Raw genomic sequence first — 121896 nt, 5'->3', positions numbered from 1 at the left:
GGCCTCTTGGTGGACTGTGTTGGGCTTGTTGTGGGCTAGCCAGTGCTGGGCTAGTGTGGGCTTGGTGTGACCTTGGTGTGGGCTAGCCCGTGCTCACCTTGCCCACCGTATACCCATGAGGCCAATGGGGTCATGGTTGCTGGGCATGGTCTAGGCTACTACGGATTGGTTACATCTCTCCAACCTACATGTATGGCTAAAGTCATTTATGGCAAAGCAAGAACTGGCCCCGAACCAGTTATCACATTTTATTTGGTGTGCATCGTCTTGCCCGGTTCCATGTCGGTCCCTTTACTCTTCTCATAGAACTTAGTAGCCACATTGGCTACTCATTGAAATTAGTATATTTATAGATCTGGATTAAATGGATATGCAAAAAGATTTTGTTGGTGACAATAGAAGGCCTATCTAGTTTTCCCTGGGTTGTGCCGTGGCGGAGATCTTTGTGGGCTATACTTGGCCTTGTCTCAGGATGGTAAGTTGGTGGTTGAAGATATCCCTCTAGTGGTGTGGGGGCTGTGCTTTGGCAAAGTGGGTGGGGTTATATCCTTCCTGTTTGGCCCTGTCCGGGGGTGTCATCGGATGGGGCCACAGTGTATCCTGACCCCTCCTGTCTCCTGGCCACAGTGTCTCCTGGTGGTTGAAGATATCCCTCTAGTGGTGTGGGGGCTGTGCTTTGGCAAAGTTGGTGGGGTTATATCCTTCCTGTTTGGCCCTGTCCGGGGATGTCATCGGATGGGGCCACAGTGTCTCCTGACCCCTCCTGTCTCAGCCTCCAGTTATGAGGCAGTAGTTTATGTGTCGGGGGGCTAGGGTCAGTTTGTTATATCTGGAGTACTTCTCCTGTCCTATCCGGTGTCCTGTGTGAATTTAAGTATGCTCTCTCTAATTCTCTCTATCTTTCTCTCTTGAAACCTGATCCCTAGGACCATGCCTCAGGACTACCTGGCATGATGACTCCTTGCTGTCCCCAGTCCACCTGGCCGTGCTGCTGCTCCAGTTTCAACTGTTCTGCCTGTGATTATTATTATTTGACCATGCTGGTCATTTATGAACATTTGAACATCTTGGCCATGTTCTGTTATAATCTCCACCCGGCACAGCCAGAAGAGGACTGGCCACCCCACATAGCCTGGTTCCTCTCTAGGTTTCTTCCTAGGTTTTGGCCTTTCTAGGGAGTTTTTCCTAGCCACCGTGCTTCTACACCTGCATTGCTTGCTGTTTGGGGTTTTAGGCTGGGTTTCTGTACAGCACTTTGAGATATCAGCTGATGTAAGAAGGGCTATATAAATTAATTTGATTTGATTTTGTTCACACCCACCTACCCAGTCATCATGGACCCGAAGGCTACAGGGTGACAGGGTCAAGGACGGTCATCACTATCTTCTATAGACACAAAGTCATTTGTACAATTTATCTTCATAAAATGTGATTTTAAACCTAACCCTAACCTCACTGATAACTTTACGCCTAACCCTAACCTTAAATCAAGACCAAAAATAAGCTGTTGAATCTGACTTTGTTGCCATGGAAGCTACTTGTGGAGACCGTGGTCTCTGAAATAAAATTGTATTCTGCTCCCACCTAAAACGGAAGTGATTTTAGTCCATCCCATAGTTTTGTCTCGCGAGAACATTCTACAGCTGTCAGAGTTCGTTCGAAGTAAAGTAGCATTTGGCAACATCGAATAGCAGGGTCTAAGATGCTTAGAGCTGTCAACAAAACACATTTCAAACAGTTGGTAAGTACACGATAGACGCATATGATTATATTATATTAACTAGCTAAGTAACTTGCTATTTATTCGCAATGTGGCAAATGCAAATCAGCACAATGTCGCTGGTGCCTAATAGACAGTTAACGTTAGCTAGCAAGGAAGCTAGCCAGTCAACTAGCTAACTTAGCTTACTCGTTAGCTAGCTGTGCCCAATGAACGAAATGGCATAGATTTTTTTTCTCTATATTCATAAAAATGAAATAAATCGATTGCCACAGTTTGAACATCTGATCATAGTTGATGGCACAGCTAGCGTCCTTAGCTAGCTGAAAATAGCTAGCAGTTAGCTAGCTTACTTATGCAACCTCGTAAACAATCACTTAAGAAACGAACAAAAAATGGCCATGCAATGATTTTAAAGACATTGAAGCACCATTTCAATAACGACAATAATTTAATGTACACTAAATCTATTATACATGTATTGTGCTGTGACGTTGTCTAGACTGCTGTGAATGACCTCTACTCTAGAAACTGTCATTCAGACACAGGTTCAGATAGAGCAGCTGGTACTGTCATGTTTTAGCTTGGTGATATGCTTGCTACTCCCTGTCAAAGGTTGTATAAGCCCATGTCTAGCTCTGATGTTATGTCAGATTGTTTACAGAAGGGTTTCACAGCTCCCTCCTCCCCTCGGGTGATGTTATGTACTAGTTCACACTTTCTGCTATAACTGACCTCCAATAAATAACCCACTAGATGTTGCTTTCCCCAACAAGCTACATCTGAACAGAACCAGTAGTATCCTGTATGAACTCAATATTAATGTTGCCTTGCTCTTTATTGGACTATCCAAAATGCTGTCATATTATTCATTGCTATTAATCATGGGTGTTTAAGTTTGATAGGCATTAGAACCATGTAATCAAGGCCGGCTCATCCATTAGGCAGACACATAACACCTCACATAATTCTACCTAAATACAATGAAAACCTCTCTCACCCAGTGGCATATGGGCTATTTAGGTGAGCGCTGATGCCGCCCCATGAGGAGCGCTGCCCACTTTGCCAAAGTCAGGGGCGCAAAATATGTATCTTATCCATGCCCAGCACGCCTCTCCAGGGTGCTGTTGGAGAGACACAGCGCTGCGGCTCTCCACCAACGCTCAAATCTAACATAAATCATGTAGCCATAGGCTAGTACACTTTCTACTATGTGGTGTTTCTGTAGCTTAGACTGGAGATCTTATTACTGACAATGTTAAGAGACACTTTTTATTTTTACATAATGCACATGTCTCCCATCAAATAGCCTAAATGTCACCCTTTCAAATACAAACGTGCTTCGATTTGAATATGACTTTACCTAAAAACAGGACAGGTCAAAATAAAATGGACAATATGGAATGAAATTAGCCTACTCACGACTGCTGTCCGGGAGTTTAACTCTGTGGGCTAAATTGTCATGAATTAGTGATTTCAATTGTACATTCATACATTTTTGACGAGCTGATCATAGCGAAGAAGAAAATGCTTCCTCATTTCTCACTGTGTAAACATATAGATTCTCATTGCAAATAGGCTCAGAATAACTCCTGGTAAACTTGGGTAGCTGATATGCAGATATTAAATAGCCAAAATGATTAGGCCTGGTCTTAGGCCATGGTTATGAATCAGACGGTAACGGTACGACATGGATGGGCATTCATAAAATTGCATTACAGGCCGACACTGTAGGCTACACTATTCTATTTTTGCGGGATAAGAGGAGGGAAGCAGAATGGCCAGGACTGGGGCTGAGTGTTATGTTAATGTTATGTCCTATTTACTGAAAATATATTTTCCCCATAGTCTGGTCTCCTCCAGAGGTTTCAAAGCACCTTGGTGGTGGCAGAACACAACAATGACAAGCTGACTCCCATTACGCTGAATGCTATCACTGCAGCCAAGAAACTGGGAGGAGATGTGTCCTGTTTGGTTGCTGGAACAGACTGTACAAAGGTAAGTTAAAACCGTGGGTTTGATCATCAGACTAATAACCTGTTGAAAATGGATGATATCCAGACCTACACTGTTAGTGTTTTTCTTCAAGGGATTGTTTTGCTGTATATTTATAATCTGTTCAGGTTGCACAGGAAATCAGCAAAGTCCTGGGTGTGAAGACAGTTTTGATTGCTCAACATGATGCTTACAAAGGCTCTCTGCCAGGTATGTATATCCACAATGTGAAGCAGATGCATCCGACAGATTCACTGAAGCTGTAAATTAGTTGGAAGTTTTACTTCTATGTAAAGTTAGGATGTTAAATTTGAGGGTTATTTTTCTGTCAATTTGCATGTGGTGTTAACTGCAACTTGCATGCATGTCTTTCCATAGAAGCGTTGACTCCACTTATCCTGGCAACCCAGAAGCAGTTCAACTTCACCCATATTTGTGCTGGAGCATCTGCCTTTGGGAAAGTAAGCTTATAACACCTTTATATACATAGCTTCAGTGAGGTCATTTGTTACTCCTCAGCAAGCTGTCTGCCTGCTGATGATTTCATATAATGGATTTAAGGCTAGTGTAAAAAAAAACATAGCTGTTATCAGTATGCTGGGTTTTTCAATCATGGTTTCTGGAAGTTATTTGTGGGGCATCTTTGGCTGATTGTTACAGATTGCCTTGTATCCCTGCTTATTTACCATCCTGTCTTTTGTAGAACCTGCTGCCCAGACTGGCTGCCAAGTTGGATGTTGCTCCTATTTCAGACATCATCGAGATCAAATCCCCTGACACCTTTGTCAGAACCATCTATGCTGGTAACTAGCTTTTTGTGAACGTGTTACAGTATATTTGAACTTTTGAAACCTATTGTTTCCCCCCCAAGCCAACCTAAGATGGCGTTCATATTTATTGACCACATTATAAATCACCAATGCAGTTTAGGCTGCTTTAGAATTTTTTTGGTACTCTATATGGATCTTGTTTGAAATGATTATGGGAAACCATGTCAATTTCTAACTGCGTTTGGGACTGCTCTAACAAATTAGTCCAGTAACTCACCACTTCTCCATGTACACAGTACTTACATGTACCATAGAGAACAAGTTTATTTATAAATCTAAAGCTAAATCAGCTTTTCGGCAATACCAGCTTTGATTAGATCCCAAAAGCCTAATTTTTCAATAGCACTAATGAGCTATGAATAAATCAAAATGATCCACTTCAACCTTTGCTGTTTGTCATGTCCAAATAGGTCTTATGGAAAACTCATGGTGTACCTTGAGCCCAGAAGATATTTTATCTTTTAGACTCTATTTGTGTGAAATTAATTTTCTATTTTAATTCCCAGTTGTCATCAAAAGAGTTGCATGTGGTAGTTACAAAACTGAACATCACTGTTGTTTGTCTCATTCACAGGAAATGCTCTCAGCACTGTCAAGTCTAATGACAATGTCAAGGTTTTCACTGTCAGAGGGACCTCCTTTGAGCCCGCTGAGGTGGAGGGAGGCAGTGCTACATCAGAGGAAGGTAGCTCCAGTACTAACCATGCACTGATACACACCTGAAAATCACACATACAAAAGCCATTGTTCTTGTTTATCATTCTAAAATAAAAAAAATAATTTCCTGGCTGGATAACATATTTGTCAGGGTATAGTTAAAAGCAAGGAGACATGAGACAGTTTGTCCTTGAGATGCAGTTTATTTAATATGATCCTCTGATGTTTCCTCATGTGTTGTTGTTTGTTTATTTCAGTTGCTGCGTCCACTCCTGCTGGGATGTCCGAGTGGCTGGAAGCGTCCTTGACCAAGAGTGACCGTCCAGAGCTGACCAGTGCAAAGGTTGTGGTGTCCGGAGGTGAGAGACACCTAACTTCATGCTATTTGCTTTTACTTGACAAATTAATTGATGTGTATGCCAAATGTTTAAAGAAATCATTACTGTCTTGCCCTTCTTTTAGGAAGGGGCCTGAAGAGTGGAGACAACTTCAAGCTGCTGTATGACCTTGCTGACCAAATGAATGCCGCAGGTAAGTGTGCGATTAGAATGAGTCTTTGAATGTTGACCTGCATATACAAATGCAAGTTCTGCATTTGAATACGTAGCTAGGTCTTCATCCAATTGGTGACAGACTTTCATGCAAATACTCTCGAATCCACATAAAGAAAACATGTGCATTTTCCCACCAGTGTTGTGTTTCCACCAAATAGATTTTTTGCGGATAAAAATCAGTGTGTGATGATGTAATGCACACACATTTCATGTACCGAATAAAAATCTGAAGTTTAATATGTTTCCATCGCTTTTCCAATTCTACCGATAGTTTTGTCACAAACTGTTGCATTAAATAGCAAATGTGCCTACTCTGGTCTTAGCACCTGTACTCCAGCCAACAGCTGGCAGATAGTGTTGGTAGGCTGTGCTGCTAGGTTAGTCTACATGAGATTATTATGGATAACATATTATGGATAGAATATTTGTATTTGTCAAATGGCAGTCAAGCATCGATCATCATGTCACCAGAATAAGACCCTCAATATTTATTGGAATGGAGTATCAAGATCCCCATCCACTGTCACCACCCTGTGAAGTTCATCATCACTTATTTAATCTGTAGCCTAATAAACTGCATGGTTTCCCGAGTCGTAGTGGTAGGACCACACACCATATGATTGTTATTATATCAATATTTGCGCATAAAGGCACTGCCATTTCTCACATAATGAATTTTACCGACACAAAAAGATGTCGAACGAACAAATGATCTGGCATTTATACAATTTTACCGAAATGTCCTGTTACCATCATAGCTGTCGTGATTTTGTTTTATACGGTAAGACTTTACAATTAAAATATTGGTGAAGAAATTTGATTGACAGCAGTAAAGTAGGTTTGAATTGATTCTCCCCACAGTTGGTGCTTCCAGAGCTGCTGTGGATGCTGGATATGTCCCCAATGACATGCAGGTTGGACAGACTGGCAAGATCGTGGCCCCCGTAAGTGACAAACTCTAGATAATTTAACATTCATCCTATTCTTTGATAGGGAATGTTGTGCTCACAATGGTGGATTCTGTATTAATATTGCACAATTATTCAAGATAAACCTTTTGTGGAAACATGGGTGTATACTTACAACAAAATAAATCTGAAAATGCGTAGATATATTTTCTGAGTTACCCAGCCAGTATTGATTATTGTGCAAGTTGCCTGCAGCTTGACAAAGGCCTGTTACTTTAGATGCAAACACAATTCCTTGAATTCAGTGTTCTAAAGATGGATCCCTTAGCCCCTTTTAAAAAGGTTAAATTCCCATTATCCGGTTCAGATGGGATATCCCAGCTGTGATTATCCACACATTTGAAATGTAGTTAATGGCACATTTATGCACCTAAATGATTTAGCTGATCCATTAAGCAGAGCACAGTGCAGTGGGTATCTGCTCAGAGCCACAGACCAGGCCATTCTGCCCAAATTGGATTTTGCTAATGTTTTGACAAGCTTGTCACATTTGGGCTTAAAGCCCATTTATTGTTTTTGTTTTGTTTATGAAACATACTCTGCTATACTACCGCTCGTGCAATGATATGCAATGATGTCTGAGGTTGAAAAACAGTGTTCGTTGTTTGAAGTAACACCATTGTCACAAACGGATGTGGCAGTTTCACCATTACGGATTCCAGCTTTAATGTATTAAATACAATTTTAATGGAAGTATTTTTATCCTGCTCATATTTGTCAGTCAGTTATTCATAGTCCTCATGCAAACCATTCAGAGGATTCAAGTATTAAATGGTCATTTTTGATCGCTACCTTCCGGCATTGTTAGGACAGAAGAACGATGTCATATAAGTGTTAATGTCTGTCTGACATCTTTTTTATTTGACAAATGTCCCCTTGAATAGCACAACTGTGTTCCTTCTTGTTATGTGTATTTGAATGATCCACTTTTGACAGGAGGAATATTTAGCTAATCAACTATTTGCAGGCTTTAAATAGTAGTTATATCCACTATTGAACTGCTCCAGTTATAGTTTTTCTGAAATGAAATTTGACATTTAGTGTTTCTGTCAGTATGTATTCATAGCTTTTGCATATTTACAGTGGGGCAAAAAAGTATTTAGTCAGCCACCAATTGTGCAAGTTCTCCCACTTAAAAAGATGAGAGAGGCCTGTAATTTTCATCATAGGTACACTTCAACTATGACAGACAAAATGAGGAAATAAAATCCAGAAAATCACATTGTAGGATTTTTAATGAATTTATTTGCAAATTATGATGGAAAATAAGTATTTAGTCACCTACAAACATGCAAGATTTCTGGCTCTCACAGACCTGTAACTTCTTCTTTAAGAGGCTCCTCTGTACTGGCTTAAGCAGGGGGACACGTCTGGCACTGCAGGATTTGAGTCCCTGGCGGCGTAGTGTGTTACTGATGGTAGGCTTTGTTACTTTGGTCCCAGCTCTCTGCAGGTCATTCACTAGGTCCCCCCGTGTGGTTCTGGGATTTTTGCTCACCGTTCTTGTGATCATTTTGACCCCATGGGGTGAGATCTTGCGTGGAGCCTCAGATCGAGGGAGATTATCAGTGGTCTTGTATGTCTTCCATTTCCTAATAATTGCTCCCACAGTTGATTTCTTCAAACCAAGCTGCTTACCTATTGCAGATTCAGTCTTTCCAGCCTGGTGCAGGTCTACAATTTTGTTTCTGGTGTCCTTTGACAGCTCTTTGGTCTTGGCCATAGTGGAGTTTGGAGTGTGATTGTTTGAGGTTGTGGACAGGTGTCTTTTATACTGATAACAAGTTCAAACAGGTGCCATTAATACAGGTAACGTGTGGAGGACAGAGGAGCCTCTTAAAGAAGAAGTTACAGGTTTGTGAGAGCTTGTTTGTAGGTGACTAAATACTTATTTTCCATCATAATTTGCAAATAAATTCATTAAAAATCCTACAATGTGATTTTCTGGATTTTATTTCCTCATTTTGTCTGTCATAGTTGAAGTGTACCTATGATGAAAATTACAGGCCTCTCTCATCTTTTTAAGTGGGAGAACTTGCACAATTGGTGGCTGACTAAATACTTTTTTGCCTCACTGTATGTATATCAAAGAATCATCACACTAGCATTCAGTAGCCTAAAGTCTTTATAAGACTGTCTTCACCCTACTGTCCTGACGTTTACAGACAGTGTGCCGCTGTATTGTTTATGTAATCTAAGCTGTGGGGTGTCATGCCTGAGCAACGTTTCAGACGAGTACCACATTCGGATAACAGCTTGGCAACGGAGCAGCCAGGTTGTCATGTTGCGGTCTTTTGTTGTTTTTTATCGGCTAACAATAGCATCACCACAGTTGAACGACTAGCTACCAATACAATCATGTTCCTTGCAGGGAGTTGCTTTCACACCTGAGGGAATGCTGGGTGTGAAATAGTAGGCTGAAACAGTGCTTTATGCTATTTTTAGCAACACCACAGCAGGTAGCTCTGTCTAGCCTTCTAATTGAAAATGCAAAGCTGCTAGAAGAGCTTAAAGAGACTAACTCTGAGAAGATTCTCCAAATAGGTTAGACATTGGACTCTTGGACCTTTTTTGTTTTAACATTTTTGTATGTACTCTGATCTTTCCATACAGTGATACTACAACATGTTTTGTGGTCATTCTATCTCTGCAAGGACAGTACACTTGCTGGATAGGACAGTGCCTCTCATGGTGAAATATTGGTCCTCACTTCCAGTCGTTGGCAGACTTGTGTTCATAAATTGATGTTCTGCTCCTCTGAGACTACTCCAATAACATTAAGTAGCACTGAAATATTCATATGGCAGTGCATTACGCTGAAAGGTTCTGATGTGTTTTCCCCATAGGTGAGGTGGATGCTTGGGAGGGTCCTACACTCTGCTACACCCCCCCCCCCTCCCCCCAGCACTCTCCCTCTGAGAGATTACACAGACCTGGTCAGGGTCAGCACTAGAACAGCTCCATACTCTAACCCAGGACTGTCCTGCAATCAGCTTAATCTGTACTAGGGTGCCAATGACGACCTTAGTGGTGTCGTGATGGTTTTCTGGAGATTGATGGAAAGTTATTCAATAAATATTGTAGGCCCACATATTATACTACTGGTATTGAGTCCGTTGCAGGCATTCCTACAGTAAGGTGTCTAACCTGTGTTCAGCCTGAAACAACTGGGACTACATAGATGTGGCGGTGCACCAAGCGCTTGTATTATGCTGATACAGCTTGTTTTGTCATCTTGTTGTCTCTGTAGGAGTTGTACATCGCTGTTGGCATCTCTGGAGCTATTCAGCATCTGGCTGGGATGAAGGACAGCAAGGTACAGTACAGTTACCATTCTTACTTGTTTCTTCCCTGTCCCTTTATACCAGAACATTCTGTCATGTATACAGAGTAGGCATGCTGCATTATTTATGAAACACATTCTGCTTTGCACTACAGACTATTGTGGCCATCAACAAGGACCCAGAGGCTCCCATCTTCCAGGTGGCTGACTATGGTCTGGTGGCTGATCTGTTCAAGGTGAGATAGTAGGCCGACTGTGTTGGAGGAGTATTCGCCCATGAGGAAACATTACCAAACACTCTTGCCATGACTGAAACTAACCCAACACTGGGTTAGCTTTCAGCACAGTCCTGACTAGATGATCAGCAAGACACCAGCATTTCAATAACCAAGAAATGACAACAGTGACAATCAGAATATTACATTCACTATTTCCCTGATCAGTGTTGCAAGAACCATTATTATTCCACCTAATGGAAATGTGTTGAATTATTGAGGTGCTGAATTAATCAGAGGTGAGTTGTGGCCAGAGCCTGCTGTTGTGTAGAGATACAACAGCGCTCCTTCAAACCATAAGTTCTCATGTTTTATTTTCTCTTCCCTTGTGCCATTACTTTACATGCTCAGCTGCCCTCTAATGTCTGGCTGGCACATATGGCCAGTGTGTCAGAGGGTTGCCATACTCTTGAACAAGAGGGCCCGTGCTTTCGGTGAAAGTGTATTAGCATTTATTTTCATGTGTGTGTAATGTTGTTCATCTTTTATTTACTATGGCGGTGGTGGTGTGTGAGAGGCCCAGGTGTTATGGGGAAACTCCGTAAAAGTGATTGGTAATAATAGCTCTTTGCAGCAGAGTTGTGACCTGCTGGTTATCAGCTTACATGTGATCACTCCTCGGATAACTCATTCAAATGTATGGTCTTTCTCCTCTTCCTTCAATTGAAAACTGATCTGTGGGACATACTCGACTCGGGCGCTACTGATACTGATAAACTATATGTCATTCAGCAGGCAACCCCGCTCATGTCCCTTTGATCAGTTACTCTCAGAAAATGAAATAGTTTATCAATGACTTGATCTTAAATGGTGTCACCCCAAACTGTGAGACTCAACACTTACATTTATCTAAAAGTTCAACCTTCCATTTCCATGTCGCAAGCACACATTGTGCCCATTGTGTCAACCTTGCTAGATATGCCTGGTTAGGGGGTGCAACCATCTTAAACTACTCTGTTTTGTCTTTGTCTCACTAGGCTGTCCCTGAGATGACTGCAGCATTGAGCAAGTGAGCCAAAATTCAGCTCAGCAGCCATACCTTCACTACCTGGGTACCAAGACCACATGGTTACAGCTCTCCTACAATCTCTGCCTTAACGTTTCTGGAGCTACTTTTCTGGGAACACTAATAATGTTATCATCCTCCTTCCTAAATGGAAACAGAACAACACTGTTTATAAACCGGACATCTGTTTTTATGGACCTAGCTATGATAATGCCACAAATAATGTTTTGCTTACCTGGCGTAGGTGATATTTTTGTTCCCTGTTAATGCATATTTTGTAATATGTATTTAACGTGGCGTCACAATAAAGGCAATCTTCAGGAAGTCTAAACCTGCCTCACTAATGCACTTTTATTAATGTGTAGTCCCCCGAAAAGGTCTTGGTATCAATGATAAAACTGACTGTAAATGACTGTTCTTTTACCACGTTTGCTTTTAATTGCTTTTACTCTGCACTGAATTCCCTTCATGATCAATTTACAAAATGCCTGTTGACATTTAAGTGCACAGGATTAGATTGCCATGTCTGAAAGCAGATATTTTTAAAGGTCCATGCTATAATACTTTTTCTTCTGACCAACACTTTACATAACATCTTCAATTACAAACCCCTTGAGATTTGGTAGCTGAAACATCCCTCAATCGCTCAATTGTCTGGCTTAAAAATATTTTGTCATATCATTTGAATACAAACTTTAGCATTGATAATGTAGAAAGACAAAGGTAAGAAATAAGCTGAGAACACAGCTCAACACCGTAGAACACAGATCAAATGTACCCTGCATTAGTCCGATCAGAGAGGACTGTACTTAATGTTGAGGTCGAGAGACTCCAGGTTGACTTTCAGTATGGTTTGTTTATAAAATGTCTGATTAGTGTGGCTCATGACATCATAATATGATTGCCAGTTAGTAGTTGTTTTGTGATCAGTCTAGTGTCTCCAATCCCTAAGTAAGTACATCAGATAAACAAACCACCCAGTTCCACCCACACACACCCAGCCCCATCGCTAAATTATATCACATTCAAAAGCATCAGAGCCAGTCACATTTCTGCTGAGCCCTGCTACCTCAGAGCTTGGGCTAATGCCCTAATGCTGGTTTCTTTTGGTGACTCCATATACTCATTTATAGTGGCACTTCCTGATAGATGTTCAGTGCCTGCTCACTAAGGCATGTTTCCCTGTCCTCAATGGACGATGGGCTGTGCTGGCAGAGCTGCCATTCACAGTTCCAAGGTGCTTTTGGCAATGAGGAAGATGGCTGTATGCCAGTGGAGGATGCCTCTGAGTTCATGTCTTTAGTTTTAGTGAGTTTCAGGAGGGTATTTGAGGAGTGAGTCAGTGCTGGCTAAGAGATACAGTACCACCTGTAGCCCTTTCCTATGTCTCAGGCAGGCTGCTGACGGGGGCATCTGCCTGAGACAGCCTGTACTTCTCCTCCATGAAAGGCTCCCTGGCCTGCAGGTGGATGAGAGGCTTGGTGTGGAAGCCTCTGCGGCTCTCCTTGTTCCTCTTGTTGTAGATGTTGAGCCTGTGCTCCAGCTCAGGGCTGGTCTTGGCGGAGCCAGCAGGGCTGGGCAGTTTGAGGTTGACAGGGTCCAAGCCCTTCTGTCCCAGACAGGAGTCATCAGACAGGGAGGAGAGCAGCTCCTGCACCACGGCGCTGGGGTGTCCTCTGGGGCCAGGCTGTGTTCCCAAGCCCAGGGCCAGGGGGCTGCAGTAGGGCGGGGGGTAACAGCGCTGGCCGCTGTAGGAGTCTGTGGAGGTGGAGGCCTCGCGGACGGTGGAGCTGCAGTCGGTGTTGGAGCCCAGGGTGTGGCTACTTATACTGTGCTGGTGGGCGCTGAAGCTGGAGCGAGAGCGGGACACGGTGGTGTTGGAGGCCTCGCTCACAGAGCTACCCGTCCGCTGCAGACAGCTGGACGCTGCATCTGCACTCACCAGAGACGAGGGCAGCTGGCTGGGGTTATTGGGCAGGTGCACATCTATGGCTGCAGTGGTGATGACACGAGCTGGGTCTGGGATCCCAACATCTACAAGAATCACAAACAACTTGGACTCAACACATGATCCTGCTGACTGTCCGCAAAGCAAAGTACACAAACAAACCTGTGAGGGTGTAGACAATTGTTTATTCTTACCACTGCTTGCCTCACTGTAGTACTGGCTGATGTAGTTGTTCATGTCATCTTGAACAACATGATCTGAAAGAAATAAGAAACAAAATAGGTATGTACTTTTTCTCAGAAACAATTAAATGAGTTAGATGTTTGGTACCCTTATCTAATAGAGCTTGTGACAATCTATTCCCATGTTTGTTCTGTAAAGATCTCCCAGAATGCATCAGTCAGATATTCCTGACCAGAAGGTTGAACCCATAGGAAGCAAGGTAAGGAATGTAAAAAGAGGTGAGGTGGTGGGTAGAAGGGCCTGTGGCTGGCATCTCTGACCTGTAACAGTTTACCTCTAAGTGCCATCCCCATTCCCTCAGGACCACTAGACAGATGGGTTTTATTTATGTTTCTTCTTCAAATATTCATTTTAAGACTGTTCCAAGAAGGCAGGGGATGCTCGGACTAAAATGTGGCGTCAGAGACAATCACTCTGCGATTAATAACACATGAGCATGTGAGGACCACTTAAAAGGCTGCAGTCTGACACAGCCTCTCTGTGAAACCTCAGATATCTCATCTCAGATATATAGCAGAGAGAGGAGCAGGGTGATTTATGTATTTACTAAAGGAAAGTGCTTTGTTTCTCCTGTCTCCTGCAACTTATGATCTGTCTCCCTTTGAAAGTTTTATGGCTCCTGTATTCATTGGAGTGTTTGTTCAGAATTTTAAAGACTTATGTTTTGATAATATTTCAGTACCCCCATGCCAGTATGCCAGTCACCCTGCCCTCCTTCTCCTGAGACATGAAAACAAACAGTAGGTTTAGGCGGATGTTCTCCTCATGATTAAATCCGATTGCGGGTTATAGGCGTTGCGGCTTTTAAAGGCAATGAAAAACAATTGGGAAATTGCCATTAAAAGGTCCTGAAAAGTCATTCTGAAAAGTACTTTTTCTCTCATGGCTAACTACCAGGAAGTTTGAAGAGACAGGTTGAGTGGGCAGGGAGCTTATATTTAAGAGCTCGCCTACACTGACAGCTCTTTGAAACTCCTATGTCAAGCAACTTGGATGCAGTGAGCAACTAATTTGTTGATACACAAAGCAACTCAAAAAACATTGAAATTGCTTCAATGATACCAATTTGTTTTTTAATACATTCCCGTTTGATATGTCTCTTGTGATTCACAGCAGTACTGACGAATGTGTTGTCATGACAACTGTGTCAGCGTTTTGAAAGACCCTCCCCCCCTCCTTTGTTCCATGCTGGTTGAAGACCCAGCTAACCAGTAACTAGCTAACACCAGACACAGATGAAGACCCAGCTAACCAGTAACTAGCTAACTCCAGACACAGATGAAGACCCAGCTAACCAGTAACTAGCTAACACCAGACACAGATGAAGACCCAGCTAACCAGTAACTAGCTAACACCAGACACAGATGAAAGGGGAAACATATAAGTATCTTTGCCATAGATCAATATGGTAAAGATTTAATTATATTTGCTGACACCCTACAGTCACATTTTGGCACCAGTAGAGTAGCTATCTAGCTATATAAACTACGCCCCTCTGCAAACACACCTTTCTTATGTTGGTTACTAGGCGGAACTTATTTAAATGAGACAAAATAATATAATTTTACCATTGGTGTATTAAAATGAGATTAAGGTGATGTTACCTTGTCCATGTATCCAAGTGTTTGACATGGGGAGGGAACCAGTAACTTTATGATCAAACTTTATCAACGTAGAAGCAACAGCCATTAGTCGTCATACTTTGATCTGGTTTCCTTCAAATGTCATCACATTTTATGAAAAACATGATTTTGACTGTTCATACATAACCTTTATAAGCAGCAATGCCTATAATCCACGATCGGATTGAATCCTGGCCTAGGTTAGATACAATGGTCATCATACAGAAGTGCGACATCTTTTTAAACCAATCTTTTGGTTTACAGATACACTCCCCTATGTATTTATTTGGACAGTGAAGCTAATTTGGCTCTATGCTCCAGCATTTTGCATTGTTTTATTTGAGGCGACAGTATAGAATGTCACCTTTTATTTGAGGGTGTTTTCATAGATCTGTTTTACAATTTAGAAATGAACGCACTATGCATCTAGTCCCCCCATTTGAAGGTGTCATAACTATTTGGAAAAATGTATTTATAGTGTATAAAATGTTGTCAACATTTTTGTATTTGTTCCCATATTCCTAGCACACAATGACTACATCCAGCGTGTGACTCTGCAAACTTGTTGGATGCATTTACAGTTTGTTTTGGTGCTGTTTCAGATTATGTTGCGCCCAATAGAAAATAATGTATTGTATCATTTTGGGGTCATTTTATTGTAAAAAAAAATTGGATATGTTTCTTAAAACTTCTATGTTAATGTGGATGCCACCATGATTATGGATAATAATGAATCAATTGTGATTAATGATGAGTGAGAAATTTACAGAGGCATAAATATCATCCCCTGTTACTGGTAATGGTGAGAGGTTAGCATGATCTTTATGTATCTGTAACTTTCTCCCTCATCATTATTCACTATTCATTCATTATTATCCTTAATCATCGTAGCATCCATCATTCTTATTTACAATAAAAGTGACTCCAAAATGACTCTACATTATTTACCATTAATTTATATTGGGCACAACGTAATCTAAAACACAACCAAAAAACTACAAATACATCCAACAACTTTGTCGAATCACAAGCTAGATGTAGTTATTACGGGCTAGGGATATGGGACCAAATACTACACTTTTGACTAAATGTAATACACTGTAAGTGAATTTGTCCAAACACTTAAGACACCTTCAATTTTTTTTATTTAACTAGGCAAGTCAGTGAAGAACAAATTCTTATTTACAATGATGGCCTACCCCGGCCAAACCCGGACGACACTGGGCCAATTGTGCGCCTCCCTATGGGACTCCCAATCACGGCCGGATGTGATTCAGCCTAGATTCGAACCAAATCAAATTGTATTAGTCACATGCGCCGAATACAACAGGTGTAGACCTTACAGTGAAATGTTTACTTACAAGCCCCTAACCAACAATGCAGTTTAAAAAACATGAATACGAATTAAAAGTAACAAGTAGTTAAAGAGCAGCAGTAAAATAACAATAGCGAGACAATATACAGGGGGTACCGGTACAGAGTCAATGTGCGGGGGCACCGGTTATTTGAGGTAATATGTACATGTAGGTAGAGTTATTAAAGTGACTATGCATAGATAACAGAGAGTAGCATAAGTGTAAATGAGGGGGGGGGGGGCAATGCAAATAGTCTGATTAGCCATTTGATTAGATGTTCAGGAGTCTTGTGGTTTGGGGGTAGAAGCTGTTTGGAAGCCTCTTGGACCTAGACTTGGCACTCCGGTACCACTTGCCGTGCGGTAGCAGAGAGAACAGTCTATGACTAGGGTGGCTGGAGTCTGACAATTTTTAGGGCCATCTTTTGACACCACCTGGTATAGAGGTCCTGGATGGCAGGAAGCTTGGCCCCAGTGATGTACTGGGCCATACGCACTACCCTCTGTAGGGCCTTGCGGTCGGAGGCAGAGCAGTTGCCAAACCAGGCAGTGATGCAACCAGTCAGGATGCTCTCGATGCTGTAGCTGTAGAACCTTATGAGGATCTGAGGGCCCATGCCAAATCTTTTCAGTCTCCTGCGGGGGAATAGGTTTTGTCGTGCCCTCTTCAAGACTGTCTTGGTGTGCTTGGACAATGTTAATTTGTTTGTGATGTGGACACCAAGGAACTTGAAGCTCTCAACCTGCTTCACTACAGCCCTGTCAATCAAAATGGGGGCGTGCTCATGCAGTTATGAGTGAACAGGGAGTACAAGAGGGGACTGAGCACGCACCCCTGAGGGGCCCCTGTGTTGAGGATCAGCATGGCGGATGTGTTGTTACCTACCCTTACCACCTGGGGGCAGCCCGTCAGGAAGTCCAGGATCCAGTTGCAGAAGGAGGTGTTTAGTCCCAGGGTCCTTAGCTTAGTGATGAGCTTTGAGGACACCATGGACACCAATGAATAACATTCTCACACAGGTGTTCCTTTTGTCCAGGTGGGAAAGGCCAGTGTGGAGTGAAATAGACATTGCATCATCTGTGGATCTGTTAGGGCGGTATGCAAATTGGAGTGGGTCTAGGGTTCCTGGGATAATGGTGTTGTGAGCCATGACCAGACTTTCAAAGCACTTCATGGCTACAGACATGATTGCTACTCATGTAGTCATTTAGGCAGATTACCTTAGTGTGGCTCAGGCACTATGGTGGACTGCTTAAATCATTTTGGTATTACAGACTTGGACAGGGAGAGGTTGAAAATGTCAGTGAAGACATTTGCCAGTTGGTCAGCGCATGCTTGCAGTACACATCCTGATAATCCGCCTGGCCCTTTCGGCCTTGTGAATGTTGACCTGTTTAAAGGCCTTACTCACATCGGCTGCGGAGAGTGTGATCACACAGTCGTCCGGAACAGCTGGTGCTCTCATGCATGTTTCAGTGTTATTTGCCTCGAAGCGAGCATAGAAGTAGTTTAGCTCGTCTGGTAGGCTTGTGTCACAGGGCAGCTCTCGGCTGTGCTTCCCTTTGTAGTCTGTAATGGTTTGCAAGCCCTGTCACATCTAATGAACATCGGAGCTGGTGTAGTACGATTCGATCTTAGTCCTGTATTGATACTGCCTGTTTGATGGTTCGTCGGAGGGCATAGCGATATTTCTTATAAGCTTCCGAGTTAGAGTCCCGCTCCTTAAAAGCGGCAGCTCTAGCCTTTAGCTCAGTGCGGATGTTGCCTGTAATCCATGGCTTCTGGTTGGGGTATATATGTACAGTCACTGTGGGGTCGACGTCATCGATGCACTTATTGATGAAGCCAATGACTGATGTGGTGTACTCCTCAATGCCATAGGAAGAATCCCGGAACATATTCCAGTCTGTGCTAGCAAAACAGTCCTGTAGCTTAGCATCTGCATCATCCAGGGACTGTAGTGACATCTCTTGCACTAAGATGTAGTGCCTTAGACCGGGAGCCCATTTGGGAGGGGACTAAACACAAAGTGCTTCACTGTCCAAATAAACACGGAGGGGAGTGCATATTTACATAGAGGATCTTGTCCTCATTCAAACAACACTCCCATAGCACTGAGGTCTCCGACTCAGAGGTCCCACACTGTAGGCATCCCATCAGGCTGCTGTTCTTGTGGAATGATTTTCCTTGTACAGTACTCTACTATTCTATCCTCCCTGGAATCTGGTGTGGTTTGTTAGATGTCTGTTGTGGTTTCCAGGTGAACGGAGAACTTATTTTCGACCCAGCCAACCTCTGTTTAACAAACATGACCCAAAGCACAGAGCACTCTGTTCATTCGGCCACTTTGCCTGGAAAATCTGATCTGACTTGGCCAAGGCATCCCACTATTCCCCTGGCTTCAAGAGAGACCCTCTGTGGTTAGAAACCACAGCCAGCAGGCAATCCCTAGAGATAGAACCCTATGACATTGTTTTATCTTGATGAGACAATCTACAGTGTTCTGATGTAATGCTACAGGATCAGGGTGTGGTACCTCTAGGGGCTGCTGCCTCCCTGGCTTTAGCCTGGCCTCGCTGATCGGGGCCCCCAGGGGCCAGGCCGTCCACCTCCTGGAAGCTGCTGCTCTGCTTGCCCCACACATGGTGGATCTGCATGGCAGCCTCTCGCTCTGCTACCAGGTCCAAGTCCTGCTGAGCCAGGTGGGCCCGCAGCTGCCTGATCTCAAACTAATAGAGAGAGAGCGAGAAAGAGAGAGTGAGAGAAAGAAGGAAAGAGAGCGAGAAAGAAAGACAGAGAGAGAGAGAGAAAGAAAGAGCGAGCAAGAGAGAGAAAGAAGGGGGGGAGGACAAAGGGAGAACATACATGTGTTATCCTTGCATACAAACACCTGAATACCCTTTAAGAGCTCTGGCCCTAACGTCCACACACTGTATCTCATCCACTAACTACATTACTGGTAGCTGTTGGCTATATTGCCAAACCCTGACTTGTGTCACACTGACCATTGCACACATAAATAGATGACATGTAAATGTATGTACATATTACAGATCCCTCTAATGGTTAGAACATAAACCTTTTCCCTCTTGGGTCAACAGGACCCAGCAGGGTTGTACAGTGACAGTCATAAGCCCTCAGCTGTACTATATTACATGGACAAATGTGACTTTATAATTTTCCTGAATGGAAATCCCAGGATGGGAATAACAGGAATGTTGTGAATCATTATGACTGAATACAGAACCTGATAGTATCTCCTATTACGGATATGTGATCTATTTATGTATTCAAAGGGTCAGTGTGACACAATTCAGTGTTTGTCAGATTAAAGGTTTGGTTATTCCACTAATATGTGTGTGAATTTGAATGTGTTATTTTAGCAATTATTTCTGGCACTTTGCTGCCCTCTACTGGTCAATGACAGGTAATGGTAACTAGTTAGACAGGTGTGTGAACATACTGCCTGCTCCTGGCAGATCTGGGTGAGTCTCTCCAGCTGCTCCTCCCTGACAGCTTTGGCCTTCTCATACTGCTGGTTCTCCATCTCCATCTCCACTTTTACCTGCAGCACGTAGGCTGGGACAGAACACAGGGCAGACTGTTAAAGAGACTTCTAGGTAGGGATAAACAGCCACACTGACATAACTTATTTTTTTAATATCAGTAGTAGGCCACATAAGAGGGATTAAGATCAGTAAGAAAAACATGTTTCCTGTCTTAAATCAATCATTGTACATATGTGTGCATGTGAAACATGGAACTTCCACAAGAGGGCGTAACAATTAAAAACAGCTTAGAGTCAAGAAACAGTACAACGTGTGTGTATCTGTATCAGATTATGTATGTATTTGTCATTGTGTTGTAAAGCAAGTATTGATTGTGGTTGGTAATATGCATGGTAAAAAAAAATCCGTAAAGCTCTGTAAAAAGCCAGTTAGGATAATAAAATCCATAAGGGTGGAGCTACAGAAATATTGTTGTCGCATCTCTTCAACCTGACAGTTAAGGACATGACACAGAGGAGACTGTATTCATCCACCCTCTGCACCCCATACATCTACCCTCAGGCCCTCCCAGCCTCACCATCGATGATCCTCTTGACCCTCCAGATGCGCAGGGTGATGATGAGGCCGATGGCGTCCCAGGGGCTGCTAGGGCCGTTGGCCACCGTTGAGGCCACCATGGGGGCCAGGGACAGGACTATGACTGCACCGTCAAACACCTACACACAAGCACACACACAAAGATATTAGCAAGAAGACAATATTTGAATGAAAAAACATGTACAACTATGACAGACAAAATGATTAAAAAAATCCAGAAATCACATTGTAGGATTTTTAATGAATTTATTTGCAAATTATGGTGGAAAATAAGTATTTGGTCACCTACAAACAAGCAAGATTTCTGGCTCTCACAGACCTGTAACTTCTTCTTTAAGAGGCTCCTCTGTCCTCCACTCATTACCTGTATTAATGGCACCTGTTTGAACTTGTTATCAGTATAAAAGACACCTGTCCACAACCTCAAACAATCACACTCCAAACTCCACTATGGCCAAGACCAAAGAGATGTCAAAGGACACCAGAAACAAAATTGAAGACCTGCACCAGGCTGGGAAGACTGAATCTGCAATAGGTAAGCAGCTTGGTTTGAAGAAATCAACTGTGGGAGCAATTATTAGGAAATGGAAGACATACAAGACCACTGATAATCTCCCTCAATCTGGGGCTCCACGCAAGATCTCACCCCGTGGGGTCAAAATGATCACAAGAACGGTGAGCAAAAATCCCAGAAGCACACGGGGGGACCTAGTGAATGACCTGCAGAGAGCTGGGACCAAAGTAACAAAGCCTACCATCAGTAACACACTACGCCGCCAGGGACTCAAATCCTGCAGTGCCAGACGTGTCCCCCTGCTTAAGCCAGTACATGTCCAGGCCCGTCTGAAGTTTGCTAGAGAGCATTTGGATGATCCAGAAGAAGATTGGTAGAATGTCATATGGTCAGATGAAACCAAAATAGAACTTTTAGGTAAAAACTCAACTCGTCGTGTTTGGAGGACAAAGAATGCTGAGTTGCTTCCAAAGAACACCATACCTACTGTGAAGCATGGGGGTGGAAACATCATGCTTTGAGGCTGTTTTTCTGCAAAGGGACCAGGACGACTGATCCGTGTAAAGGAAAGAATGAATGGGGCCATGTATCGTGAGATTTTGAGTGAAAACCTCCTTCCATCAGCAAGGGCATTGAAGATGAAACATGGCTGGGTCTTTCAGCATGACAATGATCCCAAACACACCGCCCGGGCAACGAAGGAGTGGCTTCGTAAGAAGCATTTCAAGGTCCTGGAGTGGCCTAGCCAGTCTCCAGATCTCAAACCCATAGAAAATCTTTGGAGGGAGTTGAAAGTCTGTGTTGCCCAGCAACAGCCCCAAAACATCACTGCTCTAGAGGAGATCTGCATGGAGGAATGGGCCAAAATACCAGCAACAATGTGTGAAAACCTTGTGAAGACTTACAGAAAATGTTTGACCTCTGTCATTGCCAACAAAGGGTTTATAACAAAGTATTGAGATAAACTTTTGTTATTGACCAAATACTTATTTTCCACCATAATTTGCAAATAAATTCATTAAAAATCCTACAATGTGATTTTCTGGATTTATTTTTCTAATTTTGTCTGTCATAGTTGAAGTGTACCTATGAAGAAAATTACAGGCCACTCTCATCTTTTTAAGTGGGAGAACTTGCACAATTGGTGGCTGACTAAATACTTTTTTGCCCCACTGTACATATCCAAGTTTCAGAACATTCCCTCCAGGCCTGTGGGTGGTTTCCAGTCTGAGTTCTGACATTTGGAGAATAATATTGCTGTGCAAGTGGTGGGCTGCTCTGAACCCCACCTCAGGATGGCCCCCCAGGGAGCTTACCTCCACTTTGTTCTCGATGTAATCCCAGATCCCCAGCACCACAATTCTGAACACCGTCTGAGAGAGCGGGAGGAGGGAGAGTGGGGGAGGGAGATAGGGAGGGAAAGGGTAAAAAGGATTGGGGAAGAGAACCATAGCAATAGAATACATTTCCTTTAATTGTAAATACACCCCTAAAAATACTAATGTCTCAGCGAAAGTGAATTGCAGTTGTGATTCAGTTCTCTTTCATCTATCCACCGGCAATTCATCAATGACATACTCCTACAGTTCACTGCCACAGCGGTCAGATTTCCTTCAAACAATTAGAGACACACACTGCACCAGCTGCAGCTGACTCATCAGGGGCTGCAGAAGGCCACTGCACTCCTCTCCTTTTACATATTCAGGATTCCACCTGAGCAGAAGCTGTCCTGCCACAGCCAATACTTACATGAATCACTAAGGGTTAGCTTTCATTGATAACTAAAACACATACACATGGTAGATGGTGGCAGATTGTGGTAAATTGCATCATTCTGGCAACAATGGCTGACACATAAATAACTTGTCATAGAATTCTGCGGCACCCCGCAAGCTGTGCTGCAGTACGCCGCAACTTTTAAAGGAAGAACCACTGTACTGTTTCTCAACCAAATAGAGCAGCAGACCGGTGAACAGAGAACTACAAAGATAAACTGCTAGGCCTGAGGAAACGGTAATCAATAGGGTTTATCTGAGGCTCTGGCGCTAGTTAAAAGCTACGGTGCAACAGAAAAGCTCTATCTGCATTTTAGATAAAAGTGATTGTGTTGACTAAACGTAATATATCAAGAGCAAGTAACAGTCACAGCAAGTTGTGAAGGGAAATAGTATCAGAATGAGTGAGATAGAGGAGGCTGTAACGCTGTGAGCAAACAGTAGGAGCAAATGAAATAGCTGTGTTTACGTTTAACAACATACTGTATGTGATGGACCAATAGAGTACATTGACCAACGCTCTAATAAGTCGATAAGTGTTGATAAAAGAAAGGCCAGGGCTTAACAGGGCGTTGTAATCAGAATACACCACTGCACCTCTCTGGCTCACCTTTGTCTCAATCAACTATAGCACACTAGAGCATTAAATCAACCCTCCGCCACATCAGCTTTAAGTGAGCCTGCTGCCACTGTGGTGACTGTGTGTGTGGGGGGGGGGGGGGGGAGAGAGAGTGGCTCACCTCAGTGAAGAACACTGATAGAATGGCCAGGCTGATCCAGTGGGGGAGAGGGAGAGGGGCTCACCTCAGTGAAGAACACAGATAGAATGGCCAGGCTGATCCAGTGGGGGAGAGGGAGAGGTGCTCACCTCAGTGAAGAACACAGATAGAATGGCCAGGCTGATCCAGTGGGGGAGAGAGAAGGGAAAGGGGCTCACCTCAGTGAAGAACACAGATAGAATGGCCAGGCTGATCCAGTGGGGGAGAGGGAGAGGTGCTCACCTCAGTGAAGAACACAGATAGAATGGCCAGACTGATCCAGTGGATGATGCTGGCAAACTGGAACGCGTTGTTAACTGTGAAGACAGCACAGCAGAGACACCGTTTCAAGATGACTAGTTTACTCAGGGTTCAGATCATTTGGTAAATCCTGGAGACAGACCCAAGCACAGACACATAGCCCTCTGTAGCTCAGTGTGTAGAGCATGGCCATTGTTAATGCCAGGATAGTGGGTTTGATTCCCAGGACTGCTTATACATAAAATGTATACACACTTGACTGTAGTTTGCTTTGGATATAATTGTCTGTTAAATGGCATATGCAGTGCATTCAGAAAGTATTCAGACCCCTTGACTTATTCCACATTTTGTTACATTACAGCCTTATTCTAAAATCATTTACAAAGTTTTTTTCCCGTCATCAATCTACACACAACACCCCATAATGATTAAAGCAAAAACAGGTTTTTAGACATTTTTGCAAATTGCTCAGTTTGGCCGGGTGGCCAGCTCCAGGAAGAGTCTTTTGATGGTTCCAAACTTCTTCCATTTAAGAATGATGGGGGCCATTGTGTTCCTTGGGACCTTCAATGCTGCAGAAATGTTTGTACCCTTCCCAAGATCTGTGCCTCGGCTCCCTGTCCCGGAGCTCTACGGACAATTGCTTCGACCTCATTGCTTGGTTTTTGCTCTGACATGCACTACCAACTGTGGGACATTATATAGAAACATTTGTGCCTTTCCAAATCATGTCCAATCAATTGAATTTACCACAGGTGGACTCCAATCAAGTTGTAGAAACATCTCAAGGAGGATCAATGGAAACAGGATGCACCTGAGCTCAATTTCAAGTCTCATAGGAAAGGGTCTGAATACTTATGTAAATAAGGTATTTCTGTTTTTATTTTAATACATTTGCAAAAATGTCTAAAAACCTGTTTCGCTTCGTCATTGTGGGTTATTGTGTGTAGATTAATGAGAAAATATATTTAATATTTAATCCAATTTAGAATAAGGCTGTAACGTAACAAATTGTGTAAAAAGTCAAGGGGTCTGAATACTTTCCGAATGCACTGTATATATACTGTATATATTATATAGGCAAAGATGTGCATGCACAGGTTTGTCTGACTTCATGCCTATTCATCAGCCTAATTGTGGCCAGCATCGTACTACATTAGGCTGTCAGCTACAGCATTTCTCTTCAAGCACCTCTTCCCTTCTGTCTTTATTTGTTGTGCTCACTGATCGGTCAATCAGTCCGTTAATCTTCCTCCATCCCTCCCTCTCTCTGTACATTCACCCATCAGACAGACAACCTCTCTCTCCCCATTTATTTGTCTTACTTTACCTCCCAACCGTCCCATCTCTTCAATCTGCCTCCAGGAACTTGTTAAGACTTGAATACGTTAAGATACAGCCATATTGACCTGTAACCCATATAGCCCTACCATCGTTCATAGAGCTTGTGACACCACAGAGGTGGGGACTCCTGACTGTAACCCATGAAAGATGAGGACACCCACCTCCTTCTCCAGAGCAAGATGATGCAGATGAGGTCATCTCCATGTGCTATGGATCACAGTGGCATTAGACCACCTGTCACTGTTTCCCCTGGAATACTAATGATGCTGATATTATCGAGGAGAGGTCACAGCCCCAGGTCCTGGACCTGTCACTGTTTACCGAGGAATACTGATGATGCTAATATTATAGAGGAGAGGTCACAGCCCCAGGTCCTGGACCTGTCACTGTTTACTGAGGAATACTAATGATGCTGATATTATAGAGGAGAGATCACAGCCCCAGGTCCTGTCACTGTCACTGTCACTGTTTACTGAGGAATACTAATGATGCTGATATTATAGAGGAGAGGTCACAGCCCCAGGTCCTGTCACTGTCACTGTCACTGTTTACTGAGGAATACTAATGATGCTGATGTTATAGAAGAGAGGTCACAGCCCCAGGTCCTGGACCTGTCACTGTTTACCGAAGAATACTGATGATGCTAATATTATAGAGGAGAGGTCACAGCCCCAGGTCCTGGACCTGTCACTGTTTACTGAGGAATACTAATGATGCTGATATTATAGAGGAGAGGTCACAGCCCCAGGTCCTGGACCTGTCACTGTCACTGCGTAATAATAGGTACTGTATTTATTATACAACAGGCCTAGTGCCAACATTAGCCATATTCCTAATAACAAATGTGCATTTTTGTAAATTCCAAATTCCAACATAATACAAATTCCACAGCTGTTTTGTGTGTTTTAACTTAACTAAGGGTCGAATCACAATTGAAGATATGTGCAAGTAACTCAAATGTTCATGTATCTAAGCCGAGATCCAGGTTAAGCCGAGATCCAGGTTCTAATACAGAGACAGGTCCAGGGTCACTCACACTGCAGAAGCTTGGTGTCGATGAGCAGCTCCAGACACAGCAGCACGACCACCAGGATGACACAAGCCACCAGGAAACAGTTGAAGCCTGCACTCAGCAGACATACCTGCCATAGGGCTGCCCTCCGCCCACAGCATGGCTTCAGCCAGTTAGACCTGACACCAGAAGGGGAGAGGAATGCAGAAACAAAGCTGAATGTCATGATATGCAAATCAGAGATGGAAATGTATTTAATTGTATTAGTTCTCTTTGAAACCTCAATGGTGGAGTCGTTGAGAAGTACTTTCTACCATGTGTTCGACTCCGTTTCAGCCAGCAGAAGGCAGCGTTCCAATCAGGCACAAATACAAACAAAACACATCCACACACATTTTTTATTTTTATTTCACCTTTATTTAACCAGGTAGGCCAGTTGAGAACAAGTTCTCATTTACAACTGCGATCTGCCCAAGATAAAGCAAAGCAGTGCCACACAAACAACAACACAGAGTTACACATGGAATAAACAAACATACAGTCAATAACACAATAGGGAAAAAAAACTACAGTGTATATACATTGTGTGCAAATGAAGTAAGATTAGGGAGGTAAGGCAATAAATAGGCCGTAATGGCGAAGTAATTACAATTTAGCATTTAAACACTGGAGTGATAGATGTGCAGAAGATGAATGTGCAAGTAGAGATACTGGGGTGCAAAGAAGCAAAAAAATAAACAAAAAATAAATAACAATATGGGGATGAGGTAGTTAGATGAGCAATTTACAGATGGGCTACGTACAGATGCAGTGATCTGTGAGCTGCTCTGACCGCTGATGCTTAACGTTAGAGAGGGAGATATGAGTCTCCAGCTTCAGTGATTTTTGCAATTCGTTCCAGTCATTGGCAGCAGAGAACTGGAAGGAAAGGCGGCCAAAGGAGGAATAGGCTTTGGGGGTGACCAGTGAAATATATCTGCTGGAGCATGTGCTACGGGTGAGTGCTGCTATGGTGACCAATGAGCTGAGAAAAGGCGGAGCTTTACCTAGCAAAGACTTATAGATGACCTGGAACCAGTGGGTTTGGCGAGGAATATGAAGCAAGGGCCAGCCAACGAGAGCATACAGGTCGCAGTGGTGGTGACAAAACGGATGGCACTGTGATAGACTGCATCCAATTTGCTGAGTAGAGTGTTGGAGGCTATTTTATAAACGACATCGCCAAACTCAAGGATCGGTAGAATAGTCAGTTTTACGAGGGTATGTTTGGCAGCATGAGTGAAGGAAGCTTCGTTGCGAAATAGGAAGCAGATTCTAGATTTGATTTTGGATTGGAGATGTTTAATGTGAGTCTGGAACAAGAGTTTACAGTCTAACCAGACACCTAGGTATTTGTAATTGTCCACATATTCTAAGTCTGTCACGTTCTGACCTTAGTTCTTTTAGTTATGTCTTTGTTTGAGTATGGTCAGGGCGTGAGTTGGGTGGGTTGTCTATGTTCCTTCTTCTATAATTTGGGATTTCTATGTTTGGCCTGGTATGGTTCTCAATCAGAGGCAGCTGTTTATCGTTGTCCCTGATTGAGAACCATATTTAGGTAGCCTGGTTTCACTTTTGAGTTGTGGGTGATTATTTCCTGTTTAGTGTTTTTGTCATTCACCTTACGGGACTGTTTGGTTGTTGTTTATTGTTTTTGTTCAGTGTTCATTTTTCTTTATTAAATTATGGACACTTACCACGCTGCGCTTTGGCCTGACATTTCTTACTCCTCGTCAGAGGAGGACGAAGACGAACGTTACAAAGTCAGAACCATCCAGAGTACTGATGCTGGACAGGTGGGCAGGTGCGGGCAGCTATCGGTTGAAGAGCATGCATTTAGTTTTACTTGCATTTAAGAGCAGTTGGAGGCCACGGAAGGAGTGTTGTATGGCATTGAGGCTCGTCTGCAGTTTAGATAACACAGTGTCCAAAGAAGCGCCAGAAGTATACAGAATGGTGTCGTCTGCGTAGAGGTGGATCAGAGAATCACCAGCAGCAAGAGCGACATCATTGATGTATACAGAGAAAATAGTCGGACTGAGAATTTAACCCTGTGGCACCCCCATAGAGACTGCCAGAGGTCCGGACAACAGGCCCTCCGATTTCACACTGAACTCTGTCTGAGAAGTAGTTGGTGAACCAGGTGAGGCAGTCATTTGAGAAACCAAGGCTGTTGAGTCTGCCGATAAGAATGTGGTGATTGAAAGAGTTGAAAGCCTTGGCCAGGTCGATGAATACGGCTGCACAGTATTGTCTTTTATCGATGGCGGTTATGATATCGTTTAGGACCTTGAGTGTGGCTGTGGTGCACCCATGACTAGCTCGGAAACCAGATTGCATAGCGGAGAAGGTATGGTGGGATTCGAAATGGTCGGTGATCTGTTTGTTAACTTGGCTTTCGAAGACCTTAGAAAGGCAGGGTAGAATTGATATAGGTCTGTAACAGTTTGGGTCTAGAGTGTCTCCCCCTTTGAAGAGGGGGATGACCGCGGCAGCTTTCCAATCTTTGGGGATCTCAGACGATACGAAAGAGGTTGAACAGGCTAGTAATAGGGGTTGCAACAATTTCAGCAGATAATTTTAGAAAGAGAGGGTCCGGGTTGTCAAGCCCAGCTGATTTGTAGGGGTCCAGATTTTGCAACTCTTTCAGAACATCAGCTATCTGGATTTGGGTGAAGGAGAAATGGGGGAGGTTTGGGCAAGTTGTTGTGGGGTGTGCAGGGCTGTTGACCGGGGTAGGGGTAGCCAGGTGGAAAGCATGGCCAGCCGTAGAAAAATGCTTCTTGAAATTCTCAATTATCGTGGATTTATAAGTGGTGACAGTGTTTTCTAGCCTCAGTGCAGTGGGCAGCTGGGAGGAGGTGCTCTTATTCTCCATGGACTTTACAGTGTCCCAGAACTTTGTGGAGTTTGTGCTACAGGATGCAAATTTCTGATTGAAAAAGCTAGCCTTTGCTTGCCTAACTGCCTGTGTATATTGGTTCCTAACTTCCCTGAAAAGTTGCATATCGCCGGGGCTATTCGATGCTAATGCAGTACGCCACAGGATGTTTTTGTGCTGGTCAAGGGCAGCCACACATACTACAGATACTACTGATTTGTGACAGGGTTTGTTGGCCAACACAGAGCTTGTGTTTGCCTTGTGGCACCACTCACCACATGGCCATATTTACTCAGCTTTACAAACAAAATGTATTGGCACTTTTGAGAGCTGAGCATTATGTTGAAGCTAAAGAACTCTAAACATGATGTTGATGTTCATGATCTCTTTATTTAGAGACATAAAGAGAGATATTTCTCAGCCAGATCTCTGTGCTCAGTGTGCCTCATTCCTTTTGGAAGCAGACTCTGTTGTGTTGTGTTGTGTTCCAGCCATCACCATGCTGGCTGTGGGACTGTTTAGCAGAGTATTCTCTCTGCTACTCTCTGCTACCGCACAGCAAGCGATACTGGTGCACCAAGTCTGGAACCAACAGAACCCTGAATAGCATCTACCTCCACGCTATAATACTGCTAAATAGATAGTCTGGATAGCTATTTGGTTAACTATTTAACTATCTGTATTGACCCTTTTTGCACAAATGTTTTTTACTCATCACATGTTTTATTATCTATCCTGTTGCCTAGTCACTTTATTCCTAGTTATATGTACATATCTACTTTATTTACCTTGTACTCCTGCACATCGACTCGGTACTGGTACCCTATGTAGGCTCCAGTGATCCTCCTCCCTGTACATCGCCATGCATTTTCATGTGTGGACATGAGTGGAATTTCCCAGGTGAGCTGGTCGCTTGTCTAGGTACATTGTGTCTGCCTTAAATCCAACCTGTCTCCCCTCTGTGTCCATCCAACCAGACACTAGGCCTGAGAGAGGCTCCCAGGGATTTACGGTCAATAAATAATGACATATCTATGCGAGGCAGACAGGGCTTTACTTCCCTGTCACTACTCTGTCACCTTTCCCAGAGTGAAGAAATACCATGATCAACATCCGTCTCTAAGCACAAGAGAGGCAGAAAGATTATACTTCCAGGCTTCAGGACAGAGCAGGCAAACAGACAGAGAGGCAGTTTTTTTTGAAGCCACCGGGGCTATGCAAAGAGGGGTAGAGAGAGAAAAGAGAGAGAGAGTGGGGAGGGAGAGAGAGGTTGGAGCCAGAGAAAGAGAGAGAGAGAGAGAGAGTAAGAGTGTCCCAGTGAGAGGAGCCATTTTGCGGCTACAGCTGGACCTCCGGTGGAGGACTAGATATCCTGTCCACCTGGTGCCAAGGTCCGCAGAGGGGCTGGGGGCTGGAGCAGGGCCATGCTGTGTCAATGAGCACTCCCAGGGGCTAACTGGCACACACTGCTGCCCACTGCACCCCTGCCAGTCACTCTGAGCCAAGCCATGCCAACAGATTAGGAGCACAACTCTGGAGGTGACAGGGAATTAGAGGATGATTCCATGTGATAACAGAAAAGACTTTCATTCATTCTATTTATTGGCCAGTAGTTAAAACATTTCTGCCACAGCTATGTGACAGGGTAGCACAATGACAAAGCACTTTTTTTAGGAAACACCTCCGTAAAGTTTTGGATTAAAAAGGCACATTTTAACGTATATGGTTTCATAATTAATTTACAGGTCTCCCTCCAGCATAGAAGGAACATTTATTAATTTAATACAATGGTCAAGATAAACCCTATCTGGAAAGAGTGTAAATGGCCCCCGACCTCTCGAAGCTCAGAAATGACATTTTGTGGAAATAATTTTAAACCTGGAGCACTGAAGACTTGAATTGAAGTAGTATCAGTGGTAAAACTGAGTGAGAGTGGCTATAGAACAGGCAATACTTCAAGCAGCTACACACACACACACACACACACACACACACACACACACACACACACACACACACACACACACACACACACACACACACACACACACACACACACACACACACACACACACACACACACACACACACACACACACACAGTATTTGCAAGGAGGAAATGAGAGCTGCAGAGGGGTATGGACCAGAAAGGTTTATAAAGGCATCAGGAGTAAGTTGCGGTAGGGAGTGAAAGTGGGAGCGAGGGGAGATTGAACTGTGGTAGACAGAGGAGGAGGATTAAACCATGGGACTGATCAATACAGCCCAGGAGAGGAGAGGAGGTGAGCTGCTGGACACGACATCAGCTGATACAGCCCTCACAACAGACAGAGAGGAGAGATGACAGAGTGGACAGAGATATCACTGTGTGTCAGTGAGCAGGTGTGTGACTGACCACACTCAGGCACACTGTTGGTGGCTCTTACTCCTGCTCCACTCCACAGGCTGGGCTGGGCTTGGCTCAGGCCCCTGCTAGTCTTACTGAAAAGAAAATGCTGCTTTCATTTACAGTCAGTCCTAATCGAGCCAAGATTAAAGACAAAGTTAAGGCACCAGGCCTACTCATCCCATCTGCTATCATTGTAGCCTGGTCCCAGATCTGTTTAACTCCTATGGTCATTGTCATGCCAAATGTACAATTTATAATTATTTCTTTGGTCGTTGTCATGCCAATTCCTATGCACACTCATATGTGACACGCCAGTGCAATGGGGGTGGATGACGCTAGTTCCTACTTCCCAGTAAGGCCATTTTTGCAGACATGCCTTCTTAAACATGTAAACCTTCATGTGCCTTAATTACAAACTTGTATGTGAGTTGTAAATGTGAATGTTAAATTAGGAGCCTAGTTTAACCGGAGCTACTGCACATAGGGAGAAAGACAATCACTCCTAGCTAGTCATGATTGGTTGAGATAATGGAGGGCTTAACCATGCTGACGGTTGGCCACACGTTTCTTTACACGTTCTTTAAAGAGATGGGTGGGGCTATGGCTTAAGAGGGTGTGAACAATGTTGAATTGGCGTAAACAAAGAGGAGCTCTCTAGCTCTTAAAATCTTTCCGAGGCACTTGTCTCCTAAGTGGGATATTACAGTTTTTTTCAATTGCTACTTTTCAATACTGAAGCCACTTTTTCAAAACTCTTCACACAGTCTGCATTACCAACATGCATCTTGGCCAAACAGTTAATCTCACCTCCAAAACTCTCTCAAACCACCAAAATCCTTCATACATGTCTCAAAATAAGCTCGTTCGACCAGAACACTGGCAACAATTATCATTCAGAAAGCATTCAGTACATTGTCACTCATAACACACTGACCTAAAAAACATTAACAGGGAGCATTACATAAATTATGAACTTTTCTCTTTGAAGTTTGAATGATTTTTCATATAAATCAGTATTTCATTGTAGAATAAGAATAACACCTTTTCATTGTATTGACTGTACTAAAGTATATGTAACAAGAATTAATCAGAAACGCAGCAATTGGCTTCAATAGCCTTTATTTTTTCTTTATCTTGGCATATCATAGTTTACTTGTATAGTATAATCACTCATACTGTACAGTACTGTGAGGGTTCTAGTTCTCATCAACATGTATAGTATAATCACTCAGACTGTACAGTACTGTGAGGGTTCTAGTTCTCATCAACATGTATAGTATAATCACTCATACTGTACAGTACTGTGAGGGTTCTAGTTCTCATCAACATGTATAGTATAATCACTCATACTGTACAGTACTGTGAGGGTTCTAGTTCTCATCAACATGTATAATATAATCACTCATACTGTACAGTACTGTGAGGGTTCTAGTTCTCATCAACATGTATAATATAATCACTCATACTGTACAGTACTGTGAGGGTTCTAGTTCTCAACAACATGCATAATATAATCACTCAGACTGTACAGTACTGTGAGGGTTCTAGTTCTCAACAACATGCATAATATAATCACTCAGACTGTACAGTACTGTGAGGGTTCTAGTTCTCATCAACATTTATAGTATAATCACTCATACTGTACAGTACTGTGAGGGTTCTAGTTCTCATCAACATGTATAGTATAATCACTCATACTGTACAGTACTGTGAGGGTTCTAGTTCTCATCAACATGTATAGTATAATCACTCATACTGTACAGTACTGTGAGGGTTCTAGTTCTCATCAACATGTATAGTATAATCACTCAGACTGTACAGTACTGTGAGGGTTCTAGTTCTCATCAACATGTATAGTATAATCACTCATACTGTACAGTACTGTGAGGGTTCTAGTTCTCATCAACATGTATAGTATAATCACTCATACTGTACAGTACTGTGAGGGTTCTAGTTCTCATCAACATGTATAGTATAATCACTCATACTGTACAGTACTGTGAGGGTTCTAGTTCTCATCAACATGTATAGTATAATCACTCATACTGTACAGTACTGTGAGGGTTCTAGTTCTCATCAACATGTATAGTATAATCACTCATACTGTACAGTACTGTGAGGGTTCTAGTTCTCATCAACATGTATAGTATAATCACTCAGACTGTACAGTACTGTGAGGGTTCTAGTTCTCATCAACATGTATAGTATAATCACTCATACTGTACAGTACTGTGAGGGTTCTAGTTCTCATCAACATGTATAGTATAATCACTCATACTGTACAGTACTGTGAGGGTTCTAGTTCTCCCTCTCTCCTGCATTTGGCCACAAGTTCTCATCAACATCACATCTTATATCTTCTCTGGCAATGCATCTTGGAAAGTATCTCCTGGAATGTCTAATCTAACCCTGGCAGTCTTCAGGAGAAGTGTCTCCACACCCTGGCAGTCTTCGGGAAAAGTGTCTCCACACCCTGGCAGTATTCAGGAGAAGTGTCTCCACACCCTGGCAGTCTTCAGGAGAAGTGTCTCCACACCCCACATTCATGGCATCCAGTAAGGACATCTGGTCATGTGGATGGTGGTCATAAACCTTCCTCCTCCACGCAGAGAAAACCTCCTCTATGGGGTTTAGGAAGGGGGAGTATGGATGCAGGAATAGTACTGACATCCTGGGATGTGCAGCAAACCAGTCTGTGACTGCAGCAGAGTGGTTGAATGCCACATTATCCCACACAACGATGAAGATTGGGAAGTTTCTGGCCCCTCTCTCCTCTGCTGGTACAAGTTGATTATGCAGGTCATCCAGAAAATAAATGAGCCTCTCTGTATTGTAGGGGCCAATGAGTGGTTTGTGTAACAGCAAACCATCATTGGACAGTGCTGCACACATTGTGATGTTAGCTCCTCTCTGGCCTGGGACATCCACGGTTGCTCTCTGTCCAATCACATTTCTTCCCCTGCGGCGTGTTTTTGCAAGGTTGAATCCAGCTTCATCCACAAAGCCAGTTTGCCTGGCTTCCATCTCCATTACTCTCTAAAATACAATACATCCACAGTTGTACAGTACTTTACATTATGCATAGCTGTGTATGTACCCTGTTTGGTTATTGAACATACATCTAACCTGGATAGATTGATACCAGAGTTCTTTCACTTGTTCACCATTTCTCTCAAAGGGTACAGTGTACAACTGCTTCATCCTTATTTTATGTAGGACTCTGGCAATTGTCGTTGTGCTGACCGTATTCACATTTCCAAAAGTGATTTGTCTGCCAGCACTCAAATTTCCCACAGTTTTATTGCATTGTTGCCAATTACCATGTCAACAATGGCAACTTCCTGCGCATCTGATAATATTCTGCCTCTCCCTCCTGTGGGAGGCAACCTTTGGATCCTACTGAAAAACACAAAACAATCAATATATTTCAAAATGTCAGTACATGTAAAAATGTGAACATACTATATTGTACTGTAATATGTAGTTCAATTATCATTGAAGGATGTTTTGCTGGAAAATTTGTACTATTGAAACAACTGTTGAACGCTGCAGATTTGGTTGCACACTTAAACCGGCCTCTCTCAAAGAGAGACCATGATTTACAACATGGTCAATAATTGTGGCCCTTATCTCATCAGAGACCACCGCTCTTGGTCTTCCTCTCCTTTGTCCTCCATGCGTTCTCCCTCTCCCTGCCACTCTTCTCCTCTTCCATACCAACCTGTCTTCCTTGATCCATGTTTCCAAACAAAATCATTCTGAAGCCGTCCTCTTTTGGATATGCTTTCAGCTGAAATTGCAATCAGCTGTGTTTAGAATGATTACAGTTTTTCTCAATTGCCAAAACACTAAAACCCAGTGGCTGAACAAAGTTCTCAGTTGCCTGGACTCATTTACACTCGCATTAACATCTGCTAACCATGTGTATGTGACAAATAAATTTGATTTGATTTGATTTAGCTAATTATGCAGTCTGTTGTCAATACCTTAAACCATTTCACATGGTAAAACACAATTTTCAGGTTTCACTTAGACTTTTCAGCAAAACTCTAAACACATTCTCATTCTCAAAACACATTCTGCACTCTAATGCACATGTCATCCATACTGGTAAACACAAGTGGCAACAATCAAATACAAATAGAGAAGACATGTCATTGATTGAACACAACCACTCAAAATTGATTTAACCTGTTTCAAATGATGCGACACAACCAATATACGCCAGTTCAGAGAGCAAACAGGTTGTTGAAGGTGGGAAGGAGAGAGTCTGAGAATGGATAGAAGAAACAATGTGAGAGGACGAGTGTGTATGCGAGGTGGGCGACAAGGAGGAGGAGGACGAAGAGGAAGGCAAAGAGTGGAAATATCTGATGAAATTCGAGCAACAGTTATAGACCATGTTATTGTCCATGGACTGACAATGAGGGAAGCAGGAGTTAGAGTACAACCCAATTTGAGCCAATTTTCTGTGTCCAACATAGTAAGGACATTCAGAGAAGAGAACAGGTACAGGATACTATTTGTAATTGCAAATGTACTGTACTACACTATATGCAGCTGTTTCAATAGACATTTGTAAAGTTAATCACTGTATGTATTGTACTGCATGAATATGTTTTGTAACTGCACAACTACTTTTTGTAGAATTGCAAGGCTGCCACATGTAGGTGGAAGGAACGCTATATTCACTCGGGAGCAAGAGGCTGTTATAGTTGTCATGGTCCTTCAAGATAATGCAATACGACTCAGAGAAATCCAGGAACGAGTGATACAAGACAACACACACTTCCAGGGAATCGACAGTGTGAGCATTTCCACAATTGACTGAGTCCTCCATTGTAACAGGATGCGAATGAAACAAGTATACAGAGTACCTTTTGAGCGCAACTCACCAAGGGTGAGAGAACTGTGAGCTCAGTATGTGCAAGTAAGTGTACATTCAGAAACATTTACTGTAATCCAGATAGTATGTGTTAGTACTGTAGACGATGTGAATGACATTACTCTTCAGTACATACAATGTATGTGAATCAGAAGCCTAATTGTACTCTACAGTAGAGGACTGTCTCTGTACGACTTACAAAATCCTACATACAGTACATTGTATTTCTACACAAACAATATTTGACTTGGAATCCTTGGACAGACCCCATGAGTTCATCTTTGTCGATGAAGCAGGCTTCAATCTAACAAAGAGGAGAAGGAGAGGCCGAAACACGATTGGACAGCGGGCCATTGTTGAAGTCCCTGGTCAACGAGGTGGCAATGTCACAATCTGTGCTGCTATCAGCAACCATGGTGTTCTACATCACCATGTTACACTCGGGCCATATAACACCCCAGCACCTTCTAAGATTTATTGCCAATCTAAGAGATATTTTATTTGAGCAGCGGGTTCAAGCGCAGCAGGGTCAAGAGCTAAATGAGAACCCCATTCCCACCTATGTAATAGTGTGGGACAATGTCAGTTTCCACCGAGCTGCTCAGGTAAGGGAATGATTTTCTATCAATGGGCAGTTTATGAACTTGTACCTCCCTCCATACTCGCCTTTCCTGAATCCGAGTTAGTTTTTCTCCTCTTGGAGATGGAAAGTGTATGATAGACAACCCTACACCAGAGTAAATCTGCTGCAAGCCATGGATTTAGCCTGTGGTGATATAGGTGAGGAATCATGTCAGGGCTGGATACGGCACACAAGAGGCTTCTTCCCCCGTTGCCTCAGGAGGGACAATATTGCTTGTGATGTCGACGAAGTGCTCTGGCCTGACCCAGCCCAAAGACAAGAAGAAGCACATTGATCACATGTTTACTCCTTTGATGTTTGTCCTTTTAGTATTGTATACTATAGTACAGTGCATTGCAGGCTGTATACTGTACAATGGACAAATTGTATGGCCCTGAACATTGTGCTTTCCATTTATTAACAATACTGACTGCTCAATAGATTTTGACTGGTTGCAGGTTCATATCAACAGAGAACAAGAATGACAGTATCACAGAGACAAAGGACAAGTTTGTGAGATGCAGGGTACAGTACTGTAAAAATAGGGGTACAAGGAGGAGGAAGAACAAAAAACAAAATAGCAAAAAGCAGAGTAGTAATTTCTGATCAGTTTTGAGCTACTATGATAGAACATGTTTTCGTTCATCAAAAGACAATGACGGAAAAATATGAATATTTTTTTAGATTAAAAATGTACTTCTCCCTGAGAATTGTGTTTTGAACAATGTTCTATTTTCGGTGTATTGTTTACTGACTGCTTGAGAGTGTATATCATTTTGATCACTTTGTTTATGAGAGCAGTGTTTGATTTTGAACACAAGTAAAACTGTTTTGAGGCGACTGTTTCATTTTGCGAGAGGAGTCAGAGGTTATGTAAATAGTGCTTGAAGATGAGGTTTAGTGTTTAATGTTTTCAGGAAATGGAGCAAGGGTTTCAGAAATTGTGTTTTAGCAGTTGAGAAACTGTAAATATTCTGCTGAGATTTTCTATATGTTTCAGTCTGGTGACTGCAGAAATGCACAACATTTGCCATCATTCTGTTTTGAATATGTTTTTCACAGTTTTGGAAACGGTGTGTTAGCATTTGAAAACGTGCTGCAAATATATAGTTTTGCAGGTGGTGGAGTATGAATGAGAAAAGTTCATGGATTTCAGAGAATGTGGTCATTGAATACATTTTGTGTGAAAGCAATGAAAAATGATTCACAGTTTGGTCCACATACACTTCTGTTTCGCTGACTGTGTGAAGAGTTTTGACAATGTGACTTCAGGTTTGACCAATGCATGTTAGCAATTGAAAAAAATTGTACATTTATTAACTTTTAAAGCAGCATTTTTCCTCAAATTACAGTGTATGTTACACTGTAAAAAGCATTTAGGATTTTTCAACATAAGCCCCCGTTGGGATGGGATGTCACATACGGAGTTGTCATGACTTTTTGTGCAAAGGCCACCTCTTGGAATGACACCTTCCACTGACAGTGTGTAGCACAGTGAGTCTTCAAACTGTAATGTTTATTCAAATTGTATCTTGTTGGTAGGTTCAGATGTGAAGCTCTTGCAGTCCCCATTGGAGGATGATATGGCTACGGTAGTAACTCTGGAGAGGACAAACGAAGTGGGGACCATGAAGTGTCTCATCTGAATCATCAACTCAGCCAGAAGCCATGAATCTTCTATCAGCCTGTCAAGTCAAAGATGAGTGTTGGATGTGTGAGGTAAGACATTTTCTTTTTATTTGCCATGTGTAATGAATACTGTAACAAATCAGATATTTTTATGATCACAAACTGCTCTCCCAACAGAGTTCACTTTTACTGAGCCATTGGCCATGTTGGCTGTCCTTGGACACAATCGCTGCTCTCGGACATAGTTGCTGCCCTCGGACCTGATGACCAGGGTTTGAGTGCTGACATTACCATGTAGCCCCTCTGAATTGCTGTTAGACTGCCACATGCAGTGGCTCATTTGGATGTGTTTGATGTCTTGAAGCTTGACTTCCCTACGTTTCTCCTACAACTGGGCCTGGAGCTCGTTTAAAGATTCTAGCAGGGGAGTGCAGCTACACGTCTACTAATGGGGAAGTATGGTCCTCTTCCTCAAAGCACGGGCTTCAGCAGGGACATACATGGAGCGATGAGGGAGAAAGGGAACGCCTGCCCAGCCAGCCTAATCAACTCAATAAATGGTGTGACATGTTGCAGCCAGATTGCCCTCACATTTTAATCTGACGCTGAATCTGTCCGCCAACTGCTCTTCAATGAGAGTCAATGTTTTTTCTGGCCAGCGGTTACAGTTGCTGCACTCGATCATGGTGAGAGGGATTCGCGTACCGGCAACAACATTAGCATTTAACCCCTTGTAATGTGTTTTTTATTTTTTTTTATTTTGACTCTTTACAACAAGGGTGTGTGCATGTCTTGAATGAGCTGCGTTTTCACTGTATTCCTTTTCTTGGAAGAGGAAGCATGTTTAAAGTTTTTCTATTGATTTATTTTTACGGAGTGACTTAGGTTAGCACTGTCTACTATATTTTAAGCGTACTGCCTGAGGTTTCAGTATTGCTTTTGTTGTTCAGTCAGAATAGACTTTTCCCACATTTTGTTAAGTTACAGCCTTATTCTAAAATTGATAAATAAATCATCCATCTACACACAATACCCCAGAATGACAAAGCAAAAACCGGTTTTTAGAAATGTTTTTCCATTTATTAACAATAAACTGAAATATTACATTTACGTAAATATTCAGACCCTTTACTCAGTACTTGTTGAATCACCTTTGGCAGCGATTACAGCCTTGAGTCTTCTTGGGTATAACGCTACAAGCTTGGTACACCTGTATTTGGGGAGTTTCTCCCATTCTTCTCTGCAGATCCACTCAAGCTCTGCCAGATTGGATGGGAAGCGTGGCTGCACAGCTATTTTCAGGTCTCTCCAGAGATGTTTGACTGAGTTCATGTCCGAGCTTAGTTGGGCCACTCAAGGACATTCATAGACTTATCCTGAAGCCACTCCTGCGTTGTCTTGGCTGTGTACTTAGGGTCGTTGTCCTGTTGGAAGGTGAACCTTCGCCGCAGTCTGAGGTCCTGAGTGCACTGGAGCAGGTTTTCATCAAGGATCTCTGTTCTATGCTCCGTTCATCTTTCCCGCAATCCTGACTAGTCTCCCAGTCCATGATGCTGCTACCATCATGCTTCACCGTAGGGAGTGTGCCAGATTTCATCCAGATGTGATGCTTGGCATTCAGGCCAAAGAGTTCAATCTTGGTTTCATCAGACCAGAGAATCTTGTTTCTCATGGTGTGAGAGTCCTTTAGGTGCCTTTTGGCAAACATCAAGCGGGCTGCCATGTGCCTTTTACTGAGGAGTGGCTTCCATCTGGCCACTCTACCATAAAGGCCTGATCGGTAGAGTGCTGCAGAGATGGCTGTTCTTCTGGAAGGTTCTCCCATCTCCACAGAGGAACTCTGTAGCTTTTTCAGAGTGAGCATCGGGTTCTTGCTCATCTCCCTGACCAAGGCCCTTCTCCCCCGATTGCTCAGTTTGGCCAGGTGGCCAGCTCTAGGAGAGGCTATGTGGTTCCAAACTTCTTCCATTTAAGAATAATCGAGGCCACTGTGTTCTTAGGGACCTTCATTGCTGTAGAATTGTTTTGGTACCCTTCCCCAGATCTGTGCCTCGACACAATCCTGTCTCGGAGCTCTACGGACAATTCCTTCGACCCCATGGCTTGGTTTTTGCTTTGACATGCACTGTCAACTGTGGGATCTTATGTAGAAAGGTGTATGCCTTTCCTAATCATGTCCAGTCAGTTGAATTTACCACAGGTGGACTCTAATCAAGTTGTAGAAACATCTCAAGGATGATCAATGGAAACAGGATGCACCTGAGCTCAATTTCGAGTCTCATAGCAAATGGTCTGAATTCTTATGTAAATAAGGTATTTCTGTTTTTCATTTTTAATACATTTACAAACATTTCTAAACCTGTTTTCACTTTGTCATTATGGGGTATTCTGTGAACATAGATGAACATATTTTATTTTATTAATTTTAGAATAATGCTGTAATGTAACAAAATGTGGAAAAAGTCAAGGGGTCTGAATACTTTCTGAATGCACTATATGTAGCAGCTGTCTTCTATTCTGTACTGCCTGTAGTCTCATGGTTATTGATGAGTATGATTGTTGGCCCCGTTGCCACTAACTCAATGTTACTCTTTTCTGATTCATTCCCACTGTATGAGGGGCTCCGAGCCCCTCTAGGTAGCACCCACCTGCCTGACGTCAACCCCTCCCTGCCTGGCTTGGTGCCTGGCCTGTCCAACCCCAGGCCCCCAGTCCTGCTCTGCCTGTGACCCTGTTCAGTTTCTGGATCTTTGCTGCCCCAATCGTACCTGCTTCTTGTCCAGTCTCCAAGATATGTGCCTCCAGTACCAAGATGACATTTACCATGTACAGATGTAGGTTCTTAATTTGATCACACACTCGTTTGTTTCTGAGAATTTACTTGTCTGAGAATACAAGTAAACTTGTAGTGTAATCGAGTTTTAAAAACGCTTCTAAAGTTTAACATCTCCACTTTCAAACGTCATGACTTGATTTGCCTTGACAAAAAATGTAGCAACCTCTACAAAGATGTCCATGACTTATAATTCTATTTTTTTGTTGCTGCAGGATTATTTACTAGCTGTAGAAAACTGGCTCAAATTAAGATCCTACATCTGTAAGAACTTTAAATGTTAAAAAAGTATTTTATTTAACTTTTCCATCATTGCTAAACGTTTACTATGAGGTACGTTGCCTCTTATCTTTTGTGATAACTCACTTTGGTTTACAGGTATTTTAGCACTGGGCCTATTGTCAGTAAACCTTAAAAGTAACATTTCATTATTAATTGATATATGTTGATAATTTGTGTTTTTTCCAGGTGCTTGCTCGATTGTCTTATAAAAGAGATCAGGGAGAATTTTCATGTTTATTCCATAAGGGCTTTAATGAGTTTCTGTTTTTTTGCTTTCCTCTGAAAAACATTAACATTAAATATTGTAACATTAAATAAATACATTATTTCTGTTGTAATTTGTCATTATTGTACTTTTACTAAAGATGACACACATTAGCAGGTTTTTGCATTTGGAAATGTCCAAATGTAACGTTGTATTATAATGCTGTGTTACACCTTCTGGTGTAAAAAAACAACTTGGAAATGAAACACAACTACATTTTAAGTGAGAAGTAGGCAGGTTTGATGGCAAAAAAAAGGAAATTGACAAGAGCAGCATTTGGCCTACTTCACCCATGAATGAATGAGGCAACAGTAGACCAACATCCTCACACACTCAGTTTTAAGAAAAGCTCCATTGAATCCAGAGTATAAGTATGAAAAGGGCTAAATTGGGAGCTCTGAACCGGGTGTGCTGTGCCAATGTTCTGAAATTGATCAAAGCGCTTGATGTCTCAATTGCACATTTTCACCAGAACCAGTCTGCTCTCTAGAAAAACTCCAAGGCATTAGGAACCAGACCAATGGCTGCAGTCACCATTACCGTCGATTCCAAAAAGTAAATCAGTTTGAAAATGGCTTGGGCCAGCCCTGTTGTTCTCTCAATTTTAAAACCTGTAAATATATGGTAATGAGGTAGATGTGAGATATTTCTACCAACAAAAGAAGTGATTGTTAAACCTGTCCAAGCCTGTCCAATATTTCTCCCTCTGTTCTAATAACTTCATGGCTCTATGGGTTCTCCATGTAGAAACTCCAACCAATTCACACCAATCTGCTGAACTCAGCATGCATAGGCAGAGGAAAATGGACTAGCACTGTGAGCTTGCAGCTAACTTTAGTTTGGGGAAGTTCTTTCCTTGTCTGCAAAGGCTTCTTGCTGTCTTTTCCTGACAAACCCACTACCTATCCAAGCTCTTAAAGGCATTGCTTTCCAATTGCACTCTATTGTTTTAAAATCATTACAAATGTCAATGTAACAACTGGCGGAATCCCTGAGACCACTGCTGAATCCTCTGTGTCATCATCACAGCCATTAGAATCAGTCCCTGAGAGAGGAAAACCAACAAAGTACTAAATATGCTGAATATGGCTTCTGCTGCTATCACAGGTAATCAATTGAACATCTGAGAGGTTCCGCATTTATTAACAATTCATCACACTAACACCAGGGGAATTGGTAAATACTTTGCAGGGATTTATACAATGAAAAGTCCAAGTCAATTTGGTAGTGTAACGATGTGCGCTGAGAGTCGGGAAGCAAGTTCAGGGAGTGAGTGTTTTAATAAATAAACAACTAAATCCAAAACAAGAACCACAAACAACGCACAGGCGTGACACTGGAATAGAAACAGCAACAATGACGACTGGGGAAGAAACCAAAGGGAGTGACATATAAAGGGCAGGTAATCGAGGAGGTGATGGAGTCCAGGTGAGTGTCATTATGCCCGTACCGCTGGTGACAGGTGTGCACCATAACGAGTAGCCTGGTGACCTCGAGGCCAGAGAGGGAGCACATGTGACAGGTTGGAATATGTGGGATTTGAAATGTTTATCATCCATCTCTAATTGGACTTCTGTAAATATACAGTAACATGCGACTGCCAGTCATTCTGACACGTGCACCCGTTACAGGAAGCAAGCCTACACTAAATCTTAAACTCCTATGATGCTGAATGTTTTTGAAATGCAACATAACTTGGAGATTCTTTTTGCACACCTGTACCATGACATAGTGAGCTTAGTGCCAAAACGGATTTAGCCTATTCTTTGCTGAAGAAATAGGCTTTTAATATAAGGTAAATGAAGATGGATCGGCCTACATCTGCAGTGCAGCAGACAGGCTAGTTCCGAAGAAAGAGTTTTCACCAGGACACTTGAACTCTTTTGCTCTCAGCCCAAAAAGCAATCTAGCCCTTTGCATGTCTGTGAATATTAACAAATCCTCAAACCAAGGCCTTAAATGTAATCTATTGTGCTACCCGTCATGTGGTACCTGCTGCACAGCCAATTTGATGGAGAGGACTGTTCTTCTGTGTGTTTGACTCCCCTCTACTCTTTTCAGAAATCCATCTACCGATACCAGATAGGTAGAATATGACTCTGGCTTCTGCTGATATACACTGGTCAAAAAAATAAAGGGAACACTAAAATAACACATCCTAGATCTGAATGAATGAAATATTATTATTAAATACTTTTTCTTTACATAGTTGAATGTGCTGACAACAAAATCACACAAGAATTATCAATGGAAATCAAATTCATCAACCCATGGAGGTCTGGATTTGGAGTCACACTCAAAATTAAAGTGGAAAACCACACTACAGGCTGATCCAACTTTGATGTAATGTCGTTAAAACAAGTCAAAATGAGGCTCAGTAGTGTGTGTGGCCTCCACGTGCCTGTATGACCTCCCTACAACGCCTGGGCATGCTCCTGATGAGGTGGCGGATGGTCTCCTGTTGGATCTCCTCCCAGACCTGGACTAAAGCATCTGCCAACTTCTGGGCAGTCTGTGATGCAACGTGGTGTTGGTGGATGGAGCGAGACATGATGTCCCAGATGTGCTCAATTGGATTCAGGTCTGGGGAACGGACGGGCCAGTCCATAGCATCAATGCCTTCCTCTTGCAGGAAATGCTGACACACTCCAGCCACATGAGGTCTAGCATTGTCTTGCATTAGGAGGAACCCAGGGCCAACCGCACCAGCATATGGTCTCACAAGGGGTCTGAGGATCTCATCTCGGTACCTAATGGCAGTCAGGCTACCTCTGGCGAGCACATGGAGGAAATGCCACCCCACACCATGACTGACCCACCGCCAAACCGGTCATGCTGGAGGATGTTTGATCATATTACTCCAGTGCTAGCCTCCCTACACTGGCTTCCTGTCAAGGCAAGGGCTGATTTCAAAGTTTTACTGCTAATCTACAAAGCATTGCATGGGCTTGCTCCTACCTATCTCTCTGATTTGGTCCTGCCGTACATACCTACACGTACGCTATGGTCACAAGACGCAGGCCTCCTAATTGTCCCTAGAATTTCTAAGCAAACAGCTGGAGGCAGGGCTTTCTCCTATAGAGCTCCATTTTTATGGAATGGTCTGCCTACCCATGTGAAAGACGCAAACTCGGTCTCAACCTTTAAACCTCTTCATCCTACCCCCTCCTTTTTCAAACATTCTGTTAAAAATCGCGCAACTTTTCAGCGTCCTGCTACTCATGCCAGGAATATAGTATATGCATATGATTAGTATGTGTGGATAGAAAACACTCTGAAGTTTCTAAAACTGGTTAAATCACGGCTGTGACTATAACAGATCGTGTGTTTCATCGAAAAGCGCAAGAAAAACTGCTCACTGAAAGCTAAAAATAATATCAATGCGTCACTTTCATGGGTTGTTAAAAGGGCACAAAATTAATTATGGACCTGCATGCAATTCCTACAGATTCCACACGATGTCGCCATTGTCGTCATTTTCCGGGGAGTTTTTTGTTGGTAAATCCAACTAACTGGATTCCATTTCTTCCGGTCTCCGCCAGGATGTTTTGAAGTGCACATTGGCAGCCATTGATTTGAAGACGAGGAGCTATTGAATACACATCGCCCTGTAATCATTTTGATAGATTATAAACATTTACTAATACCTAAAGTTGGATTACAAAAGTATTTCGAAGTGTTTTGTGAAAGTTTATCGTCGACTTTTTTAATTTAAAAAAATGACGCTGCGTTTTAAAACTATGTTTTTTTCTGATTTACACAGCTTCCATAGATGGCTATTTTGGGTAATAATGGACCGATTTAATCGAAAAAAAGACCCAATAGTGATGTTTATGGGGCATATAGGAGTGCCAACAAAGAATATCATCAAAGGTAATGAATGTTTTATATTTTATTTCTGCGCTTTGGGTAGCGCCGGCTACCGCAAAATCTGTTGTTTACGTGTCGTGCTGGTATTTTGGGGGGTGCATGCTATCAGATAATAGCTTCTCATGCTTTCGCCGAAAAGCATTTTAAAAATCTGACTTGTTGGCTAGATTCACAACGAGTGTAGCTTTAATTCAATACCCTGCATGTGTGTTTTGATGAACGTTTGAGTTTTAACGAGTACATTTAGCATTTAGCGTAGCGCATTTGCATTTCCAGGTGCCTAGTTGAGACATCTGCGTCTCAAGTAGGAGCAAGAAGTTTTAAGTCTTTACTGAAGACTCATCTCTTTAGTGGGTCATATGATTGAGTGTAGTCTGGCCCAGGAGTGTGAAGGTGAACGGAAAGGCTCTGGTGCAACGAACCACCCTTGCTGTCTCTGCCTGGCCGGTTCCCCTCTTTCCACTGGGATTCTCTGCCTCTAACCCTATTACAGGGGCTGAGTCACTGGCTTACTAGGGCTCTTTCATACCGTCCCTAAGAGGGGTGCGTCACTTGAGTGGGTTGAGTCACTGATGTGATCTTCCTGTCTGGGTTGGCGCCCCCCCCCTTGGGTTGTGCCGTGGCGGAGATCTTTATGGACTATACTCGGCCTTGTCTCAGGATGGTAAGTTGGTGGTTGAAGATATCCCTCTAGTGGTGTGGGGGCTGTGCTTTGGCAAAGTGGGTGGGGTTATATCCTTCCTGTTTGGCCCTGTCCGGGGGTGTCATCGGTTGGGGCCACAGTGTCTCCTGACCCCTTCTGTTTCAGCCTCCAGTATTTATGCTGCAGTAGTTTATGTGTCGGGGGCTAGGGTCAGTTTGTTATATCTGGAGTACTTCTCCTGTCCTATTCGGTGTCCTGTGTGAACTTAAGTATGCTCTCTCTAATTCTCTCTTTCTCTCTTTCTTTCTCTCTCTCGGAGGACCTGAGCCCTAGGACCATGCCTCAGGATTACCTGACATGATGACTCCTTGCTGTCCCCAGTCCACCTGGCCGTGCTGCTGCTCCAGTTTCAACTGTTCTGCCTGTGATTATTATTATTTGACCATGCTGGTCATTTATGAACATTTGAACATCTTGGCCATGTTCTGTTATAATCGCCACCTGGCACAGCCAGAAGAGGACTGGCCACCCCATATAGCCTGGTTCCTCTCTAGGTTTCTTCCTAGGTTTTGGCCTTTCTAGGGAGTTTTTCCTAGCCACCGTGCTTCTACACCTGCATTGCTTGCTGTTTGGGGTTTAAGGCTGGGTTTCTGTACAGCACTTTGAGATATCAGCTGATGTACAAAGGGCTATATACATTTAATTTAATTTTATTTGATGTTGCAGGCAGCAGAACGTTCTCCACTGCGTCTCCAGACTCTGTCACATCTGTCACATGTACTCAGTGTGAACCTGCTTTCATCTGTGAAGAGCACAGGGCGCCAGTGGCGAATTTGCCAATCTTCTCTTCTCAAATGCCAAACGTCCTGCACGGTGTTTGGCTCTAAGCACAACCCCCACCTGTGGACGTCGGGCCCTCATACCACCCTCATGGAGTCTGTTTCTGACCGTTTGAGCAGACACATGCACATTTGTGGCCTGCTGGAGGTCATTTTGCAGGGCTCTGGCAGTGCTCCTCCTGCTCCTCCTTGCACAAAGGCGGAGGTAGCGGTCCTGCTGCTGGGTTATTGCCCTCCTACTGCGGCCTCCTCCACGTCTCCTGATGTACTGGCCTGTCTCCTGGTAGCGCCTCCATGCTCTGGACACTACGCTGACAGACACAGCAAACCTTCTTGCCACAGCTCGCATTGATGTGCCATCCTGGATGAGCTGCACTACCTGAGCCACTTGTGTGGGTTGTAGACTCTGTCTCATGCTACCACTAGAGTGAAAGCACCGGCAGCATTCAAAAGTGACCAAAACATCAGCCAGGAAGCATAGGAACTGAGAAGTGGTCTGTGGTCACCACCTGCAGAACCACTCCTTTATTGGGGGTGTCTTGCTAATTGCCTATAATTTCCACCTGTTGTCTATTCCATTTGCACAACAGCATGTGACATTTATTGTCAATCAGTGTTGCTTCCTAAGTGGACAGTTTGATTTCACAGAAGTGTGATTGACTTGGAGTTACATTGTGTTGTTTAAGTGTTCCCTTTATTTTTTTGAGCAGTGTATATTGCTCCTGCCAAGATTCAGTCCAAATTCATTCTGTACTGTATTCTTACATTCTGTGGTGTTCATATCACTTCAATCTTAATTCTACTGTCTGTTGAAATGTACAAGTGAGTGCATCATTAACTGCATCGTTTGTATCATTTTTGCTGAGCAACAGTCATGTCTCAACTGTTACAGGATAAGTAGCCGGAGGACTTGATGCCAGTAGGGCACTCAGAGCAAATTTGTAATCAATCTACCCTGCACGAGTCTGGCCATGTGTAAACTAATCTAATACCATACTTCTCACCATCACTGTATGTATCAGCCCTGTGCGTCTCACTGCAGATCCAGCACACCACAGAGTCAGTCATTCCACCTCCACCATGGAGAACAGTCCACATTCATCAAATGGAGCCATTTCACACTAATCTTTGGCAGGCATCTTTCTGAATGAATGGGATGGTGGGAGCAGGGTGAGAGTCCCTCCTCTCTCGCTCTCCTCCAGTCACAATACCAGGTTGACCCACATGAACCATCTGCCATTGCTGCAGCTCATCACACTGGCCCGTTGAGATCAGTGGCATATGCTGCTGTTCCTGCTGCTGGAAGCTTGGGACTATGGGTGGCATGCTGATCTTGACGATGATATACCCAGAGGGGTTGTGGGCCTGGGTTGGCAGCTCAGAAAGGAGCCCTGGCCCCACTGGTAGCTCTGGAGTGGTCTGGGGCCTCATTTATAACCGTTGCATGAATTTTACACTAAATAAATGCATGCCCCATTTCTGAAAATAATACGTATTTCTAAAAATATTGACATTTAAAAACTTGGCGCACGCCAAAATCAGACCCGTAGTAAAACTGTGTTAAACTGAATGCGGTCGGATCATCACATAATTGGCATATATATTACTCTTACAGAATTTCCTCGTGTGCGAGGATATTGGTAATTTAATCAAAGCCTTCTAGATGATAACTTGTTTAGAACTAGGACAGAATAATTTATAACTGACTTTTTCAGACATTGCATAGGTACAGCAGATCTCCTTATTGTATGGGACACTTTTAAATGTGCCTTTAGAGGCCATGCAATTCAGTACTATAAAACAAAAGCAATTTAGATCAACAGAGTCCATATTAACAAAGGAAATTGAAGGACTAACAGTAAGGTTAGATCGCAATAAAAACTGTACCATAGAGGCAAAGAATAAGTTAGAGGATAAACAAAAAGAAATAGAGGAACTTATTCAAGAAAGATCAAGTGTCATACTATATTATAAAAATAAAGCGAACTGGATGGAATATGTTGAAAAATGCACCAAATTACTTTTCAATCTTCAATATAGAAATGCTACCAATTTTTTTTATTGAAACTTGTTACAAATGATGGGTTCACTCACGACTCACCGAATGATATTTTGAAAGAGGAAGTAAAGTACTTCAAGATTATGTTTTCGTTTCAGTCTCCTCCATCTCCACTAACCGAAGTTAATTGTATGGATTTTTTCCCTAATAATAATGTAAAATTAACATCTTTACAGAAAGACAAATGTAAAGGCCAAATTACAGAGGAGGAACTTCTTGATGCAGTTAAAGCCTTTAATGTTGGGAAAACTCCAGGGCTGGATGGCATACCTGTAGAAGTATACCAAACTTTTTTTGATATACTCAGAGGACCATTATTAGCATGTTTTAACCCCTCCTATATAAACGGTAGATTATCGGACACACAACAAGAAGGTCTAATATCATTATTACTGAAACAGGACCCAAGTGGTAAATATAAAGATCCAGTCCATTTTAAAAATTGGATGCCTCTTACACTTCAGTGTTGTGATGCAAAAATCCTAGCAAACTGCTTGGTGCATAGAATTAAAAAAGTATTATCAGATATTATTCATACTAATCAGACAGGTTTTTCACATGATCGGTACATTGGCAATAATATAAGACAAGTACTGGAAACAATAGAAATCTATGAAAAATCGGGGACACCAGGTCCCCGATAGTTTTCATAGCTGATTTTGAAAAGGCTTTCGATAAAGTATGACTGGAGTTTATATATAAATGCCTAGAATATTTCAATTTTGTGGAATCTCTTATATAAAATAGTAAATAATGGCTACATCTCAGAAAGTTTTAAACTATCTAGAGGAGTAAAACAAGGTTGTCCACTATCGGCATATCTATTTATTATTGCCATCGAAATGTTAACTGTTAAAATTAGATACAACAATAATATTAAGGGATTAGAAATCCGTGGCTTAAAAACAAAGGTGCCATTGTATGCTGATGATTCATCTTTTATTTTAAAACCACAACTAAAATCCTTCCACGGCCTTATAGAGGATCTGGATACTTTTGCTATCCTCTCTGGATTAAAACCAAATTATGATAAGTGTACTTTTACATAAGTGTATATTACGTATTGGATCACTACATTTCTTTTACATTACCATGTAATTTACCAATTAAATGGTCTGATGGAGATGTGGACATACTCAGTATACAAATCCCAAAAGAAATAAATGATCTCACTTCAATACATTTTTATAGAAAGTTAGCAAAAATAGATAAGATCTTGCTACCATGGAAATTAAAATACATGTCCATTTGTGGAAAAATCACCCTGATTAACTCTCTGATTAACTCTTTAGTCATATCACAGTTTACCTATTTGCTTATGGTTTTGCCTACAACAAAAAATATTACATTTGACTTAGAATGGCAAGCCAGACAAAATTAAAAGGGCTTATTTATATAACGAATATGAATTCGGAGGGCAGAAATTATTAAATATTAAAGCATCTCACGAAAGGCATCAGTCATACAAAAGTTATACTTAAATCCAAACTGGTTCTCAAGTAAATTGGTAGGAATGTCTCATCCCATTTTTAAGAATGGCCTTTTTCCCTCTATTCAGATTACACCTGCTCACTTTCGGTTATTTGAAAAGGAAATAATCTAAACAAGCCTTAGAAAGTTGGTTGCAATTTCAGTTTAATCCACCTGGAAAAAAACAGAGAAAATAATACAACAAATATTGTGGTTAAACTCAAATATACAAATGTATAAAAAATAATTTTTTTTCGAAGACATTTAATTTTTTACAATAATTTTAGTGAATGATATCATAAATAGGACTGGTGGAGTTATGTCACACATGCAGCTAACACAGACATATGGAAATGTCTGCTCTACCCAAAATTACAACCAACTAATTGCAGCATCACCACAAAAATGGAAGAGGCAAATAGAAGGGGAAAAAAGTAAGACACTTGTTTGTCAGCCCTGCATAAAAGAACATAAATGGTTAAAGAAAAGTGTGATAAATAAAAACATATACCAATTTCATTTAAGGACCAAAAAACTGACAGCTGTCCCATTTAAATTGCAAAATAGTTGGGAATAGAAAAACATTTTATTTTTAATTCACAATCTGTAGAAGCTATGAGAATAGAAAGGTTCAGTACTTTTGTGAAGCATCACAGCACAGTTGAAAAATATATGGCAAATAGAAATCCAAAATGGATGATGTTGAGAGCTCGATGGGAGGGGTTGAATGGAGCTGAAGGGTGGGACTAATAACAAGATAACCAATGTAAAACATACGGGGTCTGTAAAATGTATATAGGTTCAGGAATTTGGTGAAATAGCACAGTTACAAATAGAAATCAAACTGGATGGATATCAGATATAGAGGAAGGACTAAAAACAAACTAAATGTAACTATTGTAAAATAGATTGTGTCTGTAAAATGCGTATAAGATGTATAAACTGAAGGTAGAAGCCTAAGTGTTATTGTTTATTAGTTTACTCCAATTGGGGGAACGGTGTTAGGGTTTGCAGGGAACAATAAAGGTATATTCTCAAAAAAGTATGTATATCTATATTTGGTATGTGTATGTATATATGTGTATATGTATGCATATGTGTGTGTATATACAGTATATGGATATATATATATATTTACCAAAAAAGATATGGGGGATTGGAAATGATGCAGACAATTACATTGATGGAAGCAATAATCTTTCTACAATATTAAGCTGATCCACCCCTAACATTTTTTTTTGTTAATGTGTTAAACTGTGCGCTCGTGAATGAGCATTATAACTCCACCTGGAAAAAACCCACCATTCACCTTTTATGGTGACAAGAATGCTGTATAATTTGGAGCTGTTGGAGTTATGTCCCTTTATCTAATGTTTTTGGAGCTGTTGGCAGAATCTTTTAATCTTTTGCACTAACCTATTCTGTATTATGCAAAGGACTGTGACAGTTTCTGAAAGAAAATACAATTGCTGTGGACCTGTCAGAAGAACGTTTTGAATTCCACATTGTTTTGCATCAACTTTCTCCCCCAACCTGAATCTGCTGGACTGAATTCTGAAACATTGACTAGGCTAGTGTATTTTTTTTATTACAGTACTTACAGTAGTAGCATACATGTATACTTCAATGTAAAAGGTCAACTGTCTGTCCACCTGTTAAATTCGGTGCATTATAAACCGCGCTGTCTATGGGATCGCATACAGCAAAACTTGAAATACCTAGCCTTTTTACAAGGCTACTAGGCCCAAATGAGAGATGTGCATGGTAATTCGTTGTATGGCTACTTCGGGAATATGAACCCATCACGGCCAGAAAAGGTGAGGAATTTATTCTGCAATGGTTATGAAAATAAAATAAATAGGAAATACATTCCTATGTCTAATTACTTTAGATTCCAAAAATAAACACGCATAGATTTTCTCTCTACTCACTAATGGCAAATGGCTGCAACTTGTTATTATGTTTTCCTTTTTTAATGTTTTATGAATAAGTGTCTCATCCTATGCCCCATTCGCACAAAATACTTACTTGCCTGCCTGCAATACAATTTTTAAGAAAAATGTGCGTACGCATGGTCTAAAGTCTGCATGGAGGCAAGGATATTCTCCCAGCAAGTTTAGTTTTTCTAAATTCCAACGCATGTACTGTGGTATATTTTGTACATGCGCAACGTTTAGAAATTATGCTCCTGGACTCTACTGAGTCTTGGTCTGAGGGGTCAACCCACCATATAGGTCACTAAGAGGGCATCACTCTCACAGATTCACCTTAATGCAGCTGCACATCTCTACCAAACGACCATACATAATCCGGTTCCACTCACAAACTGCTAAATAGTCTGTAACAACCAGACTGTAAGTGTGTAGTACAATTTGACCAACAACAGGCTGGGATCTGCCTTTCTATGGTCTAAGGTTTGAAAGTCACAACCCTGTGATGATGATTTTCAGAAGCTGAACGTCATAGCATGACAAAAGCATACGACAGGTTAATCAGAAGAGTTAAATAAGGTGATGGGAGAGGAAAGCAGCAGGCCACATCACCGTAGTCTCTAGCATGTTCTGGGCAAGAAGGTAGCTCCATCCAGGAGTCTATTAATAAATCCAGAGCTCACCACTGCTCTGAATCTGCTAGTACTGCATGTGCCCCCTGTAGTCCGCAAGAACATCCACCTCCTACATAATCGCCCACGTCTGCTGATAGAAAGCCATGTGCAGCTGCTAGATACAATGCAAAACCTACCACATGCACTCCAAGACTCTATCTTTTCCGTTTCACTGATATACAGAGCCCAACAAAGCCAAGCACTCTTTAAGGGCTCCATTTAGTGTCAATCAGCCTGATTTCAGAAACTTAAAGACCTAAAAACTAAATCACACATAACTAACTAACACATAACTAAATCACACATAAAGACATGTGTTGATGAAGACCCACATTTGATCATGTGGACCAATAATAATCTGTTTGTGTTCATACTTGGTGTTGGGATAGGAAATGTGTTGTGTCAGGTTTAAAATAATGTTTAGTCATTGTCTGGAATGCCAGTCTGGTTTAGTAGAACTGTGAAGCTAATCTTATAAGGACATCTAAGAAAAAAAAACGAGGTAGTATGAGGAAAAATGTTCAACATTAGATAATCAGTCCCTGTGTATATGCCAAATATTGACCATGACATAAGACCCTACATTTAGAGAAAGCACTTTATTATTATTTGGAGAGCTTACTTTTAAATCTATTAAGACAAGGTTGAAAAAATATGAATGGTTAAGGAGTGGCGTAGCAGTCTAAGACACTGCATCTCAGTGCAAGAGGCGTCACTACAGTCCCTGGTTTAAATCCAGGCTGTATCACATCCGACCGTGATTGGGAGTCCCATAGGGCGGTGCACAAATGGCCCAGCATCGTCCGGGTTTGTCCGGGGTAGGCCGTCATTGTAAATAAGAATTTGTTCTTAACTGACTTGCCTAGTTAAATAAAGGTTACATTTAAAAATAAGTGTAGGGATAACAACGTACACTCATATTTCAGTGACTGTAATGAATGACAATGTGCAACACCAACCTAGCTCTCTGTCATTCCTCTAATGCTACAGACATGAGTCACAGAGTAAACAAGAAACCATGACGTGGCTGCATATTTCTCTGTTTCCACAAATGATTCCAATGGAGGGAAACATGAGCCCACAGTGAAACTCTGGTGACGAGTAGGCCTTGGAATGCCTGTGGTTTGGAAATCTGAAATTCCAATCTAAAGAGTTCAATGAACATGCCATATCTCCAGCTTCACTGGTACCTCTATCTTCTCTTATTAGTGTGATGGCTCTACAGGGAAAAAAGGCTTGGAGGGAAATATAATTCCAACCCAGAAAATTTCATCAAAACAAATAGCTACTGTATTTAGCCAGGGACTGAACCATAAAAGCCTGACTCCTGAATTCCCTTAGAGATGCAACTTGATATCCCGTGACTACCACATCACTGTGTGCTCTATCATGGGATGATAGTGTCATATGGACATGTTCTCCTGAGATGCCCACAGTGATGCCAGTGCTGCCAGCTCCTGCACTCTGTGGCCTGGGTGTGTGGCATGGGACTAGGACCCATCTGTCCCCCCTTGCGTCCCACAGAGCCCTGCGCCGGGCCAGGTCCAAGCCGTGCGTGGTGAGGTCAGCTAACAGAGCAGGCCTTGGATGGTGTGGAATGGCGGGCGGATGCTCTAATGAAGCTTGTAGTGTTGGTCTACTTTCTCTGCATAGATGAGAGAGCCGCACTACCATTCGCCAATGGCCTGTGAGTCACGCTTCCTGAGAGGACAGGCAGAACAAGAGGGGGTGTGTCCTGTACACACTCAGCCTGCAGCGCAGTGATAGGGCCATGTGAGAAACATGTCCGGCCAGGACAAACAGGGCCCATGGGCATAGACAACACAGCCACCAGCGCCTGACATTTCAGGAACAATATGATGCTTACAAAACTCTTTGTTTTGAGCCAAAAGTGCATGTTGAATGGAGGAATCTTTTTATAGCAAAGAGAAATGATGTCACTGAGACAAATAGTGTAGGCTCACAGGCATATCAGTTAATGCCTTCACAATGTAAGGATGATACTGAAGTATTTACAGACACATATCCTCATAGGATCCCTCGCCATCGGTATGATGAATTTGAATTTGAGTGATTTAGTATCATGTCAGGTACCATTATGATGAGCTATTACTAGCATGATAGAGAATGAAGGCAAACATTTTCTCTGTCAAGGTAGAATATCGATAGTGCTTAGTTCTGTGTCAGTTATGCTAATAGTACAATTATCAAACACACAGTGGAGATGTTTTCAGGTACAATCTCTGTGTCCACCTACCCATCTCTGTTGTCCTCTTCGTCCAGGTTGGAGATGAGCTGGGATCCGGCCAGGGAGATGTCCAGCGCGGCCAGAGGCAGGTCTCTGTATGCAAAGCTGACCACCTGGACCGGAGCGTGACACTGGTTGTCCTCCTCCACCTGCTGGGAGATCACCTCCAGATCTGAGGCTCTGGCCTGGGCCTGGGGAGGGGCCCTGGAGGACACAATGTACGGAATACCATAGACACTCTGTAAGTAGCACTCATATATGCAACTAAACAAATGAATATTTTCTCACAATCTCATTGTAACAGAACTTCAGAGTATTTCTCCTATTCAATTAATTTTCAACACTAAAACCCAGGTGTGGGTAGGACCCCATCCTCACTCCAGCTCAACCAGGCAAGATGAGAACAGGAATCCCAACCTGCTTGGCACTCTGCACAGCGTAGCCAATGTGAAGACATCAATAACCCCAGAGCTTAGCAAGGGAGGAGGCCATTGATTACAAGCCAGAGAGAACAAAAGACATTGTGCTGGAGAGCCTGTAGATAGTTGGGGACTAACAGCCTGGTGATATGTGGAGGTAAGTAGTGTACACACTAGGAGGGAGAGAGGGAGGGAGAGAGGGAGAGAGAGACCTATGAAATGTTAATGTACTGTAGTCAGCCCTGGAGAGGAAAACATCCCCTGCTCTTCACTGACTTATGACTAATTCATACTTAACATACCTGCTTACTTCAAAGGTTGCTTTCTTATCTGCATAGGTACCCACAATCATTTCAGACACAGTGTCTGACAGGGTGGTGTAATAGTACTCTTATAAATCCTTACTAAGTCTATGCATTTCAGTGTACTGATATGATGCTGTAACTAACAATTGGCTACTGGGATGTGTTTGCCTCAGGGAAGAATGCCCCCACATACTACACATGCTTAACATTGAGAGCCAGTGCATTCCAACATTATCTGTACCCTTGCACCTCTCCTTACTAGCCGCAAAACAAAGATGCTATCAGTCATGACAGACACAAACTGTTCACTGCATCAAAATCACATTTCCAAACAATCATTGGCGAGACTAGGTTCCATTATGTGCAGCGGCCGCTTCAGTGGCTTGTTGCCATCCTGGGGAGGGGGTGGCTTGGTGCACTTTTGTATACTGCTCCATTCCACCCAACCTGGTCTCAGAGCATTTAGTATTATTCTGAATGTAAATCTGAGACACTCCCTTTGGTATGGTATGTTATGTTTCGCATGGTATGTATTAATTTGTGAATGTCCATCATGCATTCATATGATATGTTACCAATTACAATTCGAATGATATGTAAGAAATTTGCTAAATGTACAACGAATTTGCTAAATGTATGTTGTGAATGTATGTTATGAATTACAATTTGTTGTAGCTAACGTTAGCTAACACTAGCTAGGCTAAGGGTTAGGATTAGGGTGAGAGGCAGGGTTAAGGTTAGGAGTTAGGTTAAAGGGTTAAGGTTAGGGTTGGGGTTAGGGGAAGGGATAGCTAAAAGGGTTAAGGTTAGGGTTAGGGGAAGGGTTAGCTATCATGCTAAATAGTTACAAAGTAGCTAAATAGTAGTAAGTAGTTAAACAGTTGCTAATTAGCTCAAATGCTAAAGTTGTCCGTGATGACATTCAAACTCGTATCCTTTGGATTGCTAGACGTTCACGTTATACGCCTACCCATTCACCCCGACCAACCACCCTCCATTTGTTTTTTGGCTTAAGTAACATTCTGTCTATATATAACCATACCAAATGCAACATATCATACTATTTTGAGTGTTCCGGATGTACTTTTACTATGTTACGTCTACTCTATGAGACCAGGCTGTTCCATCTGGCAGGCAAGGCAAGGACACCCAGCACACCAAAGGCTAGAAATATTTTCAAAGACATGCAATATTAGCAAATGCAACAAGGAAGCTTAAACATAGATCTCCCTGAGCATCGAGTGCCCTACCTCCCATAGTCACACCACACAAACTTTACCAGTTTAAAGAACATGGTGCAATGCATATGCTCTAATGTAAGAAGTGTCTCACGACAAATATAATGTAGGTAATATAGGAAAATATATCTATATATATATCTATATATCTATATATCTAAGACCATTTCCTTCTGGAATGTAATCATTGCCAAGAATTGACTCCCCTAGAATAAAAGGCATCCATGGCTCTGCCTCCAGTGTATTTACACCACTGGGCCATAAATCACCACATGACAATCAATAGAAATATCAAAATAAAATACCCGGCTGAGACTTGGACCTTTCAAGTCCAACTCATTGAGTCTGATGGAGGACATTTTAATGCAGCTTGTCAAAAAAGTAGAGCAAAAGCTTTTGAAATTAAGATTCAGAGTATGGATTCAGAGTATGGATTCAGAGTATTGATGACAAACGTCACCCATGCGTTGGCTAATTCAATGATTAATAGAGTTGATTACAATTGTCAGAATCTGGAGGTCTGAAAGCAAATGACAGATAGAAGAAAGGCTTTATATACTATACTGACTTACAGTATAACCATGAAAGGCCTCATATACTATACTGACTTACAGTATATCCATGAAAGGCCTCATATACTATACTGACTTACAGCATAACCATGAAAGGCTTTATATACTATACTGACTTACAGTATAACCATGAAAGGCCTCATATACTATACTGACTTACAGAATAACCATGAAAGGCCTCATATACTATACTGACTTACAGAATAACCATGAAAGGCCTCATATACTATACTGACTTACAGTATAACCATGAAAGGACTCATATACTATACTGACTTACAGTATAACCATGAAAGGCCTCATATACTATACTGACTTACAGTATAACCATGAAAGGCTTTATATACTATACTGACTTACAGTATAACCATGAAAGGCTTTATATACTATACTGACTTACAGTATAACCATGAAAGGACTGGCCTGATAATGTTGATAAAATATGTAAAAGGACATACAATGAGTGTACAAAACATTCGACTGACCAGGTGAATCCAGGTGAAAGCTATGATCCCTTATTGATGTCACCTGTTAAATCCACTTCAATCAGTGTAGATAAAAGGGAGGAGACAGGTTAAATAATGATTTTTAAGCCTTGAGACAATTGAGACATTGATTGTGTACTGCATGTGTGCCATTTAGAGGGTAAATGGGTAAGACAAAAGATACAAGTGCTTTTGAATTGGGGTATGGTAGTAGGTGCCAGGCGCACCAGTTTGAGTGTGTCAAGAAGTGCAATTCTACTGGGTTTTTCACACTCAACAGTTTCCCATGTGTATCAAGTATGGTCCACCACCAAAAGGACAACCAGCCAATTCGACACAACTGTGGGAAGCATTGGAGTCAACATGGGCCATCGAGGCTGTTCTGAGGGCAAAAGGGGGTGCAACTCAATATTAGGAAGGTGTTCCTAATGTTTTGTACACTGCAAGTATATTACAAGACAGCATACCAAAGACAAGATTAAGAATTGTAAACTATTAGGGGAAAAAATAGTACTCTCAATTTCTTGTCCTCTATATACAGTTGAAGTCGAAAGTTTACATACACCTTAGTCAAATACATTTAAACTCAGTTTTCACAATTCTTGACATTTAATCTTAGTAAAAATTCCCTGTCTTAGGTCAGTTAGGATCACCACTATTTTAAGAATGTGAAATGCCAGAATAATAGTAGAGAGAATGATTTACTTCAGCTTTTATTTCTTTCATCACATTTCCAGTGGGGAATTTTACAAACACTCAGTTAATATTTGGGAGCATTGTCTTTAAATTGTTTTATTTGGGTCCAATGTTTCGGGTAGCCTTCCACAATAAGTTGGGTGAATTTTGGCCCGTTCCTCCTGACAGAGCTGGTGTAACTGAGTCAGGTGTGTAGGCCTCCTTGCTCGCACACTCTTGTTCAGTTCTGCCCAAACATTTTCTATAGTATTGAGGTCAGGGCTTTGTGATGGCCACTCCAATATCTTGACCTTGATGTCCTTAAGTCATTTTGCCTCAACTTTGGAAGTATGCTTGGGGTCATTATCCATTTAGAAGACCCATTTGCGACCAAGCTTTAACTTCCTGACTGATGTCTTGAGATGCTGCTTCAATATATCCACATAATATTCCTTCCTCATGTGGACTTCTATTTTGTGAAGTGCACCAGTCCCTCCTGAAACAAAACACCCCCACAACATGATGCTGCCACCCCTTGCTTCACAGTTGGGATGGTGATCTTCGGTTTGCAAGCCTCCCCCTTTTCCCTCCAAACAACAATGGACATTATGGCAGTTCTATTTTTGTTTAATCAGAACAGAGGACATTTCTCCAAAAAGTACGATCTTCGTCCCCATGTGCAGTTGCAAACCGTAGTCTGGCTTTTTTTATGGCGGTTTTGTAGCAGTGGCTTCTTCCTTGCTGAGCGGCCTTTCAGGTTATGTCAATATCGGACTTGTTTTACTGTGGATATAGATACCTTTGTACTTGTTTCCTCCAGCATCTTCACAAGGTCCTTTGCTGTTGTTCTGGGATTGATTTGCACTTTTTGCACCAAAGTACGTTCATCTCTAGGAGACCTGAGCGGTGTGGCGGCTGCGTGGTCCCATGGTGTTTACACTTGCGTACTATTGTTTGTACAGATGAACGTGGTACCTTCAGGCATTTGGAAATTGCTCCCAAGGATGAACCAGACTACAATTTTTTTTCTGAGGTCTTGGCTGATTTCTTTTGTTTTTCCCCGAGATGTCAAGCAAAGAGGCACTGAGTTTGAAGGTAGGCCTTGAAATACATTCACACGTACACCTCCAATTGACTCAAATGATGTCAATTAGCCTAACAGAAGCTTCTAAAGCCATTACATCATTTTCTGGAATTTTCCAAGCTGTTTAAAGACACAGTCAATTTAGTGTATGTAAACTTCTGACCCACTGGAATTGTGATACAGTGAAATATAAGTGAAATAATCTGTCTGTTGGAAATATTCATTCTGTCATGCACAAAGTAGATGTCCTAAACATCTTGACAAAACTATTTTTTGTAAGTAAGATATGTGTGGAGTGGTTGAAAAACGAGTTTTAATAACCCCAACCTAAGTGTATGTAAACTTCCGACTTCAACTGTAGGACCTTTTTCTTGCGAACAGATAGTTGGGTTCGTAGACTGCAGTCTGCAGCAGGAAAGGTGCTCAAAGTACAAACATCCTCGTCCTCTCAAATACTGCTGACCTCAACAGAATATACAATTTAATTAAATCTAGCACTGAATACAGCATTACATGCACATTAAAATGTGGTTTTGTAGAGGTTGTTCAATTTACTGTAGAAATACACACTCTGACATTCAACAAGATAGAGCTATTTATTTGAAAGCATTAAAAAAATGCAGACTAACGTAACCTTGTGTAACAAGGGGTAAATAAAAACTGCAATCCCAAATGAAACGTTTTTAAAAATACCTCCCATCTGCTCATACAGTGTTCTCATTATTTCCAGTGCTCTCACTGTAAAATAAAGCCATCCATGTCTGTCATAGAATTACAAAGTGCTGCTTCAGCAAAGCCTCATGTTATGTAGAGGGCATCCGTATCATTGTCATTTTGAGTGCTTACCACCACACTGTTCCAGGCCCGCTGTCTACGACTCTGTCACACTGTCTCACCCAATAAGCATGTAAGCCTGGTTGGCTGTTCCTCAATGGAAAGCAATTCAGTGCTCTGATACCATCAGGAAAGCCGCACCAACGTGCCAAACTTAAGCCACATTTCCAGCCACCGCCCCTGACTCCATTGATGATGGCCATTGATACACCAGCACATTTGTGAAATTAGATCTTTTAGGTAATAAGATAATGAAAAGATAATGAAAAATCAATATGCGCATCTTCGCTGTACAAAGTGTGCATGTGTTGGGGGCACTTTCCCCATCTTCATCCTGAATACTGTGAGCGTCAACTTGAGAAGACTGGGGACTTTGTGCCATTGAATGAGCTTGCTTTCATTATAAGGGTTAATATACGATACAGCTAATTCCTCCTGCTCCTGTACCATCCCAGCTATGGGCCACTCTATCAGCAGACATAGAAGATGTGTATATAGAGAGATGAGAAGATATGTATGTACATGGATGTGATGTCAGGCTCAGCAGAAACCTCTGCAACAACATCTGCCAGACCTCCAGCACCAGCTGCTACATAGAGCAGTCAAGCAACAAGCTATAAAAATTACAGCCAATAGTGAGCTATTATATTATTGATGATCATAGACTAATCTAATTTACTGCAATAGGCTTTATAACATACTATTCAATGGATAATACACAGTAAAGAATACTATAATGTGTAACTCAAAGTTCTCTTAAACCAATGTTTTGAGGATCTGTGTGGATTCGAAGGGAATGGAACTCACTGAGCTATTAAACCACAATTAACTGGCTTTAAATCAGAGCATTGACACTGGTGCTGTATATCTGACTAATGCTGTTGGTTGTAGTAGCCTTGTTGTCTCAGTAAATACCCCATGGGACCTACGGTTTGAAGTGCTGGATACATCTGCCTGCAAAACATGCAAAATGTTATGCAATGTCATGTAACATCATCTGTAGGAGATTTAAACATCCCATCTGTGAGCTAAAAGTGGAAACGGTGACCTACTAATTAGCACATCCTGTTGTAATGAGACAGGATCAAGACATTGTATGACAGAGAGACTAACTGCACTATGACAGGGGCTCACGTGACCACAGAAGGTAGTTACAGTAAATGTTAGCTGGCCTGTTTTAAACACATATGACTCCGCGGTGTGTGTAGTGTACTATATTTGTGTGCTGAATGGAACAAAATGTACAAATAACTCTGAATAGGGCTCGGGGAAAGAAAACAACCTTACTACATATAAAGCACACGCCAACCACTACTGTTACAGAGTACTTGTCATCAAACTAGCATGGATCATCTGCAATGATTTATTCAATATGATTTAATACAGAAAATGATATTATTGGATGACACTCGGAAAGGCAATACAGATCATTCTTCTTTTTGTCAGTAAATGGTTTGCGTCAATCAATATAAAAACTGCCTTTGAATACAATTGGAAAAGAAAATGAATAAATAAAAGCTTCCATAACTTTAACATGTTCAATTCTATACTGAATGTGAAATATATTATAAATCAGTTTACTCACAGGGGGGGTTATATCTTGAGTAGTAACTACACTACATGACCAAAAGTATGTGGACACCTGCTCATTGAGCATCTCATTCCAAAATCATGGGCATTAATATGGAGTTGGTCCCCTCTTTGCTGTCATAACAGCCTCTACTCTTCTGGGAGGCTTTCTACTAGATGTTGGAACATTGCTTCAGGGACTTGCTTCCATTCAGCCTCAAGAGCATTAGTGAGATCGGGCACTGATGTTGGGCGATTAGGCCTGGCTTGCAATTCATCCCAAAGGTGTTCGATGGGGTCAGGGCTCTGTGCAGGCCAGTCAAGTTCTTCCACACCGATCCATTTCTGTATGGACCTCACTTTGTGCACTGGGCCATTGTCTTAAAAAAAATATATATATATTTTTTTTAAATGTTACCCCCCTTTTTCTCCCCAATTTCGTGGTATCCAATTATTAGTAGTTACTATCTTGTCTCATCGCTACGACTCCCGTACGGGCTCGGGAGAGACGAAGGTCGAAAGTCATGCATCCTTCGAAACACAACCCAACCAAGTCGCACTGCTTCTTAACACAGCGCACATCCAACCCGGAAGCCAGCCGCACCAATGTGTCGGAGGAAACACCGTGCACCTGGCGACCTTGGTTAGCGTGCAATGCGCCCGGCCCGCCACAGGAGTCGCTGGTGCGCGATGAGACAAGGATATCCCTACCGGCCAAACCCTCCCTAACCCGGACGACGCTAGGCCAATTGTGCTTCGCCCCATAGACCTCCCGGTCGCGGCCGGTTGCGACAGAGCCTGGGCATGAACCCAGAGTTTCTGGTGGCACAGCTAGCGCCGCGATGGGGCTATTATCATGCTGCAACAGGAAAGGGCTTCCCCAAACTGTTGCCACAAAGTTGGAAGCACAAAATCGTCTAGAATGTCATTGTATGCTGTAGCGTTAAGATTTCCCTTTACTGGAACTAAGGGGCCTAGCCTGAACCACGAAAAACAGCCCCAGACCATTCTTCTATCTCCACCAAACTTTACAGTTGGCACTATGCATTGGGGCAGGTATCATTCTCCTGGCATCCGCCAATCCCATATTCGTCGGTTGGACTGCCAGATGGTGAAGCGTGATTTATCACTCCAGAGAACGCGTTTCCACTGCTCCAGAGTCCAATGGAGCTTTACACCACCCCAGCCGACGCTTGGCATTGCGCATGGTGATCTTAGGCTAGTGTGCGGCTGCTTGGCTATGAAAACCCATTTCATGAAGCTCTCGACGAACAGTTCTTGTGCTGGCTGTTGTTCCAAAGGCAGTTTGGAACTTGGTAGTGTTGCAAGGTCTCGGCAGTCCCGTTCTGTGAGCTTGTGTGGCCTGCCACTTCGCGGCTGAGCCGCTGTTGCTTCTAGGATGTTTCCACTTCACATACAGTTGATGGGGAAGCTCTAGCAGGGCAGAAATTTGACAAATTGACATGCTTGAAAGTTGGCATCCTCTTCAGTAAGGCCATTCTACTGCCAATATTTGTCTATTGGGATTGCATGGCTGTGTGATCAATGTTATACACCTGTCAGCAAAGGGTGTGGCTGAAATAGACAAATCCACTAATTTGAAGGGGTGTCCACATACTTTTGTATATATAGTGTATTTCTCCATCTCTGACTCACTACTCTTAGTATATGCAGAAATACATCATAGAGAGTTAGAGATTATTTAAAGGACTATGCTATAATTAAAATAACAGTGGGGAAAATATCTCTGCAGACGTGGTCACACCACACAAAGATGTCCCATCTGTCATTTCACCAGGGTGTCGCTGAGGACCGACATCATTAATTCACGCCTTCCTGTTAACCAGAAAACACATCACAAGTCTGTGTGTCGCCCATTGGGCAATATATTGTCCCACTGTGTTTTCTTTCAAACAGGCTCCATTTGGACAAAATCCTGATAACCTCAAGGTCTGCATTGAGCTCAGACCGAGATCTCTGTAGGACTGGCTTTAAGAAGATGCAGCTGATTGAACCAATTATGCATTCAACCCCACCTCACCCCCATCTCCCACCCAACTCACCTTCATCTCCCACCTCACCCCCATCTCTGTCCCACCTCACCTTCATCTCCCACCTCACCCCCATCTCCCACCCAACTCACCTTCATCTCCCACCTCACCCCCATCTCCCTCCCACCTCACCTTCATCTCCCACCTCACCCCCATCTCCCTCCCACCTCACCTTCATCTCCCACCTCACCCCCATCTCCCTCCTACCACACCTTCATCTCCCACCTCACCCTCATCTCCCTCCCACCTCACCTTCATCTCTCACCTAACCTTCATCTCCCTCTCACCTCACCCTCATTTCTCTCCCACCTCACCATCATTTCCCTCCCACCTCAGCCTCATTTCTCTCCCACCTCAAGCCCATCTTCCTCCCACCACACCATAATCTCCCTCCCCTTCCTTGGCCATAACCAGGGCTGTCATCAGGCTGCAGAGGCTGTCTGGGGGACCACATAGCGACTCATTATTAATAAGAGAAGATGACAAGTGAAAATCTCTCCTGCATGCTAAGAGATGGCAGCAGAGACAGTCTGGTGACTGGTGGTAGTTCTCTTGGAATGCCTAGCACAGGAGTGCCTGCTCCCCTGCTGTTTCCCTGCTGTTTCCCTGCGATTCCCCTGCTGCTTCCCTGCTGCTCCCCTGCTGTTGCCCTGCTATTCCCCTGCTATTCCCCTGCTGTTCCCCTGCTATTCCCCTGCTGTTCCCCTGCTATTCCCCTGCTGTTCCCCTGCTATTCCCCTGCTGTTCCCCTGTTGTTCCCCTGCTATTCCCCTGCTGCTCCCCTGCTGTTGCCCTGCTGTTTCCCTGCTGTTCCCCTGCTATTCCCCTGCTTTTCCCCTGTTGTTCCCCTGCTATTCCCCTGCTGCTCCCCTGCTGTTGCCCTGCTGTTTCCCTGCTATTCCCCTGCTGCTCCCCATGCTGTTGCCCTGCTGTTTCCCTGTTGTTCCACTGCTATTCCCCTGCTTCTCCCCTGCTGTTCCCCTGCTATTCCCCTGCTGCTCCCCTGCTGTTGCCCTGCTATTGCCCTGCTGTTCCCCTGCTGTTTCCCTGCTGTTCCCCTGCTATTGCCCTGCTGTTCCCCTGCTATTGCCCTGCTGTTGCCCTGCTATTGCCCTGCTGTTCCCCTGCTATTGCCCTGCTGTTCCCCTGCTGCTCCCCTGCTATTGCCCTGCTGTTCCCCTGCTGCTCCCCTGCTATTGCCCTGCTGTTCCCCTGCTGTTCCCCTGCTATTGCCCTGCTGTTCCCCTGCTGTGCCCCTGCTATTGCCCTGCGGTTCCCCTGCTATTGCCCTGCGGTTCCCCTGCTATTGCCCTGCTGTTCCCCTGCTATTGCCCTGCTGTTCCCCTGCTATTGCCCTGCGGTTCCCCTGCTATTGCCCTGCTATTGCCCTGCTGTTCCCCTGCTATTGCCCTGCTGTTCCCCTGCTGCTCCCCTGCTATTGCCCTGCTGTTCCCCTGCTATTGCCCTGCTGTTCCCCTGCTATTGCCCTGCGGTTCCCCTGCTATTGCCCAGCTGTTCCCCTGCTATTGCCCTGCTGTTCCCCTGCTATTGCCCTGCGGTTCCCCTGCTATTGCCCTGCTATTGCCCTGCTGTTCCCCTGCTGCTCCCCTGCTATTGCCCTGCTATTGCCCTGCTGTTCCCCTGCTATTGCCCTGCTATTGCCCTGCTGTTCCCCTGCTATTGCCCTGCTGTTCCCCTGCTATTGCCCTGCTGTTCCCCTGCTATTGCCCTGCGGTTCCCCTGCTATTGCCCTGCTATTGCCCTGCTGTTCCCCTGCTATTGCCCTGCTATTCCCCTGCTGCTCCCCTGCTTCTCAGGCTCAAAGTCCTTGGCTGAAAGGGTATGAGGAAATAGACAGGAGCTGTTCTCATAATCAGGCCAGACCATGCTGGGGTTCCCATCACAAAACCTGTGCTAGTAATAGCGGGCAGTCGGGGTACAACGAGCAAAATGCATAAGAACAGGATGAGAGGTTTTGATGTGTTAAACATATATAAATATCAGTAGTCATGTGTTTTACTTACTGGGGGTTGCTCATGTTGCTGTGTTGTTTCTGTGAATGGACGTCGACACGATTGTTACTCTTGATTTAACCAGAGAATGGAGACTTGGCTCACACCACACCTGTGGAGAAAGATTAGAAAACAAGGAAGTGAATCACAGTCTCTCCATAACTCTTCACATTCTGACAACAATGCAGTATACACATCTCATGTATAACTTGTTCATTATACTTTTAACTATTTAACATTTTTTATGAATGTCATGTTCATGAAATGTTTTATGAATTCACAGAATAGATCGAAAACAATCAATTGATATAAACATGAACATTCTCATGCAGTATAGTTCTGTTATGGGAGTCCTCTGACATATTTAACTCTGCACCAGGGGCTCAGAAACATCACATCACTTGCATAACAAGTAAGGAAGGATGAGAACACTTTATGCAATAGGAAATAGATACATTGAAGAGCTCATTTACAGTCCATTCCAACAGCTTTCCAGAGAGTAAACATGAGCGAAGAACAGCCAGGTACATAGGCTTTACCCAGACAGAATCACAAACACATGAGTCTTTGAAAAGGGGTATTACTTCACAGACAGCTACATTCCCCACATTGCAGGTATAAACTGAAGCTCAATTTGCTAGTGCCTCACTTTTGAAAAGTCTGATGAAGTTGTCAGCAGCAATATAAACACATATTAGTAAGCAGCATGGGCTGTAGAGGTCGTTTAACCTGAGCTTCAATCATTTAAATGCCGGGGCGAAGAGGAGAGGTTCATATGTATAGCGTACTATGAAGTCAGTGTAGTGTCTGTCTTACAAACAAAGGCAAAGGGAAAACCTTCAGACACACAAGTTGGGGTGTGGAGTCAGTATTTGAAGCTATAGCAGAACAGAGTAATGTAGTGTAGCACAGCAGATTAGATGTCATTCAAGATAAATCAATTCAGGTCATTCAAGGACTAGACTGTAATATTGCATCACTGCAATGCCCAAGAAAAAAGACTGCACACAACTGGCACCTATAGAATATCTGGCCACAGCACAGGCAATAGTGAAGGCTATGCAGTGGAATGGTTGTCCGACCTGTGCAGACAAGACTGAGTGAAATTAAAGTATTTGAGATACTGTATGCAGGATTTCGTATTTTTAAAGAAACCTGTCAATCACAGTTCCTAATGGATGGATGTGGCCATAAGTCAAGCGCTGGACTTGACAACCTATCAAACAAGTTAGGTCTTTGAAACAAGCTCTCTGGGACCAGGTAGAATATTGCATAAAATATCCATCAATTCCAAGACTTGAGTAAATACTTACACTGCTGTATACTCATCATCAAGATGAGAGATCCCTATTGCAGGCTGTAGATGAACTGTTGCCATATATCCATGTTGTCTCCAACATAGCTCTTGCATTCCTCCAGACAGACAATAATTACTTGGTTTTCTTGGAAATTAAGACATGCAGTCATGCAACCATTTCATATTGTCCAAACCCATCACTTCCCAATAGTCTACTGTCTACATTTTAGTATCCACCTCCTCAGTCAGAACCCAACATGTATCCTACATTTGAAGTTCTCCCAACAAACACATGGTTTTACCTTAAAAACGTGTCAACACTGATCCCTGCTAAACTGATTAAGGCTACTATGTCTCAATTATTTTTCACAAGGCCCTGGACAGCTTTCTACAATGACTATTATTCTGGTTCAAAGCACGTGTAACAACAGATATATAGGTTGCTACTACACAGTATATACTAAACATAGTACATTATATGTTTTCCTGATAATTTAGCAAAGTCATCAATAGTGCAGCAACGACAAATTATGAATAAGACAATTATGGTGGTCATTAAGACGACAGTAAAAGAAAGGGGGGACGGAATGGATGAAAGAGCAGAAGTCACAGGCGGGAAGTATCAAAATGATTTATCAATATGCTATTCTGACAAAAACAACCTACCTTTTATGCTCTACATTGTTGAAAGTATGGTCGTGACTCATACCCTCCTAATGATGATGGTAATGTCTCCCTTGCCGATGATCAGTGTGAGCGGGGCTCGGTTGCTGTGTGTAGGCTGCTGCTATCCTCTTCAGATTTGGATTGGCTAACGACCCGTGCTGCTGCTTAGAATACAGGGCACAACGAAAAAGCCCGATCCTTATTGTAAGCATCATCATTCACGGAGATGCTTTTAAATGTCCACCACTATCCACATATTCAGTTAAACGTCATATTTCGGAAGGATGGCATTTTAGTGCCCAAATCTCGCCTGCTCACAGGGTTTCCCTACAATCACGCTAGGGACTCCATGTGCCCAGTAATAGCTTAAGGACCAGGAGCTGTCCAGGTGCTGAATTGTGATCCCGCGGCATCCACAGAAGCGAGGCAACACACTATCTCTCACAATGAAATGTGAGATGAAAATCTGAAATAACTGACGTCTTTATGGCAGTCATAACGAGGTTTTTTAAGCCCCCCCCCCCCCCCCCCCCCCAGAAGCGTCGATGTAAAAACACTCTCGCTTCACTTCACCTCTTCAGAGCTTCATCTGTGTTCCTCGCGATAACATCGCAGTGATAGTAGGACAGCATCCAGTTCCATAACCTTGCTAAATATTAACTGGATGGTAAATGGCATTCTCAAAGTTTTTCTGATAAAATATAAAACGGATTTTGTCTGAGACAATTGGCTAAACCATGGTGTAAAGAAACAATCAATCACATAACTTTCATAGATCTAGTTTGGGGGGGGCTATAGGTTTCTCCAATTATGATACTTGACTGACATTGAGGCAATCTTGTATTTAAAAAAAAGTAGTAGGCCTATTTAAAGCGGCATTCAGTAGTTGAAACAACAAATAAGTGTTCTTGTCACCCCTATTTGGGTAAAAAAAGATGATGGATGGAGCTGAAAATGTAACCCCTCTCAAATTCATAGACAGAACTATGGATGCAAGGACTGACCATCCATGATATCCATGAACCACTTTTACTTTGTTTACAAACATTGGAATTGGAATTTCTAAGTTACATTCTTCAAGAATCAATGGGTATATATCATTAATTCAGAAGTCCAAAAATGGATGAAGCAACTGCAGATTTCCCTTTAAACATTAGTGAGTATGATTACAAGTGGTAGCACTTATCCCTGACTTTTATCTTTGACATAAGTGTATTTTAACATTGAATGTTTGTGATGTATAAACTGCACGGCAAGATGCAATAGATAGTATAAGATAGTATAAGATATATGATATGAGATATATGATATGAGTAATGTAAGATATGCAAACATTATTAAAGTGGCATTGTTTAAAGTGACTAGTGAGACTATATGTAGGCAGCAGCCTCTCTGAGTTAGTGAAGGCTGTTTAACAGTCTGATGGCCTTGAGATAGAAGCTGTCTTTCAGTCTCTTGGTCCCAGCTTTGATACACCTGTACTGACCTTGCCTTCTGGATGGTAGCAGGGTGAACAGGCAGTGGCTCGGGTGGTTGATGTCCTTGATTATCTTTTTGGCCTTCCTGTGACATCAGGTGCTGTAGGTGTCCTGGAGGCCAGGTAGTTTGCCCCCGGTGATGCGTTGTGCCCACCGCACCACCCTCTAGAGAGCCTTGTGTTTGAGGGCGGTGCAGTTGCCGTACCAGGCTCTCAATTGTGCATCTGTAAAAGTTTGTCAGGGTTTTAGGTGACAAGCCAAATTTCTTCAGCGGGGTTGAAGAGGCGCTGTTACACCTTCTTCACCACACTGTCTGTGTGGGTGGACCATTTCAGTTTGTCTGTGATGTATACGCTGAGGAACTTAAAACTTTCCACCTTCTCCACTACTGTCCCTTCAATGTGGATAGGTGGTTGCTCCCTCTGCTGTTTCCTGAAGTCCACTATCATCTCCTTAGCTTTGTTGATGTTGAGTGAGAGGTTGATTCCCTGACACCACACTCGGAGTGCCCTCACCTCCTCCCTGTAGGCTGTCTCGTTGTTGTTGGTGATCAAGCCCACTACTGTTGTGTTGTCTGCAAACTTGATGATTGATTTGAAATCGTGCATTGCCACGTAGTCAGGGGTGAACAGGGAGTACAGGAGTGGGCGGAGCACGCACCCTTGTGGGGTGCCAGTGTTGACGGTCAGCGAAGTGGAGATGTTGTTTCCTACCTTCACCTGGGGGCAAACCATCAAAAAGTCCAGGACCCAATTGCACAGGGCGGGGATGAGACACAGGGCCTCCAGCTTAATGATGAGTTTGGATGGTACTGTGGTGTTGAATGCTGAGCTGTAGTCAATGAACATCATTCTTACACAGGTATTCCTCTTGTCCAGATGGGATAGAGCAGTTTGCAGTGAGATGGCGATTGCATCGTCTGTAGACCTGTTGGGGCGGTATGCAAACTGAAGTGGGTCTAGGGTGCCAAGTAAGGTGGAAGTGATATGATCCTTGACTAGTCTCTCAAAGCACTTCACGATGACAGAAGTGAGTGCTACGGAGCGATAGTAATTTAGTTCAGTTACCTTTGCCTTCTTGGGTACAGGAACAATGGTGGCCATCTTGAAGCATGTGGGGACAGTAATCTGGGATAGGGAGCAATTGAATATGTCCGTAAACACACCAGCCAGGTGGTCTGCGCATGCTCTCATGACACGGCTAGACATGCCGTCTGGGCCAGTAGCCTTGCTAGAGTTAACACGTTTAAATGTCAACGTCAACAATAAAGAGGTTTTGCGGGTACTATTTAATGAAGCTGCCAGCTGAGGACTTGCGAGGAGTCTGTTTCTCAAACTAGACACTCTAATGTACTTGTCCTCTTGCTCAGTTGTGCACCGGGGCCTCCCACTCCTCTTTCTATTCTGGTTTGCGCTGTTCTGTGAAGGGAGTAGTACACAGCATTGTACGAGATCTTCAGTTTCTTGGCAATTTCTCGCATGGAATAGCCTTAATTTCTCAGAACAAGAATAGACTGACGAGTTTCAGAAGAAAGGTCTTTGTCTCTGGCCATTTTTAGCCTGTAATCAAACCCACAAATGCTGATGCTCCAGATACTCAACTAGTCTAAGAAGGCCCATTTTATTGCTTCTTTAATCAGGACAACAGTTTTCAGCTGTGCAAACATAATTGCAAAAGGGTTATCAATTTTTTAAATTTTATTTCACTTTTATTTAACCAGGTAGGCCAGTTGAGAACAAGTTTTAATTTACAACTGCGACCTGACCAAGATAAAGCAAAGCAGTGTGACAAAAACAACAACACAGAGTTACACATAAACAAACGTACACTCAATAACACAAAATAAAATAAAAATAGAAAGGTCTATTTTGCTACGGGTGGGTGTTGCTATGGTGACCAGTTAACTGAGATAAGGCGGGGCTTTACCTAGCAAAGACTTATAGATAACCTGGAGCCAGTGGGTTTGGCGACAGATATGTAGTGAGGGCTAGCCAATGAGAGCATACATAATGATCAATTAGCTTTTTAAAATGATAAACTTGGATTTGCTAACACAACGTGCCATTGGATCACAGGAGTGATGGTTGCTGATAATGGGCCCTGTACGCCTATGTAGATATTACATTAAAAATCAGATGTTTCCAGCTACAACTGTCATTTACAACATTAACAATGTATTTCTGATCAAGTTGATGTTATTTTAATAGACACATTTGCTTTTCTTTCAAAAACAAGGACATTTCTAATTGACCCCAAAATTTTGAACGGTAGTCCATATGTATATATATTCTTAATCCATTACTTACTTAGACGTCGTGTATTTTTGGGAAATCTTGTGAAATTGTTAGATATTACTTGTTAGAAATTACTGCACTGTTGGAGCTAGAAGCACAAGCATTTCGCTACACCCGCAATAACATCTGCTAAACACGTGTATGTGTCCGATACATTTGATTTGAACTGCTAACGGTTTTGAAGAAGTCCACAGAACAATGATTACAAGAATGCTGGAAGTGTTGAGGCAGGAGACATGTAATTAAGATGGCCAGAGCAAAGCAAAGTTCCCACGATTCTAGCTATGCCTGTGCTGTTTGTTCCAATTCCCTCTCACCATACCAGTCATTCCATTGCCTCTCACCAAACCCACAGATTGTCTATTTAAAGCCAAGTTGAAGTCACACAGAAAACAAGTGATCCACCAGGTGATCCACGCCCAACCTGGATAGATTGTGTGATGCAATGATAATTACTTGGCTTTAACAAACTAATCCATTAATGCATCATTACAGTGAATGCAGACACCTATTGTCTGTTTGAAAGTAAACCACTACTGCACATTTTATTAGTGAAATGTCAAAATTGTAAAATGATCGTAATTTCCAGTGAGGAAGGCTTTGTTTACTTACTCTGTAGTGGGGATATTGTATTCTGAGGCAGTCATTGAAAACGACCCCATTTTACTATATCAGGCATCCTACCAAAATGAATCAGAATCAATAGAGAGAATCCTGACATTTAGCATGCCATTTACAATGTGGACAAACAGCTATCACAACATTTCTGGGCTCAATGGAACACGCCCACATTTGTGCTTTTGAAGGCCCAACAAAAAGCAGTTGGCAGAGTTATTTTCAACAGTCTGTCTCTGTGATTCACCTAAGAAACCTGCACTAACCTTACCACAAACTGGGATTTCCTGAGGTGGTAAGGACAGATTCATAACAATACTATTTGTAAGAGAATAACAAACCTCTTTATTATTTTCATACAATGGCGATAAGTCAGTGATACGGTGATATGATTAAGGACGCATAACCAGTTTACTTCTGTTATACCTTGTTTTAGTGCAGAAAGAAAGTGCCAAACATGAAGCCTTTTCTCTGATTATCTTGTTGTCTATGTCAATTCATAATTTTGTCTATGTAGATTAGTAACGAGCTTTTACTTTTGTACATTGCACTTGATTCTTAGGTGGGGATCTTAGAGAACCCTGTCACATTCTTCAGGATAGAAACAAGGAAAATAAACATTCAAATGATGGCAGGTAAGAGTTTGGCGAAATATTTTGATCAGGAATGCTATTGAGAATTTCCATATGATGTAACTGTATTTGTTTTATGTGTCTGTTAACCTGAAATGTTTCTATTCTCTCTTTTGTAGACCATGGTGACCCATGCAACGAGTTAGAGGTTTCGTACTGCATGAATGGAGGAAAATGCTTTAAAATTTCATTTATGGATACGCTTACTTGTCTGTAAGTTACTCTCTCATCACTATTCTCTAATGTCTCTAACAGTTTGTCAGCCATGAGCAGGTGTACAGTGTTGCTTGGCAATGGGCTAAGGAAGTTATGGGAACTTCTGCATGGTTTTAGCCTTTGTTTTACTTCAGCTCAGACCAGGCAGACCTACCCTGGCTCTTGGTTCTCAACTGGCGACAGCTTTCTTGAGAATAATGCAGTTCCTTCTCCCTCAGCTGCAGTGAGAACTACAAAGGCAGTCGTTGTGAGCAGTACCAGCTGTTCACCACTGCACATGATGCAGGGGAGACAGGACTGGTCGCTGCTGTGGTCATCATTGTCCTTTTTATTCTAGTCGTGTTGGTAGTAGTAATCTACTACACCTGCAAGTAAGTAACACATTCATTTAGCTTGATTCAAGAATCGATAAGTATGCAGGAATAGTGTTGTCAGGTCTGATAGTTTCTTCTACGTCTGTGTCATTCCTTGTATTTGTTTTATTGTTAGGGTATGGAAGGACAAACCAAATAAGCAGCAGAAAGGCAGTGAACAACAGTATTGGAGAGTAGAGCCCAGAGTATGAGGCCTGTTGTATATTGTTTTGGGGACATCGGATTGGATAACAAAATGTTTCATGGACGGTGGTACGATATGGTGTGGGTCTGGATGCTGCTGGAGATGTGGCTATGAAGGACCAGGAGGACAGAGGAGACTTATACCCACAACAATTCTGCAGCAAGCGTCAAATGTCAAGCTGCAGCCTGTTTGAGTGGCCATCAGAAGCTGAAGCTACTGTAGACACAAAGACAGTCAGCCACAACACTTTTTCTCCATACTGTGTGACTGGGTGTAGGACTGACTACAACCTGTTACAATGGCTGCACTTAGGCAGCCCGTTTTTCACTAACTGGTCTTTTGACCAATAAGAGATCTGAAAAAGATCTGTGAAAAAATCTCATTGTGATTGGACAAAAGACCAACTAGTGGAAAAAAATCAGAATTTGGTTGCATGTGTAAACGCAGCCAATGTGTTTCATTCCAATGGCTATTTTCCACTGACACACAATACATGCTTTTAAAGCTGGTGGATGGAATGGCATGGAGTGAAACCTGATACCTTCACTCAAAGGAATACTATGACTGTAAAATGTTTGCTTAGTCTATGCTTTGATTGACAGAAGTCAGTGAGTGTGTCGAAGTTCAATTGTGAATGTGCACTTTCTCTAAGCCTGTGATACCATAGATGAGTCTATTGGGGCAATACTTTGAATACTTCATGTAGAATTCACATGCTTTTCCCAATGTATCAATAATGCATCTATTTGTTCAACTTTCATACAAGTCAAACATGAAGTGAGCATTAGTTACAGTAAGCATCTTTCTTGTATTATTGAATGTTCATGTGTAACATCACAAATCACAATAATAAATTGTACATTTCTTGTGATTGCGTATGAGGAAACAAGGTGTTGTCTTCAGTAATCAATGTCAATCAAGACTATTGAAGTGATGTAATTGACCTATAAGTAAAGATGATAATTCCTGCTATCAATACAATCGTTTACATTGGGGTGTTGGCATTCATAAGAGGTTCAATGGGTCTGGACCACAGAGAATTCAGACTTAGATAGTGAGTGGTATATTGTAATCTCCATAGACATTCCCAGTTCCATTTCAGATGTACATTTGAGAGCCAACCAACAGATGGTGCCGAGTCCCTCATCTTTAAATGAACTACCAGAAGTCATGTCATCTATTCATGGCCAATGAAGACCAAATCAATTCACCACTCTGCCCCTGAGGTGTTTCAAATGGGATGGATAGTAACAAGGCAAACCAGGGTTGGGGTGAATTTCATTTCGAATCAAGAGAGGACCCCAAACATTTGAACAGACAGTACACTTAAGACCTAATGCAAACTGCTGACTATGTGGGTAGTTTCAGGTCTCTCAATACCATCATGCTCTTCCCCCGCAGTATGACCTACAATTGGTTTGCTGAAGTAGATTCACCATTGAGGTACTTATCAGTATTGAACAGTGTGATTTCAGAAGTCACTGGTTCCTATTTATAGCAAAGCAGTACACTGCTGCCACCTAGTGGTGAGATTAGAAGGCCCAGTTCAGCAAAGGTGAGAATGGTTGTCACTTATCTGCATCAAGATTAACAACACTACCAAACTAATGACTTAATATTCAATGCACACCCATGTCAAACATTGTCTTTTATTACTCAACAAAATGGGCTGAAATGTATAAAAAGCAGTATCAAATTCAAATATACAAAAGAGTGCTGCTGATAAATCATTCATCCACTGCCATTAGTAAAGATATTGTAGTGCCTTGACACTTTGCGGTAGTTTTAACCTTCTATATTTGTAAAGAATATAAACTCTTATTAGCCTCTAGCTTTGTCAAACTCGTGGGCGATTTTCAGTGCTGTGCTGTTGAGTCCCACAGACTGCATGTTAGTGATGATGGTCACCACTATTCCCTGAGGTAGGGCTGTAGTCAGTCCTTCGGGATGCTGGACTGTCTTACTGGGCAAAACCAGCAGGACACTGCTGGCCCCCACGGCTCCCCCTGTGTGAGAGACATAATGCCTGCGCCTCCTGCACTGGCCATACTTCTGCTCCTTTTCCACCACCAGCCAGCCCTGTGCATACAGCCCATCCTTATCCCAGGAGGTCTCTGTCTTGTCCACAGGGGCCCACAGAGCCTGGGCTGTCTCTGGTTTGAGGAAGCCAGGCAGGAGGTCTGTGCAGTCCTTCAGGTTGGCCACTTGGTAGCTGAAGAGCAGAGCATTCCCAAACAGGAGCAGGTCTCCCACAGTGGAGAGAAAGCCACCTCCTGCCCATTTATAGGAGTTATCCACGTAAGGGCAGTTTACTATGCGTCCTTTCTTATTGAAATGATAAAACCTGCAACAAAAAAATACAGTTTGTTTGAAAAAAAAAATAATAACCAGAACACAATAACAAAGCTGATCTTAGACCAATTGACCACTGATATGCAGTGAAGCAAAAGGAGATTGGTCATTCATTACCTTGAGCGGTTATAGATAATGGGGTCATTCTCATCTGGCACAGTGTTGAGCATGCCCAGTTCCCTGAACATCTTCATCATGTGATCCAGGAAGTGCTGGCCAGCAGCTCTCTCCACCACGGCACTGAGGAGGGTAAAGGCGTGGGTTGAGTACAGGAAGGTGGTGCCTGCAGATGACAAAACACTAGTTTACTTTCACGTAAATTAATTTGAATACACATAGGACTCATTTGATTGACAGCGATAACTCTTCCATAGCTCCTACCAGGTTTGAAAACGAGAGTGTCGTCTTTGAACAGGTCCAAGGCATGAATGACACTTTCAAAGCTGTCTTTTAGGTAGTACTCTTCTTGCTCAAACTCTTTTTTCTTCTGAGCCTGTTTGTTTTCCTTGCTCTTGGTGCTGCTGTCCTCGGTCTTGGGTTTGTTTTCAGACAAGCTCTTTTCCTCTTTACCAGGCAGTTTTAAAGGTCGTTTGGCCTTCTCCCTGTCCTCCCTCACTTTCTTGGCATCCTTCTCGTAGTGCCGTATGCCACTCAGATGAGAGAGAATCAACCGTGGAGTTATTATCACCTACATGTCAAAGAGAAAAAACATCCTCAAGAACCACACAAAAACAAATATTTGGAAAAATGTAGGGGAAAATAGTGCTTGAGGTGAGAGGATCATGCTCGTTTGGAATGTATCTTTATTCCAACTTCTCAGAAACTCAATTTACTTCTTCTCCCTCAAACTGTTTTTGGGGGAACTCAGGGACGTATTTCTGGACAGGGGCATCGAGGTCAAGCTTCCCCTCCTCCCACAGGCGGGCTGCTGCTGCTGTAGTTAGGGGTTTACTGATGCTGGCGATCCTCAGCACTGTCTTTGGTCCACAGGGCACACGGTTCTCTAAGTCAGCATAGCCAAGTCCTGCAACATGGACATCAGTTAGTTAGGGACCTGTTTGACACAGCAGCATTATGCATTGCAATAATTTGTGAACATATGAGGAGTAAGTGTATTGTGTCTACTACAGTGAACCTAAAGGTACTGCATGACACCAACCTTCGCACCAGACTTGAGAGCCATCCACAGACACACCGACCACCAGCCCTGGAGCCCCAACCTCATCCTGTCACACCAAGCAAAAAAGGGGCGATGGACAGAGATATAGACAGAAAATGTATGAACATGTTCTGACATGAGGTTGAGCTGCATGCGTCAACTGAATGTCATGTTATTAAACATTTAATTTCAGGAGAAAAACATTCTGAATGCAAAAAACGTAAAATACCTGTACCTTTATCCGCTGAACAAGGTCTCTGCTAACTTGAATGGCAGCACCATATCTTCCAGTATGTTGGAAGTCCTCTTCACATGAGAGCTCAGCTATGTCAGTGTGATATTTCAATCCCAAAGCTAAAACAATGCCCGCACCTATTCCCCCAATCCAAAACTTTGACCTTGAGTAAAACCGAGAAGTTAGGCGTGAAGGTCCGAAACATTTCCTCTGCTGCTGTTGTAACACGACAAAGGTCTGTTGTTTTGACAGCTGGGGGCACCGAATTGGAGTCAACAAAGAGGAATAACAGCGCGCGGTCACTGCAGGAAAATATTTACACTTGACACAAAAACGCTTGAATGGCGAGTAAAATAACCGCGACATATTTACTTTTCTGTAGCCTATCGACCGACTGACATTTGTTTTACTGTAGAAAATCGCTATAATCGAATCGAGTTTGAAACATTTCCCGAGTCCCCTGCTTGCGTCAGACAAAATCAATCAATCCCCGATCCAGACAGTACTAGCCAAATGACGAATTGGGAGCTCAGATCAATTTCAAACGCTTATTTTTCTTCTTCGATGAGGTTTAACGGCGTTTGGCATCCACTAGATGTTGCATTACCGCTACTATACTGGAGTACAACCCCCTTGAACTTTGCTTAAAACATTATTAACCTTTATTTAACTAGGCAAGTCAGTTAAGATCAAATTCTTATTAACATTGACGGCCTACCGGGGAACAGTGGGTTAACTGCCTTGTTCAGGGGCAGGACGACATTATTTTATCTTGTCAGCTCGAGGATTCAAGCCAGCAACCTTTCGGTTACTGGCTCAACGCTCTAACCACTAGACTACCTACCACCACAAATGTAAAACAAAATAAAAGACCCTTCCACTACACCCACAAACACATTTATGTTTAAATAAAATTGGAAAAAAAATAATAGAACATGTAAATATCAATTAAATAAAAACACCACCCTACCCCACTATTTAAATCTATTTAGTCCTACCTCATGTCAACAACTTGAAAGGATGGGACACCACCACTTAACACACCCTGTAACTCTTCTGATGTCAAGTCTCGCACACCCAAATACCTCTCTGCAGCTGCCACCACATCCTCAATTTTCTGAGACTTAACGTTCCATCCCTGCAGTACAGTTCATAACCATTGCTATGAATGCTAAAATACAATCTTACTGAAACATATATCACTTGTTGGCCGATCCCTCTGTACTGGTACAGATCTACTGCACACCACTCCTCTCAGGAACCCTCCCTCTTGACCCATCTTCCTCTACTTTCTTCACTGCCTCAGCATATGACTTCTGCACTACTCTAACCATGGAAACCTCAACCTGCCTCTCTCACACAGGATATTTCTGATCCCCAGCCCCATGGGCACCCCTACAATTAACATATACCACTACTTTTCCCAATGCTAAACATTCCTTTGTCTCATGCCCTTCTGCACACCTTGGACCCTCCCTCCTACACACTGCTGCCACATGCCCACAAGCTTGACACTTGTAACAACGTAATGTATTTAGCACAAAAGCTTGTACAGGACAACTTATATATACTAACATAACTTTGTCGGGAAAAGACATCAAAACTCAAAAGAACAGACAATGACTTCTGTTTCACCACGCATGCCACCCTGTTTGCGTTGTACCAAACGACGAGCATCACAAACACTGGGAAACTTCCCCTTCAGTTGATCAACTTTTACATTTAATGCTACCCCAGTAATCACTCCTTTCAATTGCCCCCTTTTCTTGGGAGCAAAACAATTCACATTTCTTGCCCCCCCATTCGTTTAAAGTGGAGCGCCTTCTCCCTCTGACCAGCAGAAACAAACAATTATCACAAGACCACTTCTGTTTACCATCACCGATTCCACAGCACCAAACTCTGTATTCACCCACCATGAAACCACAAATGGATCCGCCAAAAGGCAAGGATCCACTTTTTCCCAAAACTTCACTCCTACTGTCACGGACTCATCTTTATCCTGACCCTCCGTGCAAGCCTCGGGCTCCGAGAACATCACCACACCTACCACCTCCGATACTTCGACCTCATTCACTTCCATTTATCCTCCTGTCTTCAGCTCACTCTGCTTATACTTTCTACCATTCTTCTTTAACAAACCATTTCCATTTCCCCCGCAATTTTACCCGACTCGAGCTCCCCCTCTTCCTCTCTCTCAAACCTCATCTGCCTCTTCTTTTCCCTCCACATTCCAAGTATACTCATTATGACAATACTGGACTTCTCCTGACATACATCTTGTTCTTGCCTTCTCAAGGGACGCCATTTAACCGGCTGTCACAATCTCAGTACAATCAGCACGAACACCTCAGGATGTAGCGCTCAACAGCGCATCCCACTTATAAAGCAGCTGCTTCGTCTTGATGTTCCTCTTCATCGAAAGCTACCGCAACGCTAGTTGGAAGTGCGCTCTTCCAACTACCATCCACCATCCCTACCCGACTGCCTCCAGTTCCTGAGTGGAAAAAAAACAGTCTCCCCTATTTCAAATGCAACAAATGCACTTCATATATTGCCAATTTGACCACATTTGTTTTATAGAATGAAATATTTCAGTTGTATCAAATTCATACATTATATTTTTCTATTCAATCAAAATGTTTATCTTAGAGGCAATTACTTGGGCACTAAATCTGCAGCAACAATATGACAGCATACCACAACCAAACCGCAATGACACACCACACACACAGCCATTCACAACATCTCAATACAATACAGGCATAACTAGCAGTCAGGTCTATAACATTGCATAAAAGATATGTAATGTCCATAAAAAAAGGACCAGTAAGACAGATGATTGCTTTTTCATTAGTATCCTTTCTTATCCAGATGGTCATCAGTATGAATAACAATCTCGGAGAGATGATACAAATGTAGTAGGCCCATGTCCCTTCTTTGGCTGATAGTCCTCTTACCTTAACTTCAGTTTATCACCCAGTCCCCAGGGTAACAAAAATACTCTCTCAGAGGTTACATGCCAACACATGGCTCCCGTCAGCACCTAGAGAGTAACAATGCCCTCTGTTCTGTATGAGCTTGTTTACATTTTCACTCCTTGCAATCTCACCTGGCATACAACTAGTTGTATTATGATGGGTCATTTATAATCCAGTGACACAGCACATGGCCTATTACAATTAATTTAAATTCAAACTATAAATCCAAGCTTAGTACCAAAATATAGATGCCAAATTACATAGGTAGACTAGACTATATTCTTGCATGACCTCTCTGGAAGTCAAACCAACACCTAGATCAGAATGAGCAGTCAATGTAACAAGGTTGGAAGATGAACAGATTACCATTTGTTCTGGAAGCACACACACACAAAGCTGAGGGTTAACAAGGTTTATAATGCAGCACTGTATTTAAGGGGTCCACTTAATTCCTCTCAAGATGCCTTAAGACTTTGTTTTGTAGAATCTTTCTAAAAGAGGATACTTTACAATATATATATAAAAATTGATTAAGGACAACCAAATAAAAATACTCCACTTTAGAAAATCTCAAACTGTGCAATTTTATTTATATTCACAATTTTTTTTTTTTTTTTTTTACATGTCAGATGATATACATTTAAAACATCTAATTTAATAAAACAATAGTAAAACAAGTGAGGCAGACCCACATGATTCAAATAATATTTCTAGACAATACAAAATTGTTGTTTTGAACCATGGTTTAAACAAAAAAAACAGGAATGCATTTAGCAAGAATGTTTCCATAGAGATTTTGTAAAGATTTTAAGGATGAAAAGAAAAACAAATACACTCCAGAAGTATAAGTTGATCCCTTTCTAGCCACGGTTTGATATAGGCAAAAAAATTAAAAACAAAATTAATTTTGGCCTTTCCTAAAATGTCCTAGGGTTGTTCCACGAAAAGTGCTTTTTGCATCCCTCTGATATAAAAGTAGAAATTGTGCACCAATACTGAATTTGAAAAGCATGTTATATTAAAAGTGCCATTTAATATAAACATGGAGAATTCAATAAATCAGATTTTTTTATAGAATAAATACTTGCTAAAGTGCCAAAATCCTCTAGGAAGATTTGACCCTATTTAACCCTAAAATGTCGTTAGTTTCCCCATCATTGTTTCTTTGAAACTATTCCTTTCGAAAACAATGTTTCTTTTGATAAATTTATCTAATAGTCAAATCGGAAAACAGTGTGGGTCGAGCATAACACGTCAACTCTGTTACCCATAGATACAGGCTTCAATTACCACTCCCTGTTGCACAAACTTCTATTCCCTATGTCACAAGGGGATTTATGGATGATTTAAGATTACGTCGCCAACCCTGTTACAGTCTGAACAACCCTGTTACAGTCTGAACAACCCTGTTACAGTCTGAACAACCCTGTTACAGTCTGAACAACCCTGTTACAGTCTGAACAACCCTGTTACAGTCTGAACAACCGTTACTTTATTTGGGACTTACTATAGTATTTTTTCCCCGTCTTGAGATGGGAAAACGTTGAACATGAATGTGCTCTTGATGACAGAATGTTTAAATTAGGTGAAATCAAGAAACGCTTCTCAAAAAGGCACCGAATTGGTGGAACAACCCCCTAACACAGCACCAATATACACGTGGACAGGCTTGTCCAACGTATACTTACTTGAGGAAACTTTAACAAATACAGAAGTCTTCAAAAACTAAAATCATGTGTTCTCCTACACTACTAATTCTGTACGTACGTTGAAGTTGAATTAAGTGCAACATTTTTCCACTTTGTCTTTGATTGAAATGTAAGGTATGTGCATAACCAGGGTGAAATGTGCCAGATTCATCCCCTTCAATCTATCAAATGCAGATAAAAATAACCTTCGTAGCAAATGGCACGTAATTTCACCTGATAACTTGTCAAAAATAAACTAAACTCAATGATTACAAAATGCTGACATCATTATAAAATAAAAAAAAATAGAAGTGTTTCTCATTTTGGGTTTCATTAAGGAAATGTTGTACCTTCCTTGTTGAGTTCCACTGAAAGCAGGATGGTGCAACAGGAAAAGCATCGGTTTGTGTTCCTCAACATGGGCATGGAATGGAAGGAGGATTCATGGCATGCAAGGTACAAATACAGAAAGCCCAAACCAGTGTGTAAACCAGGCTTTCACATGTTATTTAGTTCCATTAGAGTCTGGTCCAGCATCTGGTGCATATCGAGGTTCTCTTCTTTAGCATGTGCCAGTTTCTCTGTTAAACACCAAATAAAACACAAATATTAAAATCCAAGCAAGCAACCCACAACATGCAAAAGCACCCCACAACAGCAGGCCAAGGACCATCAATATTCGAGATGACTTTGATTATGAATTAAAATGTACTGTTAGTCAGAGTTACATAATTAGCCATCAAAAGCAAAACGCTTTCAGTTAGAGAAAAAAACAATGCTGTAACTATGCTGTGGCAGTAACCATACATGCAGTACACAGCTCTTACAGCATTGCCTTCACCATTCTCAAACTGGGGAAATCAATAGTGGTGCGTATAGTATATTTAATGGTATATAAAGGCACATTACAGTACCTAGTTGTAAGAGTATACAGTAAGTATATAGATTAACCCATTACAATGTAGATAGCTTGTTACGCCAGCAGTAACATCTCCAGCATTATGGGCATCATACAAACACAATACAAGCACGTATCTTTCTTACACAGAATTATACTGTCACTACGGTACATAAGCTCATGGATGAAACATTCACACTATTTAGTCCTCATTCAAGGCCACTCTTAGTTCATTAGAAAGAAGGCGGTTTTTGTCAAGTTGCTGGTAGAGGCGATCTTTGCAGTCAGAAAGCAGGTAGGAAAGCGAGAGAACGAGAAAGAAAACAGGAAATCAGTGCAGTAACAGACTAGAGCTCAAGTGAAAGCTTCATGTGGGATCACTTCACACCTGATACCTTACCTTGTTTGAAAATGGCATAGATACATACATTCAGTCTACTCTCCACAGAACAGTGCAGTAACTGCAGAAGGGGATGGGTGGAATGCCTCTGAACTTTGTGAATGGAGATATGAACAACATTTCTCTGGGGTGGATAATTGAGCTAAAGAGTAACAAATTGCCAGTGGGTTCTATTCAATGTCTAAATATACCTTCCAGCACCAGAAGGCATGTACTGTACAGATCCTGCTTAAAGTCTTATAGGTGCAACTAAGGCAGTATAAAAGCTGCCAAATTCCAGCCCTGTATGGAGGATCACTACCTGATGTCATAGATGCCCAGGATATTCCACGCTCCCATTACATACCACACGGTTCTACATTAAACACTGACTGTGGGAGAACATATCAATGAGTGGCCTGGACATTCAAAACTCTAGTTGTGAATGAATGAGGTGCTTGGAACACAAAATGGCTAACAATTTGACTTAATAAATACTGCGAGTTAGGTGTAGCTAACTAAGTGCTAGTGCCTGTGATGCTCGCATTTAATTGAAAACAATGATTCGGAAAGTGCATATCTATTAATTTATTTAAACAATAAAATGATATTGCAAATTGCAGACTTCATGTCATCAACATCAGCATCTCAATAGTCAATCTTACTACTCTTTCCAACTCACTTTCAACAGGCAAAGGCAGACAATCCTACATACTGTGCTTCTCTTCACGCCTACTACTTTCCCTACTCGTTCAATAGCAATCCAACATGTGCCACCTCCCTATCAAAACATTACATTAACTATACTGTATTGAGCCAAATGACAGTCGCTTTAAAAGCTACATTTGTTTTAACAGCCGTATGTGCCATGATGCTCCTTAAAAAACATACCTTCATTAAGGCTGTAAGATAATCACTACTCCGTTAGGTATATACCTATTAAATGAGGGAAAGTTGAATAAGAGCTACAAGTGTATAGTAGGCCTAATCGCAAGAACTGTTCACTGGACAGTGCACATTTCACCTCTCAAAATGAATGAAAATGTTGATCTACACCAATGGACATTAAAACAGAGGTACTTTCAACTGAACTTGTAAGAATGCCAGCACCATAACATTTGTTTATGGGTTCCTGAGACATAAAAAAAACAAATGACAACATTACTAACATCAGGGCTCCCTAGTTTTATTATTAGAGCCGCTTGAAAATAAATAGAAATGAAAATTAAATTCAGAAGGAACAGAAAAGGATAGAATAAGGAGATAAAGCTTACATAGAAGGAAGAAGGTTTATTTGTATACAACACAGAAAGATTCAGAGGTTCTATACAAGAGATGGGATACAACACTGACAGGATGAGAACATGGGGAGTAAAGGAAAGCATGGACAGAAGGGTTGGGAAATGGAAGAAAGGCCGGGAGAGAGCAGAGTGATGCTGCTCAGCTGGCGGGAGGCGTCTTTGATGAGGTGTAAACAATTTATCTGTGCGGAAGAGAAGAGGTACAGTGAGGTACTGCTATAGGGGGTTTGTTGGGAAACAGACGCGCAGCAACACATCAGCGCTACTGGCGCCACAGCACAAAGGACAGGCTAGAGCCACAATGCCCCACTGGGAGGTATTGCCATGGAGGGATACAGACACTGTACAACAACTACTGCAGCAACCACCTCAAACACACCAAACCTCTGATCACATGAAAGACCTTTCCAAGGAGTCATGAGGAGCATCAGTTGACCAAACATCTGTCATACATGGTGCTCCACCTCCAGCTTTGACACATCTGATATCTTCTCAGATGCCAAAGGGGCACAGCATAAAACCCAACAAAAAGACAACTTCCAAAGGCAACCAGACTGTAGATTGTGACAGTTTCCCCTCAACTGTGGTTATGCACATAAAGGAATGTCAAGGGGGACACATGGGGCCTTTCTTCCATACAGAAGTAGACCTTGTTAGTAGTAAAAACAAGTGAGCTACACTTGGAAAATGTACAGAACACAAAAGCACACCGACTACATGGAGAAACTCAGTTTAAAAACCAGAAGGCGGCTCACATTGAAATATTGCATTTCAATAGACACCTCACATGCATTAAGGGCTAACAAAATATTATGAATATTTTGAAATTAAGACATTAATTTGTTGGTCGAACAATGTACATTTAAAATACTATCACAAAATGAATTACGATTACTTTTGTGTAAAAAGTAATACAATATGGTAGTTATTAAAATGGAAGCCCAAATGGGTAAACAAAGAACCTCCATGCTGTATTCTGTTCATACAAAACAAGTCTGGGTTCAAGTACTCTACTGCACTGCTAAAAATGATAACTGACTTTAATGGAGAGAATGTCCTCACAACCACAAACAAGTCTAAGTGAGAATGGGAACCATTGAGTGAGCTTAAAAAATTCCCACAGTTAGCCAGTACTTACAATATTACCCCCTTTAACTATCCTTTGACGAAGACCTTTAGACTACCTAGTGTATAGACATAATTAGGTGCTTTCTAACAGTAATGTGAACCACTTTATCTTGTACGAACAGAAACAACAGATGGGTTTCAGATAGACAGAAGATTGTGATGGCTGGACAATGGGGGTGGGAGGTGCAAGGAGGTGACGACAGAGGCACAAGCAGGCAGCACAGATGAAGAATTACATGGAAGTCATGTCGTTGAGGGCGTTGTCCAGCTCCTCGCTGATGGCCTTGTACTTCAGTTTCTGGGCATACAACTCATCTATTGGGACGTGGGCCAAGTGCACAGACAGGGAGGAGGAGGGGGCACAGGTGGAGGGGTGTGTGGGAAGGGTGGTGAAGGGCATCCGGGTCATCAGCAAGACCCCAGAGGGAGGTGGGTGAAACAGCCCAGGGAGAGTGACAGAGTGGAAAAGGAAGAAAAAAAAGTTATACCAGAAGAGGATAGAACAGAAATGTGATTGAGGTCGACAAATTCCTCAGCATCATCAAGAAATAGTGAACAGAGTCCTGAACATCTCATGTCAGAGATATCATGACCATATGACTGTTTCTTCAGCCCTTCTAATTACTATGAGAGCCTCCTGCTACGTTATTTAACCTATAGATGGAGGATTTACTGTAACAAGCAGTTGTAGGGCAGCATATCCCTGACTAATAGCTTATTCTCATTAAGCAGATGCAACTTAATTGTTGCAGATCAACCGGCAAAAACAACCCAACCTATGAACAAACGTGAATTTAGAGTGAATAGGATGACCTGTCAAATGTCCAACTACTAAAGTCATTTCCATTCAGATGTGACCCAAAAGTACACCGACTCAATCAGGGTCACGTGTTGCTCAGAATATACATTTGATAATGGAAATTGTGAGAGGTAGCAAAGACCAGCACAGATTAGATTATATTGACAAGGTGTAGCATAGAAGGCAAGAGGGTTTCCTCCTCTTGTTCAATACATTTTGAAAGAAGCAAAGACACTTACCAAATGGCCATGAATGAGACTCACTGACACTATAAAATGTAGACCTACTCCAAACAGAGCAAAGTACAGTTTTGAAATGAACTGCAAAAAAGTCATACCTTCCAAGTCGTCGATGGTCTTCTCAAGTTTGGCTACTGATCTCTCAGCGAACTCAGCACGAGTCTCAGCCTGTGGTAGAGAGAGACGGGATCTTAAGAATCAGTCTAAATGTCACAGTCAGTGATACTGTGGGCCGACAGTACCCACAGTACTGGAATAGCCTGGCCTCTGGCCAAAGCCCCCAGATAAAGGGGGTTGTGAAACTTGCCTCCTTCAGCTTGTCAGTGAGGACCTTGATCTCCTCCTCGTACTTGTCCTCCTTCTGTGAGTACTGTGGATCAAAAGAAGCAGAAAAGGGAGTCATGCATCTACCCAACTGTAACATCTGCACCAGTCTACAGAGACAGACAGAGCCTAAAAACCCTCCCACTTTATCTTATATATGAAACAAAGACCTTACATCTAATGACTTATCAAACAGTTCTAAAAGAAACATAAGCAACAAGGCTTAGATGCAATAGGTTTATCTTCAATTAACAGAACAAATACTGAAAGGTAATTGCCTGACATCTTTAAGTACAACATTTTACTAATCTTATCCCTCTCCAATTTCGTAAGCCAGATACTGTAACCAATGACCCAAGTGCTGCTGTAAATGGTTCTTCAGGTTCCTTCCATTCATTCTCCTGCATGGCTCTGGGGGGGATTTGGAAAGCATGCCTGGGTCTGAACACAGCGGCAGACTACCTACCTTCTCAGCCTGGGCCTCCAGTGACTTCAGGTTGTTGGTCACAGTTTTCAACTCTTCCTCAAGCTCAGAGCATTTGCTGTTGTTTTAGAGGGGAGAAGGTGCGGAGGAAGTGGAGGAGGGTCCAGAGGAAATTGTGCCAAAATGGAGAGGCGTATTGAGACACCGATGACAAGTGGAAGCAGGATGGACAGAGGGAGAGCAGGGGGGGGGGGGGGAGAATAAACAAAACAAAATAAATACGAACTAGGGGAATTACAGGAAGGAGACCAAAGTGCCTTAACACAGCAGGAATGCAACAACAATAAAGGTGGAGACTACAAAGACGCTTTTGTAAATGCCTTTTAGCTTGCAGATTGGTCAAATTAAGAATGCTAATATGGCATGTGAAAGATGTTACTCTTGCATAGTTCCTACCAGGTTAGAGGTGTAAAAGGCTCTAGTTCTAGGATATCCCGAGCATAAGCCCACACATAGGAAGAGAGCAAAGCAGAGCAAGGTGCTAGCAGGAAAGAGAGGCTTCATTCAGCAGAGTGAATGAACGTGACAAGAAGTCATACATAAGTCTGTAAAGATAGACCTGACAGAATACTTTGTTAGTCTGCAGTACCTTTGCCTCGGAAGCTGTAAGTGATTTTAAGCTTTGTTCCAAAACTCTTAGCTCGTCCTCCGCTCTTCGAATCCGTCTGTTAGTGGATGTTGTGAACAAAAGGCCATTCAAAACATGAAACACATGCAAATTAATAGTACATGCAACAACGAGAGTGAGCAACACGTCCAAAATAAAAAGTTCAGTTAACTTTGAGCCAGGCGTGGCATTAAATAACCTCATCCATGCATGTTAATAATGTGCAGCGTTACTCCTAGGTGACAGTGAACAAAAATCTTACCCTTCTGAAAGCTCGGCGCGCTCTTCTGTACGTTCCAGATCACTCTCAATGATGACCAGCTTACGGGCAACCTTTAGGTGCAGAACACCAAGGAGTTACACTATACACAAAATGGCTGTGTATATACACCCAATATCTGTGTACATACACCCTATATGACTTAAGGTATGTCAGGGTGGACTTAATCATAGTGTGTGCCATTATGTTATTGTGTGGCCAACAGCAGCTGAGAGACTCACCTCCTCGTATTTGCGGTCAGCCTCCTCAGCGATGTGCTTGGCCTCCTTCAGCTGGATATCCTGCAGCTCCATCTTCTCCTCATCCTTGGAGGCCCTGTTCTCAATGACCTTCATGCCTCTGTGGGGAGGAAGGGGAGAGACAGGCAGCAGATGTTAGGCTAGGATGAGTCCCATTCCCAGGCTCACAGATGCACTGCACTGTAACGCAATAACTCAAATCAATATCTCTAGGCCAGACTAAACCTGGGTGGGCAGGTACCACTGCAAGCAGCTCTCTGGGAGTGCCGTGGTACGCCCACCGCACAGCCACGCTGGCTGGCAAACTTTAATATGCCCTTTCAAAGTCAAGGCCTGGGCAGCTTTTTTAATGGGACTGGGGGGAAAATACTGCACCACTAGATCACTGGAGATGACAGGGCAGGCCCAGACAGGGTCTGATCTAGTCTCAGATGTTCAGGCATTGGGCTGTGCAGCATAGAGGGGTTGTTTATACACCAAACAAAGGAATGGAAACAGAGCCTCATGGACAATTTATTCAGGATTTCATAGTCACCGATGAAACAGGTTATGTTTGTTGGAACCGGTCAGTGGCAGCGCCAGCCATTACTTTTGCTAAAGGCCTTAACAACTACAGTAAGGGGGCAAGAGAAACTCAGTCTAGTCTATGGTCTAACACTCTATCCACCATAAATATATACCTCTCGGACTCATCAGCCGCCTTCTCAGCCTCCTCCAGCTTGGTCAGGGCAGTTGCCAGACGCTCCTGAGCACGATCCAACTCCTCCTCAACTAGCTGGATACGTCTGTTAAGGGAAGCGACATCGGCCTCAGCCTAGGAGAGAAGAGAAGAACTTGCCAGAACCTGCATCGTGGGGTAAAATGTATTGAGACAAACATACAGTACAAACATATCAACATAAAGAATACTGGTGAATTTTAGACCTCAGTGTCTTGTGTGTTTTATAGGTGAGAGGTCTGGGTAATGACTATTTAAAATGGTGCCATCTCCATCTGCCAGCCTAATGACAGTGCCACCTGTTGGGGAGAGAAAAGGGCCTTCCTAGGAGGATTCCCCTGTGCTGAGCTGCACTCCACACACTGTGTAATGACAACAATGCTCCTGGCTGACACAGGCTGAATACCTGGCCTCATTATTGGACCCCAGAGGTGACATTAACGAGGACTCATGGTGCACCAAAGTGGTTTACACTGTCAAAGGCCACACACACACACACACCAATGAAGAGTCCCCAGAGGACCATATCTGAAGATTAGATGAAGTTCAGCCTTTCATCCTCTCAAAATGTCTACTTTATTGTTATTTTACTGGTGGTGTGACTGATCAAGTGTATTCCCTTCTGTTCTAATTACCTTACCACTAGTACCAACAATAAGTTATGGAACCGTCACACTATTTTATAAGAGATTTTATACTGAGGAAGTGTCAAATTCGGCTACAAATATGTTTTTGTGGTAATAAAACAGAACATTTGATAGCAGAAACAATTTATATGGACAGCCACTGCTCTATTCTTTGTTTCTATATGTACCGAAGTCAACTTATTTTGAATCTTTAAAAACACTTCAATCCCTTTTTGACAGCAGCCCATTTGAATTGAATGAAACCTCCCACATACATATTGGCCCATTGCAGAAGTGGTCAGAAAGTGAGTTTTTGGACTTGAATGCCAAAACATTCAAGAGATAAAGGTGCTCAAAGTTGACCTATTTTGCATACTCCACCATACTATGGTTAACCGCTCAGAGGCCTGATCACATACTAACACCAGAGTGGTGCGCAGGGTCCATCTCATGTTGTGAATGGCGATATGGAAACTAGCCAGTGAAATTAAGATGACTATCAGTTCATCTAGGTGTTTTTCAAACCCCACCCAAAACGTCTCCTTCAAATAAACTAACATGAAGTGACCATGTTGATGTTGGCAATTAACCCGCTTAGCAGCAAATGCATACAGGCTTTATTTCCTGATTCTATAGCTCAGAGGCTGGCCCCCTGTTCTTTAGAACATGCGACAACTATTTGTCCTTATAAGGAAACCTTGTTTAAAGCGACATTCTGCTATTGATGTTGTTCGCAGCTCTGTTGCAACATTCTCTGACGTTATTTCCTGTTTAAATGGAAAATAGTTTACTCTGTGCTGCAATTATGTTTAAAAAAAAGTACAATTTACTTTAGGTTATTATGTGCACTAAAGCATAATAATGCCTAGCATAGCATACCCATGCCTAGCCTAGCATACCCAGGAGATGAATATTGGGGGTGATACAGTACCATTAAACAAACTAATATTTTAATCAAATAACTGTTTGTGAAAACAGTTACCTTTGTACATCATGGCCATCAATTAAGAGAAAATATAAACGGACTATGACATCAGAAACATGGTGGTTACAGTATCATTGAAATCGCGCTCTACCGCTACAGCTAAACACTATTTACACTTGGGGCAATCATCAAATTCGCCTCGAGCTCGTAATCTGTCCGAGTTGGCGAATCGTAATCAATGAGCATGATACATTTAGGTTGTTAGCTAACACAATGGGATCAAATCAAATGTATTTATATAATAGCCCTTCTTACATCAGCGGATATCTTAAAGTGCTGTACAGAAACCCAGCCTAAAACCCCAAACAGCAAGCACTGCAGGTGTAGAAGCACAGATGTCAGAGAAATTCCGCTATGTCAGTGCTGAGTGCATCACCATGGATTTTTAAAGTCTGTGCTACTCACTCGGATATTAAACAGCTTAAAATAAATATATCATTGTTTCACTTTTGGATAAATGTTTTTTTTTTTCAGTTATTTTATGATATGCTTACGGATTCTCTGGTTTTCCTCTCCAAGCCCAATTCTCTATGTAGTCTTTCAGCTCTCTCTTCAGCACCGTCTGTCTGCTGTTGCAGGGTTTTTATTTTCCGTTTAACGGCCTCCAGTGATGTTATACCGGTCATTATTTCAACTTGCTAAGAAAACTACGTTAACACTTTCCTTGAAATGGAAACGGAGCGCTACAACGCCCTGGAATGTACCTGGAGGGAGGCTGCCGGCGGTACTCGAGTCGTCTGTGAGGAGCGCACACAGCAATAACTGAACGTTAACACCGGAAGTAACCATGCTTTCATAACCTTTTCAAGGCTACAAACGAAAATATACGGGAAGTATAATTAATTTTTTGTTTCTTGTTTTCGTAATATTATAATGGTTAACCAACATTTGGTCATAATAAAAAGTGTATCTGTGGTAGAGGTACTGTAATGATAAGGGCACGCCCAGCTACTACAAGCGTTGACTAAGGGACCTTGCACGGGTGTATAGCACCATCTACTGGTATTATCTAGACAGTACAGATGGGATTGAAAAGATATTCAGACTGTATAATTCCTAAAGAGTACCAAGAGGCCTTCTATGCATTTGTAGAATTTTACTCAAGGAGTTCAACAAATTCGTTTTTTCCTGATCTCCTTTCCTTCATTTGCAGTGATATGAAAACGTGGGATAGGTGAATGCCAACCAAGAATGTATATATTTTTACCAGTTTAACTCTTTCATATCAGTGCAGATTATTTGTATTTATTTAACTAGGCAAATCAGTTAAGAACAAATTTGTATTTACAATGACAGCCTAAAGGAAAGGAGATGAGCATAGGGAGTCCCTTTAGTCTATTGAGATGTAGGCTACCCTATAGACACTTTCAATACATGAAAATCAATTGTCAACTGAATGTCACATCTCATTTGATAATCCCCCTTCAATAATGAAGAAGTTAACTTGCCTTGCTAATGTTTTTCCATATTTATTTAGCCTAGGATTATCATGCCATAACACGACAACCCTAGGTATTTTATACATGTTGTTTTCAGCCCCTGAATGCAGCTCCCGGTGTTATGCATGAAGCGACACAGTTTTCCTTTTATGGAGCATTTCCCTAATTTCAAGTTCTTCCCTGCATGAAACCAAATTATACCGCAGGGAAGCCAAATTACACTCTAGAGTATGAGTTTAACTAAATGTACCTCAAAACAACAACAAAGTACATTAATAATAAGATACAAGAATAATCTTAAATACTAATGGTCTAAAAGTGGATTTAATGAGTAAATATCTCATTATTAGAAAATACTTCAGGTTGATGGTAGAATAGTTAGAAAATTAAATTTAAGGGAAACTAATTTACTATAGGCCTAGTCTGTTCTGTTGCAAGAAACAAGCGCAGCCCAAAAAGTAAGCTCTAACTTGACCAATGACCAAATAAAGCAGTGGGCTATATTTATCCGTGCGGTGCACACGCACTCCGCTTGGAGACTGCACGTTTAACAAATTCAGTTTCCACTCGTAAATGTCCCCACTTTAAGGAGCTGTGGAGAGGAATCTGATTTAGTGTCTTAAATTGACATTGGGGTCTCATATGTAGGCGATCTATGTGGAGAGATTCAAATACCAGAACACTGAAACACCTTTGTTCTTTATATTGATATGATTTAGGTGATTTGTGATCTTTGACAACAGACACACAACCATAAAATATCTAAAATGACAGTTCAACAATATCTGGCATGACATCATGATTGTTTGTGATTTAAATATTATTCCTTTATAAGCTACAGTCCAGCTGGCCCATATACATTTAGGGCTGGACAGGTGCATCACACCTAAAAAGTATTCAACCTACATTTGGTAATCTGAGAAAAGACTTTAGACCGAGTGATGAGGCCGAATAAAGGCCTCTCACATAACTCTGTCATTTTACATATTTTACAGTTTGATGTGAGACCGATTTGGGAAGCAGTGTGCAGGAATGGTGATTTTGTGCCCTTTACTTACGTCAGTGGCTGTCTTCTCAGCCACCTCAAGTTTCTCCTGGGCATCCTTAAGAGACTCGGAGTACTTGTCCAACTCATCCTCTGTTCCCTTCAGCTTCTTCTGCAGAGCTACCAAGTCATCCTCGAGCTGAGGTTTGTTTTAGTGTGGACAGTTTCACAGGGGTGATCAGCGGGAAACAGAGGGCGTGAGCGCGCACAAGGCGCAAGAACGCAGACAGACAGAGAAAGGGAGAAAGAGGAGAGAAGTTAGGGAAAATCATGCGAGCCACATAAAATACCTTGGTGGCCACCTCCTCGGCGTTCAGAAACTTTTCCTCGGCGGCTTGGAACTCATCAAGCACTTTATCACGTTCATCTTCGGTGATCCGTAATTTCTTTTCCAACTCACTTATTTCATCCTCTAACTACACATGCAAAGGACAACATTTTATTTAGTTGAATAGAACATCAAAGTGAATATACTATTGCATTTATGCTGAAAGAAGCATACGTTTTTAATAGCCTATCCATATTCCCTACAGTAATTATTCTATATTTCCTACTTATAATTAGCCTACAGTAATTTTCCTACACATATATTTTCCTACTTTATAATTAGGCTACATTAATACAACTTCACCCACCCATCAATCAGTGACATGGACGTAATTAGTAAACACAATTATTCCGATAATTCATACCCAGGTCACTTATTGGCCTACCCGTCGTGATATGTTATTCATAAATATCACTTAAATACTCCTTATTTCGAATGATCCGTAAAAGTGATACATCCACATTGAAGAGGTGATCGATCCACGTTTAGAGACTGCCGCGAACAGAGCCACTGGTATTCAGGTGCCTTTTCTAGAATCATTTAGATGTTCCATACATAATGCCGACCTGTTTGCTCTTGTCCTCTGCTGCCTTCTTGTCTCCCTCGGCTCCCTCAGCTCTGTCCAAGGCATTCTCCTTGTCGAGCTTGAGCATCTGCATCTTCTTCTTGATGGCATCCATGGCTGCTTATTTTTTGTTTGGCTCCACCAAATGTTTCGAAAGAGACCCGAGGAGAGAGACTGTGCGTCTGTGCTTCACTGAACGTTGCGCTGGAGTGCAAGCTCTTCTTGAATGTGCCTTTTCAAATATGTACTGTCGAGAAGGGGAGGGGACTAAATTCTTTCAGACATCCAATACTTTTTTGGAGACGGCATCTCGGGGTCCCTTCCCCTTGCCCTATCTTTCTTTATGGATCTACTCGGTGATTCGCTGCTCTCAGACATTTGACCATTGATATGACTATATATGGGATTTGATAGTTTTGTCTAGAAGGGATACAGCTTTTGTCAAACTTTACTTTTCGTAGCAGGTTTAGGAGAACTTGCGGAGCAGGTTATGAGAATTCACTTATAAGGTTAGTGTAATTAGGTTAAGGTTAGGTAAAGTGTTAATGTTAGCTAAAATGATCAAAAAACTACGTTTGACTTCAAATTTGACAAAAGCTGTATCCCATCTAGGCATGACCGATTTGATGGGCAGGAGAGCAGCCCCTTCAATATGTAGGTTCCTATTTCTAAGGTAGTAAATACTACTGTTTGGGAAGGACACTGTCCATCTCAGGAGTATGCTAAATGTGCTGTTTTATAATGCTATTCTACACATTTTGTCAGGATGCTAAGAGAACATGTTGCAGTTTTAAAGCCAATTTCACACCTGTGCCAGCATGTTGGCAGTGGGCCATACTACAGTAAGTACAATGTATTGAGATTTTTTCCCCTTATGTCATTCTGAGATGATTTAGTATTGAATACTGTTTAATGTTTTTTTGTCCTTTTGTCTCAGGATACTGGACCATAACTGTGCCAGTGCCCAGTGCTATCTATGGATCTGAAATTGTCCTCCTGGGAGGTGTTGTATTAGATCAGGTCAAGTGTACAATCAGTGAAGAGGTACTGCTGGTGAAAGACTCAGGTCAACCAGCCCCTCGAGGCATTGTTCACAATCTGAGAGGCATAAGATAGGAAAGAGCTGCCAGATAATGTATCAAGTAGTCTCCCTGCTAACTCTTTAAGTATTAGTTGGCTGTAGCCAGACAGCCTCCATGGGATACTGAAGTGTGATGGTATTTCAACAGCCCTCTGCTCCCTTTGACAATCTACAGTAGCCATATACTGTAGTTCTAATCAAGGGTGCAACTTTGGTTGTAGAAGTTGGGGGGACATAACATCATTTAAATTATATATTTTTAATCCAGTCTGAAAATACTCCAAACAGCCTACCTGATCACTCAGAGGTGTCCGCATGGTCCTAAAGCCTCCCCACCCCTATTTTGTATCACATTCCAATGATAAAACTGGGAGGGACAAAAATGCAATTTCAGAATGTGTGTGTTGGGGGGGGGGGGAGTTGCGCTGCTGGTTCTAATGTTAGAGAACTGTCACTGCTGTTCAGACTGTTCAAGATGCATATAAGAAGAGCAATCGTGAAACACAATCTACAGGGAACGAGTTACTTAAACTGGACCTGCATGGCCATACAGTACATGACAGGTTTTTAGCAATTGTTTAAGTTTGGAAATTAACCTGAAGAAATATTGATAAATCAATGGATTGATCAGTTAGACTATCTCTCATATCATCCATCGCATTGAAGGTTAACCATATCAATTGAACAGATAATAATTTGCCACAATTGACAAAAAGTAGAGGCAAGCCATTTGTGAAGCACTCGAAAGGCTAAAGTTGACAATGGTAAAATTAAATGTAATTCAATTGAGTAATCCCTAATTGTTATTAGTGTGTAAATATATAACTTCTTGTAATGTAGACAGGAAGCTGAAAGAAACATAGGCTTAGACTGAGGCCTTCTTGAGTCTCTCCTTCTTGTGAGGATATTTTTAGGATTGCCTTCATCAAGCACCTGCCTTGGTCTGTAAAGTTCAACTAAGTCACTATGCCAAGTGTTCGGGCCAAACCCTATGAGATAAGCCTCTAAAATAATCCAAGTCTTTCGTATGCTGTTCACGTTGAGTTTGGGCTGTTTTTATTATCAGAGCAACTGACATACGTAGGTTGATTGCCATTCATGGGTGTGTTGTGTGCGCTGTTGTTGCAGCCAGATATTTACATGGAGGGAGAGAGCATGAATTTGCACATCCCATATAATGTGGTAATGAGTCAAAATCCACTTAGCCTATTGTTTTCTGGCACATTCATTTATTTTCTTTCGCGTGCAGGGTCCGACATTAAAGATGGTACACCAGGGCGAGTAAAAACATGTGTCGGGCCAGTGGATCTCGTCTCTCACTGGCCCTAAGGGCCAGTAAGTAACTTTTCAGCGCATTTTTGCATTCCAGTTCAACTTTTGCCTGCTCTGTCACAGTCTACCATAGAGCTCCACAGTGAACGCATCATAATACTCAAAATCTAGCGGTCAAACACAGAAATGGTTCCAATTGTTTTTTTCACCGTTCATTTTTCACGTGGGGGAATTTAGAACCACTTCAAACAAGGTCTGTTTCATGTAGGCTTTCCTTGGTGTGATGTTTTGATAACCATGTAAATGTCTTTCAGACAAGGTGAATTTTATCATTATATTTGGCTTTGTTTAATCTCAGATTAAAAAAAGGTAATTAGCATCTAAATTGACATCATGCAGGACTACAAATCCCTACAAGTTTCAGCACGCCATCTTTTCTGTCAGCTAGCTAGCAGGACATTTCAATTGACTGTTCTATATATTATCTAACAAAAATGTTTTGGTTTATTATGCATTTGGTCTTGTGTCTTGTACATAATACTACCCTAGTAGCAGTCAGATATTTACAATGTGCCATGAATACTAGGCTAGTTCTTTGCCTACATGATATTAGCAACATAGGCAACCTTTATTTGAGCAGATCCTCTTCTCCTTCAGCCAGTTGAGGTCTATATTTAATCCCTATAATTCCTGCCAACTATATGAAAGAGGTGAAATCTATTTAAATTCATGGTGACAGAATTCAGGGCGTCAACTAACTTGTTGACATGTTCTGTTGCAGATTCAAAGCCAGATTAACTGTTGCAGAATGTATCCATAATCATGAATGAATAAGCATATTTATTTGAAAAGAATGCACCTAGTCACCCATCAATCACAAACACCTGAACTCCAACAATTTAATTGTTTTAAATACATCTAAAATAGTAGAAAAATATAGTAGACAATGCATACATATGCCTTTCAAACATAAAATAACAAACATCTGACTTGAAAGTAAAGATACAATTATTTATTAATCATTGCCACAAACCTGGGACATCGAAGAGCACCATATTTTTCATTCTAGGAATTAGACCAACACAAATAACAAAATGTAAAACAGCATTTTGTGATTTTTGATGGATGTGTTACAAATGGAGAAACAAGTGGATGCATAAGGTAGGTTTAATATAAAGTACTAGCTCCAGCAGGATGAGAAACACACTTAACAGACTCAAAATAAGGAAGCCATGCCTAAACACAGCTATATCAACTCCCTTCTTGTCCATGTTGCTGCTGTCAGTTGTGAGCAGCACATTTACCACTGCATTCAGTCTGAAACCCAGAATAAGCAGAAGCACAACATTACACAGGTGAAAAAAAGGTAGCAAAAACAGTACACCACAACACTTTTAAATGTGTTACTGAGTCTAGATGTTATCAAATCAGGAGAAGAATAAGTGAATAGAGAAAATGATTGACGGTAAGGTGGGTTTATAGCGATAAGATGGAGTTCCAAAGACAATGAGTGATCACAGCGTTTCCACAAATTGAGCCTTACACAATACAATTTAAGCATAGAGGACAGCATTTGGTTGACAACATGGTGGTTTACATTATGTCTACTGTGTGTGAATGATAAAATAATCTTCCCCAGCTGTAGGTCCATTTGAGTGTGTGCGGTCACTTAGACCAGCACATCAACCAGTACTGGGACCAACAGAGACTATAAAGTACAAAAATGGACAGAGTTAACAATCGATGGCTTAGACTTAATTTAAAGTTGACACAAATGATAACTAAGCAATACGTTGCCACAAACTACAACACATATGAAAGACTGTACCACACAGGCCAGTACAATCACCTATACATGGAAACAGTGGAGATTTGAGCATGTACATTTCGGTGGGGCAAACCCCCAAAAAATTTTTTAAATACATGCCAGCAATAATTGCACTATAACAGTGACAAACGGTGCCCTCAAACTGTTAGGCCCTACATAAAGCTGTCCCAAAAAGCACCATGGAGTGAATCCTTACCACTGCTACACCTGGCTATCAGCAGAGACTTGTCTGGCAGCAAAACAGTTCATTCAGCCTCATTTACTGCCTTTAAAAAAAACCTAGCTGATATGGCTGACTTGCTTAAACAAATGTGGTTTCTGTCACTTCCTGATCTGTTTCACCTGTCTTTGTGTTTGTGTCCACCCCCCTCCAGGTGTCGCCAATCTTCCCCATCATCCCCAGTGTATTTATACCTGTGTTCTCTGTTTGTCTGTTGCGACTTCGTTTGGTTTTGTGATACCAACCAGCGGTTTTTGCCCTTGTTCATGGCTGTTATAGTTCCTGGTTTCCAGTTTTTCCTGGTTTTGACCTTTCTGCCTGTCCTGAATCTGAGCCTGCCTGCCGTTCTGTACCTTGCCACACCACACTGGATTATTGACCCCTGCCTGCTCTGATCCTGAGACTGCCTGCTGTTCTGGACCTTTTGCACCCTATCTGGATTACTGACTTCTGCCTGCCATTGACCTGTCATTTTGCCTGCCCCTGTACTAGTAATAAACTTTTGTTTCTTCGACACTGTCTGCATCTAGGTCTTACCTGAAACGTGATAGTTTGTACATCTTAATTGTCGGTAGAAACTATGGCATAAGGGGACGACGAGCGGTTAAGAGGATATCCGTCATTTCAATTAAGACATTATTGAGCGAACTCGGATGGACGTGGTCAATACAGCTATTTGTTCAGCACTTTTGAAATGTACAGCGACAGAATTCAGAACATGGGCCATTCTTTCAGTATTCCTCCTGTACACCAAGTCAGAACCATAGGATAAATAAAGGGGGCATATAAGCAGACAATGAAAGCTCTTACAATATTCGATGACTGAATGTCTCTAAAACAGGCTATAGGCCACATGTGCACCACCAAGTCAGAACAGTAGACTAAATTATGAGGGGGAAAGGGACCAAATTATTAGGGTGAGGCACATGGGCTACTAACAGCTTACTACACAACATACACTCAGTATTACTTTCTTAGTTTCAGTCAACATATCTAGTTTCCGACTTGGAATTCCGTGTTGGATGACCGTTCAAAATGTATTTTTCTAGTGGGAGCTCATTTCTTTCCGGAGTTCCCAGTTGTCTTGATCTCACTGGGGTCTGAGATTTCCCAGTTTCGAGTTTCCAGTTGTTTTGAATGCGGCAGAAGTCAGGCTGGATTGACAGAATGGCCAATGTTGAATATTTATCCTTTCAAGCTTGGCAAAGATACCCTTAAACCCAGACTTGGACCACACATCCACTCCACTGAATACCAGGCTAGTGATTTATTTGTAATGCTTGCAGTTAGCCACTGATTCCTTCCAAACCACTCATTGATGAATTTGTGATTTCAAACTTGTTGGTGTAATGTTTATGTCCAATGGCCGATGAGCACCAATTCGTTTTATTTATAATTTCTCTTATATTTTTCTCTTCATATGACAAGGATTGAAAAAGATTTGCCAGTAGATTGTCGACTTGATTCATGATGATGACTGCTAGTTTGCTAGCTAAGATTTTGAAAGTATGATGTTGACATGATCAGTCCAATAAAAGCAACGGTAGATATAATGTGATTTGACTTTTTATCTGTGGCCAATGACCTTTAGCTTTCTTGAATGTGCACTTCCAATGTAATTCCATGGCAGTACCCAATTGGCTTGAATTTTGGAGCTCTACTCATAGATTTTGCGGTGACATAGTTTCCCCATGAGTGCTGGAACACTGAGCCAATAGTTTCCCCATGAGTGCCAGAACACTGAGCCAATCACGGCGTAACTAGAGAATTTTACCAACCTCTACGCTATGTATTTTCCGCTGGCTGCCCCACCACCACCACAGAAAGGACTGAGCTAGGCTGAAACACCTACATTTTGGAGCTGCCTTACTCAAGAAAGCAAAAATGAGACCATGTTTGTATGCTGCTTTATTAGCTCAATTATTATTATTTTTACATTGTTTTCAAACTGATTTGTGACACATTCCAAAATAACATGCAAAACATGCATGTTTAAAAAAACAATCTTAGCGAAACAATGCCCTGAATGACAGGTTGCCACAGCATAGAAAGTAACCTAAAGGCTCATATAGTACCAATCAATACTGCTCACCTGACAGACAGTGCAGGTGTGGACCAGTGCTGCCTTGGCAGCAGCCCCCCCCCCCCCCATTGTATGGAATAATGACTTACACGGGTAGACAACTTCAGATCTAATTGGCAGGACTGTATAAGCTTTTGTTCCAGCCCAGCTTAAACAATTTAAAGGCAATGCTACCAAATATTAATTGAGTCTATGTAAACTTCTGACCCGCTGGGAATGTGATAAAAGAAATAAAAGCTGAAATAAATAATTTTTTCTATCTTTGAGTGACAGGTAAGATGTTATGATGTTCCTGCAGGGCTAAGCCAGCCCATGCTGCAGCAGAGAACGTTTTGCATAATAATAACTGGCATAGGAAATATTATCTGCAGATTTGTCTACGACTTCCTTTTTTTCACTCTGACTCAGAATAGCGATCTTGGAAAACAAATATGGTTTAGAGCTCAGTGTTCAGTTCAACTTTCATCCTTTCAACTTTTCACCATGATGGGAATATGGCACAATCGTTTGTATTCATTAGAATAACTCGTACGCATACATATACACTACAGCTGCAACATATACAACATATACCTCAATTCTTACCAGACAGTGCAAGGCTGTCATAGCAAAGTTTTGTTGAATTGTACTGTGTAGATTAATTTTAATATTGCATGAGCTTGTTCTTCAGTTGTCTCTATAGTATTTTCAGTGTGGAGCATGCTGAATTTGCAACAGTATTCTGGAAATAAAAATAAGCTCTATTATGAAGTTTTCTTTTTGAGTTGAGACAATATACCTCCAAATCATATTTCCATATGGATATTTTAGGTGCTTAAAACAATAGATGTAATAGATGAAAGATGTCCTTCTTAGAATGGTCAGAGTAGGAAAGGTCATATTGTAGTTTTGGTAAACATAGGTTTCCCTTATCAAATCGACACATGAATATGAATATGATTTTGTAACGCAAGTTTCCGAATGTAGAGAGTAGTCCGAGTTTTGTTTGGCTTAGTGTGTCAACCATGTTTCAGTCCTGATAGCTCTTTACAGCTACAGAACCCAACATTTCCCTGACACTGAAAAAAAATCTTGAAGTGGTATAATTATGCGTTTACTTGGAATCCAATAATTAAAATACCTCTTGATAACTACTGTGTAATTCAATGCTTTTGTGAGGGATCAGAGCATCTTTTGAAAATTAATGTGTTTATGTAGGCTAAACCTAAAATTTAATTGAGAAAAATAATCAACCTCATGCAAATTGTAACATTTGAAATAATAAAGTGTTCTCCATAAAAAATGATTTATAAATCATCAAGGCACTATAAATAGTTTCAGACAGAGTGCATTGAGTTAACTTTCATGGTCATTTACCACCACTCTCTCCCCTGGCTCCCATCATGTCACCCTCTGTCAAACTGAGGTTGTGTTATTTCTATTATGTGAGAGAGTTGACACTTGGCTTTGTCTGAGCCCAGTACAACATAGCAGCATGCCTGGCATGCATGGAGATCACAGTGGATCAGCGGGGGATCCTCACACTTTACCAGTGCTTTAGGGAGTCTGTACTATGGCTATACTACTCCAACCAAGTGATGCCTGATGAAGAACTCATTCCTTTGGCTTGCCTTATATTGTGTCAGGCAGCATGTAAGATAATTCACAATGACAGTTCCTCTAGAGATGAGTTTATACTACTCTTTTAGGTTGTGATTATGGACATGATCAGATCCAGACCAGTCGAATGAGACACAAATCCGAAATGACATAGGAAGAGTATTACAGACGGGTTGAATCATGAGAATAATGTCTGTTTGACTGGTACCACAGACAGGTCTGTTTCAGCGTTAATAATAAAGATGGTAGTGAGGGTCTATCAGGTATGCTGATCTCTTACAGTAAGGGTCCCCTGTGTGTATGAAATGTCCAGTTACCCTCCTTGGCTGCATAGGGAGGGGCTGAGCTGAGCTGCACTGGACTGTTGTATAAGAGCTTGTTAGCTAAACGTGAGAGCCCATGGGAGAGAAGCGATGGGACTTTGTCATGGCTGAAAATACTCTTGCGTCACACGTGTGACAGGTAGCCTAGTGGTTAGAGCATTGTGCCAGTAACCAAAAGGTTGCTAGATTGAATCCCGAGCTGTCAAGGTAAAAAAGAAAACTGTCGTTCTGCCCCTGAACATGGCAGTTAACCCACTGTTCCTAGGCCGTCATTGGAAATAAAAATGTGTTCTTAACTGACTTTCTTAGTTAAATAAAGGTTACATTTGAAAATAATAAAATAAAATCACTCGGCCTCATAGCCTCACAGGAAGTGGGTTCCAAACTTCACAGTGTGCCATTATAACCAATTGACACCTCTGTTGGGAAAGTAAATATACTGTGGATACATTAAGTAGCATATCCCACACAACTTTATATATGCATAGGAAGAAAATTGAATGAAATCGTCACGTGCCTGCCAAGCCTACAAACAATTAAGTTTACCCTTGTCATGCTTGCATTGCTTTACATCTGGGAAGCAGTCCTCTGTGCCAGAGGTTGAAGATAAGGCACCAGCCAGAGCCAGTAGCTGAAAAGGCTAGGCAAGGACTTCATGAGTACAGTGTTACCTATGAATATTACACCATTATTTCACCAGTGGTAAGGGACTTTTTTTGTAAGTCACCCTTTGTATACCTGTGCTGTCTCCTGACTGGACAAAATCACATCTACCATTTGACACACAAAACAGTGGTCCCTCGTGTTAACCCAAGCCAGTCAGTCAGTCAGTCAAACAGACAAGAATGTTACTGAGAGCAATGGCCTATTCTGGATGGTACTCTACAGTTGGTTGAGAACCCACTATACACCCAGTCAGTCTGTGTCTCTGAGGAGTGCAGTGTTAGAAGGTTCCTTGTAAAATACTATTTGAGGATTCTACAGACATGGTTCAGATATATATAGAGCCCCTTGGATCCCTGTGGCCGCTCCCTAAGGATTACAGTGCCATGCATGGGCATACATTTAGCACAGCAAATATGGAGAGAGTATGTTGGGGAGGGGGGGGCGTAAACCTACCCTCCTGTAACCTAAGTGCCATGGCCTATTAATGCCCTGGTGTCATAGGGTCCCGGGTCTCTCTGCACGTTATGTTCCTCTGAGTTACTGATATCACACACTAAATTAGCATAGACCGACATCTAGCCACAGCCAATGCCTTCACAACCAGGTACAGTACATTTTCACTTTCATAACTAAGAAATTAGAGACTCAGGGGTGGGGGAGGTCACCTTTCAGCTAGAGGTGCCCCACTAAAGCTGCACAGAATTCCACCTTTTGCTATATGAGGTTTATTTTGATAGAGAGGGACTTTCACTGCTCAAACTATGTGTCTTGCCTGGGTAAGTCTTGTGTGGGCCAGGAATGGGGCACCCTCTTTGTCCTCACTGGAGTTCCTGTCTGCCACTGAAGAACATTTCCAAGTAGCACAAACCATCAAGGCTAACCTCAAAGTCAACAACATTATTTTTTGTCTTAGGTTGATCTGTGTACCAAACTCAGTTGACATATTTCAGCTTGGAAGGTTGAAGTTAATATCCTGTTTTAGGGCTGACTCTGTGCTGAGGTACAAATCAATCTGTCACAGTTGAAATAAAGAAACATGTATTTTTATTTTCTGTTTTAATTCAAACTCATACGTTGTCTAGAGTAAGTAATGAGCCTACAACTAACCTCCAATACACTTCAAACAGACACAGAGAGCCCAGCTAGCACTTAAGGAACTATACCATTTTTTGGGGGTATTTCATTACTTTAATAGAATTTTCCTAAAAGTTCAAACATGGTTACATTTAATTTCAATGTCGGTAATGTTCTAGGAGTGTTCTCCAACTGGTTTGACATTGGGAATGTTCTGAAATAGTTCAGAGAATGTTAAGAAATATAATTATTCTGTGGGAATTTCAGTACTTCAGCATAACATTTCCTACAGATTTCCTCATGGTTTTATTTAAAGTCATGTTCTCAAATTGTTCTGAGAATGTTAAGAAAATCTTTCATAAAAACCACAAGAAAACTTTAGTAACGCTCAGAGAACGTTCTAAGAATGTTATTCAAAAAAAATATACAATAGGTTCTCTGCATCATTAAAAAAAACTATATCCTTTACCTCAGGGATAGGTAACCCTGTTTTTGATTTGCCCAACCTGGAAGACCAGGTGCTTTGAATTTAGGCAATCACTGAACTGACAAATTAGCTGTTGGTCAAGTGTGGTGCACTCCAGGAAAAGGGTTGCCTGCCCCTGCTCTATCTTGTTAAGTTTGTTCAGGTGTCTTGGCCGAGCCCACTAATTTGCCACACCTGATCTTAATGATTACTTGTTTCCTTTGAAAAGGGGTTTCTTTGAATAGGCTAAAATGAACAGCTTTGTATGAGTAAAAAAACATTGCATGCTAGTTCCATCCAGGTGGCACAGTGGACTAATTCCATGGATGGAGAACAGAACATCACAAACTCAGCAAAAAAAAGAAAGGTCCATTTGTGAGGACCCTGTCTTTCAAAGAGAATTCGAAAAAATCCTAATAACCTCACAGATCTTCATTGTAAAGGGTTTAAACACTGTTTCCCAAGCTTGTTCAATGAACCATAACCAATTAATGAACATGCACCTGTGGAACGGTCGTTAAGACACTAATAGCTTACAGACTGTAGGCAATTAAGGTCACAGTTATGAAAAACTAGGGCACTAAAGAGACCTTTCTATTGACTCTGAAAAACACCAAAAGAAAGATGCCCAGGGTCCCTGCTCATCTGTGTGAACGTGCCTTAGGCATGCTGTAAGGAGGCATGAGGACTGCAGATGTGGCCAGGGCAATAAATTGCAATGTCCGTACTGTGAGACACCTAAGACAACACTACAGGGAGACAGGATGGACAGCTGATTGTCCTCGCAGTGGCAGACCACATGTAACAACACCTGCACAGGATCGGTAAATCCGAATATCACACCTGCGGGGCAGGTACAGGATGGCAACAACAACTGCCCAAGTTACACAATGAACGCACAATCCCTCCATCAGTGCTCAGACTGTCCGCAATAGGCTGAGAGAGGCTGGACTGAGGACTTGTAGGCCTGTTGTAAAGCAGATCTTCACCAGACATCACCGGCAACAGCGTTGCCTACGGGCACAAACCCACTGTCCCTGGACCAGACAGGACTGGCACAAAGTGCTCTTCACTGAACAGTTGTGGTTTTGTCTCACCAGAGGTGATGGTTGGATTCGCGTTTATTGTCAAAGAAATGAGTGTTACACCGAGGCCTGTACTCTGGAGCGGGATCGATTTGGATGTGGAGGGTCCGTCATGGTCTGGGGCGGTGTGTCACAGCATCATCGGTTTGAGCTTGTTGTCATTGCAGGCAATCTCAACACTGTGCGTTACAGGGAAGACATCCTCCTCCCTCATGTGGTACCCTTCCTGCAAGCTCATCCTGACATGACCCTCTAGCATGACAATGCCACCAGCCATACTGCTCGTTCTGTGCGTGATTTCCTGCAAGACAGGAATGTCAGTGTTCTGCCATGGCCAGCGAAGAGCCCGGATCTCAATCCCATTGAGAACGTCTGGGACCTGTTTGATCGGAGGATGAAGGATAGGAACATTCCCCTCAGAAATGTCCGGGAACTTGCAGGTGCCTTGGTGGAAGAGTGGGGTAACATCTCACAACAAGAACTGGCAAATCTGGTGCAATCCATGAGGAGGAGATGCACTGCAGTACTTAATGCATCTGGTGGCCACACCAGATACTGACTGTTACTTTGGATTTTGACCTCCCCCCCTTTGTTCAGGAACACATTATTCCATTTCTGCTAGTCACATGTCTGTGGAACTTGTTCAGTTTCTGTCTCAGTTGTTGAATCTTGTTATGTTCATACAAATATTTACACATGTTAAGTTTGCTGAAAATAAACGCAATTGACAGTGAGAGGACATTACTTTTTTTGCTGAGTTTAGGTTTGAATCTCACTGACACAGTGTCACAAAAAAATGTATGTGCTTGTGTGATTAATGCTTAAGCAAATTCATTTCTGAGAACATTCTGAGAACTTTAGTGAAACTTTCAGGGAACCATAGCAAAACATTCTTAGAACCTCCCTGCAACCTACAAATGTATGTTCCCATAACAGGTGAAATGTTCACTTCAGAACATTCCGTTTTACCGGTCAGGAAACCTATGGCTTTGTTCCCAGGGCCAGTGGTAAACCAAAAACGTACATTCCCACAGCTTCCAATGAACGAAATGTGCTAACTGGGAGTATATGGAAAGAGAACATGAACTTGAGGTAAAGAAACCCATGTGAAGAATGTCCTTTTTTCTGCTCCAAATCGACCACTGCGGGTGGTGGCCATAATGATGGAATATTTGTGGGCTAGCCAGGACTCCTCCCAAAGCGTTTGTTTGTGTTCCCCCTCCACATCTGGGAAGACACACAGGGAAGAATGTCAGGCATATCTGATGCAGCTCTGTCATGAAGAGGGGGAAATAAATGAGGGGGGGGGCCACCATGATTAATTTCTAAGTCATAGGGGGTGCTAATACAACAATTTAACCCAAATACAAAATAGAAGTTCTACAAGCCTAAAAGTTTTTCAATATCAGCCCTATCGATACATTTTGAAACACTAACTTGGGCTTGCTTATGGCAGATATTCATGTGACCCGTTCAAATTAGGAAAAAAAATAGAACTTGGGGGTCATTGTATTTTGCACTTTGACTGTGCTTGTTTGCACATACCAATGGGGAAGCCAACAAGGGGGAGGAGAAAGTAAATGACTGTTTACTGGCAGCTTGAATTTCTCCAAGTTTCAGATAAGAGATTCCTTACCAGCATCATCAGGGCCGTGTCCTGGTCAGGAATTCTCCCTCCATGGATCAGAGGATGTTGAAAGCTACTGATATGGGGGAGATCTTTACAAGTAGTTGAACTGAAAACCCACTGTTCATTGAGTGGTCTTGTGTTGACAATTTCCCGTTCTGAGTGGTTGACCCCCTTACGAATATCTTCACACTCCAAGTTTTGCATTTACGCATCTTGTTGCCTAGCATCTTGTTGCCTAAATGATTTAGCCTCTAATGTCAGAAAGTTAGAACTTTCCGTGTCTACACACACAGAGACACTTCCATACGTGTCCATATATGGAGTCTCTTGTGCTGTAGCCTCTGTGTGTGAAGTGGAGGGCTCGGTTGGAGAGCCTTTTTGTGAGGTCTAAGTCCTACTTGATATTTTTTTCCATTCCACAGAGCTATAAAACCCTTCGGTATGCACTTACAAATGAGCCACTGTTCTTCTCCAATACTCTCCTCCTTCTGTAATAACCTACTGGAACAGAGAGAGACAGATGAAAAAGCAACGTAAAGGGGAAGCGAATCTTAGAATAGGAAAAAGGGTTTGTTATGGAATACTTACTGAACCACTTTTCTGCCAATATTCTATGCTGTACATACATATATGATACACATTTATTATTGCATAGTTAACCTGGAATAATGGCAATCTATTGTCACATTGAGCAGTATGGCCAGTACATACTGTACATAGATTGGCATAGCCCATCTGATCAGCTCTCAAATTAAAATCTGGGCCAGTTTGTATTACTGTGTGCATCATCTCCCCAAAATGTGAAATTTCAATTTTCATTATTAAATAATGTTTCTAAAATTAAATCCACCAGTAGGGGTTTTAAACTAGATTTTGTGAATGAACTCCAAACCCCAAAATGACTTTTAAAGTTAAAGTAAAACAGTAATTTGGAGCTTGCGTGGGAGTCTATGGCAATGATACATTCCAGTGTGGTTTTGAGTGACTGGTGAAAGGCTGACAGAGTGTTCATACTACAACCTGACCCAGCAGTCTCCCTACAGTAAGGAATTCTGCAGGAACCCTCAACTCTATAGTAACTGTCTGCTGCTCACACCAAAGCATGGCTGTGACCCTGTCTGTGTTGGTTCAGATGCTGTGACTGTTTTCCCGTCACATTTAGACTTCCCCATCAGGTAGAGCAGATGGGAAAAGTAATCAAACAACTGTCTGAATGCATAAACGTGAGAATCAATAGAGATCCAGTGGTGGTGGTGTGGTCTGAGTGATCCCTGCCCTGAGGCCACACTGTTAGAGATAACAGCATATGATTATTGTCATTATCTCCTGAGGATGCTGAGAGGAACATTCATATCACGAGTCACATTAAAGAAACTGGGGAAGGGCGTAAAACTCTTGGAGCTTGCTATCCCAGGATCCCACTCCCTCAACCAGCCCAGTCTCTGGGTTAGTCTCTGCAACCAGAGCTGCTGGGTGAACAGTACACCGGAAGAATGGACAGCCAAGCTCTCAGAGTAATAGAGAGTAGAGTTTAGCCACATCGATTAATCACTCTGGTTCAACACAGTTTAAACCCTCATGGAAAATGGCATCAGTCAAGAGAGTATCCAGAGTAACTGTTTATTCAGCTTTTATACATGGAGGGGAAGCAATGGAATTGAGAGAAAAAAGTAGCCCTGCCAGGACGTTTGTGTGCAGCCAATTTGGGCTCTCATCTAGTGTGCACTGCAAAGTTTCCAGAAGGGGAAGGGACGGAGGGATGAGTGTTACATTTCATTTGAGACAGCTTAAATCCCTGGGGACACTGCGGCTCGGTTTCAGTCTGCAGCAGCACAGTTTGAGACAGAGCTCTCCGACTGCTCACCATCATGTGTCTGTATCAGATACCAGCTGAACTATCCCACCTCATGTTAGTGTCCAACAAGCTTTCTCTGCCCTTAACCTTGTTCTGAACACCTCCAACAAAAAAGGGCATGTGGTTTGGTAAGAAGAATGCACCTCTCCCACAGGTGTGATTACTACCTCTTATAGGGTTTAGAGTTTGAGGAAGTCACCTCATACAAGTACTTGGGAGTATGGCTAGACAGTACACTGTCCTTCTCTCAGCACATATCAAAGCTGCAGGCTAAAGTTAAATCTAGACTTGGTTTCCTCTATCGTAATTGCTCCTCTTTCACCCCAGCTGCCAAACTAACCCTGATTTAGATGACCATCCTACCCATGCTAGATTACGGAGATGTAATTTATAGATCGGCAGGTAAGGGTGCTCTCGAGCGGCTGTTCTTTACCATTCGACCATCAGATTTCCCACCAATTCTCCTTATAGGACACAACACTGCACTCTATATACTCTTCTGTAAACTGGTAATCTCTGTAAACCCCTCTGTATAGGCCTCACTCTCCCCTTATCTGAGATATCTACTGCATCCTCCACATACAACACCCATTCTGCCAGTCACATTCTGTTAAAGGTCCAAAAGCACACACATCCCTGGGTCACTCGTCTTTTCAGTTCACTGCAGCTAGCGACTGGAACGAGCTGCAACAAACGCTCAAACTGGACAGTTTTATCTCAATCTCTTCATTCAAAGACTCAATTATGGACACTCTTACTGACAGTTGTGGCTGCTTTGAGTGATGTATTGCTGTCTCTAACTTATTGCCCTTTGTGCTGTTGTCTGTGCCCAATAATGTGTGTACCCTGTTTTGTGCTGCTACCATGTTGTGCTCCTGCCATGTTGTGTTGCTACCATGTTGTTGTCATGTTATGTTGCTGTCATGCAGTGTTGTCATGTGTTGCTGCCATGCTATGTTGTTGTATTAGTTATTTCTTTATGTAGTGTTGTGCTCTCTCTCTGGTCGTGATGTGTGTTTTGTCCTATATTTTTATTTAATTTATTTTTAATCCCATTCCACGTCCCATGCAGGAGGCATTTTGCCTTTTGTTAGGCCGTCATTGTAAATAAGAATTTGTTCTTAACTGACTTGCCTAGTTGAATAAAGGTTCATTTAAAAAATCAGGTTTGGTATTAGGCTCAGTATGGGTTGGCTGTTATAGGCGCTATTATTTATTTGAGACCAGCTGCAGCAGATACATTTACATTACCTCCTTAGTTTTTAGAGGTGTCCAAAATTAGCCCCTGAAGGTTTGAGCTTCATAGCTTTGGCCCAATATAGCTCAGCTCTTGCTGCCCTGCTGACTCAGAAATGCTGTCTCTTTCTTACACTCCTCCTCTAAAGGAGCTGCCGTGCCTAAGACGAAGAGAGGCATCCATTACCGTCACAGAGCAGGGGACTGGGTGCTGCTAAAGGTGGCTACACGGTTTACGTGCGTAGATCTATGCGCAGGCCTTTTAGTGGTTGGATTATTTTTTTTGAGCAGCCGACTCTTTGTTGCGTTCCAGCCAGAGAGGAAGTCCACCTTGTGTAGTGTTTATCCACTAGGGGGCTTGGGGAGCTAGAGTAGCTTACCAAGCAAGAGGGGTCGAGGCACTCTTATTAATTAACTAGCTAGCGACGACATTTGAACTTCCAGATCCGGTGCTATATGCCTGTTTACAAATACTAGCTAGCTAGCAAGCTACATGTTAGGCTAGGCTGGTGTTCTATCTTTTACGACGCTACATTTTAGCCACAGAAACAGAAGCAAACATGTATGTCTATGAACTGCAATTGCTAGTGTTTGAAGAGCAAGAGCTTGAACTGCTCTTACTACTAAGGAGGAGAAGAAAAAAAAAAACTGAAAATGGCGAGCTCGTCCACTGAACACTACAAGAGGGGACAATGGGGGAACACTCATCTCTTGTCCAACCTATGCGAAGCATCGACTAGGAAAGACATTTTAAATACTTTCTTCAGCGGCTTGCCCCTCACATCTCGCAGGAAAGAACTCACAGCTTGCCCGTAATTGCTACAGGAAGGCTGTCTGTGACCCTTCAGTTTTTGGCGAGTGGCAGCACGCAGCAAAGTTATAAACTAGGAATTTCGAGAATTTGTGCCATCGTCATGAAATTGTGCCAAGCTATCTGGCATGTCCTGAAGAGGGATTTTGTTGCTTATCCCTCCGTGGAAAAATGGGCTTCACCATGATTGACGTAGGCACTTAGTCAGTAAGGAGATGCAGGAATCTTCTCATGAAGCAATTTCTGCTCCCAATTCATAGCAGGCCAGCTGCCGCTACCAAGGCCAGAGTGCTTGCCCAAACACCGAGCCCACATGTCTTTGTGGGAGATGAGGCTGATGGTAAACCTGATGCGACCATATCCAGGTAAGATACTCTAAAAACATGTGACTATACATATGATGTGAAAATTATACCTATATAGACATTGTAATTATATACCTCACATAAAAGTGATCTGGCATCCCAGTAAGAGGATGGGGGCCTAAGGCCAAAGCTTAGGCTACACAGTTGTTACAGGACACATTTGATAGCCTTCATTTTCCTGTTCAATACTAATGCAAACACTTATTTTATTCTGGTCTGGACGACACCAAGAAGATCTACAACTACCACCACTCAAGAGCCAGAAGAATTTCAGAGCTCTGCTTTGGGATCCTTCCTGCAAGATGGAGGATCCTGGGAGAAGCCCTTGAGGTTGTCCCAGAGAAACCTGAGACCATTATGAAGGTCTGTGTGGCCGTCTATAATTACATTTCCACTACAAACACTGACAACAGAGTCATCAACCCCACGTTTGTTGTCCACTCCACACCCACCGGGGACCTGCATCCAGAAGAGTGGAGACAGGTGGTACAAGTGGACACTCGTTTTCTGGACCCAAAAAAACATGTCGGCAGACAGGGCAACCAGAGTTGCTATATACGTGCGCAACAACCTCAAGGACTACTTCCTCACACCAGCTGGCCAAGTGTCTTTCCAGGATGCTGCCATGACACGTGGAACCTTACAGTAAATTCTGGAGTATGGTTTGGAAAACATGTACACACACATTGGGAAAGTATTCAGACCCCTGGACTTTTTCACATTTTGTTATGTTACAGCCTTATTCTAAAACGGATTACATTTTTTTAAATGTAAAAATTCTCATCAATCGACACAATACCCCATAATGACAAAGTGAAAACATACTTTTAGAAATGTTTGTAAGTGTATAAATCTTTTAAAACAGAAATTCCTTATTTACATACAGTTGAAGTCGGAAGTTTACATACACCTTAGCCAAATACATTTAAATTAAATTTTTCACAATTCCTGACATTTAATACAAGTAAAAAATCCCTGTTTTAGGTCAGTTAGGATCACCACTTTATTTTAAGAATGTGAAATATCAGAATAATAGTAGAGAATTATTTATTTAAGCTTTTATTTATTTCATCACTTTCCCGGTGGATCAGAAGTTTACATAAACTCAATTAGTATTTGGTAGCATTTCCTTTAAATTGTTTAACTTGGGTCAAACATTTCAGGTAGCCTTCCCCAAGCTTCCCACAATAAGTTGGGTGAATTTTGGCCCATTCCTCCTGACAGAGCTTGTGCAACTGAGTCAGGTTTGTAGGCCTCCTTGCTCACACACAATTTTTTTCAGTTCTGCCCACACATTTTCTATAGGGTTGAGGTCAGGGCTTTGTGATGGCCACTTCAATGCCTTGACTTTGTCCTTAAGCCATTTTGTCACAACTTTGTAAGTATGCTTGGGGTCATTGTCCATTTGGAAGACGCATTTGCGACCAAACTTTAACTTCCTGACTGATGTCTTGAGATGTTGCTTCAATATATCCACATAATTTTCCTCCCTCATGATACCATCTATCTTGTGAAGTGCACCAGTCCCTCCTGCAGCAAAGCACCCCCCACAGCATGATACTGCCACGCCATGCTTCAAGATACATGATACTGCTACTGCCATGCTTCAAGGTTGGGATGGTGTTCTTCGGCTTACAAGCATCCCCCTTTTTCCTCCAAACATAACGAAGGTCATTATGGCCAAACAGTTCTATTTTTGTTTCATCAGACCAGAGGACATTTCTACAAAAAGTACAATCTTTGTCCCCATGTGCAGTTGCAAACCGTAGTCTGGCGTTTTTATGGCGGTTTGGAGCAGTGGCTTCTTCCTTGCTGAGCAGCCTTTCAGGTCATGTCGATATAGGACTTGTTTAACTGTGGATAAAGATACGTCTGTACCCGTTTCCTCCAGCATCTTCACAAGGGCCTTTGCTGTTGTTCTAGGATTGATTTGCACTTTTCGCATCAAAGTACGTTCATCTCTAGGAGACAGAACGCGGCTCCTTCCTGAGCAGTATGACAGCTGCGTGGTTCCATGGTGTTTATACTTGCGTACTGTTGTTTATACAGATGAACATTGTACCTTCAGGCATTTGGAAATTGCTCCCAAGGATGAACCAGACTTGTGGAGATCTACAATGTTTTTTCTGAGGTCTTGGCTGATTTCTTTTGATTTTTCCCATGATGTCAAGCAAAGAGGCACTGAGTTTGAAGGTATGCCTTGAAATACATCCACAGGTACACCTCCAATTGACTCAAAAGATGTCAATTAGCCTATCAGAATCGTCTAAAGCCATGACACAATTTTCTAGAATCTTCCAAGCTGTTTAAAGGCACAGTCAACTTAGTGTATGTAAACTACTGACCCACTGGAATTGTGATACAGTGAATTATAAGTGAAATAATCTGTCTGTAAACAATTGTTGGAAAAATTCCTTTGTGTCATACACAAAGTAGATGTCCTAACCGACTTGCCAAAATTATAGTTTGTTAAAAAGGCATTTGTGGAGTGGTTGAAAAACTAGTTTTAATGACTCCAACCTAGGTGTATGTAAACTTCCGACTTCAACTGTAAGCATTCAGACTCTTTTGCCATGAGACTCTAAATTGAGCTCAGGTGCATTCTGTATCCATTGATCATCCTTGAGATAGTATTTCCACAACTTGATTGGAGTCCACCTGTGGTAAATTCAATTGATTGGACATGATTTGGAAAGGCACACACCTGTCTACGAGCCATGAGGTCGAAGGAATTGTCCGTAGAGCTCAGAGACAGGATTGTGTCGAAGCACAGATCCGGGGAAAGGTGCTAAAAAAATGTCTGCAGCATTGGAAGTCCCCAAGAACACAGAGGCCTCCATCATTCTTAAATGGAAGAAATTTGGAACCACCAAGACTCTTCCTAGAGCTGGCCGCCCGGGCAAACTGAGCAATTGGGGGAGAAGGGCCAGGGAGGTGACCAAGAACCCAATGGCCACTTTGACAGAGCTCCAGAGTTCCTCTGTGGAGATGGTTGTCCTTCTGGAAGGTTCTCTCATCTTTGCAGCACTCTACCAAATCAGGCCTTTACGGTAGAGTGGCAAGTAAAAAGCACATGACAGCCCACTTGGAGTAAACCTGGCACCATCCAGGGACTGGGAGACCAGTCAGGCTCGAAGTAAAGATGAACAGAGCAAAGTAATTGAGCTCAGGTGCATTCTGTTTCCATTGATCAAAGGCAACCCTGGATAAGTCTGCTTTCCACCAGACACTGGGAGATGAATTCCCCTTTCAGCAGGACAATAACCTAAAACACACGGCCAAATCTCCAAGTTGCTTACCAAGAAGACAGTGAATGTTCTTGAGCGGCTGAGCTACAGTTTTGAATTAAATCTACTTGAAAAGATATGGAAAGACCTGAAAATGGTTGTCTAGCAATGATCACCAACCAATTTCACAGAGCTTGAAGAGTTTTGTAAATAATAAAATGGGCAAATGTTGCACAATCCAGTTGTGGAAAGCTCTTAAAGAATTACCCAGAAGGACAGCTGTAATCACGGTCAAAGGTGTTTCTACAAAGTATTTACGCAGGTGTGAATAGTTATTTAAATGACATATTTCTGTATTTCATTTTCAATAAATGTGCAAAAATGTCTAAAAACCTGTTTTCACTTTGTCATTATGGGTTGTTGTGTGTAGATGGGTGCGATTTTTAAAAATATTTCATCCATTTTGAATTCAGGCTTTAACACAACAAAATGTGGAACAGGTCAAGGGGTATGAATACTTTCTGAAGATACTGTAGTGTATTATTATATATTTTTTCCAGTGCCTGTCACTCAAAGGGATATTTCCTTCTTGAAGGACATTACTCTCCTCATCCAGCCATGTCAAAATGTCATCCTATAGTATACTGTATTTAGCCAAAACGGTGCTCTGTGGAGTGATATTCAGCCATACGTACAGTTCAGTGCAGGTCTCTCCATCTAAGGTCAAAAGCATTTAACAAATAGTGCTGTATAACCCGAAAGATGTAATGGCTTGTCATGTCAATACCACACATCACATTCATTACTCTACAATTTTGGAAAAGAGAGAGAAACTGTGAGATGATCAAAATGTGGAACATAGACAGCGCCCCATTTTATGAAATCCCTGTTCTGAACTATGTTCTGTACTCTTGAGAAGACTCTTGTTGTACGTTTGGTGAGTGAAAGACAGGGTGTTGGGCGAGCCCCCCCCCCCATTGATGGCCTAAAATAATAATGTGCAGCGCTGCAAAGGAGAATCCTCTCACTCATCCATTAGCTGCTGTCACCTGCGTTTATATTAAAGAGCAATACCTCTCCAAGCATATTCCATTTAGTCCACACAAGAAGACGAAACGTGTTTTAAAGTCCTCCATTCTCCGAAGGCTCACAATGGCCTCACTCTGACTTAGGCAAGACATCACTTAGCTATTTGTAATGTGCTATAGGTAGGGAAAGGCCAATTGTAAATGCTTAATGGTATCGTTTCTAAGAGCATTGTCAAAGATAACAGAGCATTGTAACATTAAGCAGAGGCCGACCCTTTAAAATGAGAAAGAAGAAAATACAAAACAAAGTTGGGAAACCAGCTGTAAAAACATCATTGAAACAGACGAGGCCAGAAAAAAAAACTTCAGGAGAGAATTTTTTTCATGACTTGTCAGGGGCTTTCACCATAACATATAACCTGCGACTTGGTTTGGGGATACAGTTCAAATAAACCATTACACCACCATTCTTGTGCTCCAGGCTCTGGGCTGTGTTTAATGGAGCATCCTGACAAAAATAACCAATATCTAAACATTGGCTACATTGCATTTTACCTAAGAATGGTTTCCGATCTTTTGTCTGTTCGGTTAGCTTTAGATTTTCTTTTAAGTTTCACATTCAACATTGATTTCACTCCACATACTCAGAGCTTCAGTGCCTACACTTTAACAGTCTATAAAACATCAATGTCTGTAGGGCCCCAGAGATGTTGAAAAAAGCATAGCTTAAACCCCCCAAAAAATCATTTCCTGACATGCAAAACATTTTTCAAACTCTATGCTTCCTCTCTCCAGTTTCTACAGCAGGAGTAGAATCAGAGCAGTTACTGCTTCAGTATGAATATACTGTAAATGAGAAAAAAAGCATGATGCTATCTGAACTCAGTCCAACTTCAGCCTTACTTATGTTGGACTAGTTTTCATGAGGAAAAGTCTGCAAACCAGAAAGGGCCCATTCACAGACAATGGGTTTCTTCTATCCCAAGAATTTACTGCATGCTGTTCTCATTTTATAGATCCTTTAATTCTGTTTAGTCTTGAAATATAACTCCATAGGCAATACCATCAGAGACCAGTATAAATGTTTAATATTCAGCCATTTCAAAATATATAATTAGCAACATCCTGACAAATAAAACCTCTGAAGAATGCTGTGGGGTTGCACTGCTCAACCCTTGGTACCATCTCCAGTCAATCATCAGCAATGACAGTAAGACATGTTACCAAGACATTCCTAAGCACTATAATTATGGATACATATATCACCAGTCATTTCTGTGTCAGTTCAGTTTAATTTACAGAATGAAACACGACTGAACTATTTTATGTAATCTGGTCAACAACACAAAAGCATTCAGACAACAATCAAATTTGAATATTTGCTTTTACAAGGTGTATGAAGTGCTACATACTCTACACCCCTCTCTAATTACTTGCACATTGATGAATATCACCTGTGTACATAAATGAAAGTGAAACATTGACCTGTTTTCACCCAGTTTAGCCATGGTTTGGCATGGCCCCTTCTCTGTGAACTTGATCATAGAACAAAGCAGGGAGTAAATTGCTGCCAGGCTGTGGGGATTAGGCACGGCACAAGCTACAGTCCCTCTAATAAAAACACTCCACACTGTTAATGTAACACATTTGGAGGGTCACAGTTCCCTGGTGTGGGTGCCTGGGATTGCTGGATGTCCACGAGCCTCTAAGCGCCTACAGGGGCCCTTCAGAGGTTCTCTGGATATTAATGACATACTCCCTTGTGTAAGAGCTCAGACGTCACAACTATTACCAGGTGCAGCTGGCCTCCATACTCGAGTGAGCAGGATTGGCAGAGATGAGTGGGCAAGATCTCCACTTCTATATTATAACACCAACAAATGGCTTTCTCTCTAGGCTTCCACACTTACCTTAGGATGGACCTAGTCAAGACTAGAGAAAAGTGAGCGTGTGAGTGAGTATGAGCAGGTGATGAGTGTGTGAGAGAGAGGAGGGGTGGTGGTTCATAAATATTAGGTCTGTCAAGTGATATTTCGTTAATCGCAGGATTTACTGTGATTAATTGCAAATTCAGAATTTTCGAGATTTGAGCTGTAATGTAAGATTTTGTATACAAAATGCATTACAAGAATATTGACGTCTTGATTGTGTCCAAAAGTAACAAAAAGTTTACAAAATCAGGTAAATTGATAATGAACTCTTTCTTTAACCTCAATGTCACCTTGTTTGGACATCGCATTGTTGTTTTTACAGTACATGTATAGATTGTATGTATTGTGGATGTTTTCAGTGTATTTTAAATACTTTCAGACAATGCAGTTTATCACAAAAAATGTGTTCACTGAAATTACAAAAAGTAACTTGAGTTAACTGATTAATCCGACAGCCCTAATAAATAAAGTGCCTTCAGAATGTATTCACACCCCTTAACTTTTTCCACATGTTGTTGTTACAGCCTGAATTGAACATTTATTCAATTGCGTTTTTTTTGTCACTGGCCTACACACAATAATGTCAACGTGGAATTACGTTTTTACATTTTTTTGACAAATTGAAAAAAATGAATAGTTGAAATGTCTTAAGTGAATAAGTATTCAACCCCTTTGTTGAGGCAAGGCTAAACAAGTTCAGGAGTAAAAATGTGCTTAACAAGTCACATAATGAGTTGCACGGACTCACTGTGCAGACATAATTTACAAATGAAGCATGTGTGTTAAGTGAGTCCGCCAGATCAGAGGCAGTAGGGAGGACCAGGGAGGTTCTCTTGATAAGTGTGTAAATTGGACCATTTTCCTGTCCTGCTAAGCATTCAAACTGTAATAATAGCAATAATAGTGTTTATTATCTGTATGGTCCCTCAGTCGAGCACTGAATTTCAAACACAGATTCAACCACAAAGACCAGGGAGGTTTTCCAATACTTCCCAAAGAAGGGCACCTATTGGCAGATGGGTAAAAAGAAAAGCAGTCAATGAATATCCCTTTGAGCATGGTGAAGTTATTAATTACCAGTGGTGTAAAGTACTTAAGTAGTTTTTTGGGGGTATCTGAACTTTATTTTGACTATTTATATTTTTGAATACTTTTAATGCACTACATTCCTTAATAAAATATTATACTTTTTACTCCATACATTTTCCTAGACACCCAAAAGTACTTGTTACAGTTTGAATGCTTAGCAGGACAGGAAAATGGTCCAATTTACACACTTATCAAGAGAACCTCCCTGGTCCTCCCTACTGCCTCTGATCTGGCGGACTCACTTAACACACATGCTTCATTTGTAAATTATGTCTGCACTTTGGAGCGTGCCCCTGGCTATCCGTAAATTAAAAAACAAGAAAATGGAGCTGTCTGGCTTGCTTAATATTCGGAATTTGAAACGATTTATACTTTTGATACTCAAGTATATTTTAAAACACATACTTTTACTCAAGTAGAAGTTTACTGGGTGATTTTTTATTTTACTTGAGTCATTTTCTATTGAGGTATCTTTACTTTTAATGAAGTATATTATAATTGGCTACTTTTTCCACCACTGTTAATTACACTTTGGGTGACATATCAATACACCCAGTCACTACAAAGATGCAGGCTCCCTTCCTAACTCTGTTACCGGAGAGGAAAGAAACCACACAGGGATTTCATCATGTGGCCAATGGTGACTTTAAAACCGTTAGAGTTTAATGTCTGTGATAGGAGAAAACTGAGGATGGATCAACAACATTACAGTTACTAACCTAATTGACAGAGTGAAAAGAAGGAAACCTGTACAGAATAAAAATATTCCAAAACATATATCCTGTTTGCAACAAGGTACTAAAGTAATAATGCAAAAAATGTGGCAAAGCAATTCACTTTTTGTCCTGACTACAAAGTGTCATGTTTGGGGCAAATCCAATACAACACATTACTGAGTACCACTCTCCATATTTACAAGCATAGTGATGGCTGCATCATGTTATGGGTATGCTTGTAATCGTTAAGGACTGGGGAGTTTTTCAAGATAAAAAAAAGAATGGCGCTAAGCACAGGCAAAATCGTAAAGGAAAACTTGGTTGTCTGCTTTCTACCCTCCAGCAGGACAATAACCGGAAACACAAGCCAAATTTACACTGGAGTTGCTTACCAAGAAGACAGTGAATGTTATAGTGGCCGAGTTACAGTTTTCACTTAAATCTACTTGAAAATGGTTGTCTAGCAATGATCAACAACCAATTTAATGGAGCTTGAAGATTTTTTTAAAGAACAATGAGCAAATGTTGCAAAATCCAGGTGTGGAAAGCTCTTAGAGACTTACCCAGAAGGACAGCTGTAATCGCTGCCAAAGGTGTTTCTACAAATTGTTGATTCAGGGTGTGAATACTTATTTAAATGAGATATTTCTGTATTTCATTTTCAATAAATTAGCAAAAATTGTGTGTAGATGGGTGAAAATAAAAAAATATTGAATCCATTAAGAAT

General features: G+C 42.0%; 5 protein-coding genes across 8 annotated transcripts; 2 read left to right on the top strand and 3 right to left on the bottom strand.

Annotated features, from left to right (window-relative positions):
- The first annotated feature begins 1605 nt into the window (after positions 1-1605).
- LOC139372121 (electron transfer flavoprotein subunit alpha) lies at positions 1606-11619 on the top strand. The gene is made up of 12 exons (XM_071111986.1): positions 1606-1741; positions 3569-3718; positions 3844-3925; positions 4094-4176; positions 4419-4518; positions 5120-5230; positions 5460-5561; positions 5665-5733; positions 6618-6700; positions 9975-10040; positions 10163-10243; positions 11260-11619. Exons 1-12 carry the CDS (start codon positions 1703-1705, stop codon positions 11293-11295), a joined length of 1002 nt encoding a protein of 333 aa, XP_070968087.1. The 5' UTR covers positions 1606-1702; the 3' UTR covers positions 11296-11619.
- Positions 11620-11690: 71 nt separating this feature from the next.
- Positions 11691-68403, bottom strand: LOC139372105 (transmembrane protein 266). The gene is made up of 11 exons (XM_071111985.1): positions 68343-68403; positions 67042-67141; positions 55795-55989; positions 26251-26405; positions 23853-23926; positions 22393-22449; positions 20543-20681; positions 19920-20035; positions 18993-19185; positions 13431-13493; positions 11691-13322 (listed from the first exon to the last, which is right to left on the bottom strand). The coding sequence occupies exons 2-11, from the start codon at positions 67053-67055 to the stop codon at positions 12670-12672; spliced, it is 1659 nt and encodes a 552-aa protein (XP_070968086.1). The 5' UTR covers positions 67056-67141; positions 68343-68403; the 3' UTR covers positions 11691-12669.
- Positions 68404-73934: 5531 nt separating this feature from the next.
- LOC139372089 (pro-neuregulin-4, membrane-bound isoform) lies at positions 73935-75654 on the top strand. Its single transcript, XM_071111983.1, has 4 exons — positions 73935-74014; positions 74131-74224; positions 74446-74598; positions 74717-75654. Exons 1-4 carry the CDS (start codon positions 74005-74007, stop codon positions 74790-74792), a joined length of 333 nt encoding a protein of 110 aa, XP_070968084.1. The 5' UTR covers positions 73935-74004; the 3' UTR covers positions 74793-75654.
- A 766-nt stretch (positions 75655-76420) lies between these two features.
- LOC139372063 (lactamase, beta) lies at positions 76421-79022 on the bottom strand. 2 transcript variants are annotated; one of them, XM_071111982.1, is made up of 6 exons: positions 78532-79022; positions 78297-78363; positions 77971-78161; positions 77519-77825; positions 77255-77420; positions 76421-77129 (listed from the first exon to the last, which is right to left on the bottom strand). In XM_071111982.1, the coding sequence occupies exons 1-6, from the start codon at positions 78895-78897 to the stop codon at positions 76607-76609; spliced, it is 1620 nt and encodes a 539-aa protein (XP_070968083.1). In that variant the 5' UTR covers positions 78898-79022; the 3' UTR covers positions 76421-76606. The 2 variants fall into 2 exon arrangements, with proteins under 2 accessions (XP_070968083.1, XP_070968082.1); XM_071111981.1 differs by having other exon boundaries at positions 78526-78992.
- A 3091-nt stretch (positions 79023-82113) lies between these two features.
- LOC139372027 (tropomyosin alpha-1 chain-like) lies at positions 82114-95895 on the bottom strand. 3 transcript variants are annotated; one of them, XM_071111978.1, is made up of 10 exons: positions 95586-95895; positions 94705-94830; positions 90559-90692; positions 89861-89978; positions 89622-89692; positions 88735-88810; positions 88252-88314; positions 88043-88112; positions 87143-87221; positions 85051-85960 (listed from the first exon to the last, which is right to left on the bottom strand). In XM_071111978.1, exons 1-10 carry the CDS (start codon positions 95697-95699, stop codon positions 85957-85959), a joined length of 855 nt encoding a protein of 284 aa, XP_070968079.1. In that variant the 5' UTR covers positions 95700-95895; the 3' UTR covers positions 85051-85956. The 3 variants fall into 3 exon arrangements, with proteins under 3 accessions (XP_070968081.1, XP_070968079.1, XP_070968080.1); XM_071111980.1 differs by lacking the exons at positions 85051-85960; positions 87143-87221; positions 94705-94830 and adding exons at positions 82114-83781; positions 94982-95107 and having other exon boundaries at positions 95586-95808; XM_071111979.1 differs by lacking the exon at positions 85051-85960 and having other exon boundaries at positions 87139-87221; positions 95586-95841.
- Between the last annotated feature and the right edge of the window lie 26001 nt (positions 95896-121896).

The sequence above is a fragment of the Oncorhynchus clarkii genome, chromosome 2, assembly GCF_045791955.1.
Source record: "Oncorhynchus clarkii lewisi isolate Uvic-CL-2024 chromosome 2, UVic_Ocla_1.0, whole genome shotgun sequence".
NCBI classification, from domain to species: Eukaryota; Metazoa; Chordata; class Actinopteri; order Salmoniformes; family Salmonidae; genus Oncorhynchus; species Oncorhynchus clarkii.
This window is presented reverse-complemented; position numbering and strand designations above follow the sequence as displayed.

Bases quoted from the DNA above. Each gene is read 5' to 3' on its own strand.
- LOC139372027 (XM_071111978.1), bottom strand. From the start codon at position 95,699: ATGGATGCCATCAAGAAGAAGATGCAGATGCTCAAGCTCGACAAGGAG. The intron at 90,693-94,704 runs GTAAGTAAAGGG...CTTCTCTCCTAG, and splicing joins CTGAGAAGACAGCCACTGAC to GCTGAGGCCGATGTCGCTTC. The intron at 88,811-89,621 runs GTAAGATTTTTG...CTAAAACAACAG, and splicing joins CGCGCCGAGCTTTCAGAAGG to CAAATGCTCTGAGCTTGAGG.
- LOC139372089 (XM_071111983.1), top strand. The intron at 74,225-74,445 runs GTAAGTTACTCT...CTTCTCCCTCAG, and splicing joins ATGGATACGCTTACTTGTCT to CTGCAGTGAGAACTACAAAG. The intron at 74,599-74,716 runs GTAAGTAACACA...TTTTATTGTTAG, and splicing joins GTAATCTACTACACCTGCAA to GGTATGGAAGGACAAACCAA.
- LOC139372063 (XM_071111981.1), bottom strand. From the start codon at position 78,897: ATGTCGCGGTTATTTTACTCGCCATTCAAGCGTTTTTGTGTCAAGTGT. The intron at 78,364-78,525 runs GTATTTTACGTT...TTGGTGTGACAG, and splicing joins TTCAGCGGATAAAGGTACAG to GATGAGGTTGGGGCTCCAGG. The intron at 77,826-77,970 runs GTAAATTGAGTT...TTTGACATGTAG, and splicing joins AACAGTTTGAGGGAGAAGAA to GTGATAATAACTCCACGGTT.
- LOC139372105 (XM_071111985.1), bottom strand. The intron at 26,406-55,794 runs GTAGGTGGACAC...TTCTGGTGTCAG, and splicing joins GAAGAGGACAACAGAGATGG to GTCTAACTGGCTGAAGCCAT. The intron at 13,494-18,992 runs GTACCACACCCT...TATTTCTTTCAG, and splicing joins GGAGGCAGCAGCCCCTAGAG to ATCATGTTGTTCAAGATGAC.
- LOC139372121 (XM_071111986.1), top strand. From the start codon at position 1,703: ATGCTTAGAGCTGTCAACAAAACACATTTCAAACAGTTG. The intron at 3,719-3,843 runs GTAAGTTAAAAC...TAATCTGTTCAG, and splicing joins CTGGAACAGACTGTACAAAG to GTTGCACAGGAAATCAGCAA. The intron at 5,231-5,459 runs GTAGCTCCAGTA...TGTTTATTTCAG, and splicing joins CAGTGCTACATCAGAGGAAG to TTGCTGCGTCCACTCCTGCT.